Source organism: Pholcus phalangioides, unplaced genomic scaffold (assembly GCF_987345545.1).
Source record: "Pholcus phalangioides strain wild (caught in Gottingen) unplaced genomic scaffold, Ppha-v1.0 ptg000008l_1, whole genome shotgun sequence".
NCBI lineage: Eukaryota > Metazoa > Arthropoda > Arachnida > Araneae > Pholcidae > Pholcus > Pholcus phalangioides.
In genome coordinates, this window is record NW_028301601.1 from 11234364 (window position 1) to 11354519 (window position 120156).

The 120156-nt window shown below is 35.9% G+C and overlaps 3 protein-coding genes across 4 annotated transcripts; 2 read left to right on the forward strand and 1 right to left on the reverse strand.

The window, feature by feature from the left end:
* Positions 1–3522: 3522 nt before the first annotated feature.
* Positions 3523–44709, forward strand: LOC149083679 (dynamin-like). Of its 2 annotated transcripts, none has more exons than XM_089234162.1 (19): positions 3523–3989; positions 8365–8438; positions 8537–8686; positions 15526–15729; positions 16573–16671; positions 18095–18203; positions 18372–18566; positions 19381–19519; positions 22074–22141; positions 23180–23318; positions 23646–23803; positions 24502–24553; positions 25702–25815; positions 28357–28466; positions 28636–28921; positions 30881–30937; positions 34705–34889; positions 35067–35246; positions 44566–44709. In XM_089234162.1, exons 1-19 carry the CDS (start codon positions 3826–3828, stop codon positions 44615–44617), a joined length of 2535 nt encoding a protein of 844 aa, XP_089090288.1. In that variant the 5' UTR covers positions 3523–3825; the 3' UTR covers positions 44618–44709. The 2 variants fall into 2 exon arrangements, with proteins under 2 accessions (XP_089090288.1, XP_089090290.1); XM_089234164.1 differs by lacking the exon at positions 44566–44709 and adding an exon at positions 36427–36571.
* Positions 44710–53932: 9223 nt separating this feature from the next.
* Positions 53933–99972, reverse strand: LOC149083680 (uncharacterized). The gene is made up of 17 exons (XM_089234165.1): positions 99687–99972; positions 94663–94836; positions 93020–93627; positions 90902–91017; positions 86802–86944; positions 83264–83482; positions 81315–82049; positions 72582–72889; positions 71791–71927; positions 69812–69913; positions 68195–68293; positions 65523–65687; positions 63103–63154; positions 62862–63006; positions 60730–60881; positions 58243–58299; positions 53933–55818 (listed from the first exon to the last, which is right to left on the reverse strand). Exons 1-17 carry the CDS (start codon positions 99807–99809, stop codon positions 55620–55622), a joined length of 3534 nt encoding a protein of 1177 aa, XP_089090291.1. The 5' UTR covers positions 99810–99972; the 3' UTR covers positions 53933–55619.
* Positions 99973–100185: 213 nt separating this feature from the next.
* Naa60 (N-alpha-acetyltransferase 60) lies at positions 100186–112746 on the forward strand. The gene is made up of 6 exons (XM_089234167.1): positions 100186–100229; positions 103056–103209; positions 103546–103675; positions 108917–109013; positions 109105–109342; positions 112486–112746. Exons 2-6 carry the CDS (start codon positions 103100–103102, stop codon positions 112610–112612), a joined length of 702 nt encoding a protein of 233 aa, XP_089090293.1. The 5' UTR covers positions 100186–100229; positions 103056–103099; the 3' UTR covers positions 112613–112746.
* The last annotated feature ends 7410 nt before the right edge of the window (positions 112747–120156 follow it).

Consider the following 120156-nt stretch of genomic DNA (forward strand, 5'->3'; position numbering starts at 1 on the left):
CATGTTATATAGATCGCAAATTTTAGTTGTTTTTTCCCCCCTTCAGAATAAAGCTGGCTGTTCCCAATAACGGCCACTTTCGAATAGCGGCCACATTATCACTGTCTCGTTCGTGGCCGTTGTTGGGAGGTTTTATTGTAGTTCACTATGATGAAAGTTCAGAATAAATTAAATAATTTCAGACCTAATGAAAATTCAGAATAAACAGAATAAATGAAAGAAATATTTCTACAACTCAAATTAATAGAAAGAAATAATTTTTTCCAGACCTGATGAAAATTCAGAGTAAATGAAATACTCTCCCGTAATTGATGAAAATTCAGAATTCCAGAATTTAAGAAAGAAATTACCATTGTGTGAGTGCGGGGACCGATGTGACCGCACATTTCGCACACCCCCAAGGACGGCTCTGTGCGTAATCCATACTTCCCCACGCCCAGCTGCTTCAATGAGGCCCTTAGATTGAGATCTTTGGCAGGCCCTAAGGCCAGACTTTTCAGGGGCAGGCCCGTCATTTAGAGGGGGCAGGGGGGCCGTTGCCCCCCCCGGGTTTTGAAAATACACTAAAAATGGTATATATATATATATATACACATACATTGAGTACACGTGCTTTGTCCCCCTCCCCTGGAAAAAGTTGAAATGACGGCCCTGTTCAGGGGGACCCCACAAGAGTGGGGCTGACAGGGCTCCAGCTCTGGGGATGATCGGGACGATTCTCATAATTTTTTGCTTTTCGCGTTATAAATTCATCATAGCAGGGCCACAGTGAAAGTCTGGTCTGAGGATGTAACATCCCAGCCAGATTCAGAGAGTCTAGGGATTCCCTTCCCGCGTGGCAGTCGAGTGGTTAGGGAGCTAGCCTCTCACTGTGCAAGTCTTAGTTCGAATCCCGGTTCGTCGGGCATGGATGCTTACTAACGCTAACAAATTCCCTGGACGGATCATGCTGATCCCATGGGAATACGTGAGGATCACGTTATTAATAGAATAAGTTAAAAAAAATTTATCATCAAAAAACAAAAAATATATATAACTAGCTATAATACCCGGCGCTGCCCGGGTTTTCTTCAATGAGGCTTTTTTGGATCACGTGATATCGCCCTCTCTTTTTCTTGAGGGACATACAAACCGTGTCCAAGTTAACCAATATGGCGACCTGCGCGATTTATGAAATAATCAAATCTAGATTTAAAGAAACATAGAAACGAATATATATATTTTTCTTTTTTTAAGGGGCGCTAGGTATTTCGATCCCCCTCCCCCCTGAACTTCAAGTTATCCATCTGTCTGTTCCAGCTTCCAAAAATCCTTAGTTAAAGCTGTGGAATTTTTTCGATGCACTTTTCACGGGCTCATAACTAATTTTAAAATATCCTAACCCGCATGAATTTATGCAAATAAATATCAAAAGAGACAATATGGAGACATTAATTTTCATGCTTGAGAAGATGTAAATGAAATCAATGATATTGCTCGAATATCCAACTCAAAAGTATAGGTTGGGCTAATTACTTCGTATTTAATCTCCTGGGCTTCGTATATCTCTAAGCGAACTGAATGTTTCAAAAATCGAGAATTCAATACAATTTTTAAAATTATTGATGGGGCGGAAAATCCCACTAATTTCCGCATTTCTACAGTAAAATCGACAATTTTAGCACTGATTTCTATGAGGATCACCCTTTTCCTGACTCTCAAAGCGATGCTGATGATGATTATGACGTCTATTCAAAAAGCCTCATTACTGAGAGTATATTGAAAATGTGGCAAACCATTATAAAGGCATAAACATGTATACATAAAATACATATTATACATAACTGGCAGCATTAAAGAAGTGACAAACCATTGTAAAGACATAAACACGTCTGAAACTCATCGCTAGGGAACCACGGTAACCAAAGTAAACGTTCGGAAAGTGATTGTTGAGGCCCAAAAACCATTGTTGCTGGACAGTTTTTTGCCCATTTGGGGCATTTGCCCTGGTCTGATGAAATTTTAAAGTAGCCTATCGTTCAAGTCGGGTCCCATTTGGTATATATGCAAAATTTGGCGACGATCGATCTAAAATTGTAGATTTGTATAGAGAACACACACACACACACACAGAAAATCAATTTTATATATATAGATCATCCTGGGCTGGAGCGTTTTTAGCCCCACCCTTGTGGGGACATCAGGACGGGATCTTGAATCCTGTGGACTACGCGGCCACAGAAGCACCTTCACCACAGCTGCAAGGGGGGGGGGGGGTGGTTGACTTTTTAGGGCACCTTTAACTGAAGGGATCAAAATATCGTTCGTTTGCACTTCAAAAATGTCCAGAACCGGTCCAGGGGAACACGAGTGCCACCGAGGAGTTCAACATTTGGCTCTTATTTTGAATAATACCTGTCTGGAAATTTTCTTTAATACAAGATCAATGATTGAAGTGGGAAAGATGAAAATTGATAGCTAATTTCCCTGCACAGGAGATGAATTAATTCATCGATAATCAAATTTTCTTGGAGGGTCTGGTTTCCAAAGGCCGAAAATAAAAATTGGCGGTCGGTTTTAAAACCGAAAACTAATTAGTTGAAAAAAAATTATTGTGTGTGGTGTTTCAATATAGTGGCGCCATCGCATACACAGTTAATACAGCATGAGTGCGTGTCCTTATTTCAGAGTTTCCGAATGTGTCAACCCTGATTGTTCCGCCGGCGGCAGCAAAGCCTGCCGTAGTTCTCAAAGTTTCAAACCGGTTTTCCGCATGGACATGCGAAATGTTTGTTTTTTATTTCTTTAGATGGCAGCACGGGTTATAGTACAAGATAAATATTTCTTTGATTGCACATCACGAGTGATGTTGCCAATTAATTCACCGTTTTCGATGGGATGTTCACTTTTCGTTGACGCAGTGTAGACAGAAATACGTCCCGTATTTCCCGGGACAGTCCCGTTTTTTTCGGTTTTTCACACGAAGCTTACTTTAATTTTTATTCTTTATTGAAATCAAAGGATGAAATTATTTTGCCACTCATAAATTATATGATAATTACAATTATAAATAATAATATTAATCTCTCACATTTGTCTTGGTGAACGTTTTATTTCGTGGAATTCATTTAAAACCACTGCAATTTTTTCAGTAATGCTTTATTTCCCGCCATTTGATTTTTTACGTAATTTCTTCAATATTTTGCAACTTTGTTCACTTTTGGCGATAATTGGCAATGTCTCGTATTTTCCCTTGTTTGGAATTCCAATTTCCCGTATTTCTTTTGAAAAAATATGGTCAGACTATGCAGGCGGCGCAACGACAAAACAAAAAACAATCACAGTACTATATTCAGTGGATGAGAGATGAAAAAGCACATTTTACGATAATAGAATGCTTTTTTATTTCTATTTTTTATCATCATCTCAATCTGCCTTTTTGTCCGCCCGATTTTCGCTAACGATCAGGAAAGAATCCTGATTTCCAGAAGCCCCGTGTAATCATTGTCGCATCGTATAGTACGCCGTCGAAGGCGCATGTTCAGTGGAGTATCCAACAACCACCTGAGCAGCAGTAGCAGCGCGATTGATCCACTCTGTCATATACTCCGCCTCCTTTGCGGTTTGCTTACTCCACTGCAAAGTTCGAATCGAGAATATAAGAGAGAGAGAGTGAAGAAACGCGTCTTTTTTTTTTTTCTATTATTACTCCAGAGAATATAATTTTTTATTTTATTCATTTCCATTCCCGATGTTGTTTTCGGCGATCCGCTGAATCTTTTCGATATTCATATTTTTGAATGGGAGGTTCGGCGGATAATTCACAGGTTTTGATGTAAGAAAAAAATGTCCGGCAACTTAGGAATGGAGAATCTTATACCCATCGTCAACAAACTGCAGGATGCCTTCACCCAGCTCGGGGTCGATCTAACGTTAGATTTGCCTCAGATCGCCGTCATCGGCGGCCAGAGTGCTGGCAAAAGCAGCGTCCTCGAAAACTTCGTTGGCAAGTGAGTATTTTTCCTCTCCTCTAAGGTGACATATATATGTAGGTTATAGCGGACGAAACTAATCAATACTTTTTGTTTTTTTTTGAAATATTACTATTGCCGTGCCCTTCGCCGTTTATATAGAGTCCGTAATGAAGACTTATATATAATTAATTAATTAACGCGTATATCGACGCTCGATTTTTCTATTATTACCCAATGTTGTTTCGTAATATCATTTACTCGATATGAGTGATAGCGAGTGTAAATCTCGATAACGTTATCTCTATGTGTCTCCAACACTGTCCTATCTATTTCCTTGTAAATATTTAATGTGTGGATTCTCAATACGTTGTTGCATTGTTTTTTTTTTTGTTATTGATTCAAATTAAATAAAATTAATTTTGCATGCTCAGATGTGTGTGTGTTTTAAATGTGTTGAGGCAGGGCCCAATTATATATAGGGGGGGGGGGGAAACTGGAAACTAGAATTTTAACCATAGCCTATATTTATTGATTAACCAATCGCCAAATACAGTAAAAATCACTTTTGTGGATACTGGTGGGACAAAGAAAAAAATTGTTCCTAAAACAGGTGGTTCCCATTGAAGCTCTTAGAATTGAAAATTATTATTTGGCCTTAAAAGAGGGCGGTAGTGACTCTGGGTGTGATGTCACAGGCACCGAGAGGCGATTTTACAGTCTTGCTGCCTGTAGGCCATATACATTTTTCTTGACCATTAATTCTTCAAATTTGACACCATCTGTTATATCGCGATTGGCCTCTATTCCTGTAAATACACCCCCTCCAAGTAACTTTTGGTCACTCCCATTCATGCGTACTGTTTTGGTAACTCCCATGCTCACATACTCTCTAGTTCACTCTTTTGGTCATTCACATGCTTCTGTTATGGTCACTCTTTTAGTCATTAACATTCTTGCACACTTACGAGCACTCACACAACATTCAATGTCACTCTTCTGGTCAGTCACGTGTTTGCACACCGTTATGGTCAGTCATGCTTTCTATGTCACTCTTTTGGTTAAAAAATTTCTTCTCTAGATGGCATATATGTAGGTTATAGTGGACGAAACTAATCAATATTTTTTGTTAAATATTACTATTGCTGTGCCCTTCACCGTTTGTATAGAGTCCATAACAAATACAAAGCCACAACAGGCAAATTGCCCAACGAGGTGGCTGACTTAAGAACATCATGGATCCCCGAGCCCCTACCTACTACTGCTACACCACACATGCAACACCCCCCCCCCTCCGGAACCCCCCAACGAATCGGTACATGCGGGAATGTGCGTGTACGTGTAGTGCAACCTGACGTAAAGTTTGTTTCTGTGTAATGCTTGTTATGTGTAGTGCTGTCATCTGCCCCCAGTTTTACTAACTATGAGTGAAGTGTTATGGTTGAATGATATACCGTTGTAGGACTGTTGCTCTCTGTGGCGAGACTTTTTAACGGGGAGATCGGCTCGCATTTGCGCCTTGAAGTTGGGAACCACAGAAAACCAACTTCAGCCGACCACCACTGTGGGGTTCGAACCCGGATCCTCGCATCACGAGTCCGACACTATAACCACTCGACCACCACAGCGGCCTGTAATAAAAAAAAAAAATGAATAACAAAAACGTATAATAATTAATTAACTCGTATTTATGTTTGATTTTTCTATTATTACCCAATGTTTCATAATATGATTTACTCGATATGAGTGATAGCGAGTATAAATCTCGATAACGTTATCTCTATGCGTCTCCAATACTGTCCCATCTATTTCCTTGTAAATATTTAATGTGTGCATTCTCAATACGTTGTTGCATTGTTTTATTTGTATTTTTTTTTTTTTTGTTATTGATTCAAATTAAATAATTTATTTTGCATGCTCAGATTTGTGTGTGTTTTTTTAATGTGTTGAGGCAGGGCCCAATTATATATGGGTAATGTGGGATGGGTGGGGGAACTAGAATTTTTTAACCATAGCTTATATTTATTGGTTAACCAATCGCCAAATGCAGTGAAAATCAGTTTTGTGGATGCTGGTGGGACAAAAAAAAATTGTTCCTGAAACAGGTGGTTCCCATTGAATTGAAAATTATTATTTGGCCTTAAAAGAGGGCTGTAGGTGTGATGTCACAGGCACCGAGAGGCGGTTTTACAGTCTTGCTGCCTGTAGGCCATGTAGATTTTGGCGCTTTTTTTTACCACTAATTCTTCAAATTTGACACCATCTGTTGTATCACGCTTGGCCTCTATTCCTGTAAATACACCCCCCTCAAAGTCACTTTTGGTCACTCACATTCATGCATACTGTTTTGGTAACTCCCATGCTCACTAGTTCACTCTTTTGGTCATTCAGATGCTTCAACTCTGTTATGGTCGCTTCCATGTGCGCACACTATAGATCACTCTTTTGGTCATTAACATGCTTGCACAAATATGGGCACTCACACAACTCTCTCAATGCATGGCGGACGAAACTAATCAATACTTTTTTTTAAATATTACTATTGCTGTGCCCTTTACCATTTATATAGAGTCCGTAATGAAAACGTATAATAATTAATTAATGTGCATTGATGCTCAATTTTTCTATTATTACCCAATGTTTCGTAATATCATTTACTCCATGTGAGTGATAGCGAGTATAAATCTCGATAACGTTATCTGTATGTGTCTCCAACACTGTCCTTCCTATCTATTTCCTTGTAAATATTTAATGTGTGGATTCTCAATGCGTTGTTGCATTGTTTTATTTGTATTTTTTTTTTTTTTTTTGTTATTGATTCAAATTAAATAAAATTAATTTATTTTGCATGCTCAGATGTGTGGTTTTTTTTTAAACGTGTCGAGGCAGGGCCCAATTATATATGGGTAATGCGGGAGGGGGGACTAGAATTTTTGTAACCATATCCTATATTTATTGGTTAACCAATCGCCAAATACAGTAAAAATCACTTTTGTGGACAAAAAAAAATTGTTCCTAAAACAGGTGGTTCCCATTGAAGCTCTTAGAATTGAAAATTATTATTTGACCTTAAAAGAGGGCTGTGGGTGTGATGTCACAGGCACCGAGAGGCGGTTTTACTGTTTTGCTGCGTGTAGGCCATATAGATTTTGTCACTTTTCTTCCATTCTAGTCTAAATTTCTTGACCACTCATTACTCAAATTTGACACCATCTGCTATATCGTGCTTGGTCTCTATTCCTGTAAATACACACCTCAAAGTCACTCTCATTCATGCGAACTGTTTTGGTAACTCCATGCTCACACTCTCCCTAATTCGCTTGTTTGGCCCTTCACATGCTTGTACACTGTTTTGGTCACTCGCATGCTTTTACTCTGTTATGGTCACTCCGATGTTCACACTTTCGAGGTCACTCTTTTGGTCATTAACATGCTTGCGCATTGTTATGGTCACTCAGTTTTGTGGCCCGTGGACCACACAAATTTGAAAGCACTTCTCCCACCCTAGTCTAATTTCTTGACCACTCATTCCTCGAATTCTACATCCTCTGCTATAACGCGCTTGGTCTTTACTCCTGTAAATATACCTCAGAGTCACTCGTGTGACAATTTACTCTGTGGTAATTTGCATGCATGCGTACTCTTTTAGCAACTTCCATACTCGTGCTCTATTTTGTGACTCCCATGCTCACACTCTCTCTATGTCACTCTTTTTGGTCTTTCACATGCTTGCACACTGTTTTTGGTCACATGCTCCTTTAAGCAGAATTTGCCAAAATGTGCAACGTAAGTCGCAGAACAATCTGGAAGAATTTTAAGGAAAGGTGTCGAAAACTATTATGGTGATCTTTACTGTAGAACATTCCATTCAGCGGAGGGCTCGTTGCAGAACAATGCAAAACATTCTGCTTTGGTACACATGCTTACACACTGCTGTAGTCACACACGTGCTTGCACACTGTTATGGTTACTCGTGCTTTATAGGCCACTCTTTTGGTCATTCACATGCAAAGAAGAAAGAAAAAAGATATAGAGTGAAAATCGTGTTTTTTTTTACTCGCTCTAAATATTCCTAGAGTTATTTTCTTGTCTCAAACCAGTGCACACTTGGCAAGTAAAAGAATGGTATTTTTGTATTTCTTCCATAGAACTTCTGTAGTAATATGACGTTAAAAACATTGAGCAAGTTGAAAGTCTTAACTTTGGGTTTCTTCAAAACTGTTTTAAGGGGGGTTCTAGCAAGCAGACCTCTTGTAATGCATGGGCTTGCTGGGTGGGGCAAAAAGAAAAAATGGATATAGACTAAGTATCAATAGGATTTTTTTTAGTCATATTTTTTTCTTGTTTTGTATTTTTTGATAAGCTGCTAATATATTACGTCTAATGAAAATCTTGTTGTTGAAATATTTTTCAGGGATTTTTTGCCAAGAGGATCTGGTATCGTTACCAGGCGTCCTCTAGTTCTTCAGTTGATCAATTCCAACCAAGGTATGCACAAGATTTGACATTCGAATAATTCTGCAGCATTTAAAATTTATTTGTGGTTTTTTGTGGACTTGTGAAATTTTTTGTATTTTACTTTTTAGAATTGGGAGAGTTTCTGCACTGTCGAGGGAAGAAGTTTACAGATTTTGATGCAATCCGCAAAGAAATTGAAGAAGAAACCGACCGGATGACCGGCTCTAACAAAGGGATATCTAATGCACCCATCAACTTGAGAGTTTACTCCCCAAATGGTGAAATTCAAATTTATCTCCTCTCCCCACCCTCAATTTCTCTGCAAAGCATATAGCCTATGTATCGTTTTTAAGATTCTTACGCTTCGTTTTCAATATGGTATTTGCTTTCATTTGATTTTTTTTCTCCTATGGGAAACAAATTGGCCAGATTGATCATCAATTTTATTTGTCCCTTTGCTGTTAATAGTGGTGCAATGATTCTAGAGGAATATGAGATGACACTTGGGTTTTCAGCGTGTTCAGATCTTGCCCCAGAAACCCAACAGGCCTACAGCGATATAATTATTCAATCATTACGCTTCACTCATAGTTAGAAAAACTGATGGCAGATGACACATAACAAGCATTACACAGAGACAAACTTCGTATTGGTTCACAGCTGGGTTGTTTGGTTTAAACCTTGGTTTTAACCAAGTGGTCTTTTTAAAAGTCTTTTTTTTCAAAAATCAAATAAAAGTGGCCTAAATATAACTTTTTCCTTGAAAAATATCATATTGGTTCATTATTAACCAAAATTTTTCATTCTTACCACATTTTATATTCTTGGTGACATTCTGATGGTATATCTTTAAATGGTATAAGTGGTTTTGGTGGTTTTTCCTAAAAGTCTCATAAAAGTGGCCTGAATTTATATATTTTTTTCGTATGAAGTATCTTAGTTATTTAAAGTGATATACAGAAGCCAGAATTCCCCATTCTTACCACATTTTCTAACCTTTGGCTACATTTTAATGGTGTAGGCCCTATCTTTAGCAAATTCATGAATAAGTATCACATTACACATCTAAATGTAGTGGTGCATTATCTCACAGGGTGTTTTTTGTTTTTGTTGTTTTCCTTCACAAAGAAGCAACACCATAAGAAGTACCATATCACCCAGTCTTAATATTCACTATGGTTTTTTATACTTTCACCATTAAGCCCAGTTAATCAAGGTTCTACTGTGTAGTAGTAACAGATTTACGAAAAATATAATCAGCTATATACAGGGCGATTATAATTTGAAGTTTTGATTCCAAAACTATACAATAAGAATTACTGGTCAGAATGACTTGAAAATTTGCACAGATACTCCAGAAGCAATGAAAATTTCTTTAGCAAAAGAAAAAAAAGTGCTGTACTTGGCCAGAGCAGGATAATACCATTTTGTGTAACCACATCATTTCGGCACTTCTTCTACAACATCAATGTGTGGATAGTACAACTTTTATCAAGATGCACATTGCAATACCAGCAAAGCAGCTACTGAAGAACAATTTTGACAATAACAGGATGACATGACACCTGGCCAGTTGACACCTGTCAGTTCACCTGACCTTAACCCTTGCAACTTTTGGCTTTGGAAATATCCCAAAATGTTATGTGCAGTTCGATTTGCAAACTCTGGTGAAGCACATCCACATCATGACCACAACATACTCTGATCTGTTGTTGAACAAGCATTTTTGTGCTTTCACCTCAGCCAGAACACAGTGGACAAGATATTTAACATTTCTTAAATAAGTTGTAGTTTTATTTGTTCAATTACTTCATTTTTGTAATGTTTTCATGAATTATGAAATCGTGCAATGCTAATTAAGTTATCATTTTGCCCTGACTGGCTATCATTTCCATTCTGTGAGCAAATTTCCCAAGTGTTAGATGAGTAGTGTCGTTAATTTTACATTTTTAAATATTTTTTCCCCCTTTGCCATTTAAAATTCCATTGCTTCAGGAATATTCATGTAAATTTTGAAGTCATTCTGATGATGGGTTCTTTTTTAAAAGTGTTTTGAAATCAGAACTTTATAATCACCCCGTATATCGTAAATCATTGCTAATTAATCTGCATTATTTGTGCTTCATTAAATACATTATATTCACCTAATTTCATCAGTTTTTGCAAAATAGTTTCCTAATTAAGCATACTGAAAGTAACTGGAGTAAAAACCTTTATATTATATGGTTAATAATATTAAGAATTTTCAAACACAAAGTAATTCATTGAGTTAAGCAAAAAAAATAACTAAATTGCAAAAGTGGATTTTTGTTAAAATGTAAGAAATATTTATTGATTAATTAAATATGGGAATAGTGTTAATTACATAAACATTTTATTTTAATTAATTATTAGAAGTTTGAATGATTTTTCAGAAATTTTATTGTTTTTAATTTTAATGATATTTAAACCAAAAAAACTGATTTAAACCAAAAAAAACCTGGTTTAAATTTTAAAAAAAAACAGTTTTTTTTGGTTTTTTTCAAAAAAACAGTTTACCAACCCTGGTTCACAGTACATACACGCACATTCCAACCTGTGCCAGTTGATTAGAAGTTCTGCTGAGGAACATGGTCAAGTTGCTTGTATGGTTTAGTAGTAGCATGTTCAGATGGGCTCTCAACTTTGAGGCGCAAATGCGAGCTGATCTCCCTGTTAAAAAGTCTCTCCAGAGAGAGCAGCAGGCCTACAACAGCACAATTGTTCAGTCATCAATTGATTACACTTCACTCATAGTTGGAAAAATTGATGCCAGCACTACACATATCAAGCATTACACAGGAACAAACTTTGCTTTAAGGTTCTATACATGTGCATTCCAACATGTACCAATTTGTTAGAAGTTCTGCAAAGGAATATGTGTGATTTAGTAGTGGCATGTTTAGATGAAAGTTATTGCTTGGAAAAAAATTATTATTGTTCCATACTGTGGATTAATAAATATAAATCTGCGTGTGTAATTTGGCCGTGTGAGATTTGCCTGATTTGAATGATTTTTACAGAAAAAATTACTGATGTGCGTCAATTGAGATTGAAGTGCAGATCAACAGACTTTACAGAATGCCATGCAGGACAATGAAGCCCTGCCATATCGGATGTTGGCCTATTCAATTGCCTGTTCTGGCCCACACATGGTAATGCCTGTTTTCACATTGCTGCTCGTGTGTGAGACTGATTTCAACAACAAGGGGAATACTTGAACGTCTTCCCATATCGGCTCATAAGTACCTTGTGACATTGATTTATTTCACACTTCCAAGGAACCATTGAATGAGTATCGTTTTCTAATTGTAGATTACATTCCTACTGATTATAAGCATTAGTGAGCACTTCTTTAAAGCCATCCTTAAAAAAATAGCACTGCCACTGATGTCCTGCATCTTCCAGAGTTGTTGTAATGGTGCATAAATATGGTTGGCTATTAAATTGAAGCAATATTCTTGTTAAGGTGCATATAATACACTGTGTGAGCCATCGTGAAAAGTAACTAAATCTCAGAAAAGTCACAAAATGAGAAAAAAAGTCATGAAATAAAGGTTAGATTTTTTTTATCAGTAAATTTTCAAATTTTTGCCAGCAAGTCCCCGTATTAAATTTAATCACTAGAAATCATGGCCTCTTATCAAGCTTCCCAATGCAAAAGCCTGACAGATATCCACGATCATGCAGTGGTGATTGGCCAAAAATTGTTTTCTGGTTTTCCCATCTTTAAAGCATGAAAGCGAGTGGGTTTCTGTTTTTTTTTTAAAAAGCCCCCTCCTCTGCAAGCACCTGAAACAACCAGGATTTCCATTATCAATCATCATTGTAGTTTCAATAAAATTTTTCATTTTACAAGCGAAAGAGCAATCCCACCGAACAACGAGTGCTAAATCACCCATTTTGCCACGAATCAGTCGTGGAAAACTCATCAAATTTTCCTTTGGGTCAAGTTGACAATCTGGCCATGTATGACCCTTGAGAAATTTGTTGAGCTTCCATATATTGTAAACAGGATGGTGAGTTATGATGGTTTATGAGACGATCAATGAAATGAAAACTTTGCAAGGATCTGAACATATGGTTTGTACATCAACAAGAGTTGTCATGAGTCGGGATCTTGTATGCAGGAAAGCTACATTGATGCAATCGCAATTAGTTTGTGTGTGTGAGCAGAAAAAGAAGATGAAAAAGCATAACAAACCAAATCCATATGCAATATAGCAAACCAATCCTATAACTTATTCTAAGTTCAAAAGTAAGGATGATAAAATTTTGATAATTTTTTGACTGTTTTAATACTGAGTAAGTTCAAAAACCTAACCCTGTGATCTCCTATCGCAGGTATTTGAATAAACATAGCTTAGTAAGTCCATTTAGCTTAGTAAATTGAATACAGGTAATCAATAGATAAAATGGCCCATAAAATTATATATTGTCTGTTGAGAATTCAAAATTGGAAATTATAATTATTTTGTTTTGATTATTGTAATAAATTAGTGTTTAAAAAATTTTAAAAATAAATCATAATATGCAGAAAAGTTTCTCATGTTATCAACCTATTGTGTTCGAAATATTATCCAAAAGCATTCACTTAGGTTTTTGACTGTTTTTGTAGCTGTTTTGATGGTTTAACCAGTCAACTGTCCAATTAATTTCTTCAAGCGTTACCCGAAGTGGCCACTTTTTTTTGAAGATGCGCACGCTTTTTCTCTTTTTTTTTTCCCTTTTCTTGGAAGTTTGAAATATTAAAATATTTTTTATAGCATGTTTTTTTATAGCTCGAATGTGTCGAGACATAATGACACCCCAAAAGTGGGGAGGGGCAGTCAGCAAATGCCGTCGTAGGCACCAACATTACGTATGGCAGCGACGGCAAACGCCGCTGTAACCACTTGACTGGTTAAACCAGTTTTTGGCATCAAAAACCCAACCCTGATTGAAATGCAGTAAACTTCTAGATTAAAGGAAATATAGAAGATCTGATAAATTTTGACTTGAACCCGATTCCTAGCTATAGTATAGAAAGATAGCTGTTTTATTTCTAGATTTTGTGTTTGGGAATATTCCCGAAAAATATAAGAAGCTGTAAATGTGAATATAACTGCACCAAGTATTTGCAATGTATGACGACAAGAAAACCAGGAAAATTATTTTTTTTGTATGAAGTCTTGAATTCTATGCTCTAATTGCAAATTTAATAATACCAACATAAATTGCCATTGAACTTGAAATTTTAATACAGAAAGTGAAAAATTCAAGAGTTTTTTTTTTTACCCAATTGATGCTGAATGATCCTTTGACTGTGCATCAAGTGATTTGAAAAATACTGCACCACATATGTGATACTACTACTAAACCAGACATGTACCTCATCCATATTCCTCTGCAGAACTTCTAATGAATTGGTACATTTACCATATGTAAATTGAGAAATTCTCCACCATATGTGATACTACTATTACTGAACTAGACAGGCAGTTTATTCATATTCCTCTGCGTAACTTTTAATGAATTGGTACATGTACCGTATGTGTGACATTGAGTCACCACCAGGCATTTACTTTAGTGGGGGGGGGGGGGTGCCCTCATGAATGAAAGCACTTGCCTATGCAAGAAAAATGATAATCAATGAAGTTAATTCGAGCTCAACAACCTTTTGCATTACATAAACACAGATTTTGGATGTTCATATTTCTTGATAGTGGTTCGTTCGTTTATTCCCATTTATTCATTGAGATTAGGGGTGATTCAATTATTATACATCATCGGGGGGGGGGGGGGGTTCCAATTTGCCGACTTTTGACAACAAGGTGGAGGCAGGTGTTTGGATGACGCTTACATCGTCAGCCACCATTTACAAAAATATGAAATATTCATAATGGCATCTTGCACTCGGTGTGCCAAAAATGAGTAAAACCTTTCGATAGTTTGTGAGTACCTGAACTAACATTCTTCCTATTGATAAGTCCCCTACAGCGCTACTTTAGTCTACAGAGCCATCTCTAAATGTTCCGTTGATCAAAAAGTGATCAGGAAATGTGTCCTGGCCACTTAAGTGCTCTTGAGCTGTGCCACACATCACTTAAGTAATCCATAATTATGCAATTAAGTAATCTTTAATGGTCGCTTAAGTAATCTGAGAATGTGCCGCAGGTAACTTGAGTGATGTAGAACCGCACTGACGGCCACTTACGTGTTCTAAAACTGTGCCACATGTCATTCAAGGGATCTCTAAATGTTCCACGGATCGCTTAAGTGACCTGTGACATAGTTCCAGAACATTTAACTGATCTGTAAGTGTGCTGCTTAGTTCAATTTTACAAAATTAGGTTTGAGGGGGCAGGTCACATTTGATCCACGGGTCAAGGGTTTGAGCATATATGGTTTAGAGGGTAGGTCTCAATAAATTTCTTAAGAAGAAATTTTGAGTTCTTAGCCTTCAAATAGCATTGAAATTAACAGAAATTGATTATAATTACACGTACAAAGGTATTTCCTTTCGAAATTTTAATTAAAAAATATATTTTCTGCATCAAAAAATTTTTTCTTCATTTGGGAGAGGGGGGGGGGTTTCAAGAGCCCCCATATGCTTCCCCAGCGTACATCTCTCCCAATATGCATTAGGAGGTAGAGCTGACGAAATTTTGCTGACGGTCAAAAATGGCAAAAAATTGGTGATGTAATACTTGAATGACCTTTTAGTTGAATTTAAGAGATTAGGTCAAAAAAATAGGTAGGAGATATGAAAATATGCATGCTTAATGATTAATAAGATTTGTTTTAATTAATAAGCAGTCAGCTAATTTTAATTTAAAAAACCTGATTTAAATAAAAACAATTTTTTTTAAATCACGATTTCTTCATACCCTGCTTCAGAGGAGTTAATTTGTGTGATTCTATATGGTATATTGTACCTTTAATAATTACCTTTCCTATTGATACTTAGTAAAGATTAACATCTTTGATTAGGCTTCAAGGAACTCGTATACATAGGCCTATATAGTATTGTAAATAGTTTACTTCTCTGATTACATATACAATATCATGGTGTTTTCTTTTTGTAGACATAGTTTGTTTTATAATTCTCATCCCTCAGTATTGAACCTTACACTGATTGACTTGCCGGGTATGACTCGTGTGCCAGTTGGAGATCAGCCGGCAGATATTGAGCAGCAGATTCGAGACATGCTTCTAACTTATATCAAGCGTGAGACTTGTCTCATACTGGCGGTCACTGCTGCGAACCAAGATTTAGCAACATCCGATGCTCTTAAATTAGCCAAAGAAATGGATCCAGAAGGTAAACCTTCAGTTTCAGTTTCTCCCCCCCCCCACCCCTTTGTTCTTACTCTATCCTTACAGTCGGCACTCAACTTTAAGAACCTTTAATTTGTAACTCGAGACATTTTTGCACATTACAGTAGAAACGCTCCAACCTGAGTTTTGTTTATTTCCAAGTCCTGGAGAATTGGATGCAAATAGTATTTTGAACCATTCTTCTTAGAAAAAAAATACAGTTGGCTCCTTAAAAATTTTTCTGGCACCTAAATTTTTTTTTTTTTTTTTGGTGTGTGAAATCCTGCTCAACAGTATAGTTATGTCCGGAATGTTTAAAAATTTTTCTCTGATTCTGCCTATTTGCAATTGCTGCACTTAAAAACCATATCCCTATTTCAGGGATGGACAAATACCAGGTTGCCATGGTGACTAAAAAATTGGTATGAATTTGCACCTAAAATTTCTTTTACAGTTACTGAAACCTAGGCTGAGAGCGGCACGAAATGTTTAGAATTTATAGCAGCATAGCTGACAACATATGTGAAAGAACATCATTATGCTCTGAAGAAAGTCAAGCTAAGCATTATTTTGGGACCTTTTTCTCCGTTTAAAACCTTTTTGGCGCCTAAAAATTCCTCCTTGCACCTAAATTTTTTTTTGATTTGTCCAACCCTGCCCTATTTAGAATATGATGGTATTAATCTCTAGATCTTTTTTTAAAAAAACTTCTTATTCTCAGTTTAAGCTTAGCAGATCCTTCATAAATTTTATTGATCTTCACATCTAAGAATTTTAGCTATTAAATCAATTAGATTGTAATATCTTCATGTAGAATTACCGTTCATTCAATGACACAATTTCGCAGGTGTTCGAACCCTTGGTGTCATCACTAAGCTAGATTTGATGGATGAAGGAACAGATGCCAGGGAAATTCTTGAAAACAAGCTCCTTCCATTGAGGAGAGGTAAGATTTTTACTTTTTGTTTGTAAAAGGATGTACTGGATGCTTGATTAATCTGTGCATATAATGATCTGGGAATGTTATCAGACAAATAATTGTTATAGTTTGTTGATTTGTTATTTTGATATTTCTAGACTATAACTCCTACAGAAACAACTGTATCATTGTTATTGATTGTGTTTTGCTTCTCAAGAAACAAATAAGTTGACAATCATCGTGGCTATAATAATTTTTCACATTTTCTCAAAGAAGGAAAAATTACACAGTAAGTCTCGCTAGTTGGAGGGAAAGAAGCTGGAATAGAATAGTTACATTTGTGCCTCTCTAAGTAGATACCAATGGAACCAAAAGTACAATATCTACTTAAGCGGTGTGCACAGGTCATGCTAAATATTGGAATTGGTTCAGTGAATTTGTTTACTATGTACTCAATTACAAAATTGTAAGTGAATGTTTTTCATGCGAATTTCTGTTAAAAAAATGCTTTCTCATAGCCGTAGCCAGAAATTTCTTTCAGGTGGTAACAACTGGCATTCTGAGGTACTCCCTAGCTTTGGCCTTGCGCTTTTTATGCATGTAGCACAAACAGGTTGATAGGTAAATGAATTAAAAGCAATCCAGTATTCACTTGTAACAGACTGGAATTGCAAGGCCGTGGGTTTGAATCCATATTGGTGGCACAGTGGTTATTAGTTAAAGTTGGATTTTTGTGGTACAAAACTTTGAGGTGTAAATGTGAGCTGATCTCCATTAAAAAAAAGTCTCGTCACAGAGAGCAACAGACGTACAATGGTATAAATATTTAATCATTACATTTCACTCATAATTTGAAAAATAAATTGGCAACGCTGAAAATTCATGCACAACACCAAATACGCACTCAGAAAACACTGAAAATTCATTAGGTACATTAAAAAAAATTTCCCATGATGATAGACTGGAGTTGTGTTCAGTTTGAAAGAAAGATTTCAGTACAATATCACTCTGTAACCCTGACATACTCCTGAAACATGGAATAAAATTGACTTCATAAGAGGGAGGAGTGACTAAATAATGAGTAAGCTGAATTTGCTAATTATGCGTCTTAAAAACTGACCTTAATGGTGGGGTGACATTAAAAGTGATATTACATTGAGGTTTGACTGTAGTTAGTTCTATCAAATTTCCACCATCATAAATGAGGAAACTTATTTTCTCACTTAATGTTACTTTTGCAACTTATTTTTTAAAGAATATGTAAATTTACTGTTTTTGAAGACCGTTCAGAAGTCATCAATACTAAAAAATTCACACTTATTTGAAGCAGTCTTTAATTTAATAAAATAGCAAAATCGAAGATGATTTGTATCATTTGTTATTGGAAGTTAATGATACCTATTAGTTTATAAACCCATTGAGATTTGGTGTATTTAATTTTTTCTTTAAGGTTACATTGGCGTCGTGAATCGCAGCCAAAAAGATATTGAAGGGAGAAAAGACATTAGTAAAGCCTTGGAAGAAGAGAGAAAATTTTTTCTTAGCCATCCATCTTACCGGTAATTAATCCATGATCTGTTTAACTTGATTTTTATAGACTGAATAGTTCTTATTTCTATTTTTTTTTCTTTTTTTCGTCAAAAGTGTCAAAATGTCTTTCATAATAGAAATAAGATATATTTTCATATCTGTGATCCATGGTTCTATTTTTAATTATTTTTTTCTAGGCACATGGCAGATCGTATGGGTACCCCATACTTACAACAGGTCTTGAACCAGCAGCTGACTAATCACATCAGGGATACGCTTCCTGCTCTGCGAGACAAGCTTCAGCGCCAAATGCTTTCGATGGAGAAGGACGTAGAAGAATACAAGCATTTCCATCCTGATGATCCTTCTAGAAAAACTAAGGCCATGCTACAGTAATTACGATCTTGTTTTGTTCATCAGTTATTGTTTTGTGTGTGGATTTTGTATTAGTTTTTTTTTTTTATCCATCTGCTTAATGTGTCTGCCTGATGAATCACAAACCGTTATAACAAAAGCTCATAATGACTGGGTTTCGTTCTAACATCTGCAAGTGAGCAAAACTCAAATCGTGAAATTGATTTTTGGGATCACAGCAGTTGATTCCGCAAAAGGGTTTTTGTGTAGAGTTTTATATTTGTAAAACCAACTGACTAAAGAATTTAAATTCTCATTTCTTAATTCTATGACTTTATGAACTTGTCAACCCCATTCCCACTGAATGGAAAGGTTTTCTTAGCATAACTTGTCTTGGAAATGGTGAGCGCTTGGTAAAAAAAGTCTCGGCAGTAAAAGAACCCTTGTCTGTCAACCACTGGAAGAGAATGAAATGGAATGCCCTCCTATTCACTGTCATTTTTTTCGTGGATTTTCTCAGAAAAATTGATGGCAGAAGAAATTTACAATGACTCATGATGAACTATTTCTTTCTTATTGCAGTCATGTGAGGGAAATAGTCCATCTTATGGGTTCTTGTGCCACTCACCATCAAAAATCAATTCGGAAAATGATCTTTGGATAACATGATTACACAAACTTTAGAAGCATGATTTATGATAGCTTGAGATCGTTCACATAATTCTGAAAGCGATATTTGCGTTTATTGAATAATATGGAAACTACATATGTTACACACAAAAGCGTACAAATCCATTTGAATGTATGAAGAAACCAGCAAATATCAGAAATTTTTCCATCTATTTCTTACAGGATGATACAGCAACTTCAGACAGACTTTGAACGAAGCATTGAGGGTTCTGGTTCCGCATCAATCAATACCAGTGAGTTATCGGGAGGTGCTCGCATTAATAGATTGTTCCATGAGAGGTTTCCCTTTGAAATTGTGAAGGTAAGAGTTTTTATGTTAAATTATTTTTCTAAATGGTGATTAGCCAATACATATTTCTTATACAGAGCTGCCAACTTTCTGGATTTTGCTCGGCAATGGGTTTCACAACATTCACAGAGCTTCCAGATTATGAATTGGCATTGCCAGTTTTTTCAATTATTACCATCAACTTAAAAAGAATAATTTGAAAAAAAAATATTGAGTTTGTGTTTTTTTTTTGCTGCTACTGTTTTTATTTGTAAAAAATGGTACCCATCCCCATCACATGAAAAGTTCTTTGGACATTGCACCTCCTTGACCTCAGGCAGTGGTGTATTTACTGGGGGCTTAGCGGGCTATAGTCCCAGGCAAGAAGTTTGGAGAGGCAGAAAATTTGAGGATTGAGTTGCCAAGAAAGTTATTATAATGGAAGAAGGGCCACAAAATTTTCATAGACTACTGTATATTTGCCCCTGCACAGACAGCAAGTGACCTAGACAGTTTGCAAGTAAGTGAAAAAAAGAGGGAGTGAGAACATGTAAATGATCAAAAGAGTGTGTGGAGGTATGAATGATTAAAAGAGTGACCTAAAGCATGTGCAATCATGTGAATGACCAAAGAGTGACCTGAAGCATGTGCAATCATGTGAATGACCAAAGAGTGACCTAAAGCACGTGAAATCATGTGAATGACCAAAGAGTGACCTAAAGCATGTGCAATCATGTGAATGACAGAAAGAGTGACCTAAAGCACGTGAAATCATGTGAATGACCAAAGAGTGACCTAAAGCATGTGCAATCATGTGAATGACAGAAAGAGTGTCCTGGAGAGTGTGAGCATGTGATAGATAAAAAAAGTGATCTAGAGGGCAAGGAGCTAGTTGAAAAGCCTCAGTGCATTAGCCTCAGCCAAAAGAATTACCTACAGCGTGTCCAAGCACATGACTGATCAAAAGAGTATCCTAGAGAGTGTGTGAGCATGTGCAACTATGCAAGTGACTAAGAGAGTATGCAAGCATGTGAGTGACCAAAAGAGTGACCTAGAGACAGACTTGTTTACAGGGGGATGAGCGGGTTAAAACTTGCAGAATGAATGGTCAAAAAATGAAGGGCGGCAAAACCATTAATGCGTCTCTGATTCTAGGCGCAGTAGCCTGTGTGGAAGATTGTCAACCCCATCTAAATTTATGAATGTAAACAAATATGGCTGTCCTGTTCACGTTGAAAACTTTTTACAATGAGTTTAATCTGCTGGTTAATGATTTAATCCTCATATTTTCTCTATTTATTACTATGCTGACCATATTTCATTGTAGAAATTTAAAAAAATCGGAATCTATACACCGGAAAATATGGGAAATCAGCAGTTGTGGGAAAAATCGCTGAAAATTGTTGGACTAGAAATTGGAGAGCTTCTAAAAATCTGTCAGTATTATAATGCATTTCACAGGGAGAAAATTTTTAACATAAGGAAAATGTCCAATAAATATTAGAAATTCATGGAAACAATTGAAATTAGTCATACATCAAATGATAACGAAAAATACAGCTGTGTTTAGTAATTTTGATTCTTGCCCATTGAAAAATTGTAAATGTTCAAAGGGTTGTTAAATGAACTGCCGAATTTTCGTAAGAAAGTTGCGGGACTTTCACCTTCTGGAGGTTGGCAGGTCTGCTTATTACGTGAAGGGTAGGGCTTCAGCTAGGCATTGCCTATATGCAGTGCTAAGCCCTGATGGTTGAATGCTATAGATCTGTATCTTTAACAAAAACCCCATGACTGACATTAAGAGAAGTGGTACCCTCCCTCGAACCTGGCTCTGCTGGCTCTTGATTCTGGAATTTTTCTCACCTTACCAGATCTGTGCTGAGAGGGATGGCACCATCAGATCTACAGAACTTAACCTGCATACCCTTAGGGGACTGGTCAGGGACGCACCAGAAGCATTATCCATTATCTTGCCCATGCTTAAATTTAAAACACTTTATGTGATTTTGTTGTGCCCAATTATTTTGCAGAATCAATTAATCAGCCACTTAATTAACTAGCCATTGTGGTGGTCGAGTGGTTACAATGATGGACTCGTATTGCGAGGACCAGAGTGAAACTCCACTGTTGCCACAGTGGTGGTAGGCTGATATTGGTTTCCTGTGGTTCCCAACTTTGAGGCTCTGATGTGAGCCAATCTTCCACGTTAAAAAGTTTCACCATATAGAGAGAAACAGGCCTACAACAGTGCAAATCTTCAATCATTACACTTCACTCACAGTTTGAAAAATAGATGGCAGATGGTGACACCATAATAAGCATTACACAGAAGCGTTAACTTCACGTTAGTTTTACAACACGTACACACATTCCAACATGTACCAATTCGTTAGAAGTTCCGCAGAGGCATATGGTTTAGTAGTAGAACCAATTAATCACATAAAATGAAGAACACCTACATTTTTTTTATATAAAGACAGCTTCTGATTATCGTCAGTTACTACTTTATGAAAAACATTGACTTTTTCATGCATAGCTATCTCTCTATGCTGCTTGTAATGTAACATCACAATTATTGTTCTTGTAGATGGAGTTTGATGAGAAAGAGCTGAGGCGGGAAATAGCTTTTGCTATTAGAAATATACATGGTATTCGGTAAGTTATGTATTAGTCAGTAGAGTATGTGATGTTACTGTTAATGGGTATACATGGATGGTATGATGTCATACCCTTTTACTTTGGTTGTACAGAAATGATTAGCCTTCTCACATTGTAAACAAACTCAGCATGACAGCGAAACATTGAAAAATAGATGCCAGGGGTTGTGAGCCATGTGAAATGCTCAGATAGCGCTACCAGCTGGCGAACAATTAAGAAGAGCAGTTATTCTTCCCTTCATTGTCATCGCAAACATAGACTAAAAAGATGAACGGTGATAATCATGGCCAGCGATGGGCAGTATGGTTTTTGTGGAATTGGGGAGGGGGGGGGGATTTGAGAGGTAAATATACATCATCATATGGGGTTGGTGCACTGAGACAAAGCACCGTCAAGGCAAACAGTGTTCAGCTGGTTGGCAAGGTCAGCAAAGTGAACAGGAAACTGCAGCCAAAGATGTGATCACAGGACGACTTTCAACATCACATATAGCACCAAATATAAAGGCCATATTGATTTTGATTATGACAAACAGGCGCATAATATTTGATGAACGGGCTGACTTTTGATCCCCTGGACAATGTCTTGTTTGACAAAATGAAAGGCATCGTGCGACGTCAATGACTGCAATGTGACTGGGCATTGCAGGCTATTGTATAGTGCCCTGACATATGCAGGGAATGGTTTCCCACAGCCATTCAGGAACTCCTCACCCAAATGACAAAAGTACATAGACTTGAATGGGGAGTATGTTTAATTGATGTAATATTAACACGGTGAAAAAAAATTCCAACCGTGACTGTATTTGTGTCAATCATTTCTGTACAACCTAAATAGATATGTTTGACATCCATATATATTTATATGGGCATCTTTTTTCAGCCACCTCGTTGGCCATTTTGCCTATTGTGGCTTTTGTATTTGTATGGGATTTACTGTTATTTTAGCTCTCAGTAGATACATTAGAATGAACATAGTGTTGCAATAAACTGGGATGTGAAGTATTAATTTTCAATACCTTGTTCATATTTTCAGAGTTGGTTTGTTCACTCCAGATATGGCTTTTGAAGCGATTGTGAAAAAACAGATTGCCAAACTTAAGGAGCCAGCACTGAAATGTGTTGACCTTGTAGTCACAGAATTGGGGAACGTTATAAGGAAATGTACAGACAAAGTGAGTACTTATATTGGGAAAAAAAAGTGACTTTCTAGATGGTTTTTTCTTAACTTTGATCTTTTTTCTTAATAAAGATCTGAATTTTGATATCCTATTGGCATCAGCAGGGCTCGGGTTTTTATGACCAAAAATGAAATGTTGTAGCTGATAGGTTAAAAAACCCGAATTTCAGGTTTTTTAACCTATCAACCAATTTTCAACCAATCGACAACAAAATTTTATTTTTAGGTCAAAAAATTTTGGTTAAAAATCTGAGCTCTTAAGCATCAGTCACTTGGTTCATGATTTTTCTTTGTTCTTGAACTGAATTCTTACTCTTTGTAGATGAATCGATATCCTTCGCTTAGAGAAGAAACTGAAAGGATCATAATGTCATATATAAGGGAAAGGGAACAGCAGACCAAGGAGCAGCTGTCTCTTTTGGTTGAAGTGGAGTTGGCTTATATGAATACTAATCATGAAGACTTCATCGGCTTCACCAAGTAATAACCTATTGCTGATTTCATTTTATTATGAAATTATGTACCTATAGTAATTTCTTGCTATTCAGACTCTCAAATTTTTGTTTCTTTTATCAAAAGCAGAATTTTTTTTTGTTAACGTTATTTAGAATAATTGATGTGAGTTGCTTAATAATATTCTTGCAGTTTTATTCATTCCAATGAACAAACAAAAAAAAATTATAAAAATGTTTGCATGTTAAAATTTATTTACAATGATGCTAAACTCTTGTTAACGTGTATTAGCACTTTTCTAAAGCAGTAATGATTCACGAAAGATCTTATTTCAAAAGAAAATTGTTGAAAATTTTTTAAAATTACAGTGAAACCTCGATAACAATACCTTGCGGACCAAGAAAAAATGTTGTAGAGGGATTATCATTATATCGAGAGGCAGCAGTTTAAAATTGAGACATTATGTTGTATAGGCATTGTAGTATAGACATTTCCAAACATGATGAAAAATATTGTTGTAGAGGGATTTACTGTACTGTCACTATATTGAGTATCATAATATGCAGAGGTTTCACTGTGTATTGTTTTCCCTCTTCAATGTTATACAAGTTTGTAATTTTTTGAAAGTTTTTCCCCCATTGTAAATTTTTAATTATTTATAGCAGTTTGATTTTATATATGTGTATATACATATTTTTTTAATAAATTATAAACATTATTTCTAGTGCACAACAGACTGCTGAGGCTAAGACAGGAAAACAAAAATTGGGAAATCAGGTAAAAATAACTTTTGCTTTCTATAAAGTCCTATAAATCTAAATTTTATGTGCCACAACTGCTGTAATAAAAGATCTAGTTTATTTTACTCCCTTCTATTAATGATCAGACTTTTTCTGCAAAGAAGATTCTAATCCAGTGCTTCTCAATCTCTGTATCCAAGGACCAGTGATATGTCTGAAAAAATTCGGTGGATTGCAAATTAACAGAAAGTAGAGTAACCATGTCTCGTATTTTACTAGGCATTCTCGTATTTTTTGCCGTTTTGACTTTGGTTATACAATTGTCCCGTTTTTTTCAACATAGCTCATTGTAATTTATAATCCTTACTAAAACTGAATAGAAATAATTTTCACAACTTATAAATTATATAATAATTAAGGCTATAATTTATACATACATATATCCATCACATATATTTGTATTGCTTAACATTTTTCCCGAGCTATATTTCAATTCACTAATTTCCAGTAGCCCTTCATTTTCGATCCATCGGTAATTTTTCAAAAATTTTAGCTAAAATTAGTGATTTTGTCGAGTTATAGAATGGTTTTGGTGATATAAATTGATGTTTCATTTTTCACTGTAAGATCCCAATTTTCAGTATTTTTCTGCAATGAATTGTGGTCACCTCATCATGAAAGTTTTTCTTTTCTGTGAATACAATTTGTTTACGGAAATTTAATTTACGGTGCTTCATTTCCCTGTTCCATGGTAATGTCAGCAATAATTTGTGAAGTTTTTGAAATTTTCATTTTTTTGTCTACAATTAGTATTTAGGATTGTATTTAATGTATTTTTCTCCACTACATATGGTTACCCTAAGTGTGAGAGTCTAATATTTTATTAAAAACCCATAAGGCATTGTTAATATCAATCAAATGTTATTCCATTCAATTAGAATTAGTGTATCAAATCTGCTTCCTGACCACCTGTGCCATTGTTGGGGACCATAGGTTGAGAAACACTGCTTTAAGCCATTAACTGGTAGACTTTTGAAATTATGTAATCTTAACAATAGTTTTGATTTCTATTTTCACATGAATTTCACTGCTTCATAATTATTTCTATTTTCTCACTGAGCGTTAATGATTTTTTAAATGTTTGTGTTATTTGATTTAATTAAGTTAAATTATAATTTTGCATAGGTGATACGTAAAGGCTGGATGTGCATTCATAACCTTGGCATCATGAAAGGTGGTTCAAGAGATTATTGGTTTGTCCTGACATCAGAGACATTGTCATGGTACAAAGATGAAGAGGTGAGTATATGCTCTTGCTATTCAAAATTTCAATGCTTAATATAAATGGGTTTTCTGTATTCATGTTTTACTCATAGAGAAAGAAACTTTTTATTGGAAGAGATGTTCTCAGGGCAAACAGCCATTATCAGTAAGAGTTCATTTTACATGTTTCCGAAATACCTGCAATTGCATCATCAGAAGGTGTCATAACTTGATACTAAATAAGACTTTTGGACAGTTGACTAACCAATAATCATAGACTAACTTTTAATCATAGTGGTAGTGGGTGCTTTTTCAGCTTGTCGGCACTGCTTGTTCCAACTGGTAATAGTGAATTGTTGATGTCCCGTGAGTGAAATTTTTAGGTCCTTGGACAAGAAGCTGTGAGCAGTCTAATTACTGTATGTCCCCCCCACTATTAGTCGGTGCGCCATAAAATTTGGGGGGAGAGGACACCAGCTTTTTTGACTGTAGGAGTCTGGTGCATACCCAGCATATGATGGGAAAAGCTAGGTTTGGTAAAGTTTGTGGAATGCATTCAAGACTTATAACAGTGTGTATTAAGTACTGAATAACTAAGCGAATAAAATAATACTTTATCAATGTAGCAAACATGATTTGTTTTGGAATTTGATAACTATAACAAAGGTTGAGCATTTATTTATCTCTTACAATTATGCTGTCAACTCAATATAAAACACAGATACTGTGTTTTTCACGTCCTTCTGCATGTTCAGAGATTGAACAAAAATGTGGTGTCGTTTTTATGTATTACATCGTTATGTTTTTCAGTGTGATTATTTAATTTTTCATTCTGCTCATTTATGCACATGACCAAGAAACACAAAAATTATTTGAAGTCCTTTGATTTATCCTTTGATTTATTCCAAGGGTAAATACAGTAAAAAGTCTGTTATAATGACAGTTCACAATTAGAGGGAAGATTGTCATTAGAATTGACTTGTCATTATAAACAAATTTTAGTTTTTTGGACTATAGAAGCATAAAAAAGGGAAAAAAGCAAACTAGATAAATTTACCTTTCTTTTTACTTTGAACTACTTTTGCTGAAATATACGTCTAAAGTTGATTGTATAATAAAAAAAAGTTGGCGAGATGGAAGCCCAAACTTTTCTGTGATTTCACTTTTGTTTCATTATTTTTTTTACATTTGAATAAATCTGAAGTTTTGTTTTGATTGCTAAACTTTCCTTTTTCTTTCCATAGCAAAAAATATATAAAATATAAATAAACACTGATTATGAAACATTTATGAAATTTTGGCATTACAAAAGCTGCAAATCTAGCGAAAAATAACTTACAACAGAAAAAATGATTAAGACCTGTTTGTCCTGTGTCTGATTTTGGAAGATTCTAAGAAAGGAGGGATTTTTCCAGGGAAAAATAACAATGTCAAAAACCAGAGGTCGTGCACCACCTGCTCAACCAACACACCTACAGATAAAATTTTGTTTTTTTCACCTCCTATATATAGATTTAAAAAAAGATGAGACAGCGTGTGTGTGTGTGTGGTCCTCTTATCTATTGGGTGGTACTGACATGCTCTGTTTATAAACACCTATGAATAGGGTGAAGAGATTTTGAAAAATACCACTCTTTCTGGTCTATTTTATGTATAATTTCTTAAAGAAAGAAGAAACAAAAACATGGTTTTTTTTCGAGAATTTCCATTTTCCTTATAGTGAATGTGCTCTGATTTTCATTCATAAATAAATAACTAGCTGTAAGCGAATATTTTCTGTATCTTTTAACATTAGTTGTAGACAATCACTTACGTATTCTCGTAATAAGCTGTATTAGTTATAACAGACTGTTACTGTACTTATGTTTCCATTTAACTCATTTAATCTGCATGAACAAATATGCATAGTTTTAAACATTTTAATAACTTAAGATTTGTGGTAGCAAAGGCACACATATAAAGCTTGAACTATCTGAACATAAATAATTTGTAAAACAGAAAGGATCCTGAAATGTAGAGAACAGACAAGCTTCAAATAAGCCAATTCAATCAATTTTTAAAGTCCAGATATTTGAGAATTATCCAGAATCTGTGACTGGCACATTTTCCAGCATCCTTATATCAACTTAGTCCCAGTATGTTGGTCTACCTTGATATTCTTCCACATGCCGGCTAATGCAGAGAATACGGTAATTTACTCACAGATTTCATTGCTGGCCTCAGAACAGAGAGGATCTGATATACTTCTGATCTGATATCCTGCTAATAATTGTTTGTTACCAACACCTCTTGATGATGGTATCTGCTGGTATTGGGGAAATGTTAAGTAAAATTCATTTATACACTGACTACAGCTTTTTTTTGTTTTGCTCCAAGAACTTCTCTCCCAATTGATAACAGCAGTGAAAACCTTGTCAAATAAACTTTTATATCAACTTTATACATTGAATAAAGTGTCTTAAAATTGAATGCAGGACTCTTGATGCAAATTCTTTGAGTGTGCCTTTGATGTATGTATCTCAGAAATTTTGTGAATATGCAAAGCTCCAAATTTTAACCTTACCCTTTTTTTTCCAGGAGAAAGATAAGAAATACATGCTTCAACTTGATGGCCTTCAGCTCAAGGATCTTGAGTCTGGTTTCATGTCCAAACGTCACACTTTTGCCCTCTTCAATCCAGAAAACAGGTGCGATATGCGTAATGTAGATGAATGAAAGAGCTTCACTTGTTTGTCATTCATTATTATCATAGCAGAAAATTTTAATTTTAAATTAATTTTAAAATAAGTGTTAATCAATATTGGGCGAATTTTTTTTTTCACAATTATTCTGTGCATCTTTTGTTATTTCATGTAGGAATGTATACAAAGACTACAAACAACTGGAACTGTCATGTGAAAGTTTAGAAGAAGTGGATAGTTGGAAAGCCTCTTTTCTTCGGGCCGGAGTGTATCCTGAGAGAACCTCGTCCGAGCTGACGAATGGTGAAGAAGGTAGCTCGGAAGGTTCTACTTCGATGGACCCGCAGCTAGAGAGACAAGTTGAAACTATTCGTAACCTTGTGGACTCTTACATGAAGATCATAACGAAGACATTCCGGGACTTGGTACCCAAAATAATCATGCACCTTACAATAAATAATGTTAGTTGACATTTCAAGCTTCCATATTAACATGCTATATATATCTTTATGCCAGAGGTAAAGGGCAATTTGTCCATGTTTTTCAATATTGGAATAATGCCATTAATTTGCTGTACTTTTGTTACACTGCACAAAGGTATAGAACACTAAACCCTATTTCAATAATTAACATAGATATTTTCACTTCATAAAAGGAGCGATCTATCTATATAGAAAGATAGTCAAATCCTGTTTTAACGAATACTGTTCTAATCTTCCAGATTAGTTTACATAGGCACTATGCAAAAACCTGGAATTCCTTTATAACGGAATTTCGTTATAACGAAGTGATTTCTCCGGTCTCTTGGAGTTCATTATAACAGGATTTAACTGTACACAAAAAAAAAAAAATTTTGACCTGCTCTCCTGTAAAATTTCTAGTTTGTGACATGCTACCCCTTTACCTCCGGCATGATGTTTTTTTAATAAATTTCTAGAAAAGATTCTTATAAATCATGAAAATTTATCATAGTGTTCTAAAACGATTTTTAAGATAAATTAGCATCTTCTTTGATTCGGCAATTGTGAGGAACCCAGGTTTTTGATGATAACCAATTGATAATTACAGTGAAATCTCTCAAGAGTTACCCTTAAGATTTGGTCACCTTTTTTTACAGACAATTTTTTTTGCTCCACAGGTGTCCAAAAAAGGGGCAGTTTTACTGTATATTCAGAAAAATTTAGATACTAATGAGATGATCCTGACTCGTTTTCTGTAAAAAATAAAAAAAGACACAGCTTCATTTTTTTACACAAAACAAAATAATAGGCAGGGATTTTTTCTGAAATTTTTGGACTACTTATTAACCTGAAAACACTGCATATTAATTTATATTGTTACGAGAGGCTTTCAAAGATTGAAAGAAAATTTCATATAATTCTGAAAATCATATCTTGATGACTTATTTTCAAAAACTTATCACATTGTTCTAAAATATGATTTTTTCTTTTAAGATGAGTTTGCAGCTTCTTTGATTCAACCATTGTAAGGATCTAGAATAGAACTGTTTAACGTGGATTACAATACTTTTTCAATGTATGATACATTTCATAGATTCCCGTGGGGAAGTCCCCCCCCCCCCCCAACCTCCTACTAGACTTTATCCAAGTTTTAATGATAAATTTTTAACCATTTCTGACCTGAAATGTTTTTGAACATTCATTTTTTCTGAAAAATACATTTGGGCGGCAAAATTCTGAAATGATTCAAATTGGCAACATTTGACATTTTGGAGCTGAACATTCAACTTATATAATTTTAAATTCAAAAATATAATTTATGCTTATCATTCTCTGATTGTATGAGAAATAAAAATCAATATTGCCATCATATTGAATTACACAATAAATACCTACTATAATTTTTGAAAGTTTCACATGCAGTCACAAATCAGAATATCAACGAAGAGATTGAAGTTGAGCTCACACATACAACTGATCGCGATGGAACCGTAAACTGCAGCAATCTATCTGCAAAGAATGTAACTGTAATATGCAATGCTAATTAGTATCATTCTTCATGAAAGATAAGCTGTGGAAACCAAAAAACATTAGTGATTCCAATTGGTATCGCTAGGTCAGAAAGGGTTAGCTAATTTTCTAATAAAAGTGCGTGAAATATTTGAGAATGCATAGTATAATGAGACTACTGTATTTTGTGTAATTTTCGAAATATAGCCATGTTAATTTCAAAAATTTTAGCCATGAAATGTACCCAACTTATTTTGCTAACATTTTGTATCGGATCACAAATCATATGTGTTATAAATATGGAAGAATAACAAAATTATGTGGGGGAAAAAGTAATTTTTTTTAGTGAAAGTTAATGATTTATTATCAAATTTTCATGTTCTAGATAATTTTATGGTGATAATTATATACTTAATTATTTTAATGAAGAAACTTTTCTTTTTTTTTTAGACCAAAGAGTTTATTTATTCTGAGCTGTTAGCATCATTATATTCTTGTGGGGACCAGGTTAGTACAAGTTTTTTTTTTTACACATTCTGTAAAAATTTTTGCATTTAAATAGTTTAAATATTAGAAGTATTCTCCTGGAGGGGGGGGGGGAGCATTTTTGCAGGGAAGGAGAAATATGGACTTGACATGACATCAAGGAAAGTTTCATTTCCCACGACAATGATATATTTAAAGAAGACTAGCTCATAATTTTCATTTCATAACATTGCGATGGTTCTTATGTTTTCTAATAATATTCATATTAGCTGCTTAATGTATTTCTCATTTCAGCATGTTTGATAAAACATTTCTTTTCTCCCATTTGAAATTTTATTTGAGTTATACAAAGTACATAAGCATAGTGGATAATTCACAGGATTCATGTCAAAAACATCTTTTTCTCACTCATCAATTATCGGGCCATACATATTTGTAAATATTTAGACGATTTTAAGAACAAAAACTAAATCACTGACCATCCACTTTGAACTATATCTTAGTCTGATTAGCTTTTGTATACGTAAAATTATTGGCCAAACATAACTCGGCACCTTTTCATACATAAAGTTAGAAGGAAAGACAGTCCAAATCGTGAACAGGTGTTCAATGCCTGATCAGTTTATGCACTGATAATGAGTGCCATAGTTCGATCTCTACATAATCGCAAAATAAATATCACTGAGAAAATCATAATACATTAATACCCTGACTTAAATCACTGCACCATTTAAAAACTGCATTTGCATTGTTTTTGTCCTAAAATTTCATTTCTCAATCAGACTCATTTTGAATGCTGTTTGAAGTCTTTCCATGTCATGTTCGTAAAGAAATATTTTCTCGAAAGATTCACATAAAAAAAAGTAACAATTGAATAGGAAAGAATAGAGATAATATGCAAATTCACTTCCCTTTTTCTTTTCGAGAAGGGGGGGCATTACCACTGGGAAAGAGTAACCTCGATTTACTTCTTTTTTGCTTGCATCTTCATGTCTTGGAACAAATTACCAATTTAAGGTGGGGTATGGCTGTATAGTCATTACAACTAAAGACAAAATATTTTTAAATAGCAGTAAAGTTTTTGCCCCTAATCAATATAGTTTCTTAGGAAATTGAGGTACAGAAAACGCTTTGATAGAATTCTGTAGGTTTGTCTATAAAAGTATTTACCAAAATAAACAAACTGTTCCTCTCTTCCTTGACATCTCAAAAGCATTTGAAAACATCAATCATGAGATATTACTTTATAAATTAACTAGCACTGGTGTTATAAGTGAAATGTTGCCATTGTTCAAGTCTTATCTAAATGAATGAAAAACAGAGTTAAGATAAATAAATCTTTCACAACTGTAACAAAAGGAGTTCCTCAAGGCTCTAGTTTAGGTTTGATTTTTTTCATTATTCTTATTAATGATTTTTGAACACCGAAACTCTTCTGTAAAATAATAACAGGATGACTCTGTCATTCTCTATTCCTGTATTGATGTACATTCACTTAAAAGACAGCTTGAACACAATCTTCTAATAATGATTGGTTCAATAATAACAATATGAAATTGAATCTCCATAAAACTAAATTTATATATTATAGCTTGATTGAACATGAAAATTGAGATATAGTACTCACACAAATCATATCTTAGATTGCTGAAGAAATGATTGCAACTGTCCTAATCTAAATAGTTTTTTTCTTGGAATCCAGGTAGACGCAGATTTGAAATGGAAATCTCACGTTGCTATACTAACCAAAAAACTTGATATTTTCTCTGCAGGTTCCATCATCTTCATAAAATTGTCCCTCCTTCCTTTTTATGAACATTATACCAGACATGGATACTTCAGACCAATATCTATTACTTCATCCTGTTGTAAGATTTTTGAACATGTTATAGCAAAGGAAATCCACGCTTATTTAGACTCCATTAACTTTCTTTCCCAATCAACGCGGCTTCAGACGATCCCTTTCTACTACATCCCAACTGTCCCTTTTCACCCATGATCTTTCCAAAGCCATTGACGGGAAGGTACAAACCGATATCATCATCTTGGATTTTTCTAAAGCCTGTGATAAAGTTCTGCGTGATAGGCTCCTCCTTAAACTTTCAAATCTTGGTCTTAATGTGTAATTGCTCAAATGGTTAGAGAAGCTATCCTAAAAAATCGTAAGCAATTTGTTTATTTTAAAGATGATTCACCGTTTGCCACTGTTAATTCAGGTACTCCTCAAGAAGCGGTTCTCTCACCTTTATTGTTTTTAATATATATAAATGATCTCCCTTAAACCCTCAACTGCACCAGTAGATTTTTTGCTGATGACTGTGTAATCTACTGCGTGATTAATCACAAATCTGATGGAGAAACTCTCCAATGTAATCTTGTTTCCATCTCAGATTGGTGCTCATGTTGGCATATGCATATCTAAAACAGTTTTCACGAGAGCTACTCATAAAACTCTTCCCCTCGAATTCTCATACTAGATCAATGATTGCAACCATATCCCAAGTTTCTCAATTTAAATATCTGAGGGTCATGATCTCGGCTGATCTCCATTGGAATAATCATATTGATTATGTCTACCAGAAATGTCTCAACAAACTTTTTTCCTTTGCCACAACCTCAAACATTCTAGTCGTGACGTCTGACTTCTCTGCTACCAAACTTATATTTCTCCCATTCTTTCTTATGCAGCTGAAGTCTGGGACCCCCACACCTCTAGTAACATAGACAAACTTGAATCAATCCAAAATAAATCCGCCAGTTTTATTCATGACTGCTGGTCATCTTTCAGTTCAGTTTCTGATGTTAAACTCAAACTTAATCTCCACCCACTCACTACTCACCGACTTAACTCCAAAGTTACAAAGCATATGTGTACAAATCCACCACGTCCTCTTGTATAGGCCTTGGACCAACAATATTGCATAAATAAATAAATAAAGGATGTGATTATAAGACCAACCTACTTGCTATCATAGCCTCTCAAAATAGATTTTTCAAACTTTTAGATCATTCAGTTTTGACGTTTGGTGCTACCATCAAAGACATTTTTTGTTTGCGACACTTGGTTGTCTAATAAATCAATATTAACACTTCATAAAAGCAAGAATTTATGCTCTCCTAAAAAATTCATATCTCTGAGGAGACCGAGTAAAATATTTGAAATCCCTTTACGTAGAAAAGAGTTATTTAAAAACACTTCGTTTATTTATATCCCAAAATTTGCAATGCCTTTTCATTTGAATTAACAAATATATTATATTATATGTTATATATCATTCTGAATTTAAAAAGAAATAGTTTCGCTACATTGCTGCTATCACTAGCATTGAATACTATTTTTAAATGTGTAGATCATGGGACTATGCATATATGCTGTACTTGAATTAAAGTTACCATTTCATGTTTATAACTTATTAATATTGCACATTATATCTGACTGTGAAAATTGTTTTAACTATGATCATTAATCTCGTTGATTGGTTGTCAGTGTAGGTATAATTACCCCTTTACAACTCATATATATAGATACATTTGTATTTTTCCTCTCTATTTATTCTCTAAATTGCTCTTCAAACCAAGTATCTGCATGTGTAATTTTTTTTTTTAATTTGAATAAATTTGAAATAAAATTTTAATCTTAAAAAAAAATTGCTATTTAAGCCAATCTACATTTATAGATTTACAGCCCATTGGATGCAGGTGATGTCGCAGTAAATTATTATTTTTTATGTATTAGAAAACTTGTGTACTGAAGTTCAAGTTTCAGGAAATTAATCTAATTTTTGCAGAGTAATTTGATGGAAGAATCTCCGGAAGAAGCTCGTAAACGAGAGGAACTTCTTCGTATGTACCACGCTTGTAAAAAAGCCTTACAAATCATTGGTGATGTGTCAATGCAAACAACTTATTCGCCAGTACCCCCTCCTGTGAAAGATGATTGGTTAAGACCGAGTTCTACTCCAGATTCACCAAGGTATTTCAACCCTTATTGTGTCATGTTTTGCGTCATTGCTCTTTTATTTTTCTTTTCTTTTGTATGTTTGACTTGTATCTGGGTATGTATAATTTGTGGTGATGTATCATGAATAATGGTATTTCTTTAATGTTTTCAATCATGTGATTAATCAGTGATTATAAAATTTTTCATTAGGCCATCTTCACCATCCCCTGGGGGCTCAAGAAGAGGTAATCCTGGTGGGGGGAGAGCACCACCACCGCCTCCTCTTTCGAACCGACCACCACCAAACCCCAGTGCTCAGAGGGTGCCACCTCCCACTGCACCGCCACGGCCTCTAAGTGGAAATCCACTTCCACCACCACTCATACCATCGTAAGTATCAATGCACTGGTTCGATTGGTTCATTTTTCGAATTGCTAAGTATTATGTATGTTGAGAAATTGAATTTTCTGGATGTTAATGCCGAAACTGATATTTGGAAAGAAAAGTGACACATCACTTTTCTTTCCAAGTATCAGTTTCGGCATTAACATCCAGAAAATTCAATTTCTCGGTATATTTCACGCCGAAAAAGTACCATCTGTTCATTATGTATGTTGTTTTGTAGTTTAACCAATATCACCAGATGCAAAATCACTGATTGATCAGTTGCTCTCTCAATAATTTCCATATGCTAATTGTGGATGAATATTAAGCTAAAACTTGTTTTTTTCCCTTGACTTACGAAAATTTTGCTTCCAAAACTGTACTGTAGTACCTTGAGTTACGAATTTAGTTTGTTCCTTAAAATTATGTTTATCCTGAAAACCATCACTTCTCAAAGCCGACTTCCTATTTGAAAAAGTCTTACTTTTTTGTTACACATTTTCACAATATTAATGCACTTATGAAAATCAGTGTTGTACAGTATTGGATAAGGAATAAACATAATTCCACTTAAGTAAAGAAATACAGTACTCAATACAGTTCCATCAATTGCTGTCCACTGTGTGATTCTTTAATCGGCCAAGCTTTCACGTGTCCTCAAGCTCATGAGTCAAATGAATATTTTTTGGTTCATAACTTTGATTACTCGCAAGTCAAGATATTTGTAACTCTAGGTACTTCTATATTTAAATTTTCAGTTAGAGGTTCCTTGGAATATGAACTGGGTCACAGTTCAGTTAGGGTGTATTACATTCACTGTAAGAGCATCTTGTAGTAAGAAAATGAAATCTGATTTCATGTTACAGTAGAAAAGAAATCTCAAGACTGAGCTATATTTTTCAGAACATGCTAATTTTAATGATATTCAAGATTGCTGTGTCTATTTGAAACAGAATTATAAATAATCATTTGATTATTTATGGTTCATTTTAATCGTCAATGGCCAAAATTAAAGATGCACGTTTATATAAACATATCGTTTTTCATTTTGATTATATGAGAGAATGTTTATCTTATGCTGCTAAATTATCTTTCTCTATGCTTTTTTCCCCTTTTGCTTTTCTTCATTCAGCTTTTGCTTTTTTTTCTCATATGTGTGTGTTAACACTTGTGTCTGATCTCTTAGTCGCAGTCCAAGTGGAAATGCACCTTCTATTCCACCAAGAGCCTAAATTCTTTGGCTTCTAACGCACCCAGTTGGAAAGCATCTGCCCTACAACAGCTGCCTCTTACCTGCAACTCTCAGCACTTCCAGTAAACTCTACTTCAAAAAAAAAATTCTCCATCTGTGTCTATGGTGTGCATGTTGGTGTAGATATTAGAGTGATATTTTATCTCCAGAGAAAAAAACTATATGCAAACACGTAAACATACATATATTATATGTATAATGCCACTTGCTTCCTCCTTTATCTGTCTTTCTAATCGCTGCTTTGTGCTAAAGAGATAAAATAGACATTCAATTATATTTAGTGTGAAAGTAAAATGCAAGAAGATTACTAAATAAGTATGAAGAAATGTATTTTAGTGTTAGTTATTTCGATATATTGTGAATGAAACTGTCACTCTTAACTATAACTGTAACTTATCTTTTGATGGAAACTATATTTAACATTGTTGATTTTAACCTACTTTAGTTGATGTTTTGTTTCATTCATTTCGAGATGTGTAACATAGATACTAAATGACTCAAGGCATTGCTTTTTTTTGGAGCAGTGCGTCTTTCTGGTGCTAGTAGTCGCTGCAGTGTTGCCTACTAATAAGCAGCTCTTTGAGCATTTATTGCAACACTAATGCAGTTGAGTCAGTCTTTCAGATATAAATTATGTGGGGGGAGAAGATAATAAAAAATTTATTATTAAAATAATTGTTATCAGCTCTTTCCAGTTTGTAGTTCATTCAGTAGATCCTGATGTTGTTCTGTAGAGAAGAAAGAGATATGAAAAATGAAATTTTATATGTAGAGGTTTATGAATAAGTGTTCATTGTTTATAATGAGATTTCGATGTTACTTCGCTCGATTTATTAAGTTTTTCACTAGTGATGAAGTTATTACTTTGTGCCTTCTATGTCCATACAAGAATTTGCTCCTAAAATCCATACAGTGCCCATATCTTTCTCGAGTTTGGTTTCTAGTCATGAACTGTGGAGCTTTGATGCATGCAGGATAGAAGAGCTAATTTAAATTGTGATTTTTTTCCTTTTCTGTTGTTTACAATTCAATCGTGAAATAATAAATGCTTATCAAACGAATCATAAGAGCAATACTAGGCAGATCTCAAAAAGTGACATAATATCTAGTTATTACCCTTATAAAATGTCACAAGGACCAATCAGTATGTTTGACTTTGCTTTTCTGACAGTGCAGCTTTAATTTGTTCTCTTCCCTTCTATTAAAATTATATTTGCTTTTATAATTCAGAGGAATTGAATTGAATAACTTTAAAAACACTATTGAGTATTCAGTTCTTTTGATATATGTGTAAAGACAAGAGTATATTAATCGCCATGTATGTATCAAAATTTGCTTTAAGTATTGAATATTCAGTACTCGTGACACATTAAGGCAAGAATATTGAGTATTAATCTTTAAATGTATCAAAATCTGTTCTGTGCATTGAATATTCAGTGTTCTTAACATTTATATACAAGCAAAAATATATTGATCATTAATCTCTACATGTATCAATTTGCTTTGTATATTGAGTATAGTCAGTATTCTCTCGACATGCCACATGCATATAAAAACTGGAATATTCAACATTAATCTATTTAATGTAACAAAATTTCTGCTTGTACTGAAATCTGTGGCATTGTTACTACATGCATTGAAATCTGTTTTGAGCATTTGATATTAGCTATTCATGACACAAACACCAAGAAAATAATATTGAGTATTTAACTCTGTATGTATCAAAATCTGCTTTGTTAATTGAATATTCAGTATTCATGACATTTGTACATAAAGACAAGGATATTGATCATTAACCTATAAATGTATCAACATTTTTGCTTTGAGCATTGGCTATTCAGTAGTCTTGACACATGTGTAAAGGCGATAATAGTGAGAATTTTAATCTATAAATGTATCAAAATCTACTTTGAGTATATAATATTCAGTACTCGTGACTCACCTAAAGACAAGTACCCATTAAGAATTAATTTTTAAATGTATCAAAGTCTGCTTTTTATATCAAATAGTCAGTACTCCTGACATGCATATAAAAGCAGGGATATTGAGTAATAATCTATAAATGTATTTAAATCTGTTTTGAGTATTGGATATTTAGTATTCATGGTACAAGCACCAAGACAAGAATATTAAGCATTGATCTATGAAGGTATCAGAATTTGATTTAAGGATCCAGTATGCATGACACTCGCATAAAGACAAGAATATTTAGCATTTATCTCTAAATTTATAAAAATCTGCTTTGTGTTTTGAATAGTTAATACTTTTAACATGCATGTAGAAACAGAAATATCAAGCATCAATCTATGAATGTATAAAAATTTGATATGAGAATTCAGTATTCATGGCACTTACATAAAGTCAAGAATATTGGGTGAACATTTATCTCTAAATGTATAAAAAAAAATTTCTTGCATCAAATTCAGAACTCGTGCCACAAGAATACTGACCCTTAATCTATAAATGTATCATAAGCTGCTTTGAATGTTAGTCGGTACTCTTCACATGTGCATTAAGGCAGGAACATTTAGTATTAATCTATAAATGTATCAATTTTTTTGTGCTTAGGGTATTGAATATTCAGTACTCCTGACACCCACTCGTTAAGACAAGAATATTGAGCATGAATTTAATAAATGTATCGAAATTTGCTTTGAGAGCTAGCTTTCAGTCTAATTAGCTCTTGTATGCATAAAATGATTAAATGATAAATTCTTTATCAAAAGATCCTCGAATATAATTCAAAAAGACCCAATGATACATCCTATCTTATCAAAGGACCAGGAGTTTGGAAAACAATGCATAATTTATTTTCGCTGAGCTTGATAGCATGCCATCATTTGCTTTCTTTTCTAATGCTCGCATTGAAATGAAATTCGATGGGGGGAAAAGAAAAGAAACCTTCCAGTCTTGTGGTATTTTAAAGGTATAAATCATATTTGGTAAATGTTTTTTTCCCCTTGATCTTAACCATTTTACAATGTTATTCATAATTTACGATGCCGCATTGAAGTATAGGCATAAACATAACATAGTTACATAGTGAAACATAACTCATAGGTGTGATTGTGGTGGTAGGTTTTAGACCTGTTTCGAGAAACCCAGTGCATTAATTAAAACTTATAATCAATTGTATATACATGTAATAGTTGATGTGTAATTGTTATAAGTGTTTCTGTAAGAGAAGATTATATATATAAACACAAATATATATATATTTCAATAGTAAAGCATTGCTTTTGTTTGGCCATGAAATGTGCGCATGCTAGCATAAGAAAACGTATTAACGCGATTTGCTTGCATTATTCACGCTTGGTTTATTTTCTCTTGAATTCTTCGTGATTTATCTTTTTTGTGAATCAATTTTTGTGATCTGAATATTCCAAATATGTTATTATATTTATACTCGTGTAAATATTTTTCTTGTTTCTAAGAAAAACTTTTCCCATCTGAAATAACAGTTATCAAGGAAATGAATATGACCATGCATAAATGCTTATGAAATTTTACGAAAAATGTCTTTTGATCTGTGAAAGAAAATAATATTTTTCAAGTTCATAGTCGAATTGTATTTCAAACACCTTTTTGTGTACAAATATTTTGAGACGAGTGAAATTTTTTGTTGTATTAATTGTAAGTAGTAGAGCATTATATGTAGTCGATTATATTTGTAATTGAAAAAAAAAACTGCACTGTGTGGTTTTTCTGGTGAATGTGATAAGTGCAAGAATTTTGTGATTCTCTCTCCCCCTCCCCCCATGTATTTTAATATCATTTAAAAATTTTACCCGGGAAAAAGTATCAATTCAGTTTTTCTGTCCCAAAAACAACATCACATGTGCAATGTTAATTGTTGCTTTTGCATCAGATCACAGGTGGTTTCATTTGGCAACGAAAAGATGAAATTTACCTAATGCTGATGACTTCGTAGTTGAGTTGGTGGAAAGATATGAATTGGATGACCCTGTGTCTCGCTTCTGGGCACTTCAGTGATTTTGATTTGATAGGTGTCACACCTACTATAAGACATTAATTGGAAATGATTGGCACAATGTCCTGTTTTTTCTGGTTTTTTTTTAATATGATTGGCTAACAAATTTTGGCCAAATACCATTAGTTTTGATTGATTTTGGATTATCTTTCTTGCCTTGTTAGGCGCTAATTTTCTGTACCTGGGTTTTCAACATTTCTTTTGATGCTATGGATTAATGCATATTTTTCTTCAGAATTGGTATATCCACAAAATTTAATGATTTAGGCTCAAAGTGGCTGTTAATATTTGATCACTTTAGTAAAGATATTGTATGGTAATATTCTAGAAACGAATCAATAAATAAAAAAATCACAAAACTTCTTGTACTTAACATTTACTTGAAAAAAAAGTGCCAGTGAAATTGTTTATACGTGCACTGTTTGTGTCTTAGATAACATATCGAGCATTTCGCTGGTCATTTTTTATTCATTTTCACAGAAAACTTTTAAGGTGAATCACATTCCAAACGAATTACAGGATAAACCCTCGTATCGAGAGAGAGAAAATCATACTCCACATGCATACATCATTTATCTATCGTAATTAATTTTAATACCATTCAGTCAAATTATGATTTTTTTCTTTCACCAAACACAATTGAAGAGTAGATAACGAGAAATTCTCGATTCAAATGTATTCCAAAGCTGAATAGACGCTCAGAAATCTGGTACCATATTTATGTGAATGAAAGCATCTGCATAAGTGCCGCACTCTTTTTTACAATAAAACTCCAAAAATAATGAGCCTCTAAAATTTGACAGTAACATTTATTATCAATTAATGGTTGACACTATTGTATGGAATTTTCTGGAAAACTGGTTTATAACATGTATCTTAGAATACCCTGTGTTGGGGCAAATGTTGCATTCCATTGACCAAAAAGGTAGGATTATCAACACATTTGAAATTGTAGTATAATTAAAAAAAGTTCAAGGATAACAGAATAATTGCCATGTATTGGAAAACATGTGAATGTAAATTTTAGTGATAATTATATGCAGAACTAGACCATTTCCGGTGAAAATTATTTTTGTGTGCCGCACTGCTTTGGGAAAAAATTGTTAGATTTTAATTAGGGCAAGATCCTAGGAGAAGGTATAAAAGCACATATTTTGTTACCGAACCCATATTTTTCGTTTTCTCTTCTACGCTTCAGAAATTTGGGACCCCTACTAAATACTACACTGCTAACAACATTGAATGGAATCGATACAAAATAAATCCGCCCATTTTATAAATGACAGTTGGTCCTCCTTTGTGCCTTGTGGAAACACTCTTCTCCCTCTAAGTACTTACTATCTTTTTTTTCGATTAATCATATAGTTCTCAGTGAACATTTTAATTTTGATACTTCCGCTTTTGATATCTACAGCAGACTTGACCATCCACATAAGATAAACCCCCATCTCTCTGCTTCCACTGACTGCTTTAAATTTAATTTCTTTCCACATATTATAGCTAAATGGAACTTACTCCCCCTCCCCTCTCTTCCGTTCACCCATGTCTCTTTCGAAAAATGTACAACATTATTTCTGTCACCATCAACCGCATTCTCGTGTATAGGTCTCTGCGAACATTATTGTAAATAAATAAATAAATTATGCACTAAAAAAATTATCAAGAAAACGTTTTTTTCTGTATAGTCATCATTTGGGATGTCAGTGAGATAATTCACATAAATAACTTGTTGTAGGATCTTCCAACTATGTTTGATGACTGAAATACAATTGCTCTGTCATGCTGCATACCATTTCTGTACAATTCACGTATCAAAATACTCCATATGTTCTGTATAAGATTAAGAAAAAGACGTGTGGCAACATGCTTAAAGAGTTCCACTGAATTGACTTGAAACGGGTCTTTTATTTTTATCCATAAGCATGTGTACAGGAGCATTGTCCTGTTGGAACAAAAACTGACCATAAGTTACGAGATGTGCCTCAGAAAGTAGATTTTTGATGATCTGAAACCGCCAAAACCCCATCATCTAAATTTATAGAAAGATTTCCAATGCTGATTTGATCCGCCACAATGGTTTGGATGACTAGTGAGCAATTTCATAAATGACTGTCCCTATAGAAAGAATTCAAAATGTTTTGATTCCCCCCCCCCCCCCCCGATAATTTAATGCCTATTGTAACGCTTTTCAGCCGGAATACATCGAGATTGTGCACCATTCGATATGAATCGTGTTGCTCAACCTCAAGAAACAAATTTCTTCAGAACATTTTCTTCTAAGGAATTGTAATGAAAATACATTTCCCTAATACACACCGTACAAATTAATTAGCAGAATTTGGGAAACAGGTTCACTACTGATGATCGGTAACTGTTTTTTTAAATAAAGCTTTGAGTACGGTCAAGACAATGTACAGTGTTGCCGATTCTAGAGCAGTGGAATAATGCAACAACTAAAATCAATATTAATCTTATGTGCATATTGATGATTAAGTTGCAATTTGTAGTCATTTTACATATCCAGTATAGATTAAGTGAATAATTTAAACTTTTTTTGCTCTACCCTCTTGGGCTTCGAATTAATGAAGTTCGACTGTTCCTCTGAATTTGTATTTCCTAAATATAGCTCTGTCATGGCATAGGTCTACCCAGTGATGTTTAAAACCATTGAGTCCATCTAGATTGAATTTCTTCTCATCAGAGAAAACCTTTTCCCCCCTTCTTGCCACATAGAAAATATGCGCTGTTTGGCAAATTCTACTCGTTTTTGTCTGCTGTTTTATAAGGGAAGGTTTGTTCCAATCAAAGCTCTATTCCTTCTGAACAGCACCAGAGGGGTTTTTTTTTCCAGAGTTGGTGTACAGTAAAGTAGTTGTAGGTATAACTTCCAATATAACACAATATAACAACTACTTGGTGTGTAATATCCTTTTTTTTTGTTGTGGAAACACGTGGGGTCATCATAACAAATAGCTATGTATTTAAATCCAGAGAGGTTTTCAAGGTATGGCGGTTTTTCAGTTATCCTTAAACTTTTCCCACCACCCTAATGAAACATCAATCATGACTTTCGGCCATCTTAATACAAAAAGAAAGTTGCAACAACAAAACGATTTATTAGTTTTTTTTAATATCCAACACTATATTTGAAAATCTGACTATATTGTTGGTGTAGTTCAGGACCATACTGTATATAGTGTATATGCAAACTTGGAGGGGAGGTAGAGAACATCGTGACAATTCATAATCAATCAGAAATGCCACCCTCAAGTGATAAAGAGATGGACACAGTAAGGATGTAATACAGAAAGCAGTGTAAAGTGCTTTATTATCCAAAAAAGAGTACAGTACAGCTCATTGGCATTGATGCAAGCATGATATCTACACTGCATGGATTGCTGAACATTTTCAAAGATACCAGGCATTTTGCGGATTGTAGCAGCAGCAATGGCTATTCGTTCTACCAAGTCCATGTTTGAATCTCCTCGCATTTCATAAACAATGCCGTTCAAGGCAACCCAGAAAGATCTGGGGGATAAGACCACCATGCCTGCTCCATCCACTTCCAAACGTCCGGTCCAGATAGTCATGCACGTAAATTGTATATTGAGATTGAGCCCTATCTTTTTGAAACCACATTTGGCGACGAACATGTCCGGGAACATCATCAAGCAATTCCAGAAGCTCCTGAAGAAAGATGAAATATTTGTAAGTGTTCAGTCGAGGTGGTAAGAGGTATGGGCCAACTAAACAGTCAACCACGATACCCGGCCACACACGTGTTGTACGAATGCCAGCCAACTCGCCGTTTGTGAAACAATTTGTGTTAACCGCACTCAGTCTGTCTACAATGAGGAACCCTGAATGTGCGGTCCTTGAAAGGTCACATACAGCGCCACCTATCCATTTCAGACCATGCTTTCCTGTGTGATTATGATTCCTAATGTTCTCTACTTTCCCTCTAAGTTTGTACGTGGAGTTCTGGGACACCTTGTAGATATTTTTTTCCACTAATGATGTATTCAATACTGTTCATTATAACCATGTTAAACAAAAATGTTCTTTCTTTACTCCCCATACAGGCGGCCAGTTCCTCTTATACCACCACGTATACCAGACAGACCGAAGGTATAAATAAGTGAGCCCACACTTAGCCATCTTGTTAAAGAGTGCCTATTGCGATTTATTTTCCTGTTATGTATTTTAAAAAAAAAAAAAAAAGCTCAATCCCAGTGATGATCGTATTTTGGTTCCGTAGGGGAACATCAAGTTCCTTTTTTTTTTTTACGGATTATTCCTATTATTTAAACATTAGTCGTTAAGCAAAAACCTGTTCAGGGAGGACTTTTTTGATTGATGTGAGGAGCTTTTCTGGCCTCTGTCGAGAGAAAGACGTTATTTTGTTTTGTTGATATGTGTTTTTTTATTATTATAGTAAAAATACCTTTATTTGAATACATTCCAATGTAACGTTTCTGTAAAATAAGTCTTTACAAGTTTATATACATATATTTTTGTGTTGTTTATGGATTTGTTCAGACTGTATCAAGTTTGGTATGATATATAAAATGTAATTTCCCATTTGAGGGCTGTATGGTTAACATAATGTAGGATAAAAAAGTGGTTTTTGTTGCATTGATTTTCTAATTGTGAGTATTGGGGGCACCTTGATGTTTCAAGTTAACGGCACAAACGAGTAGGCTGAATGCTAATTTGTGCACTAAATTACTATGAAAATGTGAAACTGTTAAATTTTCACATTTAACGACTAAATCTTTGAATACTTCCCTCACTTGTGGTCGTTTTTGAAATATTACTGTGTGTGGCAGCACAAGTCTCTAGGCGTTAACAGCCATTCACAAGCAGAAATTAACAGGTGAATAAACAATCAGCAGCCAGTCTCTCAGGAAGCCCATCCAGTAATTTTTCATTTAGAATACTTTCTTGCGAGAAAACCGAGACTGTTCAAGATTTTTAACAGTTTTATCCAGTCTTGCTATCAGCATTCTCGTTCATTGTTCGAAATTGATGCTCAATAAGTTTTATGTGAAGGCTTTTCACGGGACTAGCTGTTCCAACACTGGGAACATGTAAAAATAGAAACATGATCAATTTTCCGCCTCTTCTAAACATTTACTATGTACAGTCGCATAGCCCTTGGGCAGTCTCTGAACTGAAATTAATAACGATTAGTAGGAAATTTTTCTGTACTAGTAGCCGACAGTCCACTAGTAACCCTATCTATGAGTTTTTGGAATGTTTGACTGATAATGGCACACTATTTTTGCAAAAGGTAGAGTGTCTGGACTAGTTAGCTTTACAGATTTTAACCATTTTAACCTGTCTTACAGTTGACGTACTTGTTTGTCCCGTGCAAGACACGCTAAGACAGTTAGAATCTGTAACAGAACTAGTCTCGGTTCTCTCACCAGAATAGCATTCAGTTTTGAACTAAACAGTCCAAAATCTAGACAATAGGTTTACTGATGGCAATCAGCTATGATCAGTCGACCAGTTTTTTGGACTTTGGTTCAGACCAGCATGCTATTCTTGTGAGAGGCTGAGACTAGTTTTGTTATAGATTCCACCCATTTTAGCCTGTTTTGCAGTTGACATACTTATTCGTCCTAAAGATAATCAATAGGCCTTCAATGCTAGGGCCCGATGTCTGCATGAGCAAATATTGAGAATTTTCCCATGATTTTAGGGAGGGGGGGCCTAAAATTTGGATAATAGATATTTACTGATTAACCACACAAACATATTTGATCTATTTGCAGACTCTCCCCTCCTGTAAAAGTTGTGCTCTGTTCAATCTATTTCAAGAAAGCTGCTGTGTATGGTAACGTGTTGAAATGGACCCCTCCCCAAACTTGCAGTGCAGAGATGTCCATAATTGTCAGGACATGATGTTACGGTTAGAGTGCCATGCACAAGAACCAAAGGGTGGGTTCCTACAAAATCTGACTTTGACATGAAGGGGCCCCAGTTATAGATGGAATTGGGGGGGAGGGGGCTCTGCATATAGGGTCAAAGATATTTGGTTAATCGATGAATATGTGTTGTGTAAATCTTGGGACCCTGTGCAAATGCCACTCTTTCTCAATGTGGAAAAAAATCAGTCCTTCAGTCTATACTAGGATAAACAGTCATATCCTCCGAATAAGTGGCACCTCTTTTTGAGGGACGGATGTCCTTAATAGGTGACTGCTGTGGTGGTCATACACTGATGGACTCGCATTGCGAGGAGCCGGGTTCAAACCCCACCGGCACCACAGTGGTGGTCAACTGAAGTTGGTTTAAGGTGTGAATGTGAGCCGATCCCATGCATTTCCTTTATTAATACTTTTCACTCTAATCACTAAATTTCAGGGGTTGTCCGTGTCCAGATAATGGTGATCAGATAGGGTTGGCTTTTCCCACAGAATTCTTAGTCTGCCATCGTTGAAATAGAGCTTTAGTCATGCATCGAAGATATCCAAACTGTGATATAGTTGACCTGAAATCTGCTAGAAGACACTTATGGATGATGATACAAAGGTGTCAAAATTCAGTATTGTCTAATATTTTTTTAGAAACTACTGAAAGATTCTATTGTTTCCATACAGCTCTCTCTCTGATTGATGAACTTGTACTGTAACTTGATGTGTTAATAATTTATTGACTTGTATATTAACTTATTTTTGTTTTTATGGGGAAAGGTAACATTAGGTTTCAAGATGGCTCCCTGTAGGATCTTTATAATAAAAATGAGAAAGTATTATATGTGGAGAAAAGCTACCTTTTTTTTAAAAGATAAACGAGCACCAAGTCAATGTGATCCAAATACGCTCGCTAGTAGTTTCAGGTAATCAGCAATGCAAAGACACTGTATGTATTAAAATGATTTTGTGGCCATAGTCAATTGTGAGAATTCCTCGGGATGAAAGGAAGATTAATTTTATGTTATCGATGTTCCTCCAATGCTAGTGGTTGACGTCAAGTGAGTTGTGTTACTGGGTTAGATTTTTTGTTGGCTGCAACTCTGACATTTTGGTGGATTGAATGATTTTTCTAAAGATCGCAGTGTATTTCAGCTGTCTAGATCAGTCACTACTACTAAAACATGTATGCACCTCGTCCATATTATTCTGCTGAATTTCTAACGAATCGGTACATGTTCTCGTGCTGCCCTGATTGGTCACTGCGAATTTAAACTGATGCCTTACAAGGGTTATCTGCGAGTCTAGAATAATATGATTGGATAAGAAGTGTGAGTTATCCTGCTGTGGTCACACCACTAACCTAACACTCTTTGGCATGGAACAAGCGAGTTGGCTTCTCTTATCTAGTCATTCATGGCTAGTGTGTTTCTTAATATATTTTTACCCATGGCCCTCTCATGAGTGAATACAGGCCCTTCAAATGCTGATATGGAGAGAGGATAGCATTGCCCTCTCTCCTTAAAACAATTGTATTATTAGTGTAGGTGAGTGGGCAGACATGGATAATCCCTGCCATTCACTATACACACATCTTTCATCCATCTGCCCTCTTCCCTTATAAGAGTCTGTATATGTTCGAACAGCGTTGGGAGTTGGAAAACCACACAGTAAATGGGGAGTATGTAGGTGTATCAACTACACTTCATATTAAATCTATGCTCATTTTATATTCATTTATACTCATTACACCATTGAGGTCTCCTATGGTATGGACATGAAACCCCCTCCCTCCATTTCCATGCAGTTATGGGATCCCCACGCATTAAGATGATCATGGTTTTATGGGCAGTTCTGCTGGATTCTAAAATTAGTCATAATTTTCCCATTATATTTCACTGTAATGCTTCGTTTCTTCACATTGGAATTTTTTCAAAGCTTTCTATGGCGCTCTTAACCACCTGTTGCAGCTCCTTTTATACTTAATTTCCGCTTGTGCCCTTCCCCGAAGTATCACAGGACTGTGAAGCGGGGGGGGGGGGGGGGAGTCCTGGGTTGAGAAACACTTTTCTTAATGTCTTCGTAAGGCATCAAATGAAAACGGAACAATTAACAACATAATTTAGTCTATTTTTGTATGAATGTAATGGAACTTTTTTACAAGTAAGGAAGACAACCCCTACTCCTTAGGTAGTTGCACGAAATCACGTGATATATGCTGGCGGTCAGCCAACAGTATTTCCCAAGAGACGATCAGTTGGTTTTTTTTATCTGCATAAATGTTTTAGAGTAAAGAAGAGCAACATGCGTTGTTATTCGTTATTAGTGACAGAAGGAGTTGGAGTTTTTGCTAAATGCATTAGCAAACGAAAGCAGTGCAGAATGAACGTGCACTGTTATCGACTCGTGTGCAGGACTGGCACAAGCGTTTCCACGAAGGACGGGAATCTGTGAATGATATGTCACCTGCTTAAAGTCACCCCATCACGGAGCTAGTGACCAGATAATCAATCCAAACAGACGATGCACAATAAGGGGTATCCGCAGGAAGGCGGGAGTGCGTTTCGGTACCGTTCATGCCATCATTGCAGAGAAACTCCACTACAAAAAAGTGAGTGCACAGTGGAAAGGCTTGTGGCAGTTCTGCTTACGAGTCATTGACAGTGCATGTTCTCTATGCACTGCCTTTGTTCACTGATACATTTCTGGAATTCCAGCTCCTGTTACTAAAAAAGAAAATAACACCACATTGCTCTTCTTAACTCGGAAACGTGACACAGATGGGGAAAAAAAACCAATCGATTGCCTGTCGGCCAACTGCCAGCACATATCACATGATTCGGCGTAACTACCTAGGACAATTCTATTCCGAAGTAGGGGTTGCCTACTTTGCCCCCTTCTCACTCTACCTCTACACAAAGTTTCACTACACTCGTACAAAAAGAAACCACACACACACAAATTATAACAACTTTACTATTTGATCTATTTTATGCAATGATTAACCAGGGCCAAAATGGGATCTGCGAAGCTAGAAAACCATAAAATACAGCTGTGATAAGCCAACAAATCTTAAAAGTATTCTGTGAAGATACAACTTCAATACAATGCTTTAGCCATAAGCATCGGAGAAACATAGAGAAGCAAATGAACTCGTACCCTCCTAGACTCTTTCTTATCCCGAGGAACAATTTTCCAATGATATGTGTTTTTGTTTTTCCCCGCTACGAGGTGGTTTGGATTGGAAATTTGTGATGCAAAACTCCATCGATGTAACGTTTTTAATTTGCTATTAATAATTAACGAATGACTTTTGACTAATACAGAATGTTGTGAGTATTACTCTTCCTTTTTAAGCTTTATTTATATTTGGTCTCTGAATCGACTCTGGATGTTTGCTGGCAAACACCCGGGCGGAAATGGATTATACTGCTAAATATCGAAACCAAAAGTTTTTTTTTTGTACGTGCAGTTTTGTGTGATTTTTTTTGTCGTTCATATATATATATTATATATTATGATGTTGAAAATTATTTTTTTTCTCCTTTCAATATTTGTTTTAAATATTATTGGTGTGTTCTGGTGATTTGTTGAATTTTGTTGATTTATACATTTTTTTTTAAAAGCCGATGAGAATGCATTAAAATAATTGATTGATTGTTGTACAGGAAAAAAAATTGTAAATTTGTTTACTGATTGTACTAGCATTTTAATGTAATGTTGATGAGCTTGTGCAATAAATTATTTGAATGTTCAAAATATTATCATGTTTCCTCTAATTTTAATGCCTAAATCCACTCGACTCATCGCTTTGAGTTTCGGTAAATGATAAATGCTATTTATTATACATAATAACAGGCAGGGCCGGATTAACCATTGAGCAAAATAAGCATGTGCTTAGGGCATCAGCAGAAAAAGGGCACCACAAAAAATTACAAAAGCCAAAAAACAGTTAATTGCAACCAGCTCGTGTTAATGCTCAGTTTTTGTATTGAGATTTCACAGAAATGCTGCTGTGGTGGTCGAGTGGTTATAGTGACGGACTCGCGATGCGAGGATCCGGGTTCGAACCCCACAGTGGTGGTCGGCTGAAGTTGGTTTTCTGTGGTTCCCAACTTCAAGGCACAAATGCGAGCCGATCTCCCCGTTAAAAAGTCTCGCCACAGAGAGCAACAGTCCTACAACGATAAATCATTCAATCATAACACTTCACTCATAGTTAGAAAAACTGGTGGCAGATAGCAGCACTACACATAACAAACATTACACAGAAACAAACTTTACGTCAGGTTGCACTACACGTACACGCACATTCCTGCATGTACCGATTCGTTGGGGGGTTCCGCGGGGGGAGGGTGCATTTGTGGTGTAGCAGTAGTAGGTAGGGCCTCCAAAAAAAATGGCTCGAGGATCCATGATGTTCTTAAGTCAGCCACCTCGTTGGGCAATTTGCCTGTTGTGGCGTTGTATTTGTATTTTCCATGAAGTAAGCCCAGAGCCGATGTCTCAGCAGCATCATAGGTCTCTCGGGCAAAACAGATTTTTCTGAGGGCCCCCCCCCCCTTCCCATCTCTCTATAAATATCTGCCTACAAAGTTGCATGCTTACGTTCTCCGAAATTTTTTTAACTATTTATAAAATTGTCATGAGGCTTCACTGACACCATCCTAGGACACAAGCTGAAGGATTTTTCTGAACCTTCCCCCCCCCCCCCGAAAATACCTGCTCATCAACTTACATAGTTATTCTCGAAAATTGTAAACAGATCTAATTATCATAAGGCCCCGGGTCATGCGTTAAAGGGGGACGGGGGGCACCAAAATCACGAGTGCTTAGGGCTTTCGTATGGGTTAATCCGGTCCTGATAACAGGTTATTATGCATAAACGCAAAGTTTGAATTTCCTTAAATTGGTCAAATTTACCAACAATTATGCACAGTACCCAAGTGTCATTGGTAAATATAACAAGTACTAAGAAAAAATTTATCACTTTTACCGGTGATTAGGGCCGCAACTAGGGGGGAGCAGGCAGGTCTCGTGCCCCAGGAGCTGCACACGAGGGGGTGCAAATTTCATTCTGAAACCTTCAACATTACAAGGGGACGTCGTCAAAATGCGAGCTTGCCCTGGGTGACCAAGTATCTGGTTGCGGCCCTGCCGGTGATTATGCATAAATACCCAAGCTTCATTGGTAAGTTTTAATTTCCCTAAATTTTTTGAGATCACTTTTATCAGTTATTATGCACAGTACCCAAGTGCCGCTGGTAAATTTAATAAGTACAAAGAAAAATTATCACTTTTACCGGCGATTATGCATAATACCCAAAAGCTTAGTTGGTGAATTTGATAAATTTCCCTAAAGTGATCACTTTTAACGGTGATTATGCACAGTAATCAAGTATCATTGGTGAATTTAATAAGTAGTAAGGAAAATTTTCACTTTTACTGGCAATTATGCGTAATACCCAAGCTTCGTTGGTGAATTCCCTAAATGGATAACTTTTATACCGGCAATTATGCCCAGTACCCAAGTGCTGTTGGTAAATTTAATGAGTACTAAAAAAATTACTACACTTTTACCGGGGATTATGCATAATGCCCAAGTGTCCCCTCGTTGGTAAACAATAAATCATACATGTATTGCATCATTATATCATGGTATGATCATAAATTTGTTATTATAACGGGGGTCAGACTATTCACATCACACATACTAGACTCATCTGGAATATTTTTTATATTTACCGAATTCACCTATTTTTTACACTCGGGTATATAGTAATAATCAGTGCCATCTTAACGCATGGGCGTGGCCCCGGGGGGCCTCAAAAAATGAGTAGTTTAATTTTTCGAAATTTTTTTTTTTGCCAGGTAGGGCCTCAGAAAAATCACTTGGCCCGGGAGCCCATGATGCTCTTAAGATGGCCCTGAAAAAAAAAACGACGACCAAAAAAAAAATTAAAAGCCCCTCCCTCAAGAAAATTCTACGTACGTATAGCCTACTGATCTAATGTATGTAATGTACATAGGAATATACACACAGGAGTTTTCACATAGGAATGCTATGAATTGACATCGTGTTCCCCTAATGTTCATAGGGGGTTCAACTGAGTTGTCGGTTAATGTCTCTTGAATACGAAATCAAGTATCCACTCAATAGTTTAAGTGAGTTCCATGATATGCCCCCCCCCCCCCACACACACACGCACCCAATAGTAGCATGGGCCCAGGACAAATATTGTTTTTTTTTCACTATAAATTCGTCCACCAAAGTACTCAGCCTAGGGCGACTAGGCTCCAGGATGTGCCGCTGTGGTGGTCGAGTGGTCATAATGACGGACTCGCATCGCGAGGATCCGGGTTCAAACTCCACCATCACCGCACTGGTGGTCGGCTGAAGTTGGTTTTCTGTGGTTCCCAACTTCAAGGCGCAAATGCGAGCCGATCTCCCCGTTAAAAAGTCTCGCCACAGAGAGCAACAGTCCTACAACGATAAATCATTCAATCATAACACTTCACTCATAGTTAGAAAAACTGGTGGCAGATGGCAGCACTACACATGACAACATAACAAGCATTACATAGAAACAAACTTCACGTCAGGTTTCAGTACACGCACATTCCCGCATGTACCTATTCGTTAGAGGTTCCGCAGAGGAATATGGACGAGGTGCATGTGTGATTTAGTAGTAGTAGTAGTCTCCAGGATGTGGGGTGAGCATCGAGACACTCTCGCAGAGAAAGGGAAAATTTCATCCTTTCATGAAATGTGCCTTCTGACTTTTTCCCCTAGACGGGAACAGGGGGAGGGGAACACATTCTAATTTTTATACCTGCGCCACTGAGCTATAAGTAAACTTATGCTTTACTTATAGCTCAGTGTCACGCTACGCGTTTGTGTTTTCCTAGCGAGGTGCATCAGATCAGGGCGGCTATATAAAGTATATGGCTTTGGCATCAGCTACTCTGTCATCTGCATGCTCCGGTTTGAAGGGAAAGAAAACACACAAGAGTGAAGAGAATATCGGCAAAACAGCGGCGCACGACGCATTTGACTCCTCCAGAAGCAGTCGGTCAATCACGCCCGATGTAAAGCGCTGGCGTATTGCGCTCTGTAGGAAAACAGTCATGTAGCTTTTCTTACTGGTGAGTGGACGGCTCAGGAAACCTGCTCCTAGGAAAACCCGGCTTAAGTCATCTCTAGAGCCCAGAAGTTCAGGCAAATGTCATTTTGCCTGAGAAAAAGAGAGAGAGAACTTTGTCTTTTTTTTCCCCTATTTTTTCAAACTTTTTGGTAAAAATGGTTTTTTTGAAATTTTCGTGCCAGAAATGCCTTATTTTAACATAGTTTCATAGGTAGGAACAGATAGGCTCTGAGGCCCATGTTGATTTTATTTTTTGCATCATAAATGCTCTGAAAACAATCATGGCTATTTATTAAACATGCATATTTAGTCTTCGATTAAACTGACAAGAGTCTATCTCAGAGGAGTGTGATGGCCACATGCTCGAAGGAGTCCCGCATACGTGGTAATATGAAAAAATTTATTTTTTTCCTTTTTACAAATATAGAACAAAATGGACATGTTTCAACTATAGAAATGATAATTCCAAATAATACAACAAATAAACGTGAATTATTTGCAAATCGAGATGAGAGCCCCACAGATCACTTTCTCCACGTCTGGTGATGGCGGCCCTGTAATTGGCCTATATCTGAGAGTCTAGTAACATTCTATTTTGGACTTGAAATCAATTTAATTTGAATTATAATGCAGTTATTATAAACTATAATTTAAAAAAAAACACTAGACAGATTAAGTGCAACCGATTTTTCAGCTAGTTTTTGGACCCTTAATACCTTTTCGTGTTTAGTTTTTTTTTTTTCTTCGCAAAGAGTATGCATTTTTTTAGTGCCTTTTTACCTGACTATTTCGACCATTTGTAGTGCCTGAATTTCCGGGCTTTAGTCATCCCTAATTTTGAGACTAGATAGCAGCACAAAAAATTTGAATCAAACAGTGGACATACCTATTTTACGAGTTCAAGCTAGGGTCAGTGCGTCTTAATGCATGGGCCCATCCGGGGACTCAAGAGCACTGAGCTATAAGTAAACCTTTCCTTATAGCTCAGTGCTCAAGAGAAGAGGGGCTTCAGAATTAGAGACAAAGTGTATTGAAGACCAAAGCATATTACTAATATGCTTTGATTAGAGCCCTTAGCAGGCACAGAGGACGTTAAATCTGTATCTTCAGAAAAATGAGAAGTGGTTGAATTGTTTGATAATTTAACAGGTAGGCCCTCACTTGGCCCGGGGGGGGGGGCCCATGATGCTCTTAAGACAGCCCTGTGCATAATTACAGATAAAGGCGATATATTTCAAGTATTTATCAATGGCACTTGGGTATTATGCATGTTCACCATTAAAAGTGATAAATTTATTGAACTTACCAACAGGAGATTGGTAAATATGAATAATAACCAATTTATCACATTTATAGCATTTGTGCTGAAGAAATATCTGCATTTACTATTTCTGTTCGTACAGTGATACCTCATTAACAAAGATTTTTGTCATGGTTTTTCAGGCTTAAATAAATACAGATTCAATTAATGCATGCAAACACACCAAATTGTCAGGCGAGTTCTTTGAAATTAAAGTCATTTACAGCTCAAACATGTCAAAAAACTGGAATCTATATTTTTCTTTCACAGAGCAATTCCATGTGAAATGAATAATTACACTAGAGGAGCATGTGTGCAAAAATGCAATCTAGCTGGAGCAGCTCTTAAAAATGCTGCCTAGCCATATGAGTATGCAAAATAAGGTGAGCAATGCAAAGACAAATAAGTTTATCACCATTATGCAAATAAGGAGACAAAATATCACAGACACCACGAGCAAGCATTATGTAAATCATTATTTCAAATGTATTTTGTCAAAAAAACATTAAATAAATAAAAATACATAGCACATTATTTTAAGCAAAAGTTTTTTCTCAGTTACGAAGAAATTCATTATATTTTCTACATACAAATGGTTACATCATCAGCGCCTAAGGCAATTCCGAAACAAGAAAAAAAAACATAATTATTACAACGACTATTCCATAAAAAATATTTCTCTTCCATTATTATCCCATGGAAACTTTCAAACATAAACAACAGGCACCAACGTATCACAACAAGCTCTTGTTTTTTTTAGAGATTGACATTTATCCAGGTTGCGTAGAAGGATTATAATGAGTGTTTCTCCGTCGCTTGTCTGCAGCATCGCCACCACACGAAAAAGATTGAAAAATGTCATTAGGTGGAGTGCGGCTAGCAAATCCATGACTAATCATCATATCGTTGATGATGATATCGTTTGTTTTTGATGTACCCTTAAGAACAACATACAAGACTGAACCAATCCTGGAAAAAAAAACCCCATTAAAATTTCATGAAGAACAAGATTCTAATACATCTTTATTCGATGAAGTCAAAAAAAAAGATTTTTCTCTCTCATGCACAAACCAAAAAAGAAAACTAACGCATTGTAACAATTGATCATCTCTGAATGCTGGATCCGGAAATTTTACCTCAGATGTTTTGCCCCAACATTTTGCCAGTCCTGATCGTATGCGTGACCAAGTGAATGACTGTCACTCACTTGACTGCTCATATGGTCAGTGCAGGTAAAATGTCCAACTCACTTGATCACTCGTATTGTCACTCATATGGAAACTCATAGGATCACCCACTTGGTCACTCATCCACCCACTTGGTCATTCATCCTGCCACTCACTTGGTGACTTATGTGGTCATTCATATGGTCAGGGCAGGCAAAATGTCAGACAAAATTTCTGGGGACTAAACGTTGGAGTAAAAATTTCTGTTGAATGCTTTTAACTTAATAGCAACTTAATAGATAACTACTTCTGCTCTTTTCCTCGCCCTACTGAAACTATTCATGCAATCAGGGACGGTTCGAGCTTACCTGCTGCCAGGGAGCAAAGGCTCACATGTCAGTCCTACAAATGACTGATGGGAGGCTGACGGGGCTTTTGCCTAGGGGACCCTGGAATTAACTTAATTTTTTTCATGACAAAGCAGCAAGCTATTGTTCACAGAGAAAACTTTTCGTGATCATACATCCGTTCTTAGAGAAACTGTCCTGTTTTTTAAAGAAGCCGTTCTGCTTTTTCGGTCTAGAATTTATTTTACCGCACTTTTTATTGCCTGATAACTCAATCCACAACACAGCACTGATCAGGGAGCCATCATTACTTACAATTATTCTGTAAGGATTATGTATACCGAAACAATTTTTATTCAAGGGGTGCACCCCTTGCACCCTTGCTTAAGCTGCCCCTTTATTCAATCGCGAAATATTACACCATAGCCAACAATTTTGCAGTGAATTCTAAAAGTCTCATCACAGAGAGCAACAGGCCTACATAGAGATGTGAGGTGAGAATATCCTCCTGGATGTAAAAATTGGAGAATAATCGAGAATATTCATTTTTATTTTAAATAATTTAAATTTTTTACTAATTTTGTTTATATTGTGAAATATAAATCAGTTTTCATTGCCTGAAACATTTACAAAACAATTTTTGGTATAATCACCCCCAATGACAACTTTTTTAGTTCGAGAATATTCTCCAGGTCATGATGAGAGGTTTTAAAAGTTTGGTTATAAAGATTTTAGAGAGAGAGCCCATTAAATTAAAACATTAAAAAATTATTTTAAAATTAGATAAATTTTCAGAAATAAATTCACAAAACAAAAGAAATTAAATCAAAGTTGATTGATAAAGGAAGCAATTATTATACAATCACCTTCATTCTAAGAAGATACAGAACTGTTGTTTTTTCAATGCACAATACACTTGAATTCTGTATCACTCCCTTTTTTTTTAAAAGTTGTGTAATTCAGCCCTGTTGGTTTAATTTTATTGCTTTCAAACTTTAATATTGTGATCTACAAACTTCAATATACCCATCTTCTTGACTGGAAGAGAGAAAGAGACAGAGAATATTCTCTCAAAGGACTATTATAAATTACTAGAGAATATTCTTATCAAAAATAATTATTATTATCATTCTCAAGTTATTTATCGAGATTATTTATTATAATACATATTATTACATATATTCTTGATAATACTATCTGGAAAGATTTTTCGATAACTGAAGAATATTCTCATCGAGGAGAATATTTGACAATATTCTCTGGAAACACTATTATTATTAATAACTTCAGAATAATTCTTATTATTTCCCATAAGAATATTCCCCAGTAATTTATGAAAGTAGTCGTTCCAGAGAATATTCTCCTTGATGAGAATATTCTCCGAAAGATTATTCTCGAGAATTTTACATCTCTCTCTCTCTCTAGGCCTACAACAATACAATTATTCAGTCATTGTACTTAATTCATAGTTAAAAAAAATTTATGGCAAATGACAGAACACTGCACATACAAGCATTACACAGTAACAAACTTCCATTATGTTTGCAACACATACACACACATATTCCAACATGTACCAATTCATTAGAAATGCCACAGAGGAATGTGGACGAGGTGCATGTGGGGTTTAATAATGAATTCTCAAAGGTAATCATTGCCGTACAAGTTTTTGAACTTCTCTCTTGCCTAAACCTATCTGCGAGAGCTGGTACATTGTTCTCGATACCTATGGAAGGCAACAGAATTGCCTGCTATTTGATAAATGTTGTTGCTACCTCAATGCCTGTTTTCGGAAAGAATTTGAGCAATAAAAAGAAAAAAAAAATTACAACGATGATCATTTCCACATAATAAAAGTTGAATGAAAAATAATAACTTACTTCTCTTTGATGTGAGCCAGAAACACTTTCGATTCAACGGTTTTGGTAAACGTTGTCCTGTTTGAAAGAGGAAATAAATTTATCTTCAATTATGTTACTATACAAAGCAAAGTAACAACGTATTAAAAAGATAAACAAAGCGAATCCAAAATTATATAGTTCTAAAACATGTATGAAGTTCAATAATCATGCAGTAGAGCTGCAATTTCAGGCCTGTAACCACACATTTACCAGTGGCAATTTAGTCACAGGTTCATTTAGGAGACCAACAAGAAATTAAAAATAACAAAAAGATGTTATAAACAAAAACATCCGCCGCTGTGGTGGTCGAGTGGTTATAGTGACGGACTCGCGATGCGAGGATCCGGGTTCGAACCCCACAGTGGTGGTCGGCTGAAGTTGGTTTTCTGTGGTTCCCAACTTCAAGGCACAAATGCGAGCCGATCTCCCCGTTAAAAAGGCTCGCCACAGAGAGCAACAGTCCTACAACGATAAATCATTCAATCATAACACTTCACTCATAGTTAGAAAAACTGGTGGCAGATGACAGCACTACACATAACAAGCATTACACAGAAACAAACTTTACGTCAGGTTGCACTACACGTACACGCACATTCCCGCATGTACCGATTCGTTGGGGGGTTCCGCGGGAAAGGGGGGGTGCATGTGTGGTGTAGCAGTAGTAGGTAGGGCCTCCAAAAAATGGCTCGGGGATCCATGATGTTCTTAAGTCAGCCACCTCGTTGGGCAATTTGCCTGTTGTGGCGTTGTATTTGTATAATGTTTGTATAAAAAGATGATCAACTTTGTATCATAAAAAGCTGCATATGAGATGTAACTTCCACAAAGGTTCCTTATAAAAATTCTAATTTTTATTGCATGTTTCTTGTTCACAACATGAAAAGTTTTCAACCAATTTTTTTACTAAAATTAAAGCAAATTTGACAACATACACAAGACACAATAAAATTAAGCAATTCAATATTCAATGAGGTGTGAGCATTTAAAGAAAATAATTTTTAATTAATCTGAAATTGATGCAGATGCAAGGCATCCAAGCCAACCAAAAATTAGAAAAAAAATATATAATATTTTGGTAAAAAAAAAATTAATACAGCAGGCTCTCGATAATTTGGCGCATATCAGACCAGGGTATGCCGGATTACAGAGAAACCACATTACTGGAAGTTAATTGAGAAATCCTATTTAAATAATATAAACCTCTGAGCACAGGCACGTTTACCTCTTTTATGCTAAAAGAAAACCTGCATAAAAAAGCTGGATTACTGGACAGGCCAGACTAGCGCACGGCCGAATTATCAAGAGTCTACTGTATATGGAAAGAAAATAAATTTTAAAAGCTATTTTAACCCATTTCTGTTAATTTAAATGTTTTTTGATAGGTATTAACTGAAAATTTCCTGGGGAAGAAAATTGCACTTTCTCCAAAGGTTGATGTTATGTACGTCCCTAGTATGATGCCAAAATAAACACAACGAAGGAAATAATGAAATGATATAAATGATATAATATCAAGTTGTAGAAAATCCCCTATCATACAGCTACTTTCAGCAATTAACTCAAATTACTGCTCACTACATCACCAACATCTTTTCAAATTTTCGTGCATTCAACTGGAATTTTCATTTAAGTTGCTCTTCACAGCTGGGAACAAAACTGACATTTTCTCTGTGCATGCATACTCAAAAATCATTTTTCAATATGCTCATTGAATATTGAATTGTTTCATTTTAAATTTCATTATATGTGTCCCATATTTGATGACAAATTTGCTGCAAGTTTGAAAATTGGTTGAAAACTCTCCATGGTATAAGCAAAAGGGTACACAATCAAAATCGAGATACTTAAAAGAAACCGCCACATCTTTGTGAATATTTGTGCTATTTTCATAAAAATGCATACAAGAATCATACAAAGCATGTAAAATATTTTGTGAAAGTTACAAATCATTCGCAGCTTTTTATGATGCAGGGTAGATCAAAAACCTTTTTTCTTGAATTTTTTTTTTTTTTTTTTTCGTCTTCTGAAAACATTTGTGACTAAATCTGCACAGGAAAGAGTGAGTTCAAGTATTGTTTACATGCGCACAATTACAGAACAGTGTAACACCATAGATCATTTGCTTAAAATTGCAATGTGGTCATAATAAAGAAGCCACTCCGTGTATATGTTACGGTAAATGTGAAAAATTGGTTATTACGCATAATAATCAAGGATTTTGTGCTCGTTTTTATCTATCACAGGTTTTTAGCATTGGTATACATAATAATGGTACATTTTGGTTGGTAATCATGCATAATAACCGGCAATTATGTATAATAACCAAATTTATCATATTTCCTGTAGAATATGAATGTGCAAAACTGTAAGAAGAAAAGTGAAGCCATAAATATATGCGCAAGACTGGCGATCGATTAAAATACAAGTCAAACACAATTTTAAAAAAATGGTTTTCCCTCTTACATCGCATGTTGACTCCACCTGTTGTCTTTTGGCACAACATCAATTAAAAATGACTCTACAGCCTGGAATTGGCAGTATAAATATTCTTGTTTTATCTTTCTGATGTCTTTCCTCGAGACCAGTTCCATTCCTCCGTAATCAACGAAGAAAACCTGGAAGTAAAATCACAACCAAATCAGTCACAGCGAGCAAAACACAGTATCACTATACTTAGTTGGTAAAAAATAAAATTTCATAAACGACACTTCAACTACTCTTTCATCTGATTTATGCCATTCACAGGCAGATAAATGCTAATAAGCAATAAACATATAACACAACCTTAAAAAACATCTTGCGGATAAATATATGTACAGCAAAAACAAGATCAAGAATAAAGTGCTCGTGGGCAGAGATAGTCCCAGCGTCAAAGGCGGAGCTGACAGATCTAATGTATATGCATATATATATGAATTGAAATCATCATCCCCCCATCTCACAGACTTTCAAGTCTATCTCTGCCAATGAAAATGGCTGTTCATAAAACTGCACGATACTAGTATGCGGATTAGACTGAATTGACAAATACAGACATGGCCAGATATATGTAAAAATAATAACCACCAATAAATAATTTGTAGTAAAAGTTTTGTCAAATAAAAATGTTCTGAATCTATACTAGCCATTGCATTTTTACTTTTTAAATAATGCCATGTACACTGCTGGCCACCCAAATTGCAACACCAAGAAATACAAGAGATATCGCAACAATATTTATTTTGTAGATAACATGTTGACCAAGCATCAAATGATTAAATTTATAGACTTCTGTGAAGTGTGGTTCCTGCCAAAATCAGTAGCCAGAGTAGCCGCCATTGGTGGAGATCACCGCTGCCACACGCCTCGGCATTGATTCAAAGAGACTTTGGATGTGTTCTTGGGGTACAGCAGACCAAGCAGCTTCCACGCGTTGCCAAAGTTGATCTGGTGTGGCAGCTGGGGACGTAATCTGGGTCAATCGTTGAGCAACCATGGACCACATGTTTTCTATCAGCGAAAGATCCGGAGAGCGAGCTGGCCAGGGAAGCAATTCAATCTGGCGATTGACGAAGAACCTTTGGACAATGCGTGCCACGTGTGGTCGCACATTATCCTGTTGAAATATGGCTGTGGGCAATCCCTGAAGGTAAGGAAGGACAACTGGCTCCAACACCTCGGAGATGTAGCGCTGGCTTTTTAAAGTACCGGCAATGCGTACTAGAGGAGTGCGAGAGTGATATCCAATACCGCCCCATACCATAATACCCGGTGCGGGACCAGTGTGGCGGTGCATAACGCAGCTGTTCAGCATCCTCTCTCCACGGTGTCTCCAGACTCGAATCCGACCATCGTGGTGTTGCAGACAGAAGCGTGACTCGTCAGTAAAGACAATTTCATTCCATTGTGCCGTCCACATCCTTCTTTCGTCGCACCATTGGCGGCGGAGACGTCTGTGGTTCTGCGTCAAGGGTAGACGAAGAAATGGACGTCTTGCGGACAGACCACTCTGCTGTAAACGGCGTCGAATGGTACGCGCAGACACTGGATGATGCGGTACAGACTGAATGTGCTGTGCTATGGTTCGTGATGTGGCTCAGCGATCCGTCACTGCCATACGCACAATACGCCTGTCATCACGTGAAGTGGTGCACAGAGGTGGATGCGATCGAACACGTCGGTCCGTCGTACCCTCCTGCATCCAACGATCACATATCCGCATTACAGTTGTTTGGTTTCGTCCAACACGACTACCAATTTCCCTGAAAGATAATCCACAATCTCGGTAGGTCACTATCCTTCCTCTGTCGAACTCGGATACTTGATCAAAAGATGATCGCTGTTTTCTACGAGGCATAATTGATCGTTTTTTTGAAAAAACCACAAGAAAAACACAATTTCCGTACTTCAAATCGTCGAAATCTCCAAGCCTTAAATAGCGCTTTGAAGTGGCACCACAGGCGCGTGTGATGTGCGTCTGCGCTGAAATTCTAATCATTTGCATATCTCACCTCCGCTAATGCATGTTGTAAATTTCATATTATTTGCATGCTTCCTTCAGGGTGTTGCATTTACGGTGGCCAGCAGTGTATTACGAGAAAAAACCACACACTAACCTCAACAGGTTTATTTATATCTTCCACATCAGTGATTCGAGCCCTATACCAATTTCCATCAAACCTGCTCTTGGCGACAACAATCGTCCCGCATGCTAATGCTACCGCTGTATTGTCATCAAAGGAAGACTGGGAATAAAATTTCCTGAAAAAACAAATCAATGAGTTATCAAAGTGATCTGCGATCTCCAGAGCATTAAAATTAAACATGACATCAAATCTTGGTTTTTTTATCACTTACATCATCTGCTCTTGAAGCAATTCAAATTCCCTTTTATGAGATTCTATCGACCCTGGATGCAGGAAAAAAAGTAAATAGTAATTTCAAAATAAAATGTAACCCCTTTACAAAATTTTATTCATTGCTTTCAGATCTCAGTATAACATCATTTCTGGGGAACGAATAAAAAATAACTTCATAAGCAGGGTGTTTTGACTACCAACCTATTTATGCCAGTAGGGACGTTCGAAAACTGTGGGTCACACTATACCAAGACCTTATTTATATTATGTAACCAATAGAGCAGTGATTCTCAAACTTTTCCAACCTTAGGCCTCCCTTGGCCTTATCACTGTTTATCCACTTCCCCTGTGTAATAAAGTATGCATGTCAAACCCCTTATTAAAAATTACCCCCTCTTTTACAGACAAATTTTTTGTTACACCAGTGTCCGTAAAAGAGAGGTTTTTCCTGTATTTGAGTCAGAATTAGAAATTTGGAAATCAAAATTGCTGGAATCCAAGATGATTCTAGTCCAGGTGTTCTTAAGCTTTTGATTTCCCTAGATCCATCGTGCTGATGAGGTGAAGGCTGAGGTGGTCTCTTTACAGAACAATATTCGGTATGAAATAATATGAAAACAATGAGTTGATTAGAGGGAAGAGACTTTCTGGAGATTATACCCAGAAAGTCTCTTTCTTAGATGTGTTGTTGACCAAGAAAAAACATCTCTCTACTGTCATCACCTGGGGGCAAATTGCAAATGTTAAGAGAGGCTGCAATGTCTCTACTCTACTCAGCACGTCACGCTACTATGCACATTATAAAGGAAGAAAAGTCATGTCTCTGAGGTATAATGGTCATTGGTGCACTTAACTGGTTTGCAAGAGATTGATTCCTGGCAGAGACAACCAGTTTTCCTTTGAAGTTCACCTCTGTGTAATATCTAGAAAGTCTCTTTTCTAGATGTGTTGTGGGCAGATAAAAAAAATCTCCAATGAATTGATCATTTCTTCATCCAAGGTCACATATCCCCTGAACCCCACTTCCAAGGATGGAGGGCGGGGGGGCCTGTGAAATCTTGGTTAAGAATCCCTGCTCTAGTTGAAATAGATATTTTCATGGGGACATTTTTCCGATAGAGATTCAAATATATTTTTTAAAATTTATACAGTAAAAAAAGCTTATTACAATCATGGATAATGTCATCTCATTCAGGTATTGTTATCACTTTCACTGAGTATGAAATGGAACAATATCATAACATGGGAAGAAATTCATTTGTAGTTATCAGATATTCAGTTTTATACATATGTTATCTTTTTTTTGTCAAAAATTTTTCTTTTTGCATAGTTTGAGGCTAAGGTTGAACCGGACTTATTCTTTCCCTATAAGTTATCATTATCAATCTACATAGGAGGTTAGAAGGCTTCTTCATTCACAAAAATTTTAATTCTCAGGTTCACAATGGCATAATCGGGCTGTAATATTTAGTCACTATCATCCATGTATGTATAGCAATTCTTTGGCAATTTTTCCTATAGTAAAAGGGCATGTGTAATGTAAAAAAAAGTGCCCTTCCTCTGTTCATGATCAGTTTCTTTCAACTTACCATATTCACAGTTCTTCCTTTTTTATGCACGAAGAAAACCCACCTAAAAACACCAGATTACTGGATGGGCCAGACAAATGCACAGCTCGATTATCGAGAGTCTACTGTAGTTAGCAATTGGTTATTGTTATCAGAAACTGAGTCCCAATGTAATTACATTAAGCAGGGTTTAAATTGTAAGTACTTTTTTTTTGCTGATCTGTGACCTACGTATTATCATTTCGACAAAATACCTTTGAAAATGTTTGTTAATAAATTTTTCCCATACTGCCATTGATTACTATATTATATATATATATTATTGTATCATTTATTATATTGTTATTGTGTTGTATTATTGATTGAATGCCATTTTTATGTGAATGAATAATTTTGGAACCAATTAATCGAGTTTCTATTATTTAAGAAGTTTGATTTGATATATGAATGATTCGGACAACAAGCATGTTTGTGGAACAAATTAAGCTTGTTAACCGAAGTTCCACTGTACATATAAATATTCTACCACAGAGTATTTTGACACACAAGCCTAGCATAGGAATTTGATGACGTATGGGAGAATGATAGCAATGGGTTTTATGGCTATTGTGGAAGCGGGAAAAATGTGTGAACAAACATTTGGTATTTAAACTTATTTTCAAACGTGCTTTGCAGAGATCTACAAAAATAAAAGAATAAAAAAAAAGAATTTAAGGGAAAAAAAGCAAAAAGTCAGTTCTACTAAAAAAAAAGATTCCCATGATACTCGCAGTTATTTAGATTGAACAAACACTGTCTTATGAAATAAGGAAAGAAACAGAATTTGAAAATCTGAAGAAAAAAAAATTACTTGGATGATCAACAACTCCACATGTTCCATACGGAAACACCAGATAGAAGTGGCCAGGATCAATAACGAATGAAACTTGCACTAGGCAGTGCGAACCTGGTTCAGGCAAGGTTATCTGGTTATCGACAAGAAAAACATTGACTTTATCTCGAGTTTCTCCATCGCCTGTTTTTAAAAAAAAAATGCACAGTTCAAAATATAAAAAAAAGATTTATGTATGTACAGTCTATGTTCATTATAACAACCATGTGTTATTGCAACCATTCTATTATAATGACTAATTATACAATATGTCTCATACGTTTTCCTATTCATCTCATGCAATTAATCTGATCCCTCACAGAAACCTTCAATCGAATATAACATCCAAATTCAGCTCCACAGACTGATTTTTGGCAAAAAATGACAAAAAATCAGTATTTTGCATTTGTTAAATTTGTTTCTGACCGTTTGATATTGGAGAATTTGGTGCTCAAGTGCATGCATGCAATTAATTATTACAGTTTAATTATTATTTTCCAACCTGATGCATTTTCATTGCAACTGCTAACATTTTTCTAAAATTTATAATTTTTTCTTTTTGTTCAAAAATAGGAATTTTCTTAAGAAGTGTTTTCTTAAAACTTTTGATACAATGACCTCAGATTAAATGTCCATTGTCTATGGAACGATACGGATCATTATAATCAATGTAGCGAGTAAAAAAATTCTACGTCTAAACATGCATTATCATTCTTCAGCATGAAAATATCAGTTAATTTTTATTTCTAATACAGTCAGACCTGCTCACAATGAGAAGCTCATTTTCAGCAAAAATGGTAGTTAAACCAAGCTAATCACTCGCTACATCTATTTCAAGTATCATATTTCAAGTATCATATATTCAACCCTTCAACTGCAGAAATCACTAAACCTTCTAGAAATTACCACATATTTTCAAGAGAAATATTTTTTTTTATCTTGTGCAGTGATAAATGAAATGAACCCTCAAAAACGAAAATTATAATAGTAAACAACGAAGAGGAAAAATACTGTTATTTATGCTGTACACTTTATCCTATAACTACCCTGAAGGGAAAGGAAAAACACCTTCTCTCTCCCCTGTTATCAGACTTTGAACAAAACTGACTCCGCCCACTGACAGTTGATTGACAAAACCGTGGGGAGAAGGAAAACATGTTATCAGGAGAAGAAAACTTACAACTGTATCTGGGCTGATCCCAAAATAGAAAGTTTCAAGAATTCAAGATATTTTGGGGTTGCCTATATAAAGCAGATCAAGGGAGGGTTGTTGCTGTAAGGGTTAAATGGGTTGATCCAACTCAAATTACATAAAAGCTGTGCAAAACTGTATTGCTGCTTTGTTGATCTTTCATGTGCATTCAATTCAGTTAACAGGAAATTACTTTGGTCCAAAATGGCAATGTTAAGCATAAGTCAAAGATTCATCCAAATTTATAGGCAGCTATTCGGTAGAGCCTCTGGAAGAGTATGAATTGGCACAAATTATTTAACGTATTTGCCCTAAGTTCTGGTGGTCTGCAGGGAGAACTGGCTTGCCCAAGCCTCTTCTCAATCTTTGTCACAGACATTGAGCCTGCATTCCACGTTAGCAGTATATAGGGTACCAAAATTGACGAGGAGACTGAAATTTACCTAATACTATATGCTAAAGATGTGATACTGATGGTAGATACAAAAATACAGCTCCAGCATAAAAATTGACTGCCTTGGAAGATACTTTCTTCAGAACAACCTATATGCTAAAATTGACAGGTAGGTTTTCAGAAATGGGGAATACCCTCTGAAGGACACTAATTAAAGTTGTTCAGTATTATATCTAATCTGGGCAAAACATTCTCATCCTCGGGTAAATTTATTAATGCAGCCAAGGCTATGATACAGAAAGCAAATACAACCACTGAAAAGCAGCTCCAGTTTCTGCATGCATTTAAATGTACATCAATTATCACGGCTTCCAAATTATCTGACAGCTTAGTAAACTCAATCTTACTTTCTCAATGTGGAAAAAAATCAGTCCTTCAGTCTATATAGGATAAACAGTCATATCCTCCGAATAAGTGGCACCTCTTTTTTAGGGACGGATGTCCTTAATAGGTGACTGCTGTGGTGGTCAAGTGGTCATACACTGATGGATTCGCATTGCGAGGAGCCGGGTTCAAACCCCACCGGCACCACAGTGGTGGTCAACTGAAGTTGGTTTAAGGTGTGAATGTGAGCCGATCCCATGCATTTCATTATTTCATTCCCATGCATTATACTTTACGCCTACCCTGTCTGGGCAATAGACTATGTAGAATTCCTAAATATTCTTCACATCAACATTTTTAAAAAGATTCCACCACTTAGGGAAATTTGTTCTGGGATACATGGTACATTGGAATGTGGCCAAAGACCCATAGCAATTATGATCTACAAATTAATGCTTTCACATTGATTGGAAATTCCTATTGCTCCTCCCTCAATCAAGGTTACTTAGACACTGTTTCACTGAGTTTGTGAAATATCAAATCGCAATATTACTTGCAAATCGTTCCTTACAGCAGGATTTTCATTATAGGCCATACTCGTTATATCAGGCTTTTACAGTTATCTTAGTGAATATTGAAGTTAAATAACAACAAAAGCATATACAAATGAAGAAAACATACCAAGGTTTTCATAAGTATGCACATATGGACAGTTCTCACCACGAAAGCATCGCCCATTTCTGGAGAAGAATTTACAGAATATTTTCTCGTCATTGGCCTCTGGAAAGTAAAAAAAATATCTCAATTGCAGGGCTTCCACTCAAAAAATTAAAAAAAGTAGGATGGGCGGGTGTCCTCCTCAGACAACATAATCATAAAATAACAAAAAAAAAAAAAATCGCTCAAAAATTTTAAAATATTTTTTTTTTCATATCATTATTTCAGTATCCTATAAGATTGACTCGAGACAAAGTGAAATGACTTGGTAACAAAAATTATTTTGGGCCAAAACAGTGCACTAGCAACCACATATAATTTTTTTCTGTCTCTCTCCTCACAATTTATATGACATTCTTTTCTGGGTCTAGGAGTCTTCCAAAGTCCAACTGTTGTCTGTGAACTCTCTTCTTCTCTACCAACACAGTAAATTATGAAGACAGATTTTTAAGAATGATGCTCCTTTGAGACCACTTCCAAAAGCATGGTGCAAAATGTGTAAGTTACAAGGTCCAATGTAAATAATTCAAGATGAACTCGATGGTTTTACTGCACTGTTTATTGTTAGTTTTTTAAAGGGATTTGTTAACATTTTACTGTTCAATGCCAGCATCATAGTTTTTGACAAATGAAACACTTTCATTTTTAGCTCTTTGCAGAGTTTTGTAGACATTGTTTATGCCTCTGTATGTCCTAAAAATACAGAAGTCAACGTAAAGCTGTTGGGTAGCACCAGAGTCACAAAACCTAGAATAGGCCTATGTATTAAATTGCTTTGTTGTACAAACTGTTGTTTCACCTACACACAAAATGTGCATCATAATTCTTAACGATGAATATTAGTTGGCGAACAATGAATAGTCCAAGACATGAAATAGTAAATGCAAAATTGTTTTTTTTATCCAGACAGGAGTTTTTAATGACTACCCAAAACATGAACAAAAAATGAGTTTTTGAACGCTCAAACTACGCAAAAGAAACATTATATATACATATAATAAACCCAATGCTCCACAAAACCCCCAGATAACCTGAAAAAACTATATGATTTCTGCTTTGACAGAATCATTAATTGCATCTGCCAAATCAATAATCTACTACATTTGTATAATTTGGCAATACAGTGAAACCTCACTACAACGATATTCAATACAACAATAAATCCCTCTACAATAATATTTTTCAAGTCTTGTTTAGAAATATCTATACTCTAATGTTAAACTGCTGCCTCCAGATATAACGATAAAGTCCCTCTATTAAGAAGGAAATAAAAGATATTTCTTCTTGGTCTGCAAAGTACCATTATATGAAGGTTTCACTACATTTCAACGATTCCCTCTTCACTTAAAAATAGTCACACTAATTTTGTTGGCAGGATTTGCTAGAAAAGTAAGGCAAAACCTAGAAAGTGGGACATTTTATAAAAAAGTAGGAAAACTACGACAAGTGGAAGCCCTGCAATTGATATCATTTCTCATTAACATAGATCAAATATCCATCAGCAATCATTCACACTGAGGTCGCAAAAAAAAAAAAAATAGTGGCAACACAATATCCACTTTAAATCGCTTGAGAACTTACTATGGCCCATGGTTTGCACTTCAAGATCATCTATGTTCACTCCGTAGCTGTTCAAGGCACTGTTATAATCATCAGACATCGGATCCCATGATTGCAAGGCTTCTGGATTTATTACAAATAAATTAATAAATAAATGAAGAATATGAAAAAATAAACAAACAAATAAAATTCACAGTCATAAATTATAGCTTTTCTTAAACTAAAACCTAAAAAAAATTCCCCTTAACATACACAATTTGCAAGCTGATTCAGTTTTCTTTATTAGTATAACACAATGAATGCTTGGCAAATCCCAGGTGCCAAGTTGCGATGGAAACTAAAACATTTTTATACTATGCCTAAAATTATATTAAGTCTAACAATTACGCAAAATTTTGGGGAATTTATGCAAGCAGGTTCTTGTGCAAGCCCAGTTCTGCCCAAGTTAGCTCATGCATTAAGATGGGCATGCACAAAAAGTGTTTACAATAAAAAGTAACAATCCACACAACACAATGGTCCCCAAAGCAGAATATGCCAAAGTCTGTGACGTACATCGCAGAACAATCGGGAAGAATTTTAAGAAAAATGTAGAAAACACTATTATGAACTTTTTTTTTTCATGCCAAGCACAACTCAGGTCTATCGCCACGGGCAATTTACTACCTAGTGAGTTGTGCCGGAAGTGTAAGTATGTGTACCTAACAGTCTGAGTGTGTATCTAGTGTTATGCATGATTTTTAGTGCTGCCATCTATATCTCAGAAGTGAAGTGAGTGAAGTGTAATGACTGAATATTTGTACTGTTTGTAGGACTGTTGCTCTCTGTGGCGAGACTTTTTAACGGGGAGATCGGCTCGCATTTGCGCCTTGAAGACTATTATGAACTGCAGATCATTTCCAGTCAGTTGAGGGCTCATTGCAGAACAATGCAAAACATTCTGCTTTGGGGACAATGGTCACACCAGTTTGTGGCTCCGGAAGGGCATCAATCTCTACATCCAACCAGCATAGTGAAATACTATACACTCAAGCTTTATTGCCCATGCAGTAGCCACTGATATAATAGAAAAATTCATTATCGCTGTCTTGTAAAGACCCAGCTGAAAAACATGGTAGAAGAATATGATTTTTATTACTTTTGCTTGTAGGTTTTATATCTCGGAGGGAATTTTTTGTTTGTCTAAAATACACATTTTAAAGATATAACAAGATATAAAAGATAGATAAAACCAAGATATAAAACCTACAAGCAAAAATAATGAAAATCATATTCTTCTACCATGTTTTTCAGCTGGGTCTTTACAAGACAGCGATAATGAATAATTGTTGGGGATCGGCTTATACATAGTTTCCAATTTTATTTTCATTTTGGTGGTCATGGGGGGGGGGGGAGTGCTGGCTTTTTCATGAACCAGCCACTCAGTTGACTCTACCATCTTTCAGATCTCATTATGTTCCATCTCATTTGAGGATGCTTTCTGGGATTTCTCCCACCTCTCTCCTATAAACAATTTTTCAATAAATAAAATCACCCATCATACGCGGCCAAGGTCAACATCTTATGGTAGCCTGGTCCAACCCAGAGATTCTTAGCAACCTGTCTTCATGTGTTTGCACCCTCTCTTCTTCATGTGTTTGCACCCTATCTTCCGCTGTAATCAGAGACACTTAAGACTATTAGAAACCGAGGGCCTGTTGGAGACAAGAGAGTTCATGTTTCTTTTTGAAGGGTTTTTAGGCTATAGCCCTTCACATTAATATTATTTAAATTAAAGGGAAAAAATTTAGTGGGGGGGTGACTTTTTTTCTTTATATCCTAGAGTTGATGAGAAAATGGATCGCGATACGAATAGGCTTGAACATAGTTCATAAAAGAACAAGAAAAAGATTGACCATTTGCTTGTATCATTCTAAAATAACTGAGAACATACAAAATCTATTAGCATGCTAGAAAAGTCATCAAGAAAGTGATCATTAATAAAGAACACGCTATATTACCTATTGATTTTGAATGGTGTTTATCAGCCTGCTTCAATGAAATGTCCAAAAATGCATATCCTTCGTCAATCAGAATATCATTTATCATGTAATCCTTCCCGTCTATATTGTCCCACAAATAAATATCCAATGCAGACCTATAATTATAAAAGAATTGGGATCAGAATGAAATATATTTATATATATATATATCAATTTATCATAATAATTTATAATATATCAATATTTATATAATGAATCCATTGAAAAAAAAATTAGTTACATTTTTATATTTGTTGCCAGATTATTTTAAACATTCATGCATGCATATTCAGTGCTTTGAAGTGGTTCTCTTTTAGTATATTCTAGGGAGCCGTGTCTGAACATTGCCATGGCAAAGGATCTATGAGGGAGGCAAAATTTTGAGAAACACTGCTATAATACAATGCACGTTTTCACTGTTCGTTTCTTCTGCAAAATTTCTGAGATATAGAGTCCATGGTTCAAGCAAAGACCTTTCATCTACTGCCATGATGGAGACCATAGTTTCTGAAACTTTTTTTATTCATCATTCCATGATCACAATCTTTTTTTCCTCATCACCCCCTCCCCAACTTCCTGTAGGATCCTCTACATATTATATATAAAACTATTATGCCCCCTCCCCAGTTTGTTCTACACCCCAATCATGCAATATTGCCCACTTTAGACAAAATATCAAGTGTAATTTTGTTGACTAAAAAATTATATTCAAAATAGATGAAAATCCAATGTTTATGAATATTGCTCAAAAGATAAAGATGAATACAAACCTGCCATTTGCCAGCATTTTTTCTCCTGCAACCTCTGCTACAAAACATTTATCCCTTTTTTTTGTGAATGCTTCAAAGAGCTCGATGGCCTTCAAACTCCATCCATTGTTGGTGAAAGTAGAGTAACTATCGTATTTTTCATCTGCAACACCTGGAATTTTCGGAAAGATCCCAGCCAATGAACAAGGAAGGGCAAAAGCGGGTTTTATTGCAAACTTCGGCGTCAACGGATAGAGTTCCTCCGGATCTAGCAGACCTTGCTCACCATAATCTATATAATGGACCTTGACTTTTTTGATGCCAGATGCCTGTATCATAAATTACAAGAGAAAGACTAAGCATTCGATATACTCTTCTATACTGAAATAAGTAACTAAGTTTGAATGAACCAAACATGAATTTCGGCGAAATCATGCAATATAATTGCAGTCAACACTTGTTTTTACAAACTCGAACAGAATTGAACAATTAGTTTTGTAGAATAAAAAGTTTGTAAAGTAAAGCCATTCAAAGAAATGGCATACCGTTTGGGACGGGATAACTAATTTGCCAAAAACATGACAGTTTGTACAATCGAACGGCAACTGTATATGTGCTATTATGATGGCTAGTGACATCTCAAGACTTGGGGCATTAGCAAAAAATTTGCATATATTAATTACTTGCAGAACATAAGCACGACACTGTTATTGAGGGGAAACAGTCATCTTCCCCCCACTTACGAGTATAATCTATTCGGATCATCATTCATATGTCAAAATTTTAGCAATTCATACGAAAATGACTGAAAACTATGTAGTTATGAAGCAGAAAACAATAATTCAACACTTATGAGGATGAAAATAGTTGGAATTGAAACTGCAGTAGACTCACAGGGGTATACCAGATAACTAGAACGTAAAAAAAACAATGCATTCAAATTATTTAAACTACTGCACACCAGATTTTTACAAACAAAATGCCATATAAAACCAAAAATTAATGGAACTTTAAATATTACTAGTTATAATACCCGGCGTTGTCCAGGTTTTCTTCAATGAAGCTTTCTGGATCATGTGATATCTGCCTATTTCTTTGAAGGACATACAAACCGTGTCAAGTTAACCAATATAGCAACTTCCTGCGCAATTCATAAAATAAACAAATCTAGATTTAAGGAAACATAGAAATGAATTTTTTTACCTTTTTTAAAGGGGCGCTAGGTATTTCGATCCCCCCCCCCCTGAACTTCAAGTTATCCATCTGCCTATTTCAGCATTCAAAAATAATTAATTAAAGCCGTGGAATTTTTTCGATGTACTTTTTAAGGGCCCATAATTAATTTTAAAAACATCCTAAACTATATGAATTTATGCAGTTGAATATTAAAAGACAATACAGACACATTTTCATTTTCGAGCCTGAAAAGATGTAGATAAAAAGTTGAAATCAATGTTATTGCATGGATATCCAAATCAAAAGTAGGTCCGGCTAATTACTTCATATTTAATTTTCTGGGATTTGTATATATCTAAGCGAACTCAATATTTCAAAAATCAAGTATTGAATACAATTTTTAAAGTTATTGATGTGACAGAAATCCCCACCAAATTTCAAAGCGATGATGATTATGACGTCTATTCAAAAAGCCTCATTACTGAGAGTATTGAAAATGTGGCAAACCATTATAAAGGCATAAACCATTATTCATATTGTGGCAGCGTTGAAGAATGTAACGTATCGGGATCCGATCCCTCTACGTTAATGGTGGTCTTGTCGTTATGTGGGAAATTCCTTCTTATTTTAGACCCCAGGGACCTCTCAGTTACCGGAAACCACCCGAGGACCCACTGGCGAACCGGTAAGGGCCAGAGTGTTCGATTAGTTCGGCAGTCGGCGGGTGGGGTCTTTCGGCTGTCGAACGAGAACGGGCCAGAGGTCGGGCTACTGATGTCCCACATAAATTAATTTCCCTCATGACGACGATGCCGCTATTTTCGTGGAGGGGTTTGATCCAATATATGTATAGTTGGGCGAGGCTTAGCCCAGTTTAAATTATTTTTATCGAAGAACCTCCCGGGGGAGTTGTTGCAAGTCTCGTTGTGCGGATACGAAAATATAGTGTTGTACTCACTTATTTTCGGCGGGGGGCTGCAGACCTCCGTCGGAACAATTCATTTCATATTGTTATGTTAGTAATGTTTACATAATCGGGAGAGTCTGATCAGCTCTCCGGATTATGTCATGTTGCCAGATTCCAATGTAATTAAATTGTAATGTTTATAATAGTGACGCATGAATATGCAAATTCGATAATTTTGTTGAGGCGAAAAGGCCATGCGAGGACATGTGGTCCCAAACTTCTTGTAAAAGGGGAGTATAAATTCCTCCCTCTTTGTCTCTCACATTGCGTTCGTCTAATCTTGTTCTGTTCAACTGAAGCCCTCTAGTAGGACGGTTCACCGTCTTACTACCGTATCTATTGGCCTTAGGCTGAATTGTTAAAATGCAATAATCTACATTATTTGAATCCGTTTTCCGGCAGGTCCGGAATCAAAATATAAAACAATCTTCACAGTCAAAGTTCTTCATTGCTGATCGAGGTGGTCCGGCCCTCAACCGAGAGGCCCCCGGAGCTGATCAAGGTGGTTCGGCCCTCAACCGAGAGGCCCCCGGAACTGATCAAGGTGGTTCGGCCCTCAACCGAGAGGCCCCCGGAGCTGATCAAGGTGGTTCGGCCCTCAACCGAGAGGCCCCCTGGAGCTGATCAAGGTGGTCCGGCCCTCAACCGAGAGGCCCCCAGGAACTGATCAAGGTGTTCCGGTTCTCAACTGAGAAAACTCCTCTGGTATTTACGGAAAAGCTAACAACATCGGATGTCCGATCACTGCACAAGTTGACTGTTGTTGATCATCAATTGGTGAGCCAGTATCTTTACTGCTAACGTCAAATAGAGGGCTCCAAGATATACTAATCCATTGTTAAAATTAACTAACCCATATAATTGAATAAATAATAATATTTCATGCGAAAGTTTGTTTCTAATCATTTTCCACTTGTCGTTTGCCACTTTATTGCTGGATATTTCGAACCGGGCAAGCAACTCCCATAAGGGACGTTGCAATTTTGGGGGCTCGACCGGTTCTCAGTAAGTGTGGCAAACCGCGGGTGGAAAGTACTTTCGCTAAAAAAAAAATTTTTTTTTGATATTTAACATTGATTTTAGAGATGAATTCTAATAATCATAGTACGCCTAGAAATTTAGGTGATGATGTTCGTGTACAAATTGAACCGGAACCAAGTGGTTCACAATCGAATAATGGTTCACAAATGAACTTTACTTATCCAACAATGTCAAATCCTTATAACGAGACGCATGTAATACTTCCCCCGGCATTACCTTTAAATCCCGCAAATGCTTTGGTTCCATTGACCCAACGCAGTGTTGGTAGTCTTATATTTTCAGGTAGTGGAGAAGACGTTAGAAGTTTTTTATTAAAATGTGAATCGTATTTTAATCTTTACAGTGTTCCTAATAAGATCGAGTTAGTTGTAAGCACGTTTGAAGGTCGTGCTCAGGCCTGGTGGCAAACGATAGGCAGGCACGAATGGGAAAAATGGGGCCCCCATAAATCGTGGGAAAGTTTCAAGGGCTTGTTATTACAAACCTTTTCAAGGTATCATACCAGGGTTGAATTAGCTCGTGCTTTATTCTCTGAAAAGTTTTCGACGGGCTCGTACCTTGATTTCGTATTACATAAGTTAGATCTTTTTCAGTCGTTCGATTTAACCGTTCCGGAGTCGGACAAAATTGAACTTATAATGTCACAATTACCCTATAATGTGAGAACATTTTTGGAAGTTAGGAAGCCTAATTCTTTGCAACAATTATTTGTAATGTTAGATCAATTTCTTGCAACGCGTGAAAATGTTCAAATTGAATCTCGTAAAAATTTTGAATCTTGTGAAAATTGTGTTGAGAAATTTCAACCTGAAGTTAGAAAAAATTGTGTGGGACCTACACAAAATGTAGTACAACCTTCAAGACGGCCTTTTAGGACAAATAAATTTTTTCGACAAGTTACCTGTTTTGGTTGTGGTCAAATCGGCCATATTGTAAAAAATTGTAAATCAAATGGGAATCAGGGAAACTAGACCTGGGATACATGAGAAGGGGTAGTGTATCCATGGGTAAAAAGACCCCTAGTAAAAAATTTAGTTTTCTTAATCCAGTTGTGAGAGTTAACAACAAGATTTTGACAGCAAAAATTGATACCGGTGCCGATTGTTCAGCGATCAGTTTCGATCTGGCTCGGCAGGTTGGTTCACCCACTAATCAAGTTAGACCCTATCACGGTGATAGATTTCAGTTGGCATCCGGTGAGTACTGTCAGCCTGTGGGGATTCTTCGGGCCCAAGTGGAGATACGAAACAGTGTCGTGCACACAGATCTGATAGTGCTCGCCAGGGTCCCATTTGGGATCTTGATCGGCAGTGATATTTTGAGTAAAACTGAAATTATAGTTGACTTCAAAAACTTTGAACTTAAAGGAGGATTGTTGTCATATAAAGGAGATGTTGATCAGGAAAAAATGCAAAATTTAGTAAGTAAATCGGAATTTGATTCCGATCAGAAAAAAAGTTTGTTTGAATTGTTAAAACAATTTCCGAATTTGTTCAGAAACACTCCCGGTAGAACTCCCGTTGCTGAGCATAAGATCGTGACTGACGGAAAACCGGTTTTTCGATCCCCTTTTTCTCTTCCGCGATGGAAAAAACAATTAGTAGAAGAGCAGGTGCAACAGATGCTCTGTGATGACGTCATTGAGCCTGCCTCCACAAACTGGGCTTCCCCGTGTTTTTTAATCAAAAAGAAAACTGGTGATTGGCGATTTGTCGTCGACTATAAAAAGGTGAATAAAATTACGGCACCCGATCGGTACCCTTTGCCTTTCATCGATCAAATTCTACAACGAGTGGGTGACGCACGATTCGTCTCTACGTTCGATCTGGCCTCAGGGTATTGGCAAGTTCCAGTGCGGCTAGAGGATCGGGACAAAACGGCATTCATAACCGATTCTGGAATGTACCGAGAGAAATCGGAATACCTAGCGCCCCTTAAAAAAGGGGGAAAAAAATATTCATTTCTACGTTTCTTTAAATCTAGATTTGTTTCTTTCATGAGTAGCGCAGGAAGTCACCATATTGGTTAACTTAGACACGGTTTGTATGTCCCTCAAAGAAAGAAGGGGGAAATCACAAAAAGCCTCATTGAAGAAAACCCGGGCAGCACTGGGTATTATAGCTAGTATATATATAAAAGTGATTTTCTGTGTGTGCATGTGTACAGGGCCGTCTTAAGAGTATCATGGGTCCCCGAGCCAAGTGGTTTTTCGGAGGCCCTACATGGTAAATCCTAGAAAATTTCAACCAGATCGCATTTTTGTGAGGCCCCTCTTCTTTTGAGGTGCCCGGGTGGGCCCATGCGTTATGACGGCACTGCATGTGTATGTTCTCTATACAAATCTACAATTTTAATCTACTGTTGCCAAATTTTGCATATATACGAAACAGACCCCGGATTGCACAATAGGCTACTTTAAAAGTTCGTCAGAGCTGGGCAAAAAACTGTCGGGCAATAATGATTTCTGAGCCGCAACAAGACTTTTAGAATATTTACTTTAGTTACGTGGTCTCCTAGCACTGTGTTTCAGACATTCATATGTCTTTACAATGGTTTTTCACTTCTATAATGCTGCCAGTATTATGCATAATACCGTAGACTCTCTGTAACTCAACACCCCAAAAGTATCTGCAAACATGTCGACTTAAGAGGATGTCGAATTAGTGGGGTTTTATTCTAAATTTTTGTCCGATCGCTTTTGTGTACGTAATTATACACATTCGAACAATTCTGTTAAATAAAATGCTAATTCTCATTAATTTCAATTCGGGGTTGTTTCATAACAGAATCAAAATGTATGAAAAAGAAATTTACCCCATGAAAAATAATCAAGTATATTTTTGGATGAGCGATGCATCCAACATAAATAAAACTTATATAAAAGTTATCCAAAATAAATAAAACTTTTCTCCCTTGAAAATTGTCTATCTAGCTTCTTCAACCATTGTTTGAAAATCTCTGATGTTATCCATGCCTTTTTGTTGCCATCATAGTCCACAGGAAAAGTTTCAACTTTTTTAAAAACACTGCGATTTTTTTGATTTTCCGATAACTAAATGGTTTTAATTTTTCCGATCTGTCTGAGAGTTTGCTGCCAACAGAACTGTCAAACGATCTTTGTGTTTTTGACATCCTTCACATTTTTTCTCCTTTGAAAGCAAGAGTTTAGGTCAAAACCTAAAAAATAAACCTGTCTGATTACAATTAAACATATTTGCATCTTTACTCTTCTATCATTGGTTTGAGAATATCATTCTTAAAATTTTCAACAGTTTCTTGAGATGCAGATACGCTCTCTCCACAAACTTTCCTAAAAACAATTCCATGGCGTTTTTTGAATTGGGTCAACCATCCACTGCTAGCAGTGAAACCACCTTGATTGAGACTTTTTACACAATTTTTTGCTTTCTCTTAAATTATTGGTCCTGATAATGAGATTGAATGAGATCAAATGGATTTGAATCACAAAAGAGTTGCTTCTTCTACGTCGCTGAAGTCTGATTTCTTATGCGTTTTCTGCTTGGTTCATAAGAAGATTCAAATGCTGAAAAAATATTTTCCTTATTTTTACCAAATGTTGAAATGGTGTACCGTGCTACTGCATATTCTTAGGCAAGTTCACTCCGAGTTTTTCCCTAATTCTATTTTTTTTTTCAAAATTTCAACATTTGATTTTAAAGTTAAAGTATGAAGTTCTCTTGGAGCCATTGCAGTCACGGCCATTGATACTCACAATGAAAACCAAATGATATATTTAGCATCTAACTACAGGCTTTAGCTCTTTTTTTTACTAATTTTCCAAGAAATCATTCCAAGAACAAACCTTTCTAAAACTGAGTTCTGCCAAAAACATTCTCTGCAACAAACAATATCAAAACTCCCAATAGATAAGATTTTTATCTCTATTGGATGTTGACAATATCCATACTTTTTTTGACCATGAAAAGAATGAAAGACCTGCAATATAAACACCAATAAAATGATAAGCCGGTCAAGAGATTTCAAACATTCATTCTTCACAAGCAGGAGCTCTCCCTCTGCCCCCAACGCATAAAAGGGGCTCATCATAGAGAACGAAGAAACAAAAGATTGTCAAAATACCCACAAAACAATGTCGAAAAATTCTTATAACTGGTAACACATGGGCAATTGTAAAAACCAGTCGTGGTAAAGGGACATAAATCATAGTCGACTTAAGCAGAGTTAAGCCAAATATGTGTTGACTTAGAGAGTTTTCCCTACATAAAATTTGTATTGTGCCAACCAAGGGAATAATAGATGTCGAGTTATCTAGATTCCACTGCAGTTTATTCCTTTATAATGGTTTGCCACATTTTCAATCCTCCCAGTAATTGAAGAAAACCTGGCCAGCACCGGGTATTATAACTAGCATTTCATAAATTTACCATGAAATGAGTTTGCATAATGAATCTGTACATTTCTCTTTCATGACGAAAAAAAAATTTGGAATTATACCTGTTAACTATATTATTCCATTTTGGGTAAAAAAAACTGGGTTTGCGTGTGAGATGGGGATATTCCTACATGAGGTCTTAACTTCTTGTCTTTCTCGAGTTTTTTAATCACCTCATTCTTTGGATGAGAGTGAACGTTTGAACCGCAATGGCACTGCACACACAAGAGAAACAACAGAGATGCAGTCCAGTACTATCATAAATGAAGGAGACCAAGAATCAAATTGAAACATAGATGGAGCTGTATAGAAGTGATGGGTGGGTTACAATACCAAATATTGTTCAATATTGTTTTATCTCTGAGCATTATATACATACAGACAATGGCAGTCGGCTGAAGTTCATTTTCTGTGGTCCCCCCCCCCCTAACTTTGAGACACGACTGCGGAGCCAATCTCCCTTTTAAATGTTTTGCCACAGAGAGCAACAGGTTTACAATGCACAATTATTCAATAATTGCACCCCACACATAGTTAGAAAAATTGATGGCAGCACTACACACAACAAGCATTACACCGTAACAAACTTCACGCACATTTCAACATGTACTAATTCATTAGAAATTCCGCAGAGGAATGTGTATGTGTGGTTTAGTACTACTAACCTTATAGCCCCTTGAAGCCACACAAACAGTGTATACTATTTTTCCTATTTGTCTTCCTCTTTGTTTGTCTTTGTGTTTTTATCTTACACGGAGTACTTTTTCTTCAAAACCAATGGGTTCCATTGCTTCAAGCATGTTTACAGTAGTTTAAAATATGAACATTTGACGTGGAACAAAGTCTATCTTACGAGATACTTTGTCCACCAAAATAAAAAATAAAGTTCATAAAAATAATACAGAAAGTGGATTTTTTTACATCATAGACTTTTAGAGAAAGGTCTGAACTATCTGAAAATTACCTCATCTCAGTACTTATTAGTTACTTTTTAGCATAAGATTGGACAAAAATTTTCATTAAAGTGGGCTAAAGTAACTTATGTTTATGGAAATTTTTTTAAACATACAGAAGAAGAATAAATTGTGCACTTACCATCAAAATTTTAAAATTCGACAATATTCAAAGGATAAACCAAAATGAACATCACACTTACCTCACAATGAATAATTCCATCAACCCTTGCTCTGTACCAATTTTCATCTACTTCATAATGACAGCTACAAAACATGCCAGGCTCTAGTTCATCAGCCTCTAATTGGAAAACTTTGAATTCATGCGCATTCGTGTAACATTTCCTATAGAACTGGGTCATTTGCTCCCGTAGATCATCCAATTCTGCAAGGTTCTCAGAAATAACATTGGCGTAGAAATGATTGGGGTTCTCCACAGCACAAATTCCAACCATCATTACAGGATATTTACTCGTATTTTGCGTTACATAAATCGGCTGGGCATCCAAGATGGTAAGGGTCCAATCAAAAGGCGTATTGATTTTATTGTACAGAATTTTCCTATTCCTGGGTGATTTACCATTAGAAGAAGTGGCAACATTATTTGAAATGGCACCGGAACTTGCTGAACTAACACTAGAACTATGATAGTCATTTTGTTTGGAGCTGCTCTGAACTTGAGCAAGATCTTCCTCAGATTGATTCTGCTCTTGGTACGATAGGCATGACGATATACTAGTGTTATTCAACACTGTATTCATTTCTTGTGTATTTACAAATGGAGAAATTGTATTCAGGCTATTCTGTCTATTTAATGCCACAGGAGAATTTTGCATTACACCACATGTATTCGAAGATGATTGATACGAGAATTGTCCATCATTTTGGCTATTGAAGGATACATTACTCGACTCTCCTATGGGAACCATCAGTTTGTTCTGAAAAATAGGTTGAATATAAACATGATTTATTATGCTCACACATGCATGCAAAAAAAAAAAAGAATAGGGGTGTTTGCATCATCAAGCTGGGGTTTTGCTAAGAGTCACTCTTGAATCATTTGTTGAGCTCCCATATAATGTGAATGTGATGACACATTAAGAGACAAGCGATAAATTGGCTGCTTGCCAAGAATCCACGGTAGAGCCTATCTCGAAAAACTCCATATCTCTAATAATAAATAAATTCAATGCATTTTTCATCTCTGTCTTGAACAATTTTTTTGAAAGCATCTCTATCTCAAAGGCCAAACCACAATGATAGTGAAAAAAACAGACAAAAATTCTTTTTGTCCACATAAAATCTGACCCTTTTCTAGAGCTGAAAGAAACTGAGAAAAGAAATTTGTGACAGAATTTACTATCCATTGTGATTATGAATATTGTCATGCAAAACTATGAAAATGGAAGGTAGTAAGAATCATATTGGGTAGTAACATTAAAGAGGTCAAGAATTGTGATTCCTCCTGCAGGCAAAAAAGAATTTGTAGCCACGTGTCACTTGTGGTCATGAGTAAATACTGCCTGTTTATTGATCTAGTAATAATGTATCAAAAAATGGCAGAGAAGCAAAAACATGCTTCCAATAAATAAAAATAATTGAGATTTTAAAGCTTTCTGATGTAGATTATATAATTAATAAAAGGGAAGTTGCAGCTAATTTCAGAATTTTGAAGATGATGTTACTCTCCACCATTCATACGAAGGTTTCAACAGCTGGCTACTGCGAAGATAAATTCAGGAAAGAAAATTCAACTGGCTACACAGGTAATCAAACCACCACCCTCTCACACACCAGTCTGACTATTCATGTATCGTCCCGTTCAAATAACCTCTAAGGAAGGAAGCGCATATACACTATGAGGAAGGAAGTTCTCTGCTTCAGTAGCGTAGTGTTGAGCTCCCAGCATGCGAGAGGGTGGTGGTTCGATTTTCCATCAAAGCAGTTAAATTTTCCTTCCTGAAATTCACCTTCATATCAGCCAGCTGTTAAAACATTTGTATAACTTCTCTGCAGTACCCATTGAACAATAATCAGAAACAGAAATAGCATTCGGAAACCGAGTATGAAAACATCAAGAGAATACTTAAAGGTGATTAAATTATCAGGAAAAACTCAAACCAATTGTAGAGAGGGTAAAATCAAGTCTTACATCAAATTCTGTAATTGGTCGGGCATATCCCAGGAAGCCTAACATATCTGCTACATTCTCAGTTTCAGTACCGTCGGGGAGGTGCATGGTAACAGTCATTGCAACTACATACTGTTCATTGCACTTGGATATCACAGTAACTTGAGGATCTGAATATTGCAAAAGGTTACGAAACTCTTCAATAGCCGACTCTGACCAATCTCCTTCCACTGGCAAAACCTAAAAGAATATTGTTTTTGGAACAAAAAGGAATTGTTAAATTATTAAAATAGATTTAATGTGATATGGAAATTATGGTCAGTAACATATTACCAGGTTATGTTAACATGGTAACATATAACATGTTATATTCATGATGATGCCAACCACTACTATTGGAAGAACATTGCGAGTGAATTCATACTGACAATTCGCCAGAGGAATTTTAATTTTACAGAGGACAGCCGCCTAAACCCTATTAGTGGAAAGATTACCCAAAATAATGACTTGACAACCATAAAAAAAGAAACAGGAAGGAATGGCAGAATAAGAGATGGAGTGAAAATAAATACAGGTAAAACCTCTCTAAGCTAGCCCTTTGTCATCAGAACCTTTTCATAATTCTGCTACGAAGCAGCAATTTTCATAATTCTGCTACATAATTCTGCGAACTCACAATATTTTGTCACATTGTGTAAAACAATGAGATTTTGAGAGTTCTGTTATTTTTAGGAAATTTCCCTTATCTGAGTTTCAAAACCTGTACGGAGGTTCCAATTTACGATGCATTTGGCTAGGGCAGTTATTCAGGTGTGAGTGTTCTTCATGATAGCTTATCCTATACTCATGTTGATAGTACATGATCTCAACCAATGTCAACGATAAATTTTACATATTAGGTTTTTTTTCCTGATTTGAGTTTTAAAAACTATATAGGTAATGTATACACTCATGTATTAGCAGTTTTTTATACAAAAACTTGTTTTTACATTGAGGGGGATCAGCTTATATATAGGACAGTTTTTGAGGGGAAAAAGTCAATTTTAGTTTTACCTATGCCCCTTCCTTCACAGCTGGGGTGTATTAATTCTGGCCCACGAAAATAGACCCATCTTTTCAGTATCAGGGAAGTAGGGGAAAGCTGAGCAATGTATTGAGATGCCCTACAAGTTAGACAGAATTTATGGCAATTTTTATGCAAGGTCATGGTGGCACTTGAATGGTAGTCAGTGCCGTAACTAGACATTCCTGTGCCCTGTGCAAGAATTTGCATTAGGCCCCTTCTGAGCCCCACTTCCAACTGGGCCCTGCGCAGATGCACCTGTTGCATCTGCCTAGTTATGGCACTGATGGTAGCCATCTGGAATGCCCTGCCAGCAGCCTGAAGTATTGTTTACAACCATGCCCTTTTGCCCACACGGTAGCCACTGATACAATAGAAAAATATATTACAGCTGTCTCATATAGTGCCGGCAGAATCAATCAGAAGAGAAGGAAACAGATTTTGATGGTTTTGATTATTTTAATTGTGAATTTATACAGTAAAACCTTAAAAAAGAATATTCTGCTGACCAAGAAAAAATATCGTTGTAGAGAGGTCACGTTATATAGAGAGGTAGTCATTATCATCAGCTGCCACCAAATTTATGCTGTTGTTGACATTTATGATTTGGTGTTGTTGGCATCACCATAAAATACATTTGTACAATTTATTTGCAACAAAAAGTTATAATTGATTAATAAAATTCAGTTTGTTTTTCCACACATTAAAGTTGTTTACCACACAGCCCTTTTATATACTACACAAAAAGTAGCTTCACAACAACTTCATTTACACTTTCAGATGATGATAGATAGTAAAAAATACTGATGTTATTAAAAACTTTCAAAAGCACTAACACTGACGAGGAATTTAATGTGTCAAAGGTGATTTTGATTGAAATATAAAAATATTGTTGTAGATATTTTTTGTAATCTCCTAAAAAATATCTTTCTATAGACATTTATTGTAGTATTGAAAAACACGCTTCGATATCTCTGAGATAGGAAGTAGGGTGTGTCCGAATATTCATTGTATCGAGAGAAGTTTAACACTAGACAATTACAAGCAAGATTTGAAAATACAGTTGATGCCACTTATTATAATCACAAGCAATATTACCGTTTGGTATTGGCATTGCTTTTGCAAAGGACGGGACGAACCAATACCATAACATGGGGAAAAACTTGTTTATAGTTATTTCGGTTCATATTATCGTTTTTTTCTGTCGAAAGTTTTTTGAGCATTTTGAAGGTAAGGTTTAACCCATTTGCATCATAAGCGCATATATGAGCAGAATTTTCCTGGCCATTATTACCAAACTGCTGATATGCGCGCTAGTTTTTTATGCATAAGAACAAAACACTAAAGCGCATAGCCATAGCATGCAGTCATGGGCGGGGATACAGGGGGACATATATGAATTGACATCATCATCATCGTGCCCCCAGACTTCCAAGTCTAGCTCCGCCTATGCACACAGTTAGTGGAAAGTGATGATTGCAAATGGATTAAATAATTTTTCCGGGTAAAAGCAATAATAAAAAATTGATAAAAATGGAGGGGTTTGATTCAAATAGTAGTGAAGAAGTAATTAGATCTACAAAACGTAGACATATTATTGCGATATCTTCTGACAATGATGAGAGTGATCAAAGTGTAAGTAATTTTGAAATATTTCTAACTTTAAACAATAAAAAATTTTTGGTGATATTGGCCAATTTTCCACTTTTTCGAATGATGCAAATGGGTTGACTGAACTTTTTTCCCCTGCAAGTTATTGTCATTAGCCTGCAAAACTATGTACAAGCCTAGAAAGTGTTCTCCCCCTCTCTGACTGATAAACATTTCTGTACTTAATGTCGTAATCGGGCCATAGTTGGAACGTACTGTAGATTATAAAAAATATCATACTTTATGATACTTGTTAGACAGTTCCATTCTAACTTCTGACAATGACTGAATAAAAAAATTCAGGATTTTAGTTTTAGAAAAAAGGACAATGAACAGTTTGCAAAAAGTTATGTGGGAAAGAAAAATGTAGTTGTCCTATTTTCTGATATTAAGCACGATGACCATATGTGACATCTGGTCAAACAGGACACATGGTCCCGTTTATTCTTGCAACCAGAATTTATCTTGAATTTTGTTATTAATTTGTTATTGTTATCAAAAACTCTGAATCCCGATGGGATCACATAAAGAGCCATCGATTGTGTATCATTGTTGAGGAAATTTATCGTTATATCAAAATATCATTGTAGTGAGGTTTCATTGGAAATTATAAAGAAAATTTCCAAAAAATATGTGTGTTTTTCAAGAGGTTGGCTTTATACGTAGGTTGAATTTTTTTTTGCCAGTTTGGTAGCCCTCGAGTGGGAGAAGGAGGCGAGCTTATACACATATATATATATATATACGTTACAGTACGCCCTTTCAGTACATCACACTGAAAATATTATATAATCCATACATTATACAGGATGTGTGTATTAATGTCCAAATAAACATAAAACCTACCCCATGCAATCTACACTGAATAGCTTGAATAGGATAGTCCATTGAGGTTATGGGTAGTATTCGCAGAGAACATACTTGAACCTTTTCTGAAAATCCAAAATCAATGAATAACACTTCGGCTGAATCTTCCTGTGTGATTTCGCCTGAAAAATTAGAACAATTTGATTTTTTTCAAAAAATTTTGTCGGGTTGATTTCATAACAAAACTTTGCACAACAACTGTGTGACAATTCACTTTCGTTAATCAAAATAGCACAATTCAATGTAATATATCATATTTTTAACTTGTGTAAGAAACCCCCTTTTGCCAAAAATTAGGTTCCAAAAACAAGTGGTTTCTTATACATGGACACTATTATAGATATTAACAAATTACTCAATTGCAATTTATGATGAGAATGGCTGATGATGATAATGAAGTTGATGTAGCAATGTGGCATATCATATGAGAGTGATGAGAGGAATTCAATGGGTTTTTTATGATGAATACAATATATATATAATGTTAAAAAGGGTAGGAATTTGGAGAGGCTTGGGGAATGCATGCAAGGTTCTAAGAAGAATGAGATTCTAAATGGATTCGGACAGAATTTGAAGGGAGAAAGTGTGTACATTGGAAGGATGCTATAGTTTTTTGCAGTACTTCTAGTTCATGTAAATAAAGGCAATTATTTGTTCTCAAATCCTCATTCCTGTAAGTGTCTACTCATCCTCAAATCCTCAGCGACCAGAACCCGAGAGATATCCATGCGGCGGAACGAATCTGGTGACAGAGGTTCAACGAGTGACCCAGTGGCGTGACATAATAGTAGTGTCAGAAGCATGATGCTGCAAGGACTTGAATGGTGAAGACAAGAAGGATGGAGAAGGACGAGATTGGAGAACAGTTTAAGTATCTGATGGAGACGATGGCTCAGATGAAAGTTAGGATGGACAAAATGGAGTCAAGAAGTGCCGATGATCTCGCAGCTGTTAACACGTCCATCGCTGCCATCAAGGAGGAGGTTGCCGGTGTGAAGCAAGTCATCACTGCTACTTGTGAAAGAAGCACCCTAGATCGAGTGTACCATGGCTCACAGCGGCATGGTGAGGAGCATGGACTGTATGTAGACAGCAAACTTGATAGGTTTCTTTGCCAAATGGGTATCGACCTTAGAGCCAACATCAGGATCGTTTGGAGAGATCTGGATCGAAGATTCCAGCAGCGACTGCTGTACATGCCACCACCGTTGAGCCTGCAGACAGTCACGGGAGAAAAGGTGACTGTGCGTGGAAAGTTAGAAGTGACAGCGAGGTTGGTGTTGTTAACCTATCGTCATGCCGTCCTCACAGCTGATACCCAGGACTCATGCATCTTCGGACTGGACTTCCAGAAGAAGCATGGGCTTTCCTTGGACATTCAGAGTGACCAGTTGAGCACATTGAAATAACAACACATCATCCTACTTGGAGGTTGTCACAACAAAGTCCTTCTGCTAAAAGTGATGGCCGTTCCAGAAGCAGGAATCTCCAAAGTGGGCATGGACAATAGTGGGATCGGGAACAGTTCTCTTGAGAAGACCAGGGAGCCATAAGAGAAAGATTCAGCATCATAAGGCAGCAGCAAGGAGAGATGCCTGCTCCTTATCCAGAAGACCATGGCCACGAAACTGCTGTCATTGTCTCAAGCTAGAAAGGAAATACGGGTCTGCAGACCCTACAGTGAGACAGCTAACATCTCAAGACTTGAGTGATGATCCTTGGAACAATGAGAACACCCGAAAGGCGCAACTGGAAGATCCCAACATACGAGTGATCATACACTGGAAGGAATCCACTGGGAACAGACCAGCGTGGCAAGGCATCATTAAGAGATACTGGACCCTCTGGGACTCCTCGGAGATGAGGAACAGCATGCTCTGCTACCATTGGGAGTCAGAGGCTGGAAAGACTTTTAGATGGCAATTCATCATACCCGGAGGTTGTGTGGAAGAAGTTTTGAAAGAGTTGCACGGAAGCGCGACTGATGGACATTTCAGCATCACCAGAATGCTATGGAAGAGCGACTGATGGACATTTCAGCATCACCAGAATGCTATGGAAGATTTGTGTGTGATTCTAGTGGGACAAGTTCAGGACTGATACAGAGAAGTGGTGTGAGAACTGTGACACCTGCACCCCCCGAAAAGGACCTCCAAAGTGGACTCGTGCCAGTCCAACGTGATAACATTGGTGCACCGTTCGAGAGAATCACCCTGGACATCCTAGGACCGTTACCTGAAACCCACAATGGTAACAAGTACATTCTTGTGGTGATGGACTGTTTCACCAAGTGACAAGAAGCATTTCCTGTTCCCGATGAGGCTGAGGCGCTGGCACAAGTGTTGATGCAAAATTGGGTGCCTCGATACGGAGTCCCCTTGCTGATCTATTCTGATCAGGGAGGAAACTTTACGGCAACTGTGTTTCTTGGGATGTGCAAACTTCTGGGAATGGAAAAGACGCATTATACTCTGCTTCATCCGGAATCCGATGGGATGGTGGAGGGATTCAACAGAACCATCCTGAATCATCTCTTGCTGTTCGTGTAGAAGTGCTAACACGATTTTGACTCAAATTTACTGTTACTCTTGCTGGTCTACAGGAGTGCCGTCAACGAGAGCACTGGGTTCTCACTGTTACAGATGCTTATGGGATAGAATCTTCGGCTGTTGAGTGACCTGCTGCTTGGGCGACCGCCAGATGCTTTTTTTTGTATGGAAGAATACGTCGAGGAATTACAGGAGCACCATGAGGATGTGCATCAAATCGTCAGAGACAGGATCAACCTCAGCTCCGAGATGATGAGAGTTTGCTAAGATGTTAAGGCCTCATCTCACGACTTCAAGGAGGAAGAAATGGTGTCCGAAACTCCATCACATGGGAAGTCATCATCTTAGGAAGAGACTGAACATCGTCCTGATGTGGATTCAAGGACACTGAAGTTCAAGGTGGTATGTATAATCAAACTTACTTATTACCACAAGGAGTATGGAGGACTCACTGATTTAAGGACTACATTGTCCGAGGCGAGCAGTTGTCAAGGAGGGGACAATGTTACAAAGGGTGTGAATTTGAAGAGGCTTGGGGGAATGCATGCAAGGTTCGTGTGGCATGCGATTGTTAGAATAGAAGAATGAGATTCTAAATGGATTCAGACAGTAGAATTCGAAGAGAGAAGTGCATACATTGGAAGGCTGCTCTAGCTTTTAGCAGTACTTCTAGTTCATGTAAATAAAAGAGATTATTTGTTCTCGAACCCTCGTTCCTGTGAGCGTCTACTGATCCTAAAGTCCTTGGCGAAGAACCTGGGAGAGATCCGCACGATGGGACGAATCTGGTGACCGGTTCGACAAGTGACTAGGTGGTGCGACATAACAATATTATATATATAACATATGTTTGATGAAAACTTTTTTCCCGAACTTTAATCTCAAAAAAATTGGGGGTACTTTATACGCATTAAAATATTCATAAATGACCAGCGTTCTGGACTTCTGCTGCTACTCAACTGTGACTGATTTCAATAACGATATTTTACAAAACGATATTTACAATACAGTGATATTTTAATTTGAGTATTATTAACATAAACCTTTAAAGTCTTGCATTGTGCATATAATGATTATTGAAATTGATTTCCGAAAATGATTGCATGATTGTCGCTGTAATTGAAATAAATTCACTGTAATAAATATTCACGTAGAAAAATCTGTATCATTCCTTATTGTCTTCTGCCAAAAGTTCATTTGGGAAAACAAAAAATACCAAGAATGCAATTAACGCTGCAACTGAGACCTATCAAGCCCTAGAATACACAGAGCAATTTTCTGATATTTGTTCTTGATTGTTGAGAAAAAGTGTATTCTCATGCAGTAGTTTATGAACCAGTGAAGCCTCATCTCTGTTGAAAAATCTAGACCACTTAATTCATGATTAAGAAAGCTTGGCACATACAATATGCATAAATTCGGCAACTGCATTTAATAAAAAATTGAGCACAGAAAGAATGCATGTCTCAATGAATAAAAAAATAATTCTGTTTTTTCACTGACTTACTCTATAAGCAAAATGTGGCTTACTTGTATCGTAGAATTCCACAAGTCTTGCCCTTTCATATTTATGACTACGACTTGATGGCGCCAAAAAATACCTTGTCCTACTTTCCTCAGATTGTAAGAGTGAATAGGTTTCGTTCCTGGAAAAAAAAGAAAAGAAAAATGCATAACAAGAAAGAGTAACCTAAAAGGTATAGCAAGTATGGTATATAAGATTCCAATCATCCGAACTAATGTGCGAATCATACCCACCTCGGTAAATAGACATAATTTTCTGCTTAAATGAAATAAAGCCTTAAATGGTGGAAATTGTGTTTACACAAGTTATTTCCAATTCCTGTACAAAGCCATATTTAGTCAGTACATGTTTATATATTTGAATTTATATTTTTTGTGTGTGCAGAGGGAATCTGTTTGAAAAAAGAGGTTTGTTTTTTACTTTATCCGATAGCACAGTCACTTTAATATTCTTTTTTACAATGTCTAAGTGAGATGCCTTACATAGGCAATGTTACATAACTTAAGTGAAATGAGCAATCCTAATCAAATCACCATTTAGTTGCTCTCTCTATTATATTCTACTATATTGAAACTTCAAAAAATGTAAAACTCAGTGTGTGAATATGTAAATTAGCTGAACTGAAACTGAAGATTCCCATTAGTTTTCTACTAGAATAATTTTCTGAGACACTACCAGAGCAGACTGTACCAATTGCGTTTTTTCGGATATTGTTGCAGATGTCTTTCCTCACTTTTCAGTGCCAGTTCCAGTTATGACTGCCTAACAACCCTTAGAGAGCTGTCTAATTGGTGTGTCTCATTCAGCTGAGATGCTCCCAAAATAAACACCCTTTCTTCCACACTTGTGCCAGGCATAATACCTGGCTGGACTGGATGTTTTTATCCATTCATAACTTTCAATTTGGCAGAAGTCCTCAACTCAGATTCTACAGGTATCGGTCGCATCAAGTGCTTCAGCAGGTTGTCAGGTTTGCCCTGTGGCTACCCCTACCTTTAAATTGGCGACGCTGCGATACTCTGCCCTTGTCGTGTGGCCTCTTCTCTCCATGACCATTCTGCTTCTGATGTCATCAGACTGTATTTGTCAAAAAATTCTATTGCCATCGTCTTGCAATCAGATTCTATTTGTGACTACAAAATCGTAAGTGGACTTATCGATGGTATGACTGTTGAATCGATTTTGTTTGTTGTTTTAAGCTTAACTGAAAAAATAATAATTCTCTATTCAAGTTGTCCAATAAACTAATTTTTGTTGATCATGGAAACCTGTTAAGTTTATTTGTCTCTCTTTCTCTCTGACTTTTACCATTGCACCTTATCCAGATGAGAACTTGGGTCATATGAAACAATGAATTAAACTGGGTTGTTGCAATATTTGTGTTTGTTTGAAAACCTTTTGGGGGAAATATGTCTAATAATAGTAAAACAGAGCTTCAAAATGAACTTGTACAGAGATAACAGTAATCACAGTCACCATAAAGAACGAGATGTTGGATAGGTTACCTCAGTATTTCAAGGAACTCTGGCCCAAAGTACAATTAACGGAAGACACAATCTCATTAGGTGAGTCTATGGACCAGAAAAGTATTTACAGGGTTGGGGCTAAGCAGGATATAGCCCAGAGTAGCGTAGCAAGTTTGGACAGGTAACAAATTTCGGGAATGGGTGGCCAAAAAATACATGAGAATCAGAGGAGGGTGGCATAGTTTGTACACCACACAGAGAGAAAAACCATAAATCTGAAGTTATAGTTTATACAATAGGGGGTCTGTGAAGAGAGAGACTGGACAAACTGCAAGAAGTATAGTCGAATCCTGATACAACACCACCATTTTGTTTCACAGAATACTGGCGATATAACAAGTTTGGTGTTATATCAAATTACAGTTTCACACGTGTAAAGCCAAGAAATGGAAGATTTGTACACTGAAATTTTCTGCTGCTAATCGGGTTTGGTGCGACATCTGGTGGGGGGAGCTATAACAGGATTAGACTATACTCGCTGAAAACATAACACAAGCGTGTTTTGTATATGAACTGCATATTTGTGATTACTAAACATATCTCAGTGTTTTTGCTTATGAAATATGCAATATAATGATGGAACAGAACAATACTTACAAGTTAAAGAGAATCTTGGACTCATCAGGTGTTTTCAGCTGCACCCAAAAATCTGAAGGGCTAATCAAATTTGTGACAACTGCAGCCGAATATTCATTTCCAACGATGACATCGGGATCTGGAATGCTCAAGCATTCTTCAACTTCTTTCTGACTAGATGAAGAGCTGATATTCGCTTGCACTTGATCAGGAGGAGGACACAATGAAGGTAGAGATGTATCATACGAAACAGATGAATACCCCTCAAAGTTTTGGGAATGGTGGATATTCAAGCTAGATGGATTCTCTAGTTGTGAATGTGAGGATACAGAATAGTAAGATGAATCTGATAAAATCTTTTGATGAATTTCGATATCAGGCAAAGGGTTTTGACCAGAACAACTAGGAACGGAATCCAAATTTTTTTCAAAGGATTGCGAAAAAATATCGGGTCTCAACTGCGAATTCAATAACGATGGTCTGCGCTCACATTCTAGTTGGTTATCTGATTTTTCTGAGGATGCGGACTCAGTAAGAGGTTCATGCTTTGTTATTGATTGAATGTTACATTCATCAACAATTTCGGATGTGCCAGCACTCGAACAGCCATCTCCAACAAGAGGTGAATACTGAAACAATAAAAATAAAAATCAAACTATAACTTTTTTTTCCAAATACAGTCAAATTGTCAATTTTAAAAATCAGAAGTAATTGATAGTTGCATTTGTAAATTGAGAAAAATTTTAAATGTACTCGCATACCTGCCAACTCTGGAGAATGAGAATTCAGGAGGTTTTTGAGCAGATCCAAATTCCATACGAAAATAAATATGAGAGGGATTTTTGAAAAGAAAAATGTATGTTGGGATTTTTCCCCTTTGCAAAAACATAACATCTTGCAAGCCATTGCCGATCAGCACCAAGTCAACATTCATAGCCAACCAGTAGGTTGAATTATAAGTCATTAGTTCTCTAAAGTGAAATCATGCCAACAAAAGCAAAATCGCCATCGGGCACGAAACAGGACATATGTCCAAAGGAAATACAACAAGTCATCTCGCGAATTTTGGATGCTGAAAGGTGGAATTGAGACGATGGCTGTTTGGTGAATTTTGTCTTTCCCTCAACAATGCAATGGCATCAATTTACATTATGATTGAAACATCATATCCTGGATAAAAAATGAAAACAATTTTTTTCTGGGCAAATTTTTGAGGGAATGATTTTTTCCCCTCAAAAGTATAGGGATTTTTTACAATCACTGCAAATTCAGGGGAGATTAAGAATTTTTCGGGAGTTCGGGAGATCATAGGTGTAAATAGATCAGGGTTCATACAAAAATGGATGGATCTATGTGGGAGGGATGATTCCTCCCAAGGGAAATGTGACAATTCGTGAAATTTTCGGATCTTCTATGCGATATTATTGCATTCAATAAATCTGTTGAAAATCACCTGTATTAACGTTTTTGATTGAATTTAGAATTTAATACTGTTAAGGCATATCTTTAGACACAATATTTACACCACTAACTGTTAATAAAATAAAAATTATATTGTATTTCAATCTTAAGTTAATATTTTGAGGAGAAATTAAAAAAAAAATCATTATTTTTATCAACTCTGGAGAATGGTCTGATTTGTTCAAGTATGGAAAAATGTTTACCTCGCTTTCTGAGACAGATTCATTGACATCTAATACCTCATCGCATAGTGGGGTGATGATGTTGAGAGCCGTAAATAGCTTGTCACTGATGTTCTCCAAATAATCATAGAAATCTTTATACGCATTAGGACCGAGGTTGCTTTCTTCTAGAACTGACCTTGATTTCTCACTGAGCTGGAAATTAAAAAATTAAAAAACTTTTGATTAATGCATTTTCTAAAAAATTTTTTCTTCAAAAATTACACAAGTACATCTTCCAATCACTGCTTGTTGACAAAACCGTTTTGAAATTTCCCAAAACCTTTCAATACATAAAAATTCCTAATTTTCCTAAATTTCCATTCAACTGCAGAGTTTAGACAAATAACGGTCTATGTTACATTTTACAAAATTGGCTTTTTGACTCATATAGCTTCCATTACAGGTTCCTTAAGTTAGTTCCTGGAGAAACCCGCATATTCCATTATTATGCAATTTTAAACAACTGCAATAATCAGTTCTATAATTGGAACCATAGTCTATATTGCCATTGCAGCTCAGTTACCTTCCTAGATAGAAAAACGGTCAATGTAACTCTCAGGTGAAAAAATTTTCCCTTTTTCAGCGATATGATTTAATCATGTCTCCTGTAAAATTTTGAAAAAAAGTGACATAGACTATTATATATATATATATTCATCCGGACACTTTAACTATTGTTCAGGAACTTGTGCCATGACTCTCGTTTTGGATCCACAAAAAATAGAAAATTGCCACAGCCATGCATGATTTTGATGAATTTACTTACTTCTGTATAAAAAGAATGATCGACGAAGTTAAATTGACAAAATGATAGCCATTATTGCACATCAGAATCGGGGTACAAAGAACATCGGCAACTGAATTGGCTGTAAGAACGCTAAAAGAATAGTGGTAACCTACCACTCAAGCTAATCAGCTTCTTTACCGCACACCACCTCCAGTTATGTATTGCCATTTGGCAATTTCCAACCAGTTGGAGTTTGTGGGGAATGAAGTCGCCATCCATCAATGGTTGTCCCAGGCTCTGTAGGTAAAGAACTTGTTTCTCTGATGTCTTTGCCTGGATTCGAACTTGTGTGTCTTGACGGTAACCTTTGTAGTGGAAGATGAGCATCTTACCACTGCATCACTCGAGCACAAGGAAGCTAATCAGCTGTACTTTGTAAATATTTAAATACAGGGCTCACAAATCTTCAGTGTTAGCTTCGGAAAAATGCTTGAAACAGAACAGGCACCAAATCATGGCAATATGCTGTAGCGCTCCCTCCAATAAATATCTTATATGTTGATATTGTTATCTAATAAATGTAGCTGCTTACTCTAACGCAAATTTTATTTCTTATTTCCAAGTGAATCTATTGCCCTTATGAACCAATAACCAAAAAATAGGTCTACTCACTAGAGGAAGTAGCCCCCCGCTATTCTGTCTCACCCATTCGAGTTTTGGGATCAATCCTCTATCCCTGTGCACTTTGCGAGTAATGGTGAAACATGATTAAATCACAACTTGTAATTCTTTTGAGTGATGTCACAGGGAGCTATTCTTATACAGCTACTATCAGGGTGAACGTGACTTGGTCTGATAAACAAAAGGGGGTGACACATGAGCCCAAGTGGAACATGAAACACCCCACCAACCCTATCCTGAACCATTTTGGAGTTATAGGGCACATTTGATTATGGGCGAAAAATGTATCAAGTCTGAAAAACCCCAAATTTGAGAAGTTTTCGAAAGGCCTACATACCAAATAAGCACATATTTAGAAAGAGCAAAAAAAAAGGATTCCTATAAGCTTACACCGATTTCATTGAAACATCTGGATTCAATGGCCAGCTACAAGTGTTCAAAGATTAGCAAAGTTCAAAATCAAATTGTTGACAAAATTTTTAATCACAGATTCTGCAAACAATGTTCTAGCTTTAGCTAGAACCCGATAACTTTTGCAGAACCGGTCAAATGTACCAAAAACTTGTCCATTGCACCAGCTTTTGAAATAGCCTATAATGAACCACATTGATGATCTAGTTCAGGAGAAATTTAACCTTTTGGGGTGGGATGAAAATGGTGAATGAACGCCAGAACTTTGCCACTGGACTTATCCCGTTGCCAAGATCTCTTCCAGCCCAGCTTTGTGGCAGAATCTGGAACACTTTATTTTGTGTCAAAAGAAAAGAAAAAAGAACAAACAAAAAATTTTTACAACATATTTTTCCAGGAGTTGGAGAAAAGTTTCTGGGGTTCGTTAAGATGAATGAATGTACGTATATTAGGATGGAGGTAAATTTTAAAAGCAATGGGAGGGGGGCCCAGGCCATCTCATCTGTTATCTTACACTTGCCATATTATATACACAGAATACAAAAAAAAAAAAAAAATGAAAATCTTATTGTGAAATATAAAATATGCATCAGAGCAAGTCATCTTGCTTAACACCTTATTGGTGAGCAAATGGGTTTGATAACTTGCAGACAGCATCAGTTTAATCGCATCGAATTCATGATGAAAATGGTGTCATCTTACAGAATTTTTTCTGTTCCTTCCTAATATATGCTTAGTTTGCACATAGGTCTTGCAGAAACTTCACAAATTCTGGTCCTATCAGACTTGATGCATTTGTCTTCTATAATTGAATATCCCGAATAACTTGAAAACGGTTCAAGACGGGACAGAGTTGGCAGGGTGTTTAATGTTCCACTTGGGATCATCTAGCATCCCCCACCTTCGTTTGGCAGAACAGGTCAACTTCACTCTGGATATATAGCCAAGTTTCGCCAACTTGGAGTGTCCTGGAACAGCTTTGGTATAAGGGACACACCAACTTGGCGACTTTTTTCTGACAATATGTTGCCAGCGCCGGAATACTGTGGTCTTCTGCGTTGCCTTTGCCTGCTGGGTTGTCGTTGTTCTAGAATGTTCTTTGTTAAAAAAATAAAGCAAGATGGCACTGGTGGTTGTTTTCTATTGTTTCTAGAGCGTCTTTTAAAACTTCCAACTGCCAGTTTCAAACGTGTCTTCATTCTCTCTCTCTTTTTCTTCCAAATGACGTCACCTTATAGCCGTGGCGTTTTGAATGATTTGAAAAATCGTTGTAGATTAGTTCATTTGGAACAGCTTCGGTTCCGTTCATTTTCTCTTCCTTCCGTATATATATAATGTAGTGTGTGGGTCAGATTAATAATTGGATATCGCTTCCCTCAGGTTGTACCTTTAATATTTCCCAAATTATTTATTCTTTTCTACATACAGGATGCCCCTGTATCCTTTTTATTTATTTTTCTTATTTATTTTATTTAAAAGAACCTGGATTCCCGGAAAGAGAATCCGGGTTTTAATTAATAATACATAGAATATATTTATTTATACAACATGCAGGACCGTTGTTTATTTGAAAGAATCTAGGGCTGTACTACCTGCTCATGCTTATTCTCATCCGATCCGAATTATAAGCATGACGTTAAGAATAATCCGAAAAACGATACCAAGGAATTATTGTTAGGCTCACTCCTTAACATCACGTCACGTGAAAATCAAAGAAATCGCTTTCTACACAGGGAAAAGCGATTTTTCCCTTTGGCCGATCGACCACTGGCCAATCAAAATTAAGCTTGGGATATACAACTACTACTATACATTTACTGAATTTTTTGTTCAGCGACGGTGGCAAAGCAATTCATTTTTAATGCACGTGCAGAACATTTGTTGTTGTTTTCTTTCCACATTCTTTAACGTCAAAAATGGAAGGTGTTAGCGGGCTATCGGCTAGATACTTTTTTTTTATTTTTTTAAATGGGGAGAATGGAAAAGAAAAGGAGTATATGTGTGTGAAGAGTTATTTCTATAAAATTAAAATATATTTTACAGCGTGTAAATATTATTCAGAAGGACATTTCAGCATTCTAATTAATTTGTTGAAGTTCTTTAAGCCGTACTTCATAAGAAACTACGAAAATCACATTGGAATAAAAATGTGTTGTTGTCCTCCATTGCCTATTTTGATGGACGTGAGTGATTATTACTTTGCCTCATTTATCTTATACATATATATATAATTTTATGATAATATAATTGTATCATCGAGAAATATACCGTGAAAAAAAATCTCGCGGAAAAAATATAGCTGTAGAGGGAATTATATCGTTATATCGACTATCCTTGTAGCGAGGTTTCACTGTATACTACACTTGGATTTCTAATTGAATCAGCCGATGAAATTGCATTGTTTTCTTTCATCTAGTAATGTGAATTTCCAAGTTCAGGAAATAAATTTTTAATTTTTCGTATTTTCTACTCGTCATTGCGAGTAGAAAATACGATCATTCAATGCTTAAGAAGTGGGTCTGCCCTATCCTTATCGTCATACGAATATTCGGAGAAATACAATGCTTGTTTTCGGAGGGAGAATGCCACTAGTACGGAAATTTCCCTTTCATGCTTATATTGTCATAATCAGCGCAGATACGGATCGGATTCCTGATAAGCATGAAGAAATAGTACAGCCCCTGGATTCCCGGAAAGAGTCCAGGTTTTAATTTATAATTATTTTTATTATTATAATTATGGTTGTTGGTTTTATCATGTTTAGGCTTGCTTGAGCGTCAATAGCTTCCTACAGCCTCATATCATATTCATTAACCCAGAAATCATATTTCTAATCCAGATCTTATGTGTTTTCATTTCTCTTGTGTTTCATGATATTTTTCATATTGTTTCCATTATTTTCTATGCTGGTGATTTTTTTTTTTCGGCGCACGTAATGTGTCTAACGGCCTCGGCGACTTTTGATGGGGTCGTCGGACATGTTTGGCGCCGAAAATCGCCAACCTGTCCCTTATACCGAAGCTGTTCCCTTTTCCCTTCATGCGGGCAATTGCTCCTTAGAAATAGTCACATAATGAGTCAGTTTCAGCAATATGATCCAAAACAAAAAGTTAATTATTTAGCAAACTAAACATACATGTTTCACGAAAATGAATGAAATTTATTAAAATTACAATGGTATTACCTTCGAGGAAAGTTCTTGAAGCGTTTTCGAAACATAATTAGCATCCTCCACAACATCTTCGACTTTTTTAGTGATTCTTCGCTTGAAATTCTTTACATAAGCAGTGTCATTAGCCTTGCTCATGATCTCATTAGTAAATATATATTTATTTAACAAATCATTTTACAAATTTACATTTACATTACATAAATGAATGAAACCTTCGAGAAACGGTAAATTTACTAAAGAATATCCACAACAACATGTGTGGAAAAATGACAACTGAAACTGAATCATTTATCGAGACGGCTTGAACATCACGATTATACTTTTTTTCTTCAGTGATATATATTTAATTAACAATTTATTGAAAAAAATAGAAATTGCCATTTTATTCATTTACATCTAAGATTTAATTATTAATTCCATGTTGTTTTTTTCGAAAACATTCGCGAATTATATATTAAATTACATTTATTTATGTCAGTGGAAGTGGCAACAGGAGATATCATCAATTCTTGTGTACGACTTTATAGCTGATAAATTTTATAGGGAGCTTTCCAGGTATGTATTTATTACGCACAAATTAAATTACTTCTGATTAATAAATTAATTAATTGTGAAAACTGTAAATGGCAATGATCGCTGATTTTTAAAATTTGTGTTTAGGTTTAATTTTATGCATATAATAAATAAATTCATTTTGTTTATTGGCGCCGTTATATGTTTGTGGTTTGTTTACATTTGTGACAGCTAAGATAAGTGAGCTCAGTGGTATGTTATTAGTAATTAGGTCCTTTTGTGAGGAGAAATAAATCACGGGGTCGAGTATCTATATTATGTTGTGGCTTAAAATTTCGTAATTCTCGATTGATAAGGGTTTTTTCTAGGTAGTGATTACTCAGTGAATTAAGGCTTGATTAGGAGGAATGGTACCGCCCACTCTTTTTCCATAATTGGCGATCTATCAATTCGCTAGTATTGCCAAGATATGGAAGAGTTTACAATAGTTAAAAAAATGGCAAGATTTTGGACAAGGTGCTTGTATTGACTTCATATGTACCAGTGGTTCTTAACCAGAGGTCCATGGACTCGGTGAAGTTTAAGGAATCCGTGACCTTCAATATGAAGACAATCAACATTGTAGAACAAAATGTTATGTTGCCATTATTATATGCTGAATATTATTCTGTAAAGGTGTCAGTGAAGGTCGTAAATTGTTTTACCATCCCTGACCTTCGTCTTATTGGCACGGGTCCTTGGGACATAGAGGTTTGAGAGCCCTAATATTCAGTGAAACCCGCGTATAATGATACTATCTATAATGATAAACCTGCCTGTAATGATATTCTCTTCTTCTCCTCTTCCGCCCCGACAGAATTCCTATTCAAGGAAATAGTGCAAAAGCTCAAACTGTAAGGTACATAAAAGTAATGTCTTAAAAGAAAACCAAACATGCTTAGTTATGACAGTGTTGCATGGACTCGTTATGAATGACATAGACCCTCATGTTCAGTTCACAGCTGATTTCAAAACAAACAATGAACTTTCTTTCGTGGATGTATTAGTGACTAAACGGAAATCACGTTTCCAAACCTCTGTATATCGCAAGCCTTTCTTGGTCTCGCTACCACCTCACTCTAGATCATGTTATCCCATGTAACAGAAACTCTCAGCATTTTGCACATCCGCTCAGATTGGAACACACTAGACTGTGAACTAGAAACCATCAAAGTGATTGCTAAAGACAGGGTTCCACACCAACATCATTGACAAATTAGTAGAAAATTCATGAAACCTACAAGAGGAACTTACTTTGGAAAATACCATAGGGAGACCACTTAAAGAAAGTGTAGTTAAAACTGATTCTCAAAAGTTTAACCTATTTACCATAGATGTGCCAACTAAAAACTTTAGTTTCAAACCCCCCAAAGATGCTATACTGCAGAATAAACAATGGGGCATTTATTACATTCCATACGGTGATTGTCCTCTGGGTTATATAGGACAGACAAGGAGACCCATAAAAATTAGATTAAATGAGCATGCTCGTTGTGTTAAACATCAAGAATGTGAAAAATCGACCATTGCTGCTCACTACTGGCAAGAAAGCCATAGATTTAAATTTCAGAAAGTAGTAGTTTCCCATAAAGTAAAGTACACAACTGATTTAGACTTCTACGAAGGTAGGCCCTTCATATATTCAGGCCTTCAAAATATATATACCTGTATATTGGTAAACGACAATAAACACTCCCAATCGTAATGCCATGGCTAAAGTTCATTACAAGCAGGAATTATAAGAAAATTCAAATAGACTAATCAGATAGTTCCATTTCACAAGCAGCCAATCAGGATGGTAGATAAGACTTATATGCAGGCGTTCAGCTTCATTTTGACATGAGCAGACATGTATTTTTTGTTCCACTTAGCAACCAAGAGTTAAGGTTTGGTATTCCATCCAAGCGGGATCCTTGGTCAGCGAGATAATTTATTCTCTGAAGACGACACCCATAGCTTGTTGAAATGCATAAGGAGTTTTTGTAATTCCCTTTATTTGCCTTCTCCATTGGTGAATTTTTCAGTTATGTCTGTTTCTTGTTAAGCTGGTGCTGCCACGTCTTTCATGTTTTGAAGTAAAGATGGTGAATGCTTGAATTTTCATGGTGTGTAAAAATCATGATGTTGAAGTTCTGCCTGCTCTCTGCAGAGAGACTTTTTTCAAATGGAAGACCAACTAACACTTGTGCCTCAAAGTTGGAAAATTGCAGAATACCAACTTCAGTTGACCATCACTAAGCTGCCAACAGGGTTTGAACCTATCTACATAGTGATAGGAGATCGGTGCATGGCAGTGGTGAAAAACATCTCAAAGCACTTGTTGGCATTGTATATAGCGTGTCGAAATGCGTAAGGAGTTTTTGTAATTTCGTTTATTTGCCTTTTCCGTAGGTGAATTTTTCTGAGTTTTATTAGGCAAAGTTTATCTATTCTTCCATAAACAGATATAACTCAGACAACATAAACATGTTATGGTCATGCATACACACGCAACACATTTGTGCTTGCAACCAATTCGTTAGAAATTTCACAGAGAATGTGTATGAGGTGCATGTACTGTTACGTAAATAGTAGTCAGCATGTGGACACCACAATCTAAGGTTGCAAACACTATTATGGGAATTTTTACTGCTGAACATTTCCAGTCAGTTGAGGGCTTGTTGCAAAATGATGCCAAACATCCGGCTTTGGGGTTGTGCACATCAGTTAAATAACCACATGTCATTTGAAAGCATTTTGAAATGGAAGTAAGTTTTTAAAGTCATCTCTGGATGGAAAAATTGGGACAGACTGTATCTTATGTTTCTGTGTCTATTTTTATCTTTGCAGTAGCTCTCTTTTTATTGAAAGACTGATGAAGGATGGGATAGCTAATGAGCAAGCAGGTGCCTCTCTGCAATGACAGCAGTGTTCAACTCAGGTTCCTCGGACCAGATGATGTCTTAGAAGTCAAAAAACTCTGTACAGAATGGTTTCCTATCAAGTAAACTCAAAAACTTTTTCTTCTACCCTTCAGAAAATGGAGTGCACGACTTTCTTTTTGCGGGCCAAGTTTGGCCCGTAAAAGTTATTTAAAAAAAAAAAAGGGTATCGATATCGGCATGACATTCTTAATGATTTGTTTTAATTTATGAGCAGTCAGTTAATTTTAATTTTAAAAATCATGATTTTTTTTTCATATGCTGATGTTACAACATAAGTATAATATATTAAAAGAACATATGTGTAAAAAAAAAAAAAATCAAAATAAATTTTATGTTTGTTTATTCACATTTATTTGATTTCGTTTTTAGTTTCATTTGAAAATTTACTTTTGCAGATATCCTGACAGTTGGTACAAAGATATCACCTCAAGCAACAAATTTTTTTCGCTAGCTGCTGTATATAGGGTTCGCATCATAGGTCTCGTAGTCGCAGAAATAAAATCTCAGTCCAAATGCAATAAAGAAGTGAGTAAAAGTTCCTAACGGATTATTGCGTGCATATAAAATCGAACCTTGCTATAGCAAAATACTACTCTACATGTAACATGTTTGATCCCATCAAAGTGAGTAAAACAGCTTCAAAATTTTATTGGTGATATGAAATAATTGCCTCTCGGCACCTTAATTTTTAAGTTATGAAGGTGCAACTATTCGTGGATTTTATAATTTATATAGGTTTACCTTATTTTCAGCTATCTATCAGCTGAACTACATGATATAATGATCGACACACGCTCACATACGACTAGTTTGCAGATCTATGTTCAAATATAAGAGATGGCATAAAAGAATAGCTGGTTGAAATTAGCTTTATATAGAAATTATTGCAACTTTTTTTTTTTCCAACCGATTCTAGTCAATGCAAATTTGTAAATTTTTATTTATTTTACTGGACACAATACTAATGAGCTGAATATTTTTTCTACAAAACGTTGGTGAAGTGAAAGAAACAACAAGTAGTGAGAAGGTCTGGATTTGCCATTTTTGAAATTGCATCAATTTTTACTGACTATCTTGTAACGTGCCGATGATCCCCCAGCGTAAAAGTCCGTAGTCGCCGTCACGTGATCTGTTTTTTGCGTCATAAATAATGTTACTACTCATCGGCACCGGTGATCGTATGGCGATGATCAAGGCCGATCGTGATGTCCGCCTGCGATCACATGCAAATGAGGCAACCTTGAAGCCGATTAGCTTGCTTAGACACGTGCGGTCGGAAGTTTTTCCTTAAATACCGGCCGTACGTTGTAACAATGCTCTCTCACTCCGTGTTCATCCTTTGTTTGTTCTTTTCAACTGAAGCCCTCTAGTAGGACGGTTCACCGTCTTGCTACCGTATCCATTGGCCTTAGGCTGGGAAGCTAAGCTGATAATTAGTTAAAATGCAATGATTTACAGTGTTTGAATCCGTTTCCCGGCAGGTCCGGAATCGAAAAAATTAATTAATCTTCACAGTCAAAATTCTTCATTGCTGATCAAGGTGGTCTGGCCCTCAACCGAGAGGCCCCCTGTAACTGATCAAGGTGGTCCGGCCCTCAACCGAGAGACCTTCACTGATACTTATGGGGAAAAGCTACGTCGAAGTGACTAACAACATCGGATATCCGATCAGCATAAAAGTTTGACTGTTGATGATCATCAATTGGTGAGCCAGTATCTTTCTGTTAATGTTAAATAGAGGGCTCCATGTTGTACTAATCTATTGTTAAAATTGACTAACTTTATATTGAATTTAATAAATAATATTTCATGCGAAGGTTTATTTGCAATCATTTTCCACTTGCCGTTTGCCATCTTATTACTGGATATTTCGAACCGGGCAAGCAACTCCCATAAGGGACGTTGCAATCTGTATGGCCTTATCAGATGCAAGGCTCGATGCTAAAATAATTTCAGGGCTTTTTAGCCCCGATTTTATATATTTTGTTAGGGAAATTGACATCCAAAGATTCATGCATTATCACAGAGTATGCAGGAATGCTGAAAAGTACCAACTCGCCAATGAAAGTTCAGAAAATCCCAGAATTCATGAAAATTCAATATTAACCATTTAAAGGCCAATGTTCTGTAAATGGAACATAGTTTTTATTTACAAAAATATCAGATAAAAATTGATTCAAATATTTCCAGTTTTTTAGCATCTATAGACGAGAGTTCGAAGTATTTTTTGAAATAAATTCGTAAGCTTCAGGTTGATATAAACATTTTTGACAGAATTTTGAAATTTGACATTTTTGGGGCATTTTTTTCCCCATTTCGATTAAAATTTGCCAAAATTTCAATTTTGAGATAAATTAAAAATTATTTTGTGTGTTTCTACCACTTAATATATCAATCTAATTAAATCAATTAGTTTTTTGTACTGTTAAACATTAAAGAGCTACGCACGTTCAAAAATGCATGTTCCATTTATGGAACATTGGCCTTTCAAGAGAGCGGGATTCTATAGATATCTAATGTGCAGTGCGCTGCTTCGATTTTTCCCGTTCAAACCCCAGGGTGTTGTCATCATTCGACATCTGTATAGGGGCTAATTCTGGGTAATATGACACAGAGGAATGTGCTTTCTGGGGGTGGATTTTATATGTTGGGTGAGTACATTTTTATTCTTGCATTCTTAGAAATACATGTTTTTGTGAACCACAGACTATTAAAACCGAGTTCAACAATCTTAGATAGTCTTGTTGTGTTCAGCTGAGTGTAACCATATCAAAAAGATATCTCGCATTAGAAGAAGCTGTAAAGATATTTAGAAAATCTCAGATTCTGAATTAGAATATGTAAGTATATACCAGTTAGGTGCTAATGAAAATGGGAACATAACTGATGATATTGTTGAAAATGATCTACTATCAACAGTGCCAACTGATGTATGTGAAATGCTAGATAATTTTGCAACAACGAGGATGAGGTGTTGGAAAACTCCCGAAACGTGTTCTTCAAAAGATGTAGGACAGAAAAAAGGAGCAAAATGTATGTGCAACACTCAAGTTTCAAAAAAAGGTGATAGTTTTGAGCAATCCAAAAAAAAAACTATTGCGTGGGATTAAAAAAAAAATTCTTTCTATAATCTGATCAAAACCTTGGCTCTGGATTTCATTGGAAAAGATTTGCCATATGACCATTATAGCACATTGGATAATTCATTCACAGTTGCGAGAAGCGGATCTTATTTCGCATTTGGAATTCCAAAGAAAAATGACAATGGACCTTCTACGAACAAAGGAGGGGTTTATTTACCCAGGTCCATGTTGTCAACTGCAAAAAAGACGTTGGATCATTTGATGGCCATTATATTGTGTCTGCGACGCAAGGACGATGTGTGGTTTGCCAAAAAAAAACACTATGTATAAATGCTACCAATGAGACAATTAGGTCCATCAAATATATGTTTGCCTTTTATCACAGACATTATAAAAAAAATTGAATTTTCTGCATTCATTTTTATGTTAAAAAAACCAATATATGTTACGAATTTGAATTTGTGGTAGAAAATATAAATTTTCGTGTGATAATTGTACTCCAGAAACAAATAATTGTGAGAATATAGTTGATACCAGTCTCCGCTTTCATCTCTCCCCCAAGTGCCAATGTTCCATTTATGGAACATCGTAAAAAACAAAGAAAAAAAATGTTTTCTTCAAATTTCCTTCCAAGTTGATCAATGTATAGGCATGCAAAGGGCCTCAAATTCCAAATTTCAAAACAATAAGTGACTGTTCATAGTTCGGCCTTTAAATGGTTAATGAGAGAGAAAAACCCAGTATTGATGAAAAATCTCAGAATTAATGAGAGAAAAAAATCCTGGAATTGATGAAAGTCAACGACTTAATGAGTAAAATAATTTCAGAATCGTTGAAAATTCAGAATTAATGAGAAAAAAATCCCAAAAATGCATATGTAATGGGGAAAAAAATCTTAGAATTCAGATGAAAATTCAGAAACTTCAGTGAAAAAATCTCCCAGAATTCATGAAAATTCAGAATTGATGAGAGAAATTATTCCAGAATTGATGGAAATTCCAGAATCAAATCAGCTGTAACTCAGACTCCTTGAAAAAAAATTGTTTTTGTATTTTTTTCACTTCTATTACTGTAAGTGTGGAGCCCAGTGCAACCGCACCTATCGCATACTCCTAAGGGCAGCTCTGGGTCTTATGACAAATTTATGTGCACGTGTGAGAGAACACAAACATCAGACTGGAAAATATTCTGTTATCAATTGATGCATTGGTCACCATTATAATGCCAGGATTACACAAAAGTTTTGTAAAATATCTTTTATCAAACTTTTATAGTGTAATCCCAGGCTAAGAGTGTTTTGCTGCAACATTTGGGCCTAATTGAAAATAAATACGATGGAAAGGTCATGATCCAGGCAGATAGCAGAGCATGAAAATTTTGAGCAAATAATAAGTGACTAATACCAGGACGTTTTAATCTGAAAAATATAAGGAATTTGTTAAATATGTCCTATAAAGAGGTCAGTGGTTATTCTCACATTGGTTCCCATGTGTAGTAAGGGCAGTTCTGGATCCACGATGTCATCAACAACCAACTTCAGGACCAATCAACAGAGAATTCACGCGAGTAAAGGCAAATTTTATATTCTGTAATGAGTTTCATGTTTTCACCGTGTTTATTTGTCTTACGTTGTGCCACTAAAGCATGAAAAGCTATCACTCTATTGGAGGGAAGTGATGAGAAAGCATTGCAGAATGGGGCAACCTTACAATGATTTTCATCACTCAGAATCAATGCTCCTCCTAATTTTTTTCATCTGTGCCGATCTGTTTCATCTACTAAACCTCACATGTACCTCGTCCATATTACTCTGCGGAATTTCTAATGAATTAGTACATGTGGGGATGTACGTGTCCGTGTTGTGAAGCTTGTTTCTGTGTAATGCTTGTTATAGTGCGGTCATCTGCCACATATTTTTCCAACTATGAGTGAAGTGTAATGTTTGAAGATTTTATCGTTGCAGGCCTGTTGCTCTCTGCAGCAAGACTTTTTAATGGAGAGACCAGCTTTCATTCGCACCTCAAAGTGGAAACCACAGAAAATCAACTTCAGCCGACCACCACAGCGTCGATTTGTTTCATCTGTGTGCTATAAGGCAATCTATCATATCCACCCTTGAATGTATTTAGCAGTTTTGCTTGCACCGGATGCATGTTAAACATATAGGGAGCACTGTGTCGCTTATAGTTTCTTAAAACAACTCCTTGAACCCATTTCAAGTAGTTTTTTTTTTTTTTTGTCAGATCTGTAGATTGTCAGTTGGTTGATTTAAACAGCTGTTGTTATGCTGGGTTAACATGTAAATTAGTGGTGGACCATGCCTTCCTGAAACACCCATGATATTGAAAAGATAAGATTGGCTTTCACAGCCATAGTTTATAATAAATTTCATACTTTTTGGGAAGGGGCTGTTATGCCATGTTTCAAGCTTCTTTGAAGCATTCAAAGAAGCTTGGAACATAACATAACCGTCCGAAAGGTATGAAATGTATTACCCATGATATTATTGAGTTTCAGTTGAACTGTTTAACTGAATTATCTTCTTCACTTAATCTTTGTTCCACTTGCGTATTTATAAGATATCTATGCCATGCATTCTTTTTACAGTTGAATTACATTTTGAATTTCACTTGCAAACTTTCTTTCAAAACCAATTTAAACTCATATAAATGTTTTATTGCAGGACCAGGGTCTTCTGTCCTCGCATTTTTCAAAAAAAACTAAAGTGGCCTATATATTGACCCTGGGGGTTGTTCAGGAGTACAGAAGGAACGGCATAGGTCAGTATTCATTTTAATGCCACATTCATTTATTTTAATACTTGAATTTATTTTCTTGCATTCAAACGTAAAAATAACTACTTTGTTACAGCTACCCTGCTGTTGAATAGCTTGGTTAATCATCTGACAAACAGCCCAGAAACGAACAACTGCAAAGCTATCTACTTGCATGTGCTGACATCCAATACTACAGCTATACACTTCTATGAGAGGCGAAGCTTTGCTCTTCATTCGTACCTGCCATTGTATTATTCGGTTCACGGTATAGCCAAAGACGGGTATTCATACGTTCTATACATCAATGGAGGTCACCCTCCTTGGACAGTATTATATCCTTTTATGATAAATATTTTGTTCAAGGTTGTTGTGAACATTGCATGTTTAACCCAATTTATTCCACACATAATACACAGATTTCCTGGGTTTAAAAGAAATTATAAAATGTATGGATCAACTTTTTATTTCACTTACTTACAGTAGCACTCAAAAGTCTTTTTACCACAATTGATTTTTCTACAAATTTATTATTTGAATTTTTTAATGAAATATATCCTATGAAATACAGACACTGAATCTCATTACAAACTATTATGACTCTATCGAAGTCAGTTAATTCTGGAAACGGTGGTATATAACCTAATAAAAAATTGCTCATTGTTACTTTGTAAAATCAAAAAAAAAATCACTTGTATGGTGGGTCAAACGTCTTTGGACACAAACAACTACTAAATAGTCAAATTCATCATGCCATGAGCATTTTAATAATGTAGAATGAGCCATCTCTTTATTGGAAAACCTTTGGATTGTATAACTACTTGCCATGTTTTAGCATACACCCAATGAGTTTGTCTCGGCCAGTGGGTATTTTTTTAATGCTTTTTTCACACAATTGCAAAAAAAAACCCATAGAATTTAAATAATATCTGGCTCAGATTCATCTACCTATTACTACCTATAAGAACCTGTAATAGCTCATTTGTGTATTATATATCACCTATTTATACTGTGGATTGTCTCTTGTCAATGGGGGAACATTAGCGTAATTCTACCTCTCCCTTGCCCTTCTGTAATTAAATAAGAACATTTTTTTCCAATTGGAACACAACCAAACAAGCCCATAATGTTCAGCCAACGTTTTACAAGTGACGCACTTGCAATCAGTCCGTGTTTTGAATTAAATTCATCAGGTTTTTGCCTAGTAGACATTTTGAGGTTCTCTGTTTGCATGCATTTTAATTGTTCTATTTATCTTTTATCTGTTGTCTTCCTTGATCATATTAAAAGAAAATTACACTTTCCCCGAAATTATTAAACATGGTTCCACAAATGTATGAACTGTCTTGAAATACCAAAATCACTTGCCACTTGAGATGGACTTCACTCTATACTTAAAGCCTTAATTATGCTTTCCCGAAAAAAATCTGTGTTTTAGAGTTTTCATTGTGTTCTGCATAATCCTACTACAAATTCATGTTAAATAAGAATTAATTACTTCCATATTTAATGAAATTATATTTGTCAAAACAATAATCAATTCGTTCAGAAATCAAAAATTATACAATAAAAGCTCACTAATCCCAAACAAACAAATTTCAGCTACAGGTGTCGATAAATATCTTCCTTCTGCTTTACATGTATCAAGGTCAGGGCAGTGCATGAAAATGAGTTTGTGCTGCAAACATTATTGCATTTGTCAAAAGACTTTTTAGTGCTACTTAATGTTTATCCTACTCTATATTTTGAGGTCATGACCTTCAAATCACTGTGGAGCAGACAGGAAAACTAAGGAAACAATTTTAACTCTTTTATCTTTCAGATTATGAAAAGTAGATGATTATAAAGAAAAATGATAATAAATAATTATGTAAATTATTTGTTCTGGCATTTCAGTTCTGATTGAAGATGTATCATTTAGTACATAAAAAATTATCTAACCTGGTAACTTACTTTAAAGTAGCATCAATACATAAAGGGCTAAAAGAAATGAGTAAAACATGTTTTGAGCTGTAAAGTGGGATATTTTTCACTTGTGATTCAATCGAAAGGTGTGGGAAATATGGGAAATGAAAAAGCTGAATTAATGAAATATGCAGTTAGTTAATGTGAAAAAAAAAAATAATAAGAGGATAGAAATATATATAAAGGGTTGCCAAAACCAGCAAAGACTGGTAGGTGATCAGAAGTGCCAATTTTGATGCAAAAAAGTCACCAGGTCGGCACTGACCACGCTTATGGAAACTTAACTATTTTCTGTGTGGTCACTAAATTTGAGTCTGAAGACAAATATTTTTTCCAAAATTTATGTCAGCATGTCTACTAACTTCCAAAGTCATGAAAAAATGATGATTATTTAGAACCATTTTTCTCTTCTAAGAAAAAACTATATTTAACTGCTGAGAAAATTTGGCTGGCATCTAGTTTTTTATTGTTTTTTGATTTGTCAAGTCCTGGTGATTACTTAATTGCAGTCGGATTTTCTCAGAATCTATGTGACTGTGTCAAGCAAAATGGAAAGAGGTTCTCAAATCCGGGAAAATATTTTTTCAACTGCTTTCATAAACAAAAGAAAAAAAAAAAAGCTTGGTTCCTAAGAAATTTTGCTGGTACACCAAAATTATTTATCGATCTGTCAAGTCCTGCTACATACTTGAATACAGGGCACATAGCTAACAGCACACATCACAAATTACTGGTGAACCATTGATCCTAGAGGCATACTGCCAACTAGAAAAAGTATGCAAGCGTGATGTATAGACCTTGGTTACATCATTCATATTGCAAGGGGTTGTATATTTATTAAAATTTAAAAAAAACTTTTTATACGGACACCCAGTCCTTTAATTTCTAATTAGAAAGTTGTAGCCCTGTCTCTCCTGATGCCCACAAAAAAAAAATGTTTTTAAGTGCAATATTCTCTGAGAATTAAAAAATGGAGTAAAGTTGGGACGAAAGAGTGCTAAATTTGGGTAAAACAGTTTATCTGTTTGAAGCTGTTCCCCCCCCCCCCCAACTTTCCTCCAATTATTTGAATTCAAATATCTCAGCAAATATTGAACTTAGAAATGCTGATTTTTTTCATTTTTTATTTTGTTGACCCTAAGAGAGACAGATCAACAACTTCCTGATTGGAAGTTAGAGAACATGGCATGTATATGTGAAGTTAATTTTTTGTAATTTAATAACTATTCAACCCCTTGTAATATGAATGACTTATCTGAATTCTACACATTATTTGAATATTTTTTCTAATTGGAAGTATACCTCTAAGATCAGTGGTTTGCCAGTAATTTGTGGTGTATGTGCTGTTAGCTATGCACCCTGTATGTTTGAGAAAAATGTCAGGTACATTTGTCTGTAGAATCTAATTTGAGATTTCATTTTTTGTTGTGTGTATTCTGCGGTTTCTTTATTTTTCTCTCTCGTTATATCTGTCCTGTAAGCTTTTTGTTGTTTGGTTAACTCGCATCCGCACAGATTATATCAGACAATGTGGACGCTTTGTCATGCGCCTTCACCTGTGTTTCTTGCCAAAGAAGATGTACCGTCTGATGCAGTGCCTCACTATGAAACTCTGGTCTGGAACCTGGCGGGCCTGTTGATAGGTTCACGTGCCACTATTCTATAGCATATGTAAGAATAGTTTAACGAAAAAAAAATGGTGAAAATTATTGCATTGGTTATTTGTTTGTATATCTTAGGTATTCACAAGCTATATAACATACGTTTATCTGCTTATTTGCTCATAGAAATGTTTGTTTTTAATCTGTGGAGTAGCGAAGCATCCTTCATAGTCTAGAAGAAAAAGGTTGAGAAATGCTCATTTCCCATAAGTCCAGTGCTTTGCATTGTTTTCCTCCTGAAGTGACTGCAATTTTTCGCCATTATATTATATATCACTACATTATATATATATTTTTTGTATTCTTTGATGACTGATTAAAGAGTAAAGATATCTCTTGGTTTTTCTTTCGCTAAAAAATTTCAGTTATAGCATTTTTGATGGATTGAAATGTGCATTTCTTGTCCTTTTTTTAAATGTGCATTCTAGTCATTTTACCGACTGGATCTAACAACGTCCTTTGTATGACTTTTATAATGATATGCTCAAAAAAACTCATTTTTTTATTTATTCTTTTTTTTCCTTTTCTCGTCTTTCTAGTCATTATGCGTAGGCTAATCTAAAGACGGAATGAGGACTACATTAGTTGAGAGTCCAACCTGATATGGTCTTTTCCGTAACTTGTTTGCTTGGCATGACTGTCATTTTTAGTACCTATTTATTCACATTACTTTCGAAATAGCTTCAGATTATTTAGAATTGTCATTGACAAGTGAAATCATTGTCTCTGTGATCTCGATTTTCTTCAATGGATGAGAAAATTTACATGGAGCAATATATGTATGTGTATGCGAGACATGTTAATCTGTTATCGGGGCCAAATATTGGATAATCTCATCAAAGAGAAAACGGAGCCAATTCCAGTACATCTCTTTGAAATGTGAGGCACGCATCGAGCCAAAGTGCCTACAAATCAATGAGAATTGCTCTACAATAAATTATATCTGGCTGCACATTGAACAAAATAATTTTCATTCCTTTTTGATTGGTCCTTAACATTTCCATTTGTTTCCCTAAGAATGGATTACCCTTTTCTTTCAAAAGATCAAAATAGCCGTTATTTCATTACTCTATAAAAATGCATAACTTTACAATTTTCACTCTTTTTAATTCTGTATGATATGAATCAAAAGATTTCGCCTCATATAAAAAAATTTTCACCTAAAGTGTTATAATGTCTGGAATATGTATCAATAACTTGTGGACGTGTTATAAGCTGTAGTTAAATGCTAATCAGATATTTTGCCTTAAACATCATCATAGTACAAACTTTTATCGTGGAGTGATACGATTGTCGAATTGTTATGATCTCTGTTGTTGTAGCATGATTTGTTATGTTTATGCTGAGAGATTCTGGGTGTTGTGTTATAAAGTCATTCATAATTTTTGAGATGGTTTAGTAATGACTTATTCACTATTTTTTAACCCTCCGTCAGACGCAATGTGCTTGTCAGACACATGGCAAGCTGGTTTTACTTTATTTTTAATTGATGCGCCCAATGGAGGGTTAAATTCATATCTTGAAGCTTTTTTTAATTATTTTTTATGTTTTTACTCTGAGAGTACCTGTTAATGATTCATTTTAACTGAGGAATCAAACTACAGTGAACCATGATTCAACTGCCACCATCCTTTTGCAAAATTTTGCACTCACTATAATGAGTTAGAGGCATTATATCAAATTACTGGTGGACCTGTTGCAATCACTATGTATGGAAGATTATTTTTTAATGAAAAGTTTTATCTGGTGCTAAGCAGAACTATTTGTACTGAATTGGGGGGGGGGGGACATTGCATCAGGTTTTGACTATTTTCCAATTAATTTTCTGAGCAGTGATTCTCAAAGTGTGGCTTCCAGAGGTGTCGCCAAACTCTATCAAGGGCATTACATCGAGCCCAGTGTACAGATGTGTATGACCAGTGGAAATTGGAATTTACCCGACTATATGCACAACGGTTAATGTCATAAGAGCTTCACAAATACATGATCATTAGGAGCGAGGGAGCCACATGTAAATAATGTTATTGCAGTTTCATTATATTCCTTAAGGCAAGGACCCTTGAGTATATGACCATTAAGGGGCAGTGCACTCTCAGGTTAAGAACTAGGATAAGAGTCATGGGTTGGTAAAAGCTAGGATAAGAGTGATGGATAACCATAATGCAATGGATAACCATTGGAACCCATGGGTCAATGAGAAGTGGGAATTAGTGGAACTAGGATAAGAAGGCTGTTGATAATCATTGGACAAGTTAAGTGTGGGGTGATGAAAAAACTAGGATAAGAAAGCAGTGGATAACCATCATGCAAGGAACCCTCAGTTTTGTAAGATGTGTATAACTAGGCAAGGGACATTGGGGTTGAAGAGAACTAGGATAAGAGAGCTGTGTGGATAACCATCACGCAAGCAACCTGCTGGTAATGAGGACTAAAATAAGAGAGCCACGGATAACCATTATGCAAGGAGCTTGTGGGTTAGTGAGAACTAGGATACAAGCCGTGCGTAACTAGGCAAAGGACATGCAGGTTAATTAGAACTAGGATAAGATAACTGTGGATAAGCATTAAGCAAAGGGATCTGCAGGTTTGTGAGAACTGGGATAAGAGCACCATAGATAACAATAGGGCAAAGAACCACAGTGTAATGAGGGCTAGGATAAGAGACCAGTCAATATATGACAATTAGTTTAGGGCACCTGCGGGTAAATGGTGGTTGGGGGGCTGTATTATGGGAAGTGTGAGTAAATAGGGTTATGTTAAGGGGAACTGTGGATGAATTGAGAGCTAGGGTAATGGAGCTTCAAAATAAATAATTTCCTTGCCGAGGCCACCACAGGTTTCAAATGCTTGAGAATCATTTGGTTAAAGTGTAATTAAGGCATCTACATGGGTTTGAAGTTGTTATGAATTTGTTAAGATCTGTTCTCACTGTTATATCCGTTATATAAATTTGTTTTAACTTTAAGGCTAAATCATAAAACGCTTCAAGAACTTTAGAATCATGTTTATTATATGCTCAAACATACTTTTTTTTTTTTATACATCATAAAGCACGCATCGAAACGCTGTCATCGTAGCATCTCAAAAATCAATGCAATTCTTTATTATGACGCAATGCATTAACTTTCACCATTTTTATAATATATATATATATCAAATGTAAATTATAGTTTTTAGAAAGATACGTGTATAGCATATGGTATAATATCGAATACATACATAATCAGGTTTATTTCTTTGTGCAACCTCCCGTTCGTCATTTTATACATATATTTTTCGATGAGCGTGCCTGCGAATTTATAAGCAGTTAGAATTTTTTGTCGCTTTATATTAGTGTTAATTATTATGCGTGCTGTTATGCCTAGTGCTGTTTCGTTTTTTTTTCTTTTGTTGTCATTTAGAAAATCATAGTTGAGTTTTGTGTTGAATTATATGATATATATATGTTGATATAGTTGTAGTTTTGTTTCCGTGTTGTTAAAATAATGATAAGCGTTTACAATCTTCATGGTCAATCGTTAAGTTAAAAATCGGGTTCTTTGGATGTTGTATTCACTCCAATGTAAAGTGTGTGGTTTGATTTCGAAAGAAAAACATTCTCGTTAGATTTGAATACGGTATGTTTTCCCCCCTTCAATTCTGTGATCGATCAGAGTCAGCTAAAATAATATTGGAAAGCTAACTTGGCTTTTATTTTGTTGAATTTGTATTTTAAAAAAGCAATTATGTAATATTCGAGTTTGTTTTGTGTGTTGTGTAACAAAACTTGTGATTTTTGCATGGCGGTGTATTTTTTTCACACGATAGAGAAAATATATCAAAGGCCCAGCAAGACATAGAAGATAGAATATGTTGTGTGAAGGTACAGGGCTGGATGGATATCTGATGAATGATTGCCATGCCCAGTCAGGCATGTCGCTTAAAATATTTGATGCTTGAATCAATATTTTACATGCCTTGAAAAATATTAGTAAATGATATTAACGGAATCACACCAAATTGTAATTTTCTTTTGGTGTCTGAGAAAAAGTTGCTATGTTGCTGTTTATTTCTTTCTTGGAATCTTTACTGATTCATGATGCAGGACTGGACTTGGGCAGCTGCAAAGGGCTCAGCCACACTCATGACTACCACATAGGAAGGGAACTAACAGGGCTCCAGCATGGGATGAATCCAATTACTCATTTTTACGTATATGTATACCCTGTTATTTATTTTTATTATTATAGAGGAAGGCCTGCAGAAAATCCTCGCCTGTGGGTCCAATTGCAGGATGTGAGAGTCACAGGGTCTAAAAATATTGGGGTGGGTAAAAATAGATTAGCATACACATACTATATATTCTATCATGACTGTTTAACAGAACCTTTCTGAAGAATTTCAGGCATGTCTATGTAGGAAAACTTGTACCGTTACTGATATTTTTTTTTAACATAGGTATGTGGGGCATTTAGTTTAAAAAGGATACATGCCCAGCCAAAATTTTTTTACGTGCCTCGGGCAATAGATTTGTCCAGCCCTGGTAGGGCATTTTACATATTTTTACGTATATAGAGCCAGATGTTCTTAATGTTTTCCATTCCACTAACCCCCCCCCCCATCCCGTGCCAGTAAAATAAAGGCCACTTACGAAATGTTCAGTGTATCACTTTTAGACCTGGGCATTCATTCTTTTGGAATTTTCAAGGTGTTTTTGATACTTAAAAAGTACATCGAAAACATAAATGTCAGTAAAATGTTGATTTTTTTTTTTCCCCCCACATTTTCATTTTTGTCCAAAAATAATTCACTTTGTTTAAATCTTTTCAGCCGAGATGCAGGGCATGTTCATCTTCACATGCAATTTTTTCCAGAATTTTATCGTTAAACTGTTATGAGTCGCTCTTTTCCTTGAGGCACTTTCTCCTGGAAGTTCAATTTTAAGTGCTGCCCTCTGATGAAAGCTCCCAAAGTTCATATTCACCATATTCTAAGTCAAAACTTACACAATCCTTTAAGTCAGGGCTGAACTCCCTGAGGTTAAAAAAATTTTCTGCAGTGAGGAAAAAGCAACCATAACATTTGTGCATGCAGGGACTAAAAGGGCAGTGCAAAAAAACGATGAATTAATTGTTTTCTCATCTATGCTCACAGAAATATTCTTAAAAATCATGGTCAATCAACATGAAAATGGGTTTTAAGCCTCAAAGAAGTAAAAGAACATATTATTTTGGACTGCTTTGTCTCTATAAAAGAAACTATGCTCGACACCCCCCCCCCCCCAAGAAATTTGCTGGTTCCTAAATTGTGTTCTATGGTAGTTCATGCTGTCTTTTTCCCCTGTAGCTGCAATTGATCTTGCTCTTTTTAATTTTTATTTTGTACCTCTTCAGAATTTAATAAAGGTTTGTTGGACTTCCGGATGCACTCATTCCACTGGGAAATGCTTCAAAATCTCCTCTTGGAGATATGAAGTGAAATGTTACTGGTCCATCAATGTCAGTGCAGTTCTAATCAGATTTTTTTGCCTCATATAGTGACAAAAAAAAAATCTCTAGTGAGCAATCATTTCGAATTGAGATTTTTAAATTTTGCTCTGCCGTTCTCTCTCTTCCACCATTATACGAGGGACATTCTGAAAGTATATTTTAGCTTTGCTTCCGTGAGTTATTATCACAAATACAGGCGTAAAACGTCAGAACACAATGCAATGCTTTGGCTATTTTTCGATAGTCACCCATCAACATTTGTTATATTGTGCAATTAAATCGTGTGTAATCTCGCTCATAAAGCTGTTCCTTCTCATTCGAGATCCAGTACCGTCTTAATGCATGGGCCCTACCGGGCACCTGAGAGAAGGGGGGGACCTCTTAAAAATGAGAACTGGTTGAAACATTTGAGAATTTGGTATGTAGAACCTCAGAAAAATCACTTGGCCTGGGGGCCCATGATGATCTTAAGACTTCCCATTTGAGATCCAATTAGACTTCTCTTTGGCACTTTGTGTTTTCACCCCCCCCCCCCACTTCATTCTTTACTCTTGATCCTTCCTTAGCACATTTAGGGTTCGATTCAATTTTGCTATTTTTTCTGCCTTAATCCTTACGTATGTAGGATCTCAAGACTTGTTCTGGTATTCCACAACCACTACCAACGTTAATTTTCGGGACAATTTTTTAGCAATCCCATTGCTACCAATTTTGAAAAATGAGAATTGGGGAGATTTTCACGTGGATCTGAATTTTATAATAAAAATATAAATATGTAAGGGATTTTTGATAAATAAAAATAAAATTGTAGGGATTTTTCCCTTTGGAAAAATGTGACATTGTGCCAGACATCACCAATTGGCATAAGTCGCCAATCATTGCCAAACAGTAGGTTGAATTACAGTAGCTATCATTACTACAGTCAAATCAAATCACGCCAACAAAAAAAATTTTCATCACCAAAAACGGGACATAAACTAAGATTTCTGATGGGCTCCACTATTGTGAAATTATAGTGTAAAAGATGAGAAGAATTATCCCAGGCTGAAGCCCTGTCGACCTCCACCCTTGTGGGGACAATGATAAATGGACGTATGGGTCATTCGCAAGGTATAGGTCATTTCATGAATTTGACTGTTGAGATTCTAAAATGAAGCTGTTTGTTTGGCAAATTTTATCTTTCTCCCCTGCCAAAATGAAACATTTCTTCGTAATATGAGGCAATGACAACAATTTCCATTTTGCCTGTGACATTTTTTGGGGAGGAAACAGAAGAAACTGGTTTTTTCTGGTTAAATTCTTTGGTGATAATTATCCCCCCCCCCCCAAATTAGAATTTTATGATCATGATCGAAATTCTGGAATTTTTCTAGTCCGGGAGATGGAGTAGAAATTCGGAACCCTCCCGGAAAATTCCAGAGACTTGGCAGCTACGCTATCTCTATTTGAAACCTACTTTCAAAACTACCCTCTAATGTTAAAAAGTTATCAAAGAATTTCTCAAGTCATTGTATTCAATCTTGTGTGACAATAGCATTTCTGTTGTGGCAGTTGTGAAAGTCTGCCATAATACTGTTCTTGCTGGGTTTTTTTGTGAAAGAAAATCACTTCATGTGTATTATATGTAAGAAATGCCTTCGCTGGATGGATATGTTGCCCATTTCTGTTTTGTTAAATTACGTTGACGTTTCTTTTTCTCTTTCAGAGATTTTGTATGTATAAAATTTAATCCATCCACTTGTATTAACTTATAAATAGTGCAGAATAGCAATAACTCTCTTAAAAAAAAGTTTCTGCCTTAGATTTATGTGCAAAAAAAGAAAACAGTGCCTATCGAAATGCAACTTTTGTATTGTCCTTTAGAACTATGCAATTTTTCCCTTTGTATGTGTAAACGTGTGTATGTGTTCTTTTTTCATTTGTCAAGCTATTACAGTAGACTCCTAATTAGCTGCGTGTTCCACAAATTTTGATTTTTTTTTTAATTTTAAGGGCTGTCTATAGTTAAAATTTGTGTGCTCTGAGCTGTCTACAAGCATGGGCAAATGCCCATCA

Coding starts and splice junctions, on each gene's coding strand:
- LOC149083680 (XM_089234165.1), bottom strand. CDS start 99,809: ATGAGCAAGGCTAATGACACTGCTTATGTAAAGAATTTCAAGCGAAGA. Junction 93,628..94,662: donor AATCTGTCTCAGAAAGCGAG/GTAAACATTTTT, acceptor TTATTGTTTCAG/TATTCACCTCTTGTTGGAGA. Junction 82,050..83,263: donor GACCAATTACAGAATTTGAT/GTAAGACTTGAT, acceptor CCTATTTTTCAG/AACAAACTGATGGTTCCCAT.
- Naa60 (XM_089234167.1), top strand. CDS start 103,100: ATGAGCAAGCAGGTGCCTCTCTGCAATGACAGCAGTGTTCAACTCAGG. Junction 109,014..109,104: donor GTACAGAAGGAACGGCATAG/GTCAGTATTCAT, acceptor ACTTTGTTACAG/CTACCCTGCTGTTGAATAGC. Junction 109,343..112,485: donor CACCCTCCTTGGACAGTATT/ATATCCTTTTAT, acceptor TCGCATCCGCAC/AGATTATATCAGACAATGTG.
- LOC149083679 (XM_089234162.1), top strand. CDS start 3,826: ATGTCCGGCAACTTAGGAATGGAGAATCTTATACCCATCGTCAACAAA. Junction 8,687..15,525: donor GAGAGTTTACTCCCCAAATG/GTGAAATTCAAA, acceptor CTCATCCCTCAG/TATTGAACCTTACACTGATT. Junction 15,730..16,572: donor CAAAGAAATGGATCCAGAAG/GTAAACCTTCAG, acceptor ACAATTTCGCAG/GTGTTCGAACCCTTGGTGTC.